Source organism: Syngnathus scovelli, chromosome 11, assembly GCF_024217435.2.
Source record: "Syngnathus scovelli strain Florida chromosome 11, RoL_Ssco_1.2, whole genome shotgun sequence".
Taxonomy (NCBI): Eukaryota; Metazoa; Chordata; class Actinopteri; order Syngnathiformes; family Syngnathidae; genus Syngnathus; species Syngnathus scovelli.
In genome coordinates, this window is record NC_090857.1 from 13553918 (window position 1) to 13678953 (window position 125036).

At 46.4% G+C, this 125036-nt stretch overlaps 5 protein-coding genes and 4 long non-coding RNA genes across 28 annotated transcripts; 7 read left to right on the plus strand and 2 right to left on the minus strand.

Moving 5' to 3' along the window:
* Positions 1-2486: 2486 nt before the first annotated feature.
* LOC125977619 (uncharacterized) lies at positions 2487-4527 on the plus strand. The gene is made up of 3 exons (XR_007484705.2): positions 2487-3455; positions 3642-3713; positions 3851-4527. It is a non-coding gene; the product is annotated as an uncharacterized lncRNA (long non-coding RNA).
* A 1571-nt stretch (positions 4528-6098) lies between these two features.
* LOC125977612 (uncharacterized) lies at positions 6099-7362 on the plus strand. The gene is made up of 5 exons (XR_007484692.2): positions 6099-6223; positions 6449-6514; positions 6642-6730; positions 6899-7004; positions 7236-7362. It is a non-coding gene; the product is annotated as an uncharacterized lncRNA (long non-coding RNA).
* Positions 7363-23955: 16593 nt separating this feature from the next.
* manf (mesencephalic astrocyte-derived neurotrophic factor) lies at positions 23956-28019 on the plus strand. 4 transcript variants are annotated; one of them, XM_049734383.2, is made up of 5 exons: positions 23956-24326; positions 24838-24965; positions 25040-25181; positions 26489-26679; positions 27355-27501. In XM_049734383.2, exons 1-5 carry the CDS (start codon positions 24287-24289, stop codon positions 27370-27372), a joined length of 519 nt encoding a protein of 172 aa, XP_049590340.1. In that variant the 5' UTR covers positions 23956-24286; the 3' UTR covers positions 27373-27501. The 4 variants fall into 4 exon arrangements, with proteins under 4 accessions (XP_049590340.1, XP_049590337.1, XP_049590338.1 ...); XM_049734380.2 differs by having other exon boundaries at positions 24009-24283; XM_049734381.2 differs by lacking the exon at positions 26489-26679 and adding an exon at positions 27596-28019 and having other exon boundaries at positions 24026-24283; positions 27355-27499.
* Positions 28020-28169: 150 nt separating this feature from the next.
* rbm15b (RNA binding motif protein 15B) lies at positions 28170-31637 on the plus strand. The gene has a single exon (XM_049734329.2). It carries the CDS (start codon positions 29097-29099, stop codon positions 31383-31385), a length of 2289 nt encoding a protein of 762 aa, XP_049590286.1. The 5' UTR covers positions 28170-29096; the 3' UTR covers positions 31386-31637.
* An 829-nt stretch (positions 31638-32466) lies between these two features.
* Positions 32467-40465, minus strand: LOC125977620 (uncharacterized). The gene is made up of 3 exons (XR_007484707.2): positions 36749-40465; positions 36461-36531; positions 32467-36328 (listed from the first exon to the last, which is right to left on the minus strand). It is a non-coding gene; the product is annotated as an uncharacterized lncRNA (long non-coding RNA).
* A 4158-nt stretch (positions 40466-44623) lies between these two features.
* LOC125977589 (dystroglycan 1) lies at positions 44624-52276 on the minus strand. 12 transcript variants are annotated; one of them, XM_049734319.2, is made up of 7 exons: positions 52046-52276; positions 51446-51525; positions 51329-51374; positions 49084-49480; positions 48238-48657; positions 46808-47586; positions 44624-46234 (listed from the first exon to the last, which is right to left on the minus strand). In XM_049734319.2, exons 4-7 carry the CDS (start codon positions 49360-49362, stop codon positions 45220-45222), a joined length of 2493 nt encoding a protein of 830 aa, XP_049590276.1. In that variant the 5' UTR covers positions 49363-49480; positions 51329-51374; positions 51446-51525; positions 52046-52276; the 3' UTR covers positions 44624-45219. The 12 variants fall into 12 exon arrangements, with proteins under 12 accessions (XP_049590276.1, XP_049590281.1, XP_049590280.1 ...); XM_049734324.2 differs by lacking the exons at positions 51329-51374; positions 51446-51525 and adding an exon at positions 49584-49730; XM_049734323.2 differs by lacking the exon at positions 51329-51374.
* Positions 52277-53016: 740 nt separating this feature from the next.
* On the plus strand, positions 53017-59049 carry nicn1 (nicolin 1). 4 transcript variants are annotated; one of them, XM_049734365.2, is made up of 7 exons: positions 53017-54641; positions 56949-57101; positions 57777-57959; positions 58060-58173; positions 58291-58359; positions 58746-58856; positions 58923-59049. In XM_049734365.2, exons 1-7 carry the CDS (start codon positions 54507-54509, stop codon positions 58962-58964), a joined length of 807 nt encoding a protein of 268 aa, XP_049590322.1. In that variant the 5' UTR covers positions 53017-54506; the 3' UTR covers positions 58965-59049. The 4 variants fall into 4 exon arrangements, with proteins under 4 accessions (XP_049590322.1, XP_049590324.1, XP_049590325.1 ...); XM_049734367.2 differs by having other exon boundaries at positions 53018-54641; positions 56952-57101; XM_049734368.1 differs by having other exon boundaries at positions 54497-54645.
* Positions 59050-73139: 14090 nt separating this feature from the next.
* On the plus strand, positions 73140-78687 carry LOC137840750 (uncharacterized). The gene is made up of 4 exons (XR_011087739.1): positions 73140-73512; positions 73625-73702; positions 73785-74036; positions 74116-78687. It is a non-coding gene; the product is annotated as an uncharacterized lncRNA (long non-coding RNA).
* Positions 78688-108952: 30265 nt separating this feature from the next.
* Positions 108953-112809, plus strand: mkrn2 (makorin, ring finger protein, 2). Of its 3 annotated transcripts, XM_049734351.2 has the most exons (10): positions 108960-109236; positions 110546-110674; positions 110918-111036; positions 111118-111243; positions 111301-111476; positions 111541-111606; positions 111737-111885; positions 112065-112175; positions 112284-112428; positions 112513-112809. In XM_049734351.2, exons 1-10 carry the CDS (start codon positions 109211-109213, stop codon positions 112684-112686), a joined length of 1221 nt encoding a protein of 406 aa, XP_049590308.1. In that variant the 5' UTR covers positions 108960-109210; the 3' UTR covers positions 112687-112809. The 3 variants fall into 3 exon arrangements, with proteins under 3 accessions (XP_049590309.1, XP_049590307.1, XP_049590308.1); XM_049734350.2 differs by having other exon boundaries at positions 108958-109236; positions 111118-111476; XM_049734352.2 differs by lacking the exon at positions 110546-110674 and having other exon boundaries at positions 108953-109236; positions 111118-111476.
* The last annotated feature ends 12227 nt before the right edge of the window (positions 112810-125036 follow it).

Consider the following 125036-nt stretch of genomic DNA (forward strand, 5'->3'; position numbering starts at 1 on the left):
AAGCAAAGACATGATGTATCAAAAGAACAGCAATAGATTAATGATGTCACAGCCAAAAGCTAACATAATTTCGTACAAAATGACAAAATTAAAAGAATGAGGTACGACAGTGTATGTCCAAGATTGGAGAAGAATGTTCACAGAAAGGTCACGTGGAGATAAAACCAGCAGGTGCCAGAAGGAGCCACCCAAAGACTCGGCCAAAGATGATCGCCAAGGCCGAAAGACGGGAGGGAAGACAACAGCCCCCACCCGAGAAGTCGGCCAAAGATGATCGCCAAGGCCGAAAGACGGGATGGAAGACAACAGCCCCCCCTCCACATACACACACCAACAGACCCCCACCTACACACCGAATCGCCCATAACCAGCACCACTCCCATGGAAGCAGACTCTCCTTCGAACTTGCCCCACCCCGAAGACTCATCACCCATCAATCTCGGCCCACAATGTGCTACTGAATATAAAACTGATCTAACAACCTTGGACGTTGCCTTTTCTGAATGGAGACTTTCCGCTCTTGAAGGGCCCAGCGCTGTATTGTACTTTCCTGAAAACAGAGCTTTTTGAACAAGAATTGTGATTGAACTCAATCAATCTGTGTAAATCTAATTTCGGCTTCAGTGTCTTTTCCTAAATCTGAAGAAATCAAACGAGCACGCAGTGAGTAAATTGGATAACAGGTGATTGGCAAAGGCTTTTGCCGTGAGGCGCAGATAACGCACTCCCTAAATTGTGGACAAAATCCAACACAACTCATGTGTTAAGTGTTGATCGCAATTTGGAGTCAGATCAATAACTAAAATCCGTAACCTAACAATTTCTTGGTGACCGTGGACGTGATGTCAAGAGAAGGGTAATTGACAACTCGTGGTCTTTAGCCAAGACACCGGACAGTGTCCCTGACACTGTATCCCGGTCGGCGAACCGTTTGGAATAAGCGCACAACATTAAGCTGGTACGACGTCTCCTCAACCCTGAGCTCATCACCGATAAGGTAAGCAGAATACCTGTTACTGTAAGTCGAAATTCTGCAAATTGAAAGAGGAAATTTAAGAGGAGACTGTTGTTCAGATCAAATAAGGTGTGCATGAAGTTAAGATACATACGGTGAATAAGTTTGGAACTTACGTGTGTAACGTGTACGGTAAAGTCAGGGACTTACGCGTACTAAGGATAGGTCAGGGACCTAGTGCTTCGTCGTGGTGGACAAAAGTGCGGTGACGATCGTACTTAGATAACTGTTTCTTTTTTTAGAGATCCCCGAGGGGAAGTGAGGCCCCCTCAAAAAATATCTGGTGGTGAAAGTTCCTCCTGTGAGAGATCAGACCGCTAAAATATCCAAAATGAACCAAATTGGGGGGAGAGTGTGTGTGCGCGCAGAGGATCCTCATGAGTGGGTGTGTATATGAGTGTGTGTGAGATGTGTGTTCTATGGAAGAAATTAGTAATGGAGAATGTTTAGGAGGCTTTTGAGGGATAATAGGGAAATTGAGAAGTGGACAATGGTGTGTTTGAGTTGGTTAGAGAAACTAAGATGAGCAAGGTGTGGCAGTAGAGAAAATAAGGCGTGTGACAGAAAGTTACTAGAACGGTGGCTTGATAGGATGAGAATAAGAGACAACAAATGTTGTGTAGAAGACATTGAAAGATGTCGAATGTGAACATGATGAAGGGCGCAACAGCAAAGTTGGCCTGCCCTTTGAGAGGTTGAGAATGATGAGCGTGCCTGCACTCGCGCGTAGTCGCGGGTCTGGGCTGTGCGCGTGTGCCGGTGCTATGCCCGTGCGGGCGGTGGGCAGGTGTTGTGCTCGATTTGGTTCCCCCGTGAGATTTTGTTCCCCCTGCCGCGGGAGCGCGCACGCCTTGTTTGGAAAGCGAAAAACCGATGCCGTACGGCGTCGTACGGCGTCAGCACTATGTTGTTTTCAATAAAAACATGAAGAATTCACGTTTGCGTCCGTCAATTTCAATTTTTATAAAGAATTATTCTCATTTGATGTCTTTAAATTCATCCGCGTTCTGCCATTGAAGCGGGGTGCATTCAAAGACCAGTCGTACAGACGGAACACTCACTCACTTCATCAAAAAGCAACGATATAATTACGTGAGCTCTTTGCATAAACCTCGATGCAAAGAAACTCCTCCTTTTGGGTACCGTTACATGCTACAAGGAGTATATATTACAGATGAGACTTTATTCTTAATTGTGATCATCATTCATCCATCCATTTTATTACTCAGGTATTTTCAAAGCAAATTAATATTGTTGCATTTATTAATTTGCTTTAAAATGTGAGGATAGATAGATAGATTTGCAAGATATAATTCAATAAACAGTACTAATACAGACAGACCTTGAGTCTGTAGCCCAAGTTACAGGGGGGGGGGGGGAACATATTCTCACGGGTGCCCTGTGAGAATATGTTCCCCCCCCATTTAAAACGGTGTAAATGTAAATAAATGATTTGTGCACTGATAACTTTACAATATTGGATATTTAATAAATAAATAAATAAATAAACAAATAGATAATAATGTTTTCTTTTCTTTGTTGGTCAAACAATATTGTCTTGAATTCAAACTTGTCAGCGAAGCACCCATTTTACCCCACTTTGTAAGTGCGCACTTCATGTCATTTCGCCATTTGTTTTCTGACAATACGCTGCCGCACGATGGACCCAACTATTTACCAACAAATTATTGCCTACAAAACAAAACGTGAATACCCAAATGGTATTACGAAGAAGGAGAAGTACGTATTGAGAAGAAAAGCTTCTTTTTACGACGTTGAGGGTAAGATACACAACGTACATAAATCAGGCAAATTAGATCCAGAGACGCACCAAAAATTCACATTGCAGAACCTGCTAATTTCTACACTAACGTCAGAAACTTGAGTTTTAGAGTAATTACTCTATAACACAAATAATTGACTTATAAAATGTTGAACGCAATATATATAAGACACCTCACTATGAAGGAAATTGTTGAATTTGTTGAGTGCAACTCAAGCTAATGTTTTTTTCAAGTAACTATTTGTAGAACTATTGAGTAAATATTTGATAAATTATCAAACTAAAGTAACATATTTGGTTGTAGACCCATTGAGTGAACATTTGGTATATTATGAAACTGTTTTTTTTTTTTTTGTCCAAGTAGCAAATTTGCAATTAGGTGTATTGAGTGAGTACTTCATGAATTACCACAAGTATGGTGCTAATTCAACGTTTTATTTTTACTTCGACTCAGGAGGGGAGCTGTATTATTGCCGCCAAAAAGGCACAGGCCAGGCAGTCCAAGTGAAGGTTGTCTGTGGTGCTGAAGAGGCAAATGAAATTTTTAAGAGTTTTCATGCCAGCCCGGCAGGGGCACATGCCGGGCAAAATAAAACAAGACACAGCATCTCTCTGAGATATTACTGGCCAGCGATGTCTGTTGACATTAATGAGTGGGTATGTAAACAATACAAAAAGAGTATACTTATTTGTTCATTTTTTTTAAGCCTGCAAACATAATGAATGAAACTATTCCTATGTATCTTTTGCAAACAATTCAAAATGATTATCTAAGATCTTCCCCTTCTTTTTGCATGCATTTATTAACAATGACTACTTTTCCACAAAACTTGCCATTGTCAGGTGTCCCAGTGCACCGAATGTCAGGCAGCCGGCATATCAATAAAAAGCCCAACAGAGGTCATGCCTATACAGGTCAGTTAATCCAAATAATGTTCTCTATTTTGACCCAAGGTCTATATAGTATTTTGTATGTGGCATACTTTATATAACTATTTTTCTCAGCAACATCAGTTTAACACAATTTGTTTTTATAAATATTTATTTATTAGGTGTCTCAGCCATTTGAACTCTTGGGCATGGACCTCATTGGCAAACTGGCTCAGACAAAAGATGGATACCAATATATTTGCGTGATGGTCGATTGTTTCACGAAATGGCCTCAAGCCTATCCATTGAGGTCGAAGTCTGCTGCTGATGTTACCGCCTGTATCCTAAAATTCGTCTACCAATTTGAGTCGCCAAAAAGGATCTTGACAGATCAAGGCAAAGAATTTGTCAATGCAGTAAGTACTACAGTGTTTGGCAGAAATTATCTTCATCATAGCTGTCAAATACAAGTCCCTGAGGGCATATCTGGCCTGCAACTTTATTTTGTGTGGCCAATGAAAGCAACGAAAGGATGTCGAACTTCATAAAATAGCTGGAGTAAAATAAAAAATAAAAAACGTTTATTACTGCTCATTGTATTTTGTCCGTGTTTTGTGACTGTTGCACTTGTGGGTGTTGTATTTTCCTTCTGTGTATTTGTGATGCAAAGCCAGTGTAGTGATGATGTTAAGCTCACATTCTCAAACACTATTTCACTGCAAAATTGCCCAACTCAATTACTTATTCTTTCCCCTGGTAACTGCAGATCAATAAGAGAGTATGTGAAATGCTTGACATGAAAAGAAGCATTTGCTCACCCTCAAACTAATGGGTTGGTGGAAAAATTAAATGCAACAATTCAAAGGTGAGTATACTTCATTTACCCACATTAATCTTTGCCAATTTCTTGTTATGATGTCGCTCATGAGTTTGTTTTTGTTTTCATGGCACTTTCAAAGTAAATAACATGCACTATAAAAACTGTTAGGTCAGAAAAAACACATTTTGGTTGAAAAATTGTCATTGGAGTCATTTATATACAATTCTCCAAAATTAATAAAAAAACAACAACACTGTCACCAGCGCAATTTTAAAACTGATTTTGTTTTTTAGAGCTCTGAGCAAAGTGGTTTGTCAGCATCCAGAAAGCTGGGATGAATATTTGGATGCAGTTATGTTTGGTTTGCGGACCAAAAAACAAATGACAACAAAGTACTCGCCTTACTTTCTAATGTTCGGCAGAGAGTGTCAACAACTAAAACTTGTTGACACTTTAATCATGACAGCAAATGTTTGCCTTTTCTGAAGGTTGATGGCACTGTGGAGGATGTGGTGGGGATGGAAGTTATGGCACAAAACCATAACGAACAAGACCAACTATTTGAGCAAGTTAGAGAGCACATTAGAAAAGCGCAGGAAAAAACAAGGCACCCAAAAACAATCTCAGGGACCACACCAACTGTACACATAGGAGATCTTGTTCTAAGACAAAATATCAGGTCTCAACAAAGAAAGGGAGGAAAATTGAACCCCAATTTTTTGGGGCGATACAAAATTGTGGCGATTGAGGGTAAGACAGCTGACCTCCAGGATGAGAATGGAGCCTTGGTCCCCAAAATAAACATTGACCACCTAAAACCATACAAAGAAAATAAACAAAGAGTGCCTCATAGGTAGCTGCAGCTCCTCCAAGCACCGCTCCCTCTGCAACTGCTCCTCCAGCCTCAGCTCCTCCAGCCACTGCCCCCTCTGCCACTGCTCCTCCCGCCGCAGCTCCTGCAACCACCGCTCCCTCTCCCACTGCTCCACCAGCCGCAGCTCCTCCAAGCACCGCTCCCACTGCCACTGCTCCTCTAGCCTCAGCTTCCCCAGTCACCACCCCCTCTGCCACTGCTCCTTCAGCCACAGCTCCTCCAGCCACGGCTCCCTTTTCCCCTGCTCTTAATACCGCAACACCACCACGACTGTCTTTGACTTTTAGACAAACCAGGGAAAATGTGGACAAATGTAAGATGTATTCATGATAAAACTGTAAACATATTAAAACATACATTATGGATATGTGGCACATAGGTCTTGTACTCACAAAGTGTTTTATAAGTGCCACTTGCTGCTATGGAATGAACCACATTTCCAATTGCATTTTGAGGTATTGTTCTGACTTATTTTTGGCAGACGTTCAAGATGCCTGGAAGGGAAAGCACGTCCATGTTCTCCTATCATAAGTCGGAGCGTACAAATTGTTCTTTTGGGACATTATGAACGTTGGACCCAAATCTGAGCTGGAATCTGAGGTAAAATTATGTTTTCATATCTGAAACTTAGGTTTCTCGGTTTGACTGTTTTGTTTCAAGTCTTAATTGGCAGCACTGTATTTTTTTGGGGGGTGGGGAATATTTTCTGTTTCAATTTCTTTGCCGTTTCAATTACAGGTTATAAACGCGTACCTCCTGTTGTTGGTGAACAAACGCAACCAAATCAGCGTGGAAAAGGTTTCCTATATTGACTCATTTGCAATGACTAATTTATGGAATGGAAAGAGCCAGAGACTCAAGGTCTGTCTGTATTAGTACTGTTTATTGAATTATATCTTGCAAAATTATCAATGAAGTTAAGAAGTTAAATGTCTTAATATTGTTGCCGGGCCAATTAGTGGCCCAACAACGTTATTAAGACATTATAACAATTTTATTAAAAAACTCAATTGGCATTAATTTTGTTCTTTACACATTTTATTGAAATTATTGACAGACGTATTTTTTTCTTCTGTTTATTTTTAGATCAACCCGGTGGAATACAAACTTATTGTTGGCATTGTCAATGAGCATAATCCTTGGAAGCTGGCGGTAAAGAAATGTTTTAATGCCACAAGAGGGAGTAACATTACAGCAAAAAATATATAGTTATGTGCAAAATGTTTGATAATTCATGCATATGAATAATAAAACCTCATATTTTGTGTTTAAAATATAGGCAATCATGCCAGGAGAAAAAAGGTCCTTACTGCTTGATCCTCTTGGTGAGTCTCAAATGGCCTTAAAAAAATGCCTGGAATCAACCCGGTAAGCACAGCTTCTAAAAGTCAGAGTTCTATTGTGATATCAACATTTAACTGAAGATGTGCGCTTTCTTTTGAAAGTGGACTAGGTTTTTGTTTTTATCAATACAAATTATGTAATTGACGGATAAAACTTGAAATTTGTGTTTATGTGCTGGCTCTTATATTTCAGGGCGTTCATGCGCAACAAAGGGTGCAATGTTTCCAGGTGGACTTGTGGCACTGTCCCCCATCCCAGGCAACAAGATTCAACCTCTTGTGGTGTCTTTGCTTTGAAAGTATGCATTTGATTTACAGACTATATTTACCAAACTCATATCACTCAATTATGCAAAAACTTAAACAAACATTACTCAAAACAAAAAAAACAAATTTAGAGTTCATACAACAAAGGACTAAAACAAATTATTGTCTGACAGTAGAATTTTTTGTACGATATATAGGCTAATGATGGCAAACATTTAAGGCATTCTTTATGCACTGTCAACATCTGACATTGTCTTTTTCAGTTTGCAGAACATCTTCTTTCAAATGAAGAAATAGATTTCTCAGCAAAGGCACACGATATAAATAGGTACAGGCTGCAAATTGCCACCACACTTCTATTAGAGTGTCAGGCGCAGACCAGGGAGAGGACTCGAATGCAGAGATTCCAAAGTTCAACAAAGTGTTTATTGTCTCCACTGATGGTCGAACAAAAAACGCCTCACGAGGAGGGAAAAAAGGGGAAACTAAGGCGCCTCGAACCGAGGGAGAAAAAGGAGAAATCAAAGCGCCTCGAACCGAGGGAAATACAAAAACAAGATAGCGATGTAACCAAGTTAACATCGGTGATCAAAGACGTTCAAACAAGGCTTCTACGTGGACTCAAGGGTTTCGTGATCGCTAGTGTTCTCAGCAAGGCAAGACGCACTGGCACTGGATACTAGGAAAGACGCGGGTTATATGGACACAGGAGGGGAACACAGGTGAAGACAGTTGGTCATTGACGCAGGTGCACACACTTGGAATCAGGGGATCACGTGACCGGACGCACAGGGGAAGGACACACTGACTGGAACGAGAGGAAAATCACACAATAAAACAGGAAATGATCCGGACGACACATGACAGCATGACATAACCCCCCCCTCTAGGGCCGGATCCCAGACGGACCCGGAGCATCGGGGTGAGCCGCGTAAAAGTCATCTAGTAGCCCGGGATCCAGGATATAGCTACGCGGCACCCATTGCCGCTCCTCTGGCCCGTAACCCTCCCAGTCCACCAGGAACTGCCAGCCTCGGCCCTACCGGAGCACGTCCAGCAACTTCTTAACTGTGTAGGCAGGCCCACCCCCCACCGTCCGCGGAGGCGGAGGTGCCGCGGGAGCCGGCACCATCCCACTCTCCCTAACCGGCTTGACCTTCCCGACGTGGAAGGTGGGATGCACCGCAAGGGACCGAGGCAGACGGAGTCGCACAGCCGCTGGACCGACGACCTTGGAAATTGGGAACGGCCCCACAAAACAGGGGGCCAGCTTCCTGGAGCCCACCTGGAGGGGAAGGTCCCGGGCGGACAGCCAGACCCGCTGGCCGGGCCGGTAGACGGGCGCCGGACGACGTCTCCGGTCAGCCATCCTCTTCACCCTGTCGCCCTGGCGGACCAGTATGCCCCTTGCCGCCGCCCAGATGCGCCGACAGCGTCTCACCACGGCGCGCGCCGAGGTAACTGACACCTCCGGCTCGCTGTCGGGGAAGAGCGGGGGCTGGTATCCGAAAACGCACATGAAGGGGGACATCCCGGTAGCCGTGGTGGGAAGGGAGTTATGGGCGTACTCTACCCAGGTCAAGTTTTGACTCCACGACGAGGGGTTCTGGGTTACCAAACAGCGGAGGCCCGTGTCCAGCTGCTGGTTAATGCGTTCGGCTTGGCCGTTCGCTTCCGGGTGGTAGCCCGAAGTGAGGCTCACGGTGGCCCCTATAAGCTTGCAGAAGGCTTTCCAAAAGCGGGACACGAACTGGGGGGCCCTATCTGACACGACGTCCCGAGGAAATCCATGAATTCTGAAGACGTGGTCCATGAGAACCACTGCCGTACGTTTTGCCGAAGGTAATTTGGGCAGGGCAATGAAGTGGGCCATCTTGGAGAACCTATCCACGACGGTGAGTATCGTCGTCTTACCGCTAGACACCGGCAGTCCCGTGACAAAATCCACCGAGATGTTGGCCCATGGTCGAGAGGGGATGGAGAGAGGTTGCAGCAACCCCACACGGCTGCCCGGAGTGTTCTTACTTCGCGCACAGATGGAACAGGCTGCAACATACTCCCGGACGTCTGCCCCCATGGAGGGCCACCAGAATCTTTGTTGGATGACGTGCAGGGTTCTTCGCACGCCCGGGTGACACGTGAGCCGGGAGGTGTGCGCCCAGTGGATCACTTGGGATCGTAGTTGGGGCGGAACGAACAGTCTATTCTCGGGACTTCCTCTAGGGGGTGGATCATCGTGGTTTGCCTGCTTCACCAAGTCCTCTATGGGCCAGGCTACGGCTCCCACCACGCAGTGAGGGGGGAGAATGGGCTCTGGCTCTGTGGACACCGGGTCTGGGCTGTAGACGCGTGACAGCGCATCAGGTTTGGTGTTCTTGGCCCCGGTCTGTAAGACAACGTGAAATGGAAACTGTTAAAGAAGAGGGACCAACGAGCCTGGCGGGAGTTCAATCGCTTGGCATCCTTGATATATTGCAGGTTCTTGTGATCGGTCCAAACCAGAAAGGGGTGTTGGGCTCCCTCCAGCCAGTGTCTCCATTCTTCAAGGGCTTTTTTGACCGCCAACAATTCCCGATCTCCGACGTCGTAGTTCTGCTCCGCCGGGGTCAGCCGTCGGGACAAAAAGGCGCATGGATGGAGCTTGTTGTCGGCCTGGGATCTCTGAGACAGGACGGCGCCGATTCCCTGACTGGAGGCATCAACCTCCACCACGAACTGACGAGATGGGTCAGGCAAGGTAAGGATTGGGGCGGTGGTGAACCGCCTCTTCAGCTCCTGGAAGGTGGCTTCAGCCGCCGCCGTCCAGCGAAACGGAACCGTCGGGGAGGTGAGAGCGTGCAGGGGAGCCGCGGTGGCGCTGAAGCCTCGTATGAATCGTCTATAAAAGTTAGCAAATCCCAGAAATTGCTGTACTCTATCCGGTACCGGCCATTGGGTCACCGCGCTCACTTTGGCTGGGTCCATCTGGACCTTCCCTGGGGCTATGATGAAGCCAAGGAACGATATTGTTTCTGCATGGAACTCGCTCTTTTCGGCCTTTACATAAAGTCGATGGTCCAGGAGCCGTTGCAGGACCAACTTAACATGACTCTCATGGGTCCTCAAATCTGGTGAATAAATTAAGATGTCATCCAAGTAAACGAAAACAAAGTGGTCTAAGAAATCACTCAAAACGTCATTGATCATGGCCTGGAAGACCGCGGGGGCATTGGTGAGGCCGAACGGCATTACCCGGTATTCAAAGTGTCCCCTGGGGGTGTTGAAGCCCGTCTTCCACTCATCACCTTCCCGAATGCGCACGAGGTGATACGCGTTACGCAAATCTAGCTTGGTGAATACCCGAGCCTGCTGCAACTGATCAAACACGGCTGACATGAGTGGGAGGGGGTACCGATTCTTTATAGTGATCTGGTTGAGGGGACTGTAATCTATGCAGGGGCGCAGGGTTCCGTCCTTCTTCCCCACAAAGAAAAACCCGGCCCCTGCAGGCGATGATGACGGCCTGATCAGACCCGCTTTCAGTGACGCGTCAATATAGTCATTTAAGGCCTTCTTTTCGGGGCCCGAAAGGGAATAAAGTCTCCCCTTGGGGATCGAAGCACCGGGCAATAGGTCTATGGCGCAGTCGTAAGGACGATGGGGTGGTAAGGAGCTTGCCTTGGCATTGCTAAATACCTCCGCGAGTTGATGGTAGCATTTGGGTACTTGGTTTAGATCCGGAGATCTGGACTCTGGTTCAGGAGACGCAAGGTCCGAGGGAGAGGTGCATGTGGACTCGATCGAAGGGTTCGGTTTGACACACGATACTTGGCACTGGGATGCCCACCCCTTTATCTCCCCTGACTCCCAGTTTATTGCAGGGTTGTGGTGTTTTAGCCACGGATAACCGAGGATAAGCGGATTCAGGGGGGAGGTGACTACATGCAATCTTACTAGTTCATGATGAGTCCCAAAAGACAGTGAGAGGGGTTCGGTTATAGAGGATACGTCAAAAAGGGCTTGTCCGTTAAGTGCCTTAGCCGTTATGGTCGTGTTCAAGGGTTCGGTCTTTACACCTAAGCTGCGCGCGAAAGCCCAGTCAATCAGATTCTCGTCGGCCCCAGAGTCAATCAACACCCCAAGCTCGATTTCCTTGCCTTGGCAGGTTAGCGTCCCGACGGGTAGAACCCTATCCTTCTGCCGGACCACGGAGAAGGTGCTTACCCTCAGCGCATTCCGCTCCGGGCAGGAGAGGCGGAGATGACCAAGCGCCCCGCAGTAGTAGCAGCGGCCCTCCTGGCGTCGACGCTGTCTTTCCTCTTCACTCAATTTGGCCCTGCCGAGCTGCATGGGTTCCGTCCCAGCGAGTGGTAATGCCGGGGTCGATCTTTGGTGGTGCGTCTCGTGGGATGACCGCCCGCCCAATGATGCGGAAGGAGTAACGATCGCGCCCCGGCTTGCGCGCTGCTTCCTCCATTCCTGTAGTCGGTTGTCTGTTCGGACGGCCAACGCGATGAGAGCGTCGAGTTCCACAGGAAGATCAAGGGGAATGAGTTGGTCTTGGATGGTCCCGGAAAGACCCCGGAGAAAAGCATCGTACAGGGCCGACGAGTTCCATCCGCTTTCCGCGGCCAGAGTGCGGAAGCGGATCGCGTAGTCGCTGACCGTCTCTCGACCCTGGGTGATAAGGCACAGCTCTCGTGCCTTCTCTCGGTCCGTGGGAACTGGATCGAACACCATGCGCAGGGCCTCGATGAATCCGAAAAACGAGTGACAGGTAGCGGAGTTCCTGGCCCATTCTGCGGTCGCCCACGCCCGGGCTCTTCCTGTCAAATAGGATATCGTGTACGCCACCCGGGAGCGTTCCGTTGGGAAGTCGCCGGGAGCTCGCTCGAACTGCATCTCACAAGTCGTTATAAAGGCTCGACTCAGCCCGGGTTCACCCGCATATCGTTACGGGAGTTGCCAGTCTGATCCCCCTCGCAATAGGCGCGGGTGCCGGGTGGTCCACAGGGGGCGCCGCTGTGGAACAGGGTGTCGCAGCTCGCCCCGTGGTCAGCAGCGTGAGGACGTCTTGCATTTGACGACTCAACGCATCCACCTGGGCGGCCACCGCCTCTCGGAAGCCTTCCTGGTTCTTCACCAGTTCCTGAACTCCAACACTCAGAGCGTCGACCTGCTTCTGCTGTTGGCCCAGCTGCGACGTCTGGTAGCGTACTTGGGCGACCAGCTGCGCTGTCTCTGCCGAGTCCATGTCTGGCCAGTGCGTAATGTCAGGCGCAGAGCAGGGAGAGGACTCGAATGCAGAGATTCCAACGTTCAACAAAGTGTTTATTGTCTCCACTGATGGTCGAACAAAAAACGCCTCACGAGGAGGGAAAAAAGGGGAAACTAAGGCGCCTCGAACCGAGGGAGAAAAAGGAGAAATCAAAGCGCCTCGAACCGAGGGAAATACAAAAACAAGATAGCGATGTAACCAAGTTAACATCGGTGATCAAAGACGTTCAAACAAGGCTTCTACGTGGACTCAAGGGTTTCGTGATCGCTAGTGTTCTCAGCAAGGCAAGACGCACTGGCACTGGATACTAGGAAAGACGCGGGTTATATGGACACAGGAGGGGAACACAGGTGAAGACAGTTGGTCATTGACGCAGGTGCACACACTTGGAATCAGGGGATCACGTGACCGGACGCACAGGGGAAGGACACACTGACTGGAACGAGAGGAAAATCACACAATAAAACAGGAAATGATCCGGACGACACATGACAGCATGACATAGAGACTGGTAAGTAATATGCACCCAAGAGATGTTATTGCCACACAAAGAATGGTCCTGACTGTGCCCCGTGAGGATATGTTCCCCCCCTGTAACTTGGGCTAGGAATGAGGGAACCTGTTCAAATTTGCCACACTACCTGAGCAGACCCCCAAGAAGACAGAAAAAAAGCCAGTCGATGTCCAGGACTCACCGTTCTCAAAATAAGGGGGAGGGAACATATCCTCACGGGGCACCCGTGAGGATATGTTCCCCCCCTGTAACTTAGGCTAGGAATGAGGGAACCTGTTCAAATTTGCCACACTACCTGAGCAGACCCCCAGGAAGACAGAAAAAAACAGTTGGAGTCTAGGACTCACCGTTCTCAAAATAAGGGGGGGGAACATATCCTCACGGGGCGCCCGTGAGGATAAGTTCCCCCCCCTGTAACTTGGGCTAGGAATGAGGGAACCTGTTCAAATTTGCCACACTACCTGAGCAGACCCCCAAGAAGACAGAAAAAAAGCCAGTCGATGTCCAGGACTCACCGTTCTCAAAATAAGGGGTGGAACATATCCTCACGGGGTGAGGATATGTTCCACCCCTGTAACTTAGGCTAGGAATGAGGGAACCTGTTCAAATTTGCCACACTACCTGAGCAGACCCCCAGGAAGACAGAAAAAAAAACAGTTGGAGTCTAGGACTCACCGTTCTCAAAATAAGGGGGGGGGGGGAACATATCCTCACGGGGCACCCGTGAAGATATGTTCACCCCCTGTAACTTGGGCTAGGAATGAGGGAACCTGTTCAAATTTGCCACACTACCTGAGCAGACCCCCAGGAAGACAGGAAAAAAACAGTTGGAGTCTAGGACTCACTGTTCTCAAAATAAGGGGGGGGGGGAAACATATCCTCACGGGGCACCCGTGAGGATTTGTTCCCCCCCTGTAACTTGGGCTAGGAATGAGGGAACCTGTTCAAATTTGCCACACTACCTGAGCAGACCCCCAGGAAGACAGAAAAAAAGCCAGTCGATGTCCAGGACTCACCGTTCTCAAAATGGGAGGGGGGCACAAATATTCACGGCTTGCCATTTTTTATAGCGTTCCTGTTACAATTTTTATCCCACCACCTTTCACTTTGCTTGGCACAAAAGGAGCCTTCAGAACTAAAATTTCTTCAATTATTCATTCAAATCAATTCACTCAAATCATTCTCGTTATGAAAGATTTGATCACAAAACGTGTGTGGCTTTTACTTAAATGAACACGTTTGACATTGCTAGAGTGTCAGCTTTTAATTATATTGCGCTGTCATTTTAAAGCAAATTAATAAATGCAACAATATTAATTTGCTTTGAAAATACCTGAGTAATAAAATGGATGGATGAATGATGATCACAATTAAGAATAAAGTCTCATTTGTAATATATACTCCTTGTAGCATGTAATGGTACCCAAAAGGAGGAGTTTCTTTGCATCGAGGTTTATGCAAAGAGCTCACGTAATTATATCGTTGCTTTTTGGTGAAGTGAGTGAGTGTTCCGTCTGTACGACTGGTCTTTGAATGCACCCCGCTTCAATGGCAGAACGCGGATGAATTTAAAGACATCAAATGAGAATAATCCTTTATAAAAATTAAAATTGACGGACGCAAACGTGAATTCTTCATGTTTTTATTGAAAACAACATAGTGCTGACGCCGTACGGCATCGGTTTTTCGCTTTCCAAACAAGGCGTGCGCGCTCCCGCGGCAGGGGGAACAAAATCTCACGGGGGAACCAAATCGAGCACAACACCGGCATCACGATTGTTGCAGGAAATGGCCAGCCTGTAACCGGTCAACATTGATGCCGCGCTCCCCCTCGCATGGGGGGTGCTATGGCTGCGGGCGGGGCAGGGTCAGTGTGAGTTTCTCAGTGAATGTTTGAAGCAGTGAGATTGAAGGAATGTATATGCTGATGTGGAAGCGCAAATTGTGAGTGGCATTGAGATGGATTCGAATCCCTTTGTCTGTGTGTTCTGTGTCCGTGCGTAATCTCTGTAAAATTTGTGTCAGTCTGTCGTCGTTCGTCTGAGCTCTGTGTGCGCGCTTTGTGTATTGGCGTGCGTGCGTGCGGATGCGTGTGTGTGTGTACGTACGGTTGTGTGCGCGCTCGGTGTGTGCGTTTATGTGCACACCCTGTGTGGGTGCGGGCGTGTGAGGAGGAAGACGGCATGGATCAGAGAATGTTCAAGAAAGGAGGGGGCCGGTGGGCTCCAAGGTGTGGAATGGCGCTATACTGGCGGGGGTGGGGGCCAGCGGGACGCGCGGGCCTGGCCAGACTGTGGCGTCAACATTGATACGCTGACCCCCCTCGTCCAGGGGCGCTGTGCCGAGGAGTCCGCAAAGGCGGGGCTGCGTCCCCCGGGAGAGGTCAATATCGAGGAGAACTGAGGCAAGACGAGGGGAGATCAAATGTTGATGAGCAAAGGGTGCATAACCAACAGCGAACGTGCATGATTGAAACTGAAACATCACTGACACTAATGTTTAACAGTTTGCAAATAGGCGAGAGAGGGGCATGCTTGCAATACTCATTAAAATACTAATGTATGTGTACCTGTGGGTCTTAGGAAAACAGTTGGGCCGTGGCAGCAGTGATTTATGGCAGGACGCCACACATTCGGCCCAAGACAGATAGAAAGAGGGAAGTGAGAGAAGAAAGGGGGGCTCACTCGTAAATAATGAGGAGATATTGGGAGTAATCTGTCCTTTCTTTAAGACCCTTTAAATGGTTTCCTGGTGTAGAAGGTTTAGCAACATGAGCGATTTAGAGGTTCAAAAGAAAGACAGTTAAAAGAAAATAATATTTTTGACTTGGACAATTGCAGGCTAACAGGAGCATGAGAAAGAAGAGCTGAGAAGCGGGATCCAATTTGATCGGGGAGATTGGAAATTCACAGCACCATATTCTAAGGCACATTTTTGAGCAAGCATGACACAGGTAATAACGTTTGAGAGGTCAAGACAGGGCAAGATGTAGAACGCAGACCTCGATGAGTTAATTTTGAATAATGATACTGAAGTAACAATGTACTGTCGCATTAAATTAGAACTATAGACTAAACGTGGCTCGGAAATAGGATGAGTTACAGGACTTACAATATAAAGATGAGATCGCTGATACTAGGAGAATTTGACATTTGGTAAACAAACGTTACTAGTAAATTGATGGCAGCAGCTACATTTGGAAATAGTCTTACAAGTTTGATGTCCCAGTCTGTCACTCTCAGTGCCAGGATCCCTGAAACTCGATCCCGAGACTCCGCCTGCAGCCGTGGACGACTACAAAACGGTGCCTGGCTTGGAGGCACCTTTGACCTTTGGCAAGGACAAAGAACGACTGTTGTTGTGCTTGGAGGGGGCAAGTACACCCCGGAGGAAAGACGACATCCTCGGGGACGAGAAAAGACAGTGAGAAGCAGAGGAACTCACAATGATGAAAATGGACTCATTTGAACAATGGACTCATTTGAGAGTGATGGATGGGTTGGCTCTGAAGCAACAACAAAAGAACACCAACTTGAGAGTGTGAGGTGCTGCAAAAGAAGTGTCCGACGGCCAAATCGCACTCCTTGCTGTGGGGTTACCAAACTGGGTGAAGCTTGGGTCAAGGTGGACAGGAGCTTCATTGTGCACTAAATTTGACAGAACTGAGGAGATTTGATAAAAAATTGAATAATGCGTAGAGCTACAGAGAAAAGCATCATAGTCAGAGATTGAACAGATTCGGATAAAACAAATAGGCTAAAACGGTAAGAAACAAGAGCGAGATCTGATATTTTGGCTCGTCAGGCTTAAGAAGTAGAAGTCGAGTTAGATACATTTTAGAATAGGACATTTGGACTAAAGTGGATTCAGTCAAGAAGAACAGGGGCATTTTGGCATTTTAACAGGGATTGACAACAAGGGAGATTGAGGATAGAAGATCTGGACAGCAATGACGTAAATTACATTAAAAACTGCCCATTCTAGGGAGGGGGCTTGGCGCTCCCTGTGTGGAGCTGGAGCTTTGCAGAGGGGGGCAGACCGCGCGAGGGAGTGGATGAAAGGAGTGGAAACAGGCGACGATTTAAGGAAGCAGGGAGAGGTGCTGGATGGTGTGACAGGCAGGATTTTTAGGAAGAGAAAAAAGGGGGGAGTGAGACTTGCCAAGAGGGGCAATAAAGAGAAGCAGACTGAGAAACATATTTGAGCTAGACAACAGGAAAAGGGGGAGAGCCAAATGATGACGTAAAAATCCAGAGGGAATAGTCGGACCCATCTTTATTGAATTTAATTAGGATAAGTAATAGAGATCGAGTTTGTAGGAGCAATCTGAGGTTATGGAGGCTCCCCTGGAACGCGGGTCCCACAGTCGGCCCCCCCAGATAGACATATATGACAATTTGCGATGAATCTGATGGGCGAGTTTATGGAAAATTGAATTGGAGATTTTACAATAGGTTATGTTGACAAGTATGTCCAAATGTGAAGAGTTACTATTAGGAGTCAATGTTTGCCTGCACACTAACATACTAACTTTGCTTAGTGTGGGAGGAGAGCTGAGTGATAGAGACCGATGCGTGTGTCTGCGAGTGTGTGGATGGGTGCGTGCGCATGTGATCGTCTATGACTGTGTGCGCGCAGTATGATTGGCCAGAGAGGTCTGAAGTTGGGGTGATGTGTTTGCAATTGAGGATAAAATTCCTCTCACCTGAAGGGGTGGTACAGACTGGAGGGTCTGGAACTGGTAAGTGATGAGTTCTGACCGGAACCATGGCTCAATGATCAATCAGGGGCACCATCGACAACAAAACGGTGTGATGGAGAAGGCCCATTTCAGTGATATGGTCAGACAAGACAGAACTAGTATTGAACAGCAAGACTTTGGACGATTTGACGTGTGACGACTTTGAGCTCACCCGACGGGGTGACGGACTAGGTGGACAGTGACCAATTGTTTGACGCTTGAACGTGTTTGCGACAATAGCACGCTCTGCTTTGTTTTTCTGTGTGACTTGATTTTTTTGCAGCATGAGCCACCAGCCAAGGAGCGGATTGCGCGTTGCTTGCGTAACTTGTTTTCATTCTTGCAGGTTGTCGATCGCGTTCGTGAAAAGTTTGTGTTGGATTTACAAGAATATGTTAACCCTTGCCCTTTTGGTTTTTATGATGAACTTGTTGATGACGTGGTTTTCAGGACATGATCCGCGGGCGCCAGGATTCATTTTATGACTGTTTTTATTTTGATACTTGATGTCTGTTTTTGTGTGTACAAATTTCCGCTGTCAGCCGGGCTATAAGCTCACTGACAGGAGTGCGATGATTTTTGTTTGTGTTGCCGAATCTGTGGTGGACAGTCAAGTTTCAAGGACTTGGGGTGATGGTCCTGGGGCCCAGATGGTAGCTAGAGGTTCTGCGGGCCTGGCTACAATGAGTGTGGTGATGAGGGGGGACGCTTTGCAGGTTCCTTTTGATACGTAATGACATATTGGGTGAATGTGTCAAAGGGGGGAGTGGTAAAATAGAAATGGGTGAGTAGGTTTCAATTTGTAATTGTGATATACAAAGTTTTTTCCAAATTCACTTGTTTTCAAGCTTTAACAGGACATGCCAGAATTCACCCAGCAGTGATGGAAGGAGTAGAGGAAGACCAGTGACATCTGGTTGTGGTGTGGTGATGACAAATTATAGGATCGCTTGCCGAAGAATGCATCAGGTATCTGTGCCCTCGTATCTTTGATAATGACTATGGTGGTTGTCCCCATTGAAATACAGAATCTCAATTGGAACCTGGAGTCCTCACTGGCGGGGCTCCTGAAGCGAGCCAAAAGAGACGTTTTGCCCCCGTGGTTGAGCAACGACTATCCAACATATATTGACACTATAGGAGGGCCCCGGGATGTGCCAGATAAGTATAAACTCGTTAATCAAGTGTCCTCGGGATTCGAAAGTATCTTCCTATGGATCACCCCCAATAAAAATGTAGACCGTATTAATTACTTTCACTACAATGTCCAACGACTGGGTAATTATACAGCTGAATCATTTGCTGCAGTTCATGAACAATTGGCTGCAACGTCGTTAATGGCGTTCCAAAATAGAATTGCGTTGGACATGCTATTGGCTAAGGCAGTGTTTACCAACCAGTGTGCCGTGGCACACTGGTGTGCCGTGAGAGATGTTCAGCTGTGCCGTGGGAAATTGTCCAGCATTAAATACCGAGCGAATTGTAAACAGGATTACCAAACCACAGGTCAGTTAACGCAAGGCTAATCGTGCATGCGTGGCAAATCGGAGAATCTTGAGATTTCATGTTGTGGCATCGGCACATACTCAGTTTGTGTGCGTGTGTTGCTGTTAGTGTTGGCTCGTGAGTGAACGATTCGTTCAAAAGAACAATTTTTATTTCAGTGAACAAGAGTGAAGGAAACGAAGAAGAAAATGACGTTTTCGTTCCGATGGAAATCAGAGAATGTAGTTCAACGGGAGAACCTGGATTGTTCCTAAAACAGTAAACAAAGCCATATTGATTCTTTTGGATTCTGATCACAATCACTTTCAATAGTTTATTTCTTACACTGTCTAAAACCTTTTTTCAAAAACTGTCACTTTCATTTACAAAAGAAATACAATTTAAAGAATATTTAGTATTTATCTTTATTCAATTATTCGACTCTCCATACATATATAGGAATAGTTCTTTTGTTGTAATATAACTGATTTTAATATAGAAGCTGGTGTAACACTTAACAGATTTTTGTTGGTGGTGTGCCTCGAGATTTTTTCCAATGAAAAGGTGTGCCGTGAATGAATAAAGGTTGGGAAACACTGGGCTAAGGAACATGGTGTGTGTGGAATGTTTGGTGATGCATGTTGTACTTTCATCTCAAACAACACGCACCAGGACACGACTGACCAAGGCGTTGGAAGGACTAAGGACACTGAATAAAAAGATGAAAGATCATTCAGGCGTACACACCGATATTTGGTCTGATTGGATGAAAACGTTCGGAAGCTGGAAAGGCCTCATCATGTTTGTGCTTGTTGCTGTGGCTATTTTTACTACAATTATGATTTTATGCGGTTGTTGTTGTATTCCATGTATTAGGTCACTCACTGTCCGGTTGATCGAGAAAACCGTTGGCCCGTTGCCATCGATGGGCCAATATACCCTGGTGACTCAACATGAGCAGCGGGGGGAAGGAAGGATAGACAGTGCGCTGGTAGCTGTTTGCTAGAGTAACGGGTGATGATCTCATAAATGAGGTCATGAGAGGGAATAAAGGGAAATGTGCTTTGGGCAGTTTGCAAACATATTTTTAAGGTTGTGTTAAACTTATAATCATATTAATATAATATCTAGTATTGGAGTGCTCATGTGGATTGGTGGGTGGCGAAGAATGTGGAGGCAACCTGCATGAACTTGTTTTCTTTGAAGTGTTGTAGAATAGGCCCAGACAGGGAGTACCGGACGAGAACACCTCAAGGTCGGTGAGAAATGAGAACAACATCACGTCCAGGCGGTCAGGTTTCGCGGGGAAAACCCAACCGCCTGACCTCAGCAATAACACCGACACGGGGAGGAGATGGCCATCGACCAATCATCTCACAATGTTTTGCATGCTTTAATATTCATATTGTGTTTCTTCAAAACTGGGCAACCCGGAAGAATGTGTCATCTTTTGGTGGTCACAAAAACGCACGAGTATTAGTGTGCTTTGTCAGGAATAAACAATTGGTAAATTTGGTCTGATTGATCTACTGGTCTTCTCTTTGACAGAACGAACTCGCAAAATTGTTAGGTGCGCCAGTGTGTGGATTGGGACATAGGAACTCATATGTTAAGTGTTGATCGCAATTTGGAGTCAGATCAATAACTAAAATCCGTAACCTAACACCACAGACCAAGGTTTGAATTGAACTGCCGGCTTATTTTAGTAGAGAAAATAGTTGCCATAAAATTTACAAACAATAGACATACAGTTTACATTTAAACTCAGCGTTAGTTGAAGAAAATAATTTCCCTTTCAGTTAAACTTTTCAGTTTAAGGAATTTTAGTTTCAACCCGGGTTGTTTTATTAATTCTAAGGTTCAATCTGTTTAGTTACCTGACTTTGTGTTGTTTGAATAACATTCAGTACAGGTAAGTAATTCGAAAGTAATAGTAAATCTAATTTGAGTTCAGTTAAAGCCACTTTTAAATTCCCACCATTTCACAGATTTTGTTCAAACTAATCAATATTTCAATAACACCATTACAGCATCATCACATACGTATATAGTTCACAAAAATAAAAGTGACAAAATATACAAAACTCAAAAGAATTCAGCAGAAGACTTAACGACTTTCAATATCCAAATGTCTCTATATCCCTTCGGTTGGCTTCTCCAGATTTTCCTGAATAGTCAGTCAATCCTTTCCGAATCCACTTCGGTGTAGCAGAGGAAAAAATGGATAGATCCTACCAGGTTCGATGAACAACGTCCAGCGAGTGCTCTCCGCTCCTGCATGAGAGACAATTCAAAGGCCTATTTGGTGGCTCGCCATCTTGCGACTCGCACAAGAAATCAGCTTTGTTATTAGTTCAGAGGTTTCTGAACCAACTCTCATGAATCAAGTCCCGTTCCACACTTAGTGCATCACCAAGGTGAAAAGAAAGTTTGAAAACAGAAAAATAAGTCCATCAAATACAAAAAAAACCTTTATATAATCCTGTTTTACTCTCTCTCTTCCCTTTAGTTTAACGTACTTACTCCCATATTTAGTGCACCTTCGTCGTCATCCGGAAAAGAACGGCGGGAAAAAAAAAAGAAGAGTTTGCATTTTTGGTCACATGGGTCTTTTCATTACGTCATCATGGCTCCTTCAAAATAAAAGTGAATGTTCACGCTTTTATCATTTTAACAAATGCAAAACATCCATCCATCCATCCATCCATCCATCCATCCATCCATCCATCCATCCATCCATCCATCCATCCATCCATCCATCCATCCATCCATCCATCCATCCATTTCCTGAACCGCTTAGTCCCCACAGGGGTCGCGGGTGTGCTGGAGCCTATCCCAGCCGTCAACAGGCAGTAGGCGGGGGGAGACCCTCAACCGGTTGGCAGCCAATCGCAGGGCACACAGAGACAAACAACCATTTGCACTCGCACTAACACCTAGGGACAATTTGGAGTGCTCAATCGGCCTACCAAGCATGTCTTTGGGATGTGGGAGGAAACCGTAGTGCCCGGAGAAAACCCACGCAGGCCCGGGGAGAACATGCAAACTCCACACAAAACATTAATGAAATAATGAATTTGTATTGTTTTAATAATTAACATGCTTTTAATCTGTGTTTGTCTGTTTAGAAGATATTTACAATGTACTTTCTTTATGACTGTTTATATTAACAGGCTCTTATTTTACAAGGCTATGTTAACCTGGGCTACATGTTAATTGTTGAAATAAAGTAAAAGATCAAACACGTCGAGCAAGTTGGAGCGTGTCAGTAGTTTCTGGACCAGGGGTCACCTACACGGTGCCCGCGGGCACCTGGTCACCCGTGAGGACCGCATGAGTCGCCCGCAGGGCTGTTCTAAAATTAGCTCAAATAGCGGCACTTGTCAGTGAGCTGCATCTATTTATTTTACAGTCAACCCTCGATTTTCGAACGTCCTGGTTCTCGAACAAATCGGAATTCGAACAAAAAATTCGAGATTTTTTGCTTCGGTTGTCGAACAAAATTCGGAGGTCGAACCTCGCGAGAGGAGCCGGGAGGACCCGAGAAAACCCGACCGCGCGGCCCGGATGCCGACTGACTCCATTGTTATTGTATTTTCGTTACTTTGAGTATTGTATAAACCCCTAATCATGCCTCCAAAGAAAGCAAGTGGGAGCAGCAAAGCCATCCTAAAACACAAAGACGCTCTTAAAGCAATGCGACAGTGAGCGCCCGGCGCGCTGCGGTTGCGCGACCGGACAAATATGCGCAAATGAAAAAATGCTTAAAAATGGGGAGTTTGTTTTTTCTTGAAACTGATTAAAATATTTTCCAATATTTGTAATGGGAAAAATAGATTTGGAATTCAACTGATTCGCTTCTTGAACCGCCTTCTGGGACGGATTGTGGTCAAAAACCAAGGCTTGACTGTATTTTTGCTATTCTTGTTAAAATCACACTTACATGTGAGCTGGAAATGACAATAATAACACATAGTGAAAGCCAAATTGAGCAAATTGGCTATTTCAGAAGTGTGTGTCAAACTGGTAGCCCTTTGCCTTAATCCAGGGGTGGGCAATTAATTTTTACAAGGGGCCACATGAAAAACCTCAGTTGTCAGAGGGCCACACCTACGATAACTTAAACCTGCTCAATTTTCTTCTATTGTAAAATGCACTAAATTATTTATTTTAAATAGCTGGTACTGGTAATTAGAAGAATACAATTATTCTGTTTATATTTATATTAAGCTGTGTGAAATTGTGGTGTATAGGTCAAATAAAAACACAATCATTAATCAGTACAATTTATTCTTAACTTCTTTAACTTTTCCTCAAATGACAAAGCCGCTGCATCTCTGGATGTGAAGTTTGATAAAAAGTCCTTGTTGGGTTTGCAGTTTTGCTAGCAATGCATCAGCCTCTGATGCGCGCTGTTTATCAGACGTATTTTTTCTCATGCTTGGTCGTGTAGTGGCGACTCAAATTATATTCTTTAAACAGCGACCTGTGTACCACAAATCAGGCACAAGGCTTTACCTTTCATTTCTGTAAAGACATACTTGGCAGTCCATGTCTTGTTAAAAACACGGCGCTCCTTGTCAACTTTTCTTTTCAGAGGGTCAGCATACATTTATTTCTCGGGCAGAATTACTTCGCATTGTTCACCTTCACGCACAGCTCACATACACGTACACTACACGGAAGTGCGACGCCTTTCAAAATAAAAGCAAAACAGTTGTATTGCACGCACGACACAGATTTTGTTTTTTAAATTAAGTTGTAATCAAATATAATTTACGATTGGCCTCATGCGGGCCGGGCAGGGAAGCACAAAGGGCCGGATGTGGCCCGGGGGCCGTACTTTGCCCAGGTCTGCCTTAATCAGTACCCAGGAAGTAGCTCTCGGTTTAAGAAAGGTTGGTGACCCCTGTTCTAGACAGTGTGCCGATCCAATCACATGGCGACAACTAGACGTTGTCCCCGTGCCGTTTCGTCTTTGTCCAATTGACGCAAAGCGCGGAGAGGGAAATTTTGCTTGGCGCCGCTCTCAGCCAATGAAAAGCCGAGGCTTTCGCTGACGTCCACCCAGACTCGCGTGTTGGTTACCGGCGAGTGATTGTGAGTGTTGCGCTAGGCTAGGTCTGGGCAGACTCAGCAAACTCTGTAAAGGCAAAGGGCTCAAGTTGACTCCGCGGCGGCGAGCGTGAAATTGTCATTTTTGGTTTGCACGGCCGAGAGGCTCCAATGTTGAGTTCAAGCGGCCTGTTGGTGGGTGTGCTGCTCTCTGCAGTGCTGGCGACTTGCGAGGCGCTCAAAGAAGGAGAATGTGAAGGTAATGAAGAAGCCCGGCCGGCGGTCGGCTAACCTTAGCCCAGGCAAGTCCTTTCCGAAAAATCCAGAGATCTCCTCGAAAAAAATTACAAGTAGCCCTGTTCGGTTACCGAATGAGTATGAACAACCCAACGTTATAATTCTACTGAGTATCATGATAATTTCCGTGCGAACTGGAAGTGCTGAAATGGAAGCGTCAAAGAAATGTAGCCCAGTGGTAATAATGGCCCTGAATTTCGTGATAGCTAAAGTACATATTCCGCGCCGGACGTCAAAAGTGTGCCACCCCGCTGTGTAGACGTCATTTTAGAGCACGAGTGCGTCAAAGTCAAAGCTAGGGTGCCTAATCGGCGGTGGGCACTTTTGCCAATTTTCTGGGAACTGCACCGCCATCGTCACTTTGGTTTCTCTGCCTGGCCAATTTGGAACGAGAAACAAATCAAAGAGAGCCAATAAAAGCACAGGTTGACTTCTTCATCAGCACCAACAAGTGATGAATGCATGGTTGGAGCAAGCGGCCGATGACCTGTGTTGTGGGTTGTGTTTTTGTTGCAGTGTGTGTGACTTTTTTGGGTAAGTTCTACGAGTCGCTTCAGGAGCACAAAGCGGACATGAAGAGTGATGATGTGGAAAAGGCGCTCCTCAAGAGCTGCAGAACAGCCAAAGGCAAAGAAAATCGATTTGTACGTCTTGGTGCAAAGGTGACCACCTCGTTGTCGGTGCTGCTGCCCTCCAATGTGCATGTGCTTGTGTGCAGTGTTACTACATTGGGGCGACCAGCGACGCAGCCACCAAGATGATCAACGAAGTGTCCAAGCCGCTCAGCTACCACGTCCCTGTCGACAAAATCTGCGAGAAGCTCAAAAAGAAAGACGGCCAAATCTGCGAATTGAGATACGGTACCTGCTGCTCGAACTTTTTCACTCGGGAGACTTTGGGATTCATTGCCAGTTGGCCTTTGTCTTGTGCCTTTTGCTTCCTTTTAATTATTTCTGGGGAAAATGCTTTGGCTCGGGTGGGGGGGGGGATCTCGCAGCTGTCGTCCCAATGGCCTCGCAAAATTAATTAAGCCGGAAAAGGATTGAATTGCGGTGTTTCCGACCGATATTGCCGTTTCCGTTCAATGAAAGCAAAAGTGCTCGGCGGACTTTGCGCCATCGCCTCAACACCTTGCTGGTACACCACAAATATTTTACATTGAGCAGAAATTACTGAGTACAGCCTTTACATACTAATTTAATTAGGTGCGGGACCTACTTTGTATGTTGAAATAGTCGTATGCTGACTCAAACAGTCCCATAAGAATACATTGTAATTCATTTAACTCGTTCTACAGCCAAAAAACAACGATAACATCTTAATAAATTCTGCAGATAATCACACACAGCAATAAAACAAATGCATTATATCAGACATGTAGAAATAAATAAATTACAAAGAAACATTCTATAAAAAGGGGGTTTTATTGACACTATACCTTATAGACACGGAGATACATACGTTGCGTAACTTACCATATGGGAACTTCAAACTAATTTAGCTTATTTAGTTTTATATTTTACATATTTTTGCTATTTTTCAGTGTTTTTATCCAACTTGCATAATCTTAGTTTAAAGCTTAATTAGCGTTTTTTTTATTTTAAATATTTTTGTACGCTTTCTTTCTAACTTTCAGCTTAACCCTTTACTTCCATTCAGTTCAGGCATACTTTTCTTTGCTTCACTTTCCTCCTCACCATCAGTAGACCGTTTTGCAGATTTTTTAAAGAATTTATCTACAGATGTTTGCTTGTAACGGCATTTTAAAATGTTCCTGTAATGAGTCAAGCAGATGTCATTGATATGTGAAGCCGTACGGCAAACTAGATGTTTGTGTGGGTGATGCTTCTCAACGAAGTCAACGACCTGTTGATAGCCTAAGATCCACTTCATCTCAGCCGAACATATGACATCCTCTATCTCCTCGACGTCCTCCGTCTCACTCAACTGTGCGTGGATCTCAGCGTTCTGTATCGCCTTGGATGGCTTGACCGCTTTGCTGACATGTTCTGGCAATATCAGAATCAGCTATATTGACCAAGTTTGTGCATGCCAAACAGTGAATTTGTCGCCGGTTGATCTCAGTCTCTGTACAACATTTAAGTGACTAACAACATTCAGGTAACTAACAACATTTAAGTGACGAGAACAGGATGTTATTGCACAGTGATGACTCTGAATCTCAATGAGGGGGGAGAGTTCATCACAGCGACAGCCTGGGGGAAGAAGCTGTGTCTGTGTCTGCTGGTTTTGGCGTACAACACTCTAATGCTGTCCGGAGATGAGTTTGAACAGACTGTGTCCCGAGTGAGAAGGGTCTGCGGAGATGTAACTTGGACGTTTCCTGGTCCTGGACAGGTACAAGTCTTGGATAGATTGGCGGTCGGTCCCGATTTATCATTTCTGCAAACCTAATTGTCCGTTGCGGTTTGTGCTTGACATGTTTGGTGGCCGATCCAAACTAGACAGTGATGGAGGTGCAGAGGATATTACATGGCAAGATCACGCACTTCGTGCTCATCTTTTCATGTGTTTTGTTTTAATCGTTAGGAAATCATCTCCCTATTGCTTTTTTCACCACTACCACCATTTACGTTTGCCGCCTTAGGACCGATGATATCATAACGTGACGTTGACTGACGTCATTCCGATGTGCCACCGTATTGCGGGACAACCTTGATGACGTATGTTGGGAATTACTTGATTTTGAGTCGCTCGAATTTCACATCGTTTGTTGAAAATTTGGTATGTTTAAGCAATTGTATGTCGAGGTTTGACTACTGTTATTTTTACGAGTTAGGCCTGCTGCTATTGGAAGGCCTTAATATGGAAAAACTCGTTTTGTTTCTTGCAATGCCTTTTTTTTTCTTTTTGTCACTGGTGAGAGGAGGCAAATGTGCCAGTCAAAGGTGACGGAAATGTGGGCAGCAACTGTCGAGAACGTGTATACGACAGCGTATTCGTGGGCTGTCCGCTGGTGAGCCATCCCAAAGATGAAGAGACAAATTGAATCTTTTGCGTGTGATTGTGCAGACAAGCAAGTGGACCTGAGCTCTGTGGACCTGAAGAAGCTGAAGGTCAAGGACCTGAAGAAGATTCTGGAAGAGTGGGGCGAGTCGTGCAAAGGCTGTGCCGAAAAGGCGGACTTCATCCGCAAGATCGTCGAGCTAATGCCCAAGTACGCGCCCGGCGCCGGCGCACGGACTGACCTCTGAGCAGCTAGGAGCGGCTCCCTCCTCCCCCTTATCTTTTTTTCCTTCTTCTCCCCACTCAGGATGCCGGAAGGCAGACAGCACCCCCTGTTTGTGACTTGATGTTTGTGTTTGTATTAAAATCGTGTTTCCTGAAGGCGCACGTGCACAAGCAAACCAGTCACATACTGCCATTGAGGCAGGCAATCGATTGCAAGCCGCATGTCTCAACATGCTGCTGGCCTTTTTGGACACCAAAAGCGACACATTTCCGCAGCAGGTGCTTTTGCTGGTTTATTTTTAGACTATTTACAGCCCCGTTTTTTTTTTTTTTTAATCCAGAGACGATCGAGTTGCGTTGTATGGTATGTCTGATTGTGCCCTTGTTAAACATTTTACAGCTTTGTCTCCGAGACATGCAGGGCTCGATTGTCATGGTATTGCAGTGTTTCTGGAAAAATACTAAGTGAATTGGCAAGTTTGCTTTATAAAAAGTTGTTGGCTCAATAGTTGTACAAAAGTACCTTCTGTGTTTTGACCAACATGGCGACACCTGCATTGTCACGATGCGAGCGGTCGTCCCAAGGTTTGTCATCATCGCTATCGAAATGTTCCTCATCCGTCCATGTTTTCGACAGAGATGGCTTGTGTTTTAGCATTGAATGGATTGTTTCACAGATGAACCTGCTCAACTTACTGGAAAAGGACAGCCAACTTCCATCACTTCCTCTTCAGGTCATTAAGATTTGTAAAATATCAAATTGAATTTGATGAAGGTGAAACGTCAGAGACGAACTGGAATCGTCCGCTTGCCTCAATTCTGCCAAGTTCCTTAACTCGAATGACAGGTGGTGATGAGAAATAAACTTAAATGCGCTTTTACTAAATGGCAGAAGATACAATTAACTTTGCCATTGCCAACCCGAATCCCCTTAACCTGGCCGTTCATGCATCTGAATCACTGCACTAACCGGGACCGCATTGTACATTTATTATCGTTTGGTGGCGTGATGGGTTTTCTCATGTCAACGGGCGCCTTGGAAGAAACGGTATTCTATTCTGCTTTTCAATTTTTTTTGCGGCCCCTCTTTCCCCCATTTTGTACAATGTACAAATGGCAATCATTGCAGTTTAGGTAATCACATGAATTGCTGTTGATGACTTGGAATATAAGGAAAGAAATCAGAAAAACAAAAGGGTACTTTAAGACTTAGTGATGCTTATTTGAAACTCCTGAACGAAACAAGTTTTACGATTGAGGATTATTTTATTTCCCATTAATTTGTGCGATTGTGTGACGAGTCCTGGCTATTCTTGATCACGACGGCCGCCCGTCTCCGCCCCCGATTACGTCGGAGGCGTACATTCCTTTGTCCAAGATGGCGGCGGCACTGTTGTTACAGCTCACCCGTCGCTGACTGGCGGACATGTTTTGCTTTTCAACCTGCTCTTGGCTTCGTCGTCAAGGGGCAAACGCACGTCGCCGCGGCGGGGTGCAAGTGGCGCTTTAGCCAAAGCTGCTCTACACCGCCGGACATCGAGGATATTGTGCAGGCTCGTCGCCGTTGCCGTCTTCCCGCCGACATGAAGCGGCAGGCCACCAGTTCGCCGCCTCCTCCACCGCCGCCACCGCTCTCGTCGTCGGCCAGGGCGGCCGCCAAGAGGCACCGAGAGAGCGGCCGACGGGAGGATCTGGCCCCACCGCCGCTGGCCCTGCTACTGGCCAACAGCCGTGGCGGACACCGCAGGAGGAGCCGCAGCCGAGAGCGGGACAAGACGGTGGCCGGGCCGCGGCCTCCCGCCAGGGACTACAAAACGCTGCTCATCAGCAACGTAAGCCCGCAGGTCCCAGACGACGACCTGGAGGATGCCCTCTTCCACGAGTTTAAGAGGTTTGGCGACGTAAGCGTCAAACTCTCACATACGCCAGAAATGGGCCGCATTGCCTACGTTAACTTCCGGCATGCAGAGGACGCTAAAGAAGCGCGCCACGCCAAAACGTCGCGGCTACTGCTGGCGGAGAGGCCCCTCAAGATCGAGCCCGTGTACGTGCGCAGGAGGAGCGTCACGCCGCCCGACGTCACCTACCTGGCTGCCGTGCGTGCCCACGCCACGCACGCCTCCTACCCGCCCTACCGCCAGAGGTCACTGTCGCCACCCGGACCCTCGCTCAGCCTTCGCGAGTTACGCGCACGTACATATGCCCTGGAGAGCCTGAACCGCGAGCGCCTGCTGGATTATTATGGGATGCTGGACGACAGGGGGCGTCCCTACGGTCTGGCGCCGGCCTTACAGCCGCTCCCACTGCATGACGACCTGAAGCCCGAAGACGACCAGCGTGCGACAAGCAACCTTTTCATCGGCAACCTGGACGGTGGCGTCACCGAGGCTGAGCTGAGGCATGGCTTTGAAAAATACGGCGCCATCGAGGACGTGGTCATCAAGAGGCCCTCGCGAGGCCAAGGCGGCGCCTACGCCTTTGTCAAGTTTCAGAATTTGGACATGGCCCACCGCGCCAAGGTTGCCATGCAGGGACGCCTGGTGGGCGGCCATCCCGTTAAGATCGGCTATGGGAAAGCCAACCCCACCACGCGCCTGTGGGTGGGTGGCCTGGGACCCACCAACTCACTGGCTGCCCTCGCCCGCGAGTTTGACCGCTTTGGGAGCATCCGTAACATCGACTACGTCAAGGGTGACAGTTTTGCGTACGTACAGTACGAAAGTCTGGATGCGGCGCAGGCGGCGTGCACGCAGATGAGGGGCTTCCCTCTGGGCGGGGCTGAGCGGCGCCTGCGCGTGGACTTCGCCAAGGTGGAAGAGACTACCACCCGCCCGTTTGTGCCCGTACAGTTGCTGCCCCACTACGATGCGCCTGGCGACGTCTATGGCCGCCACCGCAGCCTAGAGCGCGGAGCCAGGGAGCGTGCGTCCCCCCCCTCGCAGAAGGAGCGTGAATTGGCGCCCAGTCCCCCGCGGGGCCTGGACAGGAGGGCAAGCCTGGCGGTGGCAGCGGACGCCTTCGGAAGGAGCAGCAGAGGGCGGAGTCGCAGCAGGGAGCGCTGGCCAAAGGACCGCGAGGAGAGACGGGTTCGGAGGCGAAGCCGCAGTCTGTCGGCTGAGCGCGAAAAGGGGCGGGGCCGCGTGCGGGCATCGCCCGACCTTAGCCCGGACCGTGCTCGCATCCGTGCGCCAGACTCCACCACGGAACCGCGCGACCACACTCCCGACGCTAAGGAGGCCGAGTCTCCGATCGCACGCCACCGCGGCAGCAAACAGGTCGACAGCCATCACCACCGCAGCGGTGAGGCCACCGTGTCACCGACTGTGCCCTCCGGCGTCCCCTTGCTATGCCCTGGCTCGCTGTCAGAGTATGCCGCGTCATCACTGGCTAAGTGTTGGCATGGCGTGTTTGCGCTGAAGAACAGTAGCTTTCCGGCCCACCTGTACCTGCTGGAAGGCGGCGCCCCCTTCTTCGGTGCCATAATGCGGCGCAACGGCGAGCCACTCAAGATCGCACAGCGCCTCCGCATGGACCAGAGTCGCCTGGAGGAGGTGGCGAGGCGCGTGAAGGCGGGTCGGCCCGATGCCTTCGCTGTGCTGCTGGCGCTCCAAGGACCCATGGATCGGCAGGCTGGTGCCCCTGACACGGGGCTCCAGGTGCGCCTGCTGCGCCACTTGGTGGCCTATCTGCGCAACAAGGACGCCGCCGGCGTGGTCAGCCTACCCGGTGCCAAGGAGGGCGGCCCGGGCGCCATGCTGTATGCCTTCCCGCCAGGGGACTTCTCAGTGCAGTACCTCCAGGCCGCCAAGAGGGCAGCGGCGAGTCTGGACGAGGAGCACATGGTGGTGGTGGTGGTCAATGACACTAACTGACCTCAAAACAAACTGAAGCTCCGCCCTCCCTAATCAATAATCATCTAGCATCTTCTCTTGAAACACTACAGAAACATCTTTGAACTTTTCATACTCAATAGCTTTCAAATGCGATTTTAGACACAGCACAAAGTCAAAATGTGAGCTGGTGAAAACATGTTTCCATGATAACCTTTTTAAAGGACTAATTCTCTTTTTATGTATTTTGTTTTTACCAGATGTCATGTTAAAAGAAAATGGTCACCTTCTAAAGCATCCTTCTTTTTTCTTTCTTTGTTGACAACAGAAGACTTCTAACATTAGCTGCGCGAGATTGGTCGTCCATCCACCATTCAGCTGTCCAGCTGTTTAAAGAAAATGGTCCCCCTCTATGGCAATGTTTCCCAACCAGTGTGCCGCGAGAAATGTTCAGCTGTGCAGTGGGAAATTGTCCAATATTAATTGCGGTGCGCATTGTAAAGAGGATCGCTAAACCACTGGTTAGTTAGTGCAAGGCCTGGTCAGCTACTTACTAATCGCACGTGCGTGTCCAGCTGTTAAAAGAAAATGGTCCCCCTCTATGGCAATGTTTCCCAACCACTGTGCCGCGGCACACTGGTGTGCCATGAGAAATGTTCAGCTGTGCCATGGGAAATTGTCCAATATTAATTTCGGTGCGCATTGTAAAGAGGATCGCTAAACCACTGGTTAGTTAGTGCAAGGCCTGGTTAGCTACTTACGAATCGCACGTGCATGGCGACTCAGAGAATCATGAGGTTTCATGTTGTGTCGGTCTGATTGTACTGCATCGGCACATATTCAGTTTATGTGTGCTGCTGTGCGCGTTTGCGAACTGGCGGAAATCCCTGCATGCAGTTCAACCAAAGAACTTTGATTGTGCGTTTTTCACCCACATAAAGTACACAGTCAAGTCGTGACAGCTGCACTGTGATAACCACTCAGCTGCTGCCAGAACAGCAGGGCGTCTTTAAACATGACTTTGTTCTTATGGTCGCAATTTTTATAGAACTAGTCTAAAACAGTAAACAGTCATATTATTTCTTTTTGATTTTAATCACAGTTTATTCCTTACACTGTCTAGAACGGTTACTTTTGTTAGAAAAAAGAAATACAATTTAAAAAATACATCTGTTTTTAATTCAATTATTCAGCTCTCAATGTCCATCCGTCTGCCCCAACCCCGTATGGGAAATGACTAATTGTATAGCAATTTCTCAACGTTTTTCGTTGTGAAATACCTGATTTTAAGATGTGTGCATCACTTTTTCAAATGAAAAGATGTGCCGTGGATGAAAAAGGGTTGGGAAACACTGCTCTATGGCATCCTTCTTTTTTGACAACAGAAGACTTCTAACATTAGCCGTGCCAGATCGGTTGTCCATCCACCGTTTAGCTGTTCCCTGAACCTAAATAGTCAGCATTAGCCACGTGCTAACAATACAAACAATCATCACATGCTCTATTTGCACACGCTAATCCACATGCCACAGATAACAATGTACCATTAGCAATGCAAACGAATAAACAACATGGTAGACCACCCTTATCCACAGGCTAATCCAAAAGTGATGGCATTATACAGAGTCCGGCGAAACGATCTGACACATTTGTAGGTTTAATAAAATGCAAATAAATTACAGAAAGTGCAAAGTTTTTATTTTGTTTTCGAAAAGTGCATATAAAGCCAATTTGAGTCGTTTCATTTTCGAATAATGTTATTTTGTTTCGTTTCAGTTGCTAACATGAATTGGACCGGTGAGCATCGCGTTTTCATTGTGGAAACGTTTATCAAGAATGAATCTGTAACTGCAACACAAGCGTTCCGTTTGCGCTTCAGACTTGGTAGACATGATCCCGTACCTGCTCGAAACACGATCTTGTTATGGGTTACTAACTTCAGAGTCAGTGGATCAGCATTGAAACGAAAATCAACCGGCCGACCTCGCATCGCCAGAGCTCCAGAAAATGTGGCAGCGGTAAGACCAAAATAACGTAGTGTGGGACCCATGATGGTTTTTGGGACATTTGAATGGACATTCATACTCACCCGCCATGTTATTATTTTTTAAATTACTTTGTGAATATGTTTCTGAACACGTTATATGCCGTTATATGCAAATAGTACTGTATGGTGTCGGTGGCGAAAATTTGGGGATTTCAATAAGGCACCTGGGTCAACTACGGCGGGTCCTCGGTACCCGGAAGTAGTTGACAGAAGCAGGAGTTTCGCCGGGTATTGACTGTAACTGCTGCTGTTGTGTGTGTTTCAGGTGAGTAAAGCTGTTGAAAAGATGATGATCCGAACTTGCAATACTGCTGGTAGTCTGAGCTAATTATTGATTGAGAATATGATACATACGGTTACGGTTGTACTGTGGTGGATTCTCTTCGATGTTCTGCTGGTCTCCAAGATCAAAAGGTGGATAGGTGGCTGGCTCAGGGAAGGAAAACTTCAGTGACACACGGCTGATTGGGGAAAATTTTTATTCAACCGATGTCAGAATTGAAGTGTCTCTCTCTAGACAAAAAAAAGAAGCCCCCCTGTCTTGTCCCGCCTCGGGTCTTATGCCCCTTATAAAAATACACCACAGTACAATGTATAATTTTGCGTATAACATGGACAATGTGTGATGTCTATAACTTATTCTCAGTGCCCGGAAGTAGTTGACAGAAAGCGGGAGTTTCGCCGGGTCTTGACTGTAACTGCCGCTGTTGTGTGTGTTTCAGTAAATTTATTATTTTAACAACAAACCCGCATGCGTGGAGTGATTCGCGTCCATGCGTGCGACAATTATTTGAAAATGAAATGAAACAACAAAATGGCATTATACAGTATCTCACAAAAGTGAGTACACCCCTCTCATTTCTGCAGTGTTTTAATTATACTATGTCATGTCAGTCGCCCATTTCGAACATGAAGTAATCGCACAGGAACGAGCAGACAGGTTTTTAATTTTTTTATTTACCAGCGCTATCAGAGCAGTCTTCCCGAGGGCCCTCTGCACGAGTCACACAAGCACGCATATTGAACAGGCACGTGCACTCATATGAGGCAGGTGATGCAGTGCCTCACCTTGCCACCAGGGGCGGTAAAGGGCTCAACATAGTTTCCTCAGCTGTCACCATAAGTTGTTCAAAAATGAATAATATAATAAAACATAATATAATAGCTGTCCTGTGGTCTATGCTTTTAATGCAATTTTGGTGTGTTTCCTTTACATTTGAATCATTTTCATAGTCAAAATAGCTGTGTTTCTTGTTCAAATAACAACGGGAGACGAGAATCATGGAGGCTGAGGCAGTGACAGGTAGTGCCTCTCAGGGCGTGCGTGTGAGCGTGGGCACCACTCACACACACACTGTAGTGAGCGCGTGCAAACGGCGCGTGTTTGCAGTCAGCGGGAAAAGGCGCGTGCCTTGAGGCAGCCAATACTTTTGCCTCAAAAATGGGGCGATAGTGAGCCACGACACGAGTAAATGCGAGAGTAAATTAAGAAGAAGAAAAGAAAAACAACCAACAACATTCGGTGCTAACGCGTTGCTATTTGGCTTTATTTTCCCTGAAAATGGAGGATATAATCTCGAAGATAAGAAATTTTTCAAAACTTGACTGTCAATCAAAGCAAGAAATCATAAATAAGGGAAGACCAACGCCAGATTTGCGAGGATTAATTCAAACTACGTTCCTCCCGTGACGGACTACAACACATTCGTTTCAAAAGGAGTGGTACTCTTAAAAAAGACTTCATTTACAAGTAAAGGTAAGAATACTGCAGTGGTGTGTTTAAATGTACAGTGGTGTGTTTAAAATGTTATTAAATTTAATCAAGAATGGGATAACAACCATGTATGCTTGTAAATCTGACTTGTGAGTCAGTGCCTTAGCGTCATACAGTACGTTTGTGCCTCACCAACCCCAACCCTCACCGCACGTCACTGATATTGAACGTTGTCATTTGTGTAGAGCAGGGGTCACCAACACGGTGCCCGCGACCGTGAGGGACCGCATGTGTCGCCCGCAGGACTGTTCTAAAATTAGCTCAAATAGCGGCACTTGTCAGTGAGCTGCATCTATTTATTTTACAGTCAAACCTAGGTTTTCGAACGTCCTGGTTCTCGAACACATCGGAATTCGAACAAAAAAAAATCGAGATTTTTTTGCTTCGGTTGTCTTAACAAAATTCGGAGTTTGAACCTCGCGAGATGAACCTGGAGGACCCGAGAAAACCCGACCGCGCGGCCCGGATGCCGACTGACTCCGTTGTTATTGTATTTTCGTTACTTTGAATGGTATAAACCCCTAATCATGCGTTCAAAGAAAGCAAGTAAAGCCATCCTAAAACATAAAGACGCACTTAAAGCAATGGGATAGTGAGCGCCCGGCGCGCTGCGGTTGCGCGATCGGACCAAATTAAGCTCCCTGCGCACTGAGGTCCACTTAAAATTTGGAACGTATATCAGGAAATATTGTCTAAATTTCAGCGACGGCTCTGTCACAATAATGCGACCAGCGTGATGCAGTTGCGCGGTGGGCGACGCGCTACGGTTGCGCGTTCGGCGGTGCGCTGCAGTTGCGCGATCGGACAAATATGCGCAAATGAAAAAATGATTTAAAAAGGCGGGGTTTTTAGTCTTGAAATGGATTAATTTTTTTTTCCATTATTTGTAATGGGAAAAATAGATTCGGAATTCGACCGATTCGCTTCTCGAACCGCCTTCTGGAACGGATTGTGGTCAAAAACCAAGGTTTGACTGTATTTTTGCTATTCTTGTTAAAATCACACTTACATGTGAACTGGAAATGACAATAATACATAGTGAATGCCAAATTGAGCAAATTGGCTATTTCAGAAGTGTGTGTCAAACTGGTAGCCCTTTGCCTTAATCAGTACCCAGGAAGTAGCTCTCGGTTTAAGAAAGGTTGGTGACCCCTGGTGTAGAGTCTACAACAGAAAAGAAATGTCAACATTGAGAGCAGACGCCACATCGTAAGGCTTCACTGTTGTCTTTTTTTAATCTCCAGTACAGATGTCAGTCTTTTTTAATCTCCAGTACAGATGTCACACTTATCATACCTGTCCATGGTCTTCTTGGAAACATGCAGGTCTTCAAATCAGCCCCTCCCAACACAGGACTGCTTTGCAATCTGTATATAAAAAATTATGAACAGTGTCTCAGAAGAGTGGAATTACTTAGGGACAAAATTGAATTGAGGACTGTTTTTCTCGTAAATCAAGCTAAAATAACTGAAAAGTCAGTGTCTTCGACAGTACAGCAATTAAACCAAACGGAACCCTACAGGTTCCATTTATAAGCTATCAAGAGTGAAGGAACCACAACATCCAAAATAAAATTTGACTAACCAGTTCCAAGCTTAATCATTCTGTCATTCAGTCTTGCATCTTGTTTGTTATGTATTTCCTTGGACATCATGTCAAAGGTCTCCAGATCAGTCATGGGCACCGTCCACTCTCCACGTCACGTTATGAGCGACAGTTGAGGCTTCTCAGCCCAGGGATTGTCAGAAGGGGCTCAACGACGACCTTCAGAAACTCTGAGAATAAAGAGAAATAGCAATAAAATACTCACTTAAATTACTGCAGCTATGACTAATGCCCAAAAAAAAAGCTGTTGAAGAATGAAGCAAATGTTAATTGCATGATTCAAATGAACCATTTTACAATTATGAACTTTGCCCTGTTTGAAAAAAATGATGGCATTCTGTCTGTGCCATTGAATGTGGTGCAATTTAATTTGGCTATTGTACATATCCAATAATGTTATTTTAAAATAGTTGAGGGAGTGAAGGAATGGGGTCAAAATACAAAAAGTCCTGCCTAGCTACAAAAACAGATGTGCTCAAACCTCATTGAATAAAGTACATGCCGTAATTTCCGGACTATAAGCCGCGACTTTTTTCCAAAATTTTGAACCCTGCGGTTTATAGTCAAGTGCGGCTTATATACGATTTTTTCGTGATTTTTGTGATGATTTGATCACTTTTATACACTCGCAAAAAGGCTGTGGACCACTGTTGTGCGGTATCTTGAAGAACAAAACAACAACAAAAATACTATTTTGAAACACTACTATGGCTGCTGCTTATTCTGTCTGTGTTGCTTGTGACTATTATGAGCTTTAGTAGGAATGCACGCTAGGTGACCTGCGTCAAAGGGCTCTAAACCCTTTTTCATACTCTGCCATGTGACTCAGAGATTACACAAAGCAGTGGCGCTGTTTGGACCATCTCCATTGTATTAAAACCAAATCAATCAGCATTTAAATTCAATTCTTCTGACATTTTGCTCACCAAAAACAAGTTGTAATGAATGTGAACTTTTAATGCATTTTATTCAGAAGGTTACTTCGAACCCTGAGGCTTAAATGGCGGCGCGGCGTATTTATGGATTTTTACGGCTTTCTGTGTACTGTCTTTCTTTGTAAAAAACTCATGTGCACGTGCGGCTTATAGTCCGGTGCGGCTTATGTCAGAAAAAAACTAAAATATCCCTGAATTTTAGCTGGTGCGGCTTATAGTCCAGTGCGGCTTATAGTCCGGAAATTACGGTAAGCAGACAAGTATATTCACATATTAAATTCAAGTCAAGTCAAGTCAAGTTTATTTGTATAGCCCTAAATCACAAACAGTCTCAAAGGGCTTCACCTAGCCAAAATTGACAATTATTCTCAAAGCATCCCCTGATCATAAGCTCCCAAAAGGGCAAGGAAAAACTCAAAAAACCCCTACCAGGGGAAAATGAGAAACCTTGAGAAGGGACCACAGATGGAAGGATCCCCCTTTCAGGATCACCAGGTTATAATGGATGCAGAGAGTGCACAAGTAATACATAATATGAAAATCAATGAAAAAAAAAAATGGATGTCGGAGGTGCCCTCGATTGTCCTGGCAGTGTCCTCAAGGGGGCCGAGCCGCAGCTCCCCCATCCCGAACTGGTCCCCGAGAATCCAGCCAGCTGCTATCCGCTTTTGAGCCACCTAACCCCCTCCCCAGCCGGGGAGGAGGTGGGCAGAGAGAACAGAACAAACTCCGGCCAAATCGGCCATCACAAGTTAGTTAAAGGCCATCTCATAGAAATGTGTCTTTAAACGTGTCTTAAATGTTTCTACTGAGGTAGTAGTTCTAATATCCATTGGTAGGGCATTCCAAAGCTCTGGAGCCCGAATAGAGAATGCTCTAGACCCTGCAGACATTTTCTTGGCCCTCGGTATAACTAAAAGACTAGCGTTTTGCGAACGAAGGTTACGAGACGGAACATAAGGAACGACTAGGTCGACGAGATATGAAGGCGCTAAGCCATGCAGTGCTTTATAGGTTAGTAGAAGAACCTTGAAGTCACATCTTAAATGGACCGGGAGCCAATGTAATTCGGCTAATATTGGGGTAATGTGATCAAATTTTCTTGACCGTGAGAGCAGCCTCGCAGCGGCATTTTGCACTAACTGTAGACTTTTAATACTGGATTTAGGAAGACCAGAGAATAATACATTACAGTAGTCCAGGCGCGACGTGACGAACGCATGTATAATAGTTTCCGCATCCCCGGTCAATCAATAAAAGAAACATTTTAAGCATATAATTGTACCTACACACCAAATCAATAAAGAAGACATAACTAGACATTTTTGATAAGTGGTAATGAGAAAGGTTTTTATAAACTTTATGATCTGATATATATTTCTGAGCACTTTGAAATAACAAATGTCTTTTGATATATTGCCTAAATAGCTTAATGACCCTTAAGGAACTGTGTAGTGCATGCCTGATGTTTTTCTCTAAATCATGGACACGGCCAGAGTCGTCTTGACCGTTCAGTACTTGATTGTATCTTATGTTTTGACTAATGCCAGACGGCAGTTTTTGATTACTACTGAACGCGCTGCACAGAGGGAAATATTTTGCCTAACAAAGAAAAGATACAGTTGGAAGCATGATTAAACTGAGAATATAATGACGTAAGCAAAGACATGAAGTATCAAAAGAACAAACTTTACATAGTCAGGGAACAGCAATAGATTAATGATGTCACAGCCAAAAGCTAACACAATTTCGTCCAAAATGACAAAATTGAAAGAATGAGGTACGACAGTGTATGTCCAAGATTGGAGAAGAATGTTCACAGGAAGGTCACGTGGAGATAAAACCAGCAGGTGCCAAAGGGAGCCAGCCAAGGACTCGGCCAAAGATGAACGCCAAGGCCGAAAGACGGGATGGAAGACAACAGCCCCCACACACACCGAATCACCCATAACCACCACCCACTCCCATGGCGAACTTGCCCCACCCCAAAGACTCATCTCAGCCCACAATGTGCAACTGAATATAAGCTGATCAAAGAACCTTGAACATTGCCTTTTCTGAATGGAGACCTTCCGCTCTTGAAGGGCCCAGCGCTGTATTGTACTTTCCTGAAAACAGAGCTTTCTGAGCAAGAATTGTGATTGAACTCAACCAACCTGTGTAAGTCTAATTTCTGCTTCAGTTTTTTAGCATTTTCCTAAATCTGAAGAAATCAAACGAGCACGCAGTGAGTGAATTGGATAGCAGGTGATTGGCAATGGCTTTTGCCGTGAGGCGTAGATAGTGCGCTCCCTAAATTGTGGACAAAATCCAACATAGTAATGATAAAATTGCTTGTTCTACAAGTTGTAATCCAAATGATGAAAATGTACAGGGTAAACCTGGGTTTTATTTTGCACTTAGACATCTGCCCCGGTTTCCGGAGTGTGAAAGTCAAGGCAATGACGTCAAAAATGCAAGTTCCATATTGAAGATTGCAATTACAACATATGCGTTTTGCATATGCTCGACAGTAGCTAAGCATACATAATTTTATTCAAACCACCAATAACATATCAATTTTCAAAGATAACGCAAGGCAGTTGTGATTACTTCTACAATAAAGAATAAGTCAAAAATCAATCTGTACCTTGTGGAGTCTGGTCAAAATTTAATACAGATGCTCCTCTCTTCTCCAGGCTTGGAGTCTGTGTTAAAGGGGGAAAAGAACATGTCTGATTTGACAATTCACCCATTAACTGATGTTAATCACATGACACAACACAATTTTAACTTTTGAAGTGATTTGCCTTAGAGTTCCAAGCCCTGTTGAGTGCAAAACAAAGCACATTTTAATGATATCAGAATATAAAAACCTACCTTTTCACGTGCCACTCCTTGAGCTCCACATAGACCTAATATAGACGTCTATTGTAGGTCTACACATAGACCTAATATAGACGTCTATATCAGGTAACAAATAACCACACTTCACCCGGATCAATGGCTGTTTAAAACAAGTCATTGCAACCGCTGTTCATTATTTATACAACCTACCCATGGTTTAGGGTTTATATTATTATTTCTTACTATATTTCATGTTTAATGGATTTAAACTTGTCTATTTTAGGTTATTCTATAGACCTAAAATAGACGTTTGTTAGGTCTATGTGTAGACCTAATTTAGACATCCGTATTAGGTCCATAGAATAACCTAAAATAGACAGGTTACAGAAATAACCACACTTCACATGTATGGATCAATGGTTGTTAAAAACAAAGCCAAGTTCTGTTCATAATTCATATGACTTACAGCTGGTTGAGACTTTAAATTTTCAAAATATGATCATATTTGATGGTTTTAATTTAGACGTCTATTTAGACGTCATATAGACCTAATTTAGATGTCTAAATTAGGTCTACACATAGACAAGAGGTTTAATAGACGTCTATGGGTCATAGGGAAGAAACCCATAAAATATCAAATAAACAATTTTACATAGTTATTGTTTTAACATATTTGATATTATAGTCCAAATACTTGATCTCCATGTTTCCGTACATTTTGAGTTTTTGTTCGTTTGAAATTTGCTATTCAATTAAAAACATTTACGTTATATTACTGTATGTCAATTACTCTTATGCTATTTGCATTACTTTACCAGATACAATTATGAAGAGTAACTATCAGCATACATTTTTAAAGCAAAAGGAAGTCTTCCTTCCTTATCTGCTGTGATGAGGCGGAAGGGACGCGCCACTTTAGGGCTCTTGTCAATCGAATGCGCGCGTCTGTTCGTTTGTGTTGCAAATGGAAACTTTATGGCATTGTTTAGCCAGCAGAAGGCAACATATGGCAGGAAGATTATAGTTCTTGCAGAGGCCCACGACTTGCTCTTAGCAGACGCATGCAAGCACGCACACACGAGAATATGAATTGTAAATTGCCGTAATTGCCGGACTATAAGCCGCGACTTTTTTCCAAAATTTTGGACCCTGCGGCTTATAGTCAGGTGCGGGATATATACGATTTTTTTCTTGATTTTTGTGATGACTTGATCACTTTTACTCTTAACACTATTATATACAGTAAAAGCTACAAAACAAACTGACAAATAACTCGTTTTCAAATCAGACGAGTAAAAACTGGTCAAATATTTTTAAAAAAAGCTATTATTAAAAGTGAAGACAATTTGCAATTCTAGTAATGACACACGAGTTTGATGCACAATTTGTCTTCGCGGGCCACATAGAATGATGTGGTGGGCCGTATCTGGCCCCCGGGCCTTGAGTTTGACACCTGTGCTCTAAACCCTTTCTCTTACTCTGCCATATCACTCAGAGATTACACAAAGCAGTGGCGCTGTTTGGACAATCTGCATTGTAATTGTACTAAGTTCATCTTGTTTTTCCTTTTTTAAATCACTTCACTGGTTTCTTTTAAATCAAACAAGTTTGATATAAAAGAAACCAGTGAAGTAATCTGCATTGTATTAAAACCCAATCAATCAGCATTTAAATTCAATTCTTCTGACATTTTGCTCACCAAAAACAGGTTGTAATGAATGTGAACTTTTAATGCATTTTATTCAGAAGGTTACTTTGAACCTTAAACGGCGGCGCGGCGTACTTATGGATTTTTGCGGCCTCCTGGAGGCGCTCTAGCAAGAAGCAAGAGCGAGACAGACGAAGAAGAGACAATGCGCCGAAGAAGACGTGCTAGTTTTTGTTTACATTTCGCGCATCACGCGATCAAGACGGACATTACTGAAAGGAAGCCTTTATAGACAAACCGTCATCATGGGGGACAAAAAAAAATGCATGTGATGCCGCTTTTAAGCCAAAGGCAGTCGATGTTGATGACATTATCTTGTGTCTACTCTGAGCGTACTTATGGATTTTTACGGCCTCCGGTCTCCAGGGGGCGCTCTAGCCGGAAGCAAGAGCGAGACAGGCGAAGAAGAGATAATGCGCCGAAGAAGACGTGCTAGTTTTTGTTTACATTTCGCGCATCACGCGATCAAGACGGACATTACTGAAAGGAAGCCTTTATACACAAACCGTCATTATGGGGGACAAAATAAATGCATATGATGCAGCTTTTAAGCCAAAGGCAGTCGATGTTGATGACATTATCTTGTGTCTACTCTGGAGCGTACTTATGGATTTTTACGGCCTCCGCTCTCCAAGGGGCGCTCTAGCAGGAAGCAAGAGCGAGACAGACGAAGAAGAGATAATGCGCCGAAGAAGACGTGATCGTCTCGCGCATCACGCACACACACACATTCACACAAAGACAGGAAGCTTTTATACACAAACCGTCATTATGGGGGATAAAATAAATGAATATGATGCCGCTTTTAAGCTATACGTGTCGCTCGCTAGTTTAATATAATGTAGCGCTTCGTGCATGAATAAGATTAGCATGAACAGAACCTCTTCACACTCGAAGAAATGCATAAAACCGACGACGAAAGAGAGACTGAGAAGGTGTGAGGCGAAGGATATCTAACGCTATTCCAATCGGACACTAAGGAGGAAGGCTTGGTTTCAGTGCACAGGAGGAAGATGAAGACGGCTCTTTTTGTACTTTTACTGGTATGTTTTTTTTAACCAGCCCTGTTCGTGCTGTGCTACCGTGTTGCTGCTGTGTAACCGCCGCCATTACCGCCGCGTCTCAGTGACTTTGCTGTGTTAATTCCGTGTTGTTGTAGTATTACTGCCGCGTCACAGGCAGTGTTTGGAAAGAAATGTTAAGGTATGTTATTAAAGCTTTAAAAAAAACTTTGTGTCCAGTCTTTCTTTGCTAATAACTCGCGTGCACACTTCCGCGTTGCTGCGGTACTACTGCTGCGTCACAGGCAATGTTTAGAAAGACATGTTCAAGTATGTTATTAAAACGTTAAAAAGGCTTTCTATGTACTGTCTTTCTTTGTAAAAAACTCGTGTGCAAGTGCGGCTTATATTCCGGTGCGCCTTATGTAAGAAAAAAAAAGAAATATCCCTGAATTTTAGCTGGTGCGGCTTATAATCCGGTGCGGTTTATAGTCCGGCAATTACGGTATGCGATACCAGCGTTGGATTTTATTGATAAAGTGACAACTCCAATTGTGATTATTCCAGGGTGTCAGTGCTTGGTGTAGCCATTGAGTGTCTGGTGATTTACAGGAGCTCGATGCTGAGGTGGGTTGGTGAGCCACAAATTGTACTAAAGTAAGAGTATTGTTACTTTAGAAGAAATGGAAATTACTCAAGTAAGAGTTAGGCAATATTTGGGGGAAAGCAAGTCAAGTACTGAGTAGTTTTTGAATGTTTGTTTTTTAATGGAAGTCTCATAGAGACAAAAATAGCAAATGTAGATATTGCTCAACAGTATCACTTTGAAAAGTTTGCTCCCATGTGCGCTGCAGAGACTTTGCTGTGCAGTCGGTCACGCGACGGCTCGGAGCCACGTGATGCGTACGGGTGGCAAAACTGGCAATCAAGGAATAAAAGCAGTTAGCAAAATGGAGCTCAATGTGACGGTTGAAGTCTGCCAAGTCCTCGGCCTGGAACTCTTCAAACGACTCAAGTATACACAGAGCCTTACTGACGATATGCAGATGCCGGCATTGGTGGCATTCCTTATTGTTGTTAGCGTTCCCGCCAAAGGTCAGGCCACGTTGACGTCTTTGAGGCCAACTGTTCATCTCAAGCACTTATCATTTTTCCTTGGGAAGTTCCCTTGCTACCCAGATGGTGATTTTAGGCCGCAGTGAGCCTGCCTCCCAGGGCATGCTTTCCGTTGCTTTCAAAGCTTTTTTGTTTTGATTTGACTCGCTTTGTTCAGTGCGAGGCTGATGGAGCAAGACATCTCATAACGCGCAAGTGTTACCACCGGCACGTGATGTGTGTGGCCAGAGCTGCCAGTCGCGACTGCACAGAAAAAAGACGCCAGCGCTGTGATAGCAAGTCGACTTTTATTATGGAAAGCAAACAAAGCTTGTTATTATTGCAAAACAATTCGCTCAAACGTTCAAAGGAAGAGAGAAGAAGCACAATCTATCGAAAACGCTTGTCTAACGACAACAAACACTATTGTCATCGTCTTTGCGCTTGGAGACCAATTGTCAAAGAAAGCAAATTTGTATCAAAAGTCCTAAAAAAGATGAAGACTTTACCTGTCAACGTGTAAAGTACAAAAATATTTGCGAGCCCAAACGTCATCATCATCATCTTAGCACCCGTGAATGACGCTGGTTCATGTTTGTGATGTCTTTTTTTGAACATTTGTCTGTTAAACAAATGCACGTTCAAGCGTGACACACGGTCCATGTTGAAAATATGTCGGGATTGCGGAGGCAGTAATGAGGCGTTCTCATAACCACCTGCTACCTCCCTCCCCCCACGCATGGTACCTTGCTGTTAGGAAGCACCTGCAAAGAAAAAAGGCTGGCAAAAAGGTGAAAAGCAAAACGCCGGTGAAGGTCGGGAGTGCGGGGTCACCCGACGACACCAGTAGTCCTGCCAAAGGACACCGCCTCCCCCGGTGGCCCCTTAGGGCGGCACGTAAGGTGGCGGCGAGCGGTACGGGGTCATGTTCTTGGGGCGTGAGCCATTGCCCTCCGAGGGTGAGGCGAAGGGCGGCGGCGGCTGGTAGGGTGGGGCGTTGGGGTCGTGGTCTCGGAGTGCTGCGTACTCGCCTGGTGGCCGGTGGTCGAGGGGCGCCGTCGAGGGCGGGCCGGCCTCGGGGTACTCAGGAGGCGGCAGGGGCGGCTTCTCCTCCAGCAAGATGAGTGGGGCGCCGGATGAGGGCAGCGGCGGCTTGGAGTCGTCCAGCTCGTCGGCAAAGATGATGGGCACGCCCTTCTTAATGAAAGTGGCCTGGTCCTCCAGGGTCAGTTTGCCCTTGCGCTTCTTTCGGTAGCAAACGGTGGCCACCAGTCCGGCCAACAGCAAGACGGCCGCCACAACCACCGCGGGTATGACAGTGTGCAGGTAGACGTCGTCGGCGCTTTCCCGCCCCGTCCCCGGGGCCGGACTGACGGCAGCACCGACGGGCGGCGCCGTCTCGCCCGGCGGGATGAAGGAGAAGGCCCGGCAGGCGGCCTGCCCTTTGGCCGTGATGCCCAGGGGTCGGAAGTCGGGCTCCATCGCACGGCGAAGGTTGGGTGTGGGCCTGCCGTCGGCGTCACCCAGCATCCGGCTCAGGCTCACAATATCCTCCTTGGGGCAGGGCGCGTGCGGGAGGCTGCTGTTGGTCCACTCCACCAGGATGGAGCCCTTGCTGATATTCCTCAGGCTCACCGTGCTGCTGTTGCGCTCCCCCATGGCGTAGGCCAGCTTCCGCACCAGGAGGATCTTCTTGTGGATGTCGTTGGTGACCCGACGCGGTTCTCCCTCCAGTCGGGCCACAAACACCACGGGACTCTTGTCATTGGCGGGCCAGCGGCTCACGCGGACCTCGATGGCGTCAATGGCGCTCAGGCCTCCTTTGTCGGTGGCCTGCATGAAGTACTCATGCTTGCCAGCGTGATGCGCGTCGGGTAGCCCATAGAGGAGTTGGCTGGTGCTGTCGGGAGGAGAAGACCACTCAGTTAGTCACCGTGCGGGACACCCAATTGAGAGCGTGCACCGAGCGCAACCGGCGGGCGGTGTGGCATAGCCATCAGCCTATCAGAAGCTTGCAACTGGCAGTGCAACAAAAGCGTCCTCGCTTTAGTCTGACGAGAGCTGCATCAAATTCAGCCAGGATTTATGTACGCCGCCGATGAGAACAAATGCCGCCCGCTCTGGTTCTCCCTTGAGGGAAGGGATCAGCCCTTTTCAAAGGGAAACCTTTCCCCAGGGAAGTGGCTGCATTTTGAGCTACTCTTTTCCGTTCATCAAATTGAATTGTCCCCTTGTCACAAGCAGTGGCCATTCATTAAAATGAATCAAATTGGACTGAATAAGGACTCCAGGGGCAGGTCTTAAGAAATGGCAAAAAAAAAATGCATCAACGACAAGAGCCGCTGCAAATGTCGGATTTTAGCAGCCCTTTGCGACGGCCGGCCCCGTCCGCTGGCAACTCCCGAAATTGAGTGAGTGAGGGCTTTCTCTCCTGCCAGTCACGAGCGAGTGAGAGATAAAAGCGAAGCGGCACCTGTTGAACTGGATCCAGGAAGCTTCTCCCACCACTTCATTGGGGCTCTTCCTCAAGCTCAGCCGCAGCTTGTCGGTGGTTCCGTCTTCTTTGTCGAAGAAAGTGTCCGAAGGGATCTTGACCTCAAAGTAGGTTCCTACCAGAGCGTTCACCTGGTCGATGGGGTTACGCAAAACCGGCTTTTCATTGTACGCATCTGACAGCGAAGGTTTTGTGGGCGAGGACGCCTTGGGCTGGTGGGGTGCCACCGTGGTCTTGGGCCGTTTGGGCTTCCTGGTGGCCTTGCGTGTTGGCGCGGGCGGCGTGACAGTGGCTTCCACGTAGATGGGCCGGGTGGCGGTCGGCTCAACGGCGCTCTCCATCGCCTTGGTGGGTCGAGGCGGTTCCGGGGTGGGCGTGGAAGCCACCGTGTCCCGAACTCGAATGGTCGGTTTTCCCGGCAACGGGACTGGACCCCGCACGGGTGGCGCCGAGCTTTGTGGGGGTGTCGCAATGGACAGCGACGATAGCGTCGTGATGACACGAACGGGTGGCTCCTCCGCCGAGGAAGGCGGCAGTGATGTCAGGGCCGGCGTGGGCGTGTTGCTCAGTTGGCGCCCAACGCGCTTGGCCAAGCGAGGCTTTTTGTTGGCCACATGCCAGCCCACCACGGGGTACCCCAGCTTCGCTGACATGATGCCTCCCTTGGCCGGACCCTCGACGCCGGCCAGGTTAGGTACACTGCTCTGGTCTAGCTGGCAGCCGAGCTTCCACGAAAGCAGAGCCCCGTTCTCCACCACCTGCAAAGACAAACGAGGATCATCGTTGTTACCACCGGGCTCGCCGTTCTCTCGGGAGCCCCAGGCTCAAGCAGCCAAATCCAACCTCTTTTGATTGGCTCAACCGCAAAAATCCCTGCCAAAACCTCGAGAGGTTTGTTACTGACTTCAGATGGCCCAAGACGGCAGCAAAGCACTTCTTTTCTCTCTGGCAAGGCTATGGCCCGAGCTCATGATTCTCCTTCCTTCAGTTCAACGTCATGGCGGCTTGGCCCCAAGTGAAATGGTGAGGCCAGACATGGCTTTGGTCTGAGCACAAAAATATTTGCCACACAATCTCGATGCTGTTACGACAGATGGCGGGTGTAGTTGTGAGGGAAGGCAGAGCCATTTTACTGGTGGACGCTGCAGTGCGAGTGAGCCAGCCTGATGTTGGCGATTTGAAATGACATGCGAGGCAGTAGCAAAATAGCCACATCTTTGAGCCAGTTGAGAAAAGCTGCACCAACTGTGGTCTTGCTCTCAATGCTGTGCACTTGTCCAAAAAGCTGTGAGCTTCCTTCTGCTGCTTTGCGGCTGATAGAAGATCACTTTGCCTCGTCCAGGCCCTATTTGGGCCAAGTCACAGACCAGAACCCTCGCTCATTCCGACAGCTGCGTCGTCAGACTGACCTTCTTGGCGTTTCCCGGTCCCGCCATGAAGGCGGACATGTCGAAGAGCCTGTTGTCGACGACGGGGTCAAGCCTCATGAGGGGGAGCTCCACCCCTGAGAAGCTCCTCATGTCGTCCAGCAGCGCCACCCTCTGGCGGGAGCTCATCTTGGTCAAGTCAGCATCCAGGATGACCGTCAGCATGGTGACTGATTGGTCCGGGCTGCACGACCACTCGGTGCCCGCTCCGTTGGCAGCCAAGGGATCCTGGGGACCCACCTCAATGAAGAGGACCTCCGAGAAAGAAAGCGACTCGTTGGACACGCCGACCGAGATCTCATAGGTGCCTTTGTCCTCATCTAGCGGCAGGCCCCACAGTGTCCTGCAGGTGGCATCCCAGTGTAGCCAGGACGGAAGGACGTCTGTGCCGGACTCGGAGATCTGAAAAGAGTTAACACTTTATCAGCATCATGCATCCATCCGTCCGTCCGTCCGTCCATCCATCCATCCATCCATCACAAACATCCACATCATGGCACAAACAAAGGACACCCAGGTTCCCATGGAGACAGACAAACTGCACATAACATCATCAGGTCAACAGTCATGGAGAATATGAGCTGTCGGTCAAGAGGCAAGGGGCGTGGTCTGAGTAACATTATTGTCATCATCCTTCCCTTTCTTCCAGTTTTGTGCGTGTGTGAGATTACAGGGAGCGCCCAAACACATGAACATGCATGCGAGCGAGCGCAGTTGCTATATAATTACGCTCGCTGATGGCCGAGAGCTTTTTAAAGACACGCGAGTGCGGTCTTAACGGCGCTTTTTGCTTTTGCCATCATTGCTTTGAGCAACATGGCGACCGACCTTCAGGGGGAGCTTGTCCATCCGGCCAGGCAATCGGATGCTGAAGACTCGCCCCACCGCAGCCCAGGCGTTGGGCAAGCGGTGGCGGGCGGTGGGCGCAGCGGCGTGCAAGTCCCGCAGGAGCGACGAGCTCATGGACGCCTCCAGCCGACTGGGCGCCGCTTCGCTCATGGACACCTCCAGCCGGCCGGGCGCCACATCCGCCCCGGCCCCGCCCACCGCCGCCACCAGCAGGGCCGCCAGCCCGGCCCACATCCCGACTGCACCCAGGCGAAGCATACTCCTCACGCAGGGGGAGGGGCTTACACCCCGCAGCAAAGCGCTCGACTGGCTCCTCCTCTCTGCCTGGTCGCTTCCTTTTGCTCAGCAAGAAGTCATGGCGGGCGACGCCCACGACCTGAGTGGACCACAAGCAACATGAGATGAGGCGTGGCGTCACATGACATTCGCACATGCACACTCGCAGACAATGCGCCCTACAAGCACGCAGCGCCACATACGATCCAGACAAAGCCTCGCACAACATCCCACGCACGAGAGGAAAGGCTGTATGCGCTTCGAGCTTTGAGTGCTGGTCTTTGTCTTTCTAGCTAGTGCGCCTTGGTCTGGCCCCCTCTCCACATTCCTTCCACAAAGTCCCGTTTCACCTTGAGAGCAGCAAAAGGAAAAGTAAAGCTCAAAAGTTGAGGAATTGTCAAGAAGTAATTTTAATCACTTCATTTAATGCCATTAAACCCACTTGAGGCCTCCACAGTGAACGCAAGCCTTCACTCGTGTGTGTGTGCGTGTGTGTGGGTGCGTGCGTGTGTGTGTGCATGTGTTGCTATTCATGCGGCCCACCCTGTGGTGGTGGAAGGCAAAGGTGATAGCTTTTGTGAGCTGTTTGGGGGGTGCAGCGGAGACCCCGTTGACGCACACAAAAGAGATTTGGCTGAAACAACAATAACAAGGACTCCCCAAAAAATCTCAGGGCACAACGCTGCGACAACAAACCTCTGGCTGCGTCTCATCCCAGCCCTGACAAGGACACGTGTGCATTTCAGAGTGCCAGCCAGGACTTGACATGACACATGCCGCCAGCTGCAGCATCTGTCAATCAAGCCACCCTAACTAACACTCCCAAATACTACAGTACATCCCTGCCCCGCCCCCATGAACACACGCACGGGGCCGTTTCAGACGCAACAACCTGTTTTTTCCTGTTTGGTCACATGACACCAAGCTCAGGTCTAATGAGCACTTGGAGGAAGGTGGGGCTAAGTGCGACCTGTGCATCCTCTTTAAAACGCACACGCAGGCGAACGTCGGAGCCGCTGACGTCGAAATGGACTTTTGAGACGTCAAGGTCTGTCCTGCGCCTCGCTTGTTCACGTCCATTCCCGACATTCTAAAAACTCGGATGCAAAGGGGACGTGCGAGCGTCCGCGGGCGTGTTCCAGTAGCTTAGCTACTTTTTGACGTTTGTGCGGTCACCATGGTTACCGGGAAAGCACGCGCGGGAGTTGAAATTCCTCAGCACCTTGACCACGGGCCAGCCGCTCGCCCTCTTTGCAGACGGACCCTCATCGCTTTCTTCGGGTAGTTGCGATTCCCTAACTTTCGGTACTTTCGCAAGTAACGGCTTGGACAATTGCGCTCTGGAGCGGCTTTGACTTTTGACACGGCTAATTTTGGCAACGCCCCTCTCGATGTCATCAGAGGTGCTTTAATTTTTTTTTTTTTAAAAAAACCTCTAGAAGCCAACCTGACTTTGCGACAAACAATTTGCCGGGAAACACCTCTCCAATGGCCGCGTAAGACTTGAGCTCTGCCAGCAGCTGTGTCCTTTGGCTTCCGTCGGCTGCCCCAAGATCCCGTTTTTCATCTGAATCATTTTCTCTTGCCGACACACTCGTGCTCCTGCTCCTTCACCTTCTGACGAGGCGTTCACCCGCGTGTGCATGGAATGAGGTCACGCACCAAGTTTTGACAGACCCCGCAACCCTCCCTACGGACAGAAATAACCCGGCGCGCGCGCACCCAGGTCCCCTTCCACGCACCTGTTCCTTCCGCGACCAAATACACGCACATTGGCTGGCGTGGAAGGCGGGTGGGCGCGTACACGATAGCGAGTTCAGCGTGCACGCGCACAGACCAGCATGAAAGGAGGCTTCCCGCTAAACGTCGCCTTCCTTTCGTGTATGGCGCCGCGTGCGTGCACAAACACTCTCCCTTCCAGTGGTGAGACGCATGCGCAGACACTGACCGCCCTCAACGTTGCTGCTGCCGGACTATGATTCGCCTTTTTTGCTCTTCAGGAAAGGAGGAAGAGAAGAAAAAGATTTCGTGTGCAGTCGTGGCTCTATGGCGTCTCGTAGCGAACCTTCGTTATCCGCTTGGGCTGGCTCGAGCTCGGGGCTTCCTGGCTGCAGCGCGCGTTTGTGAATGTCGGCCGGGCCTGCTCTACAATGGAGCGATACGTGCAGGGGCGGGGATTGAGGCGACAAGGGAGAGAGGGATGGGGAGAGAGGCGGGGCCACCGTGAGGGGCTCCCCCTTAACCCCCCTCCCTTTCTCACTCTCCTTTCTTGACACTTTTTCCACTCTTCCACGTCATGATTTGGACGCTGGGAGCGTACTCACCCCCACATCCTCCCTCCTGTTTTGCACTTTTTATTGAATTTGAATGAACTGTTTAATTCATGAGCAGACCCAGGGTGGCAGTGTCCATACAAAGTGTATTTTTGTATCAAAGGAGAGAGAGAAAGAAATGACACCTTTGCAAAAAGTCGCGGCATCATCACCCAATTGAGCGGAGCTATACTGAATTGAAATGCAATACCGCCAGTCAAATAGTATTGCTTTAAAATTAATCATTCTTGATTCGGGCCTGCTCGGATCAAAGCAACCCAACGGTCGAGTTGCACTTTTTGCTTTAGCTCTTTCAAACATTCTGCTGGGTTCGTTTTGTGTTCGGTGCTCACCCCTAGGCTCGTCTTCATTGAATGCCGACCTCTGATGGCCCCCAAGAGCCCTGCCCACCTGAGCACCCAGCTGTCCTCCGTGTCATTTGGCTTGTTCAAATGTCCAAGTTTTGCTGGCTGTGCAGGCCCACGTGAGGAGTTTGCTTCTTCTCGACTCGTCTGACCTTTGCAGACGAGTCAAAACATCTCTTAATGCTCATCTTGAGGGTCTAACTCTGTCTTGCTGGCACTCCCTCCCCCCTCCCCTTTGCCTTCTATTGTCATGCTCGAACCACCACCACCACCACCCCACCCTCGTCTGTTTATTTTTACACTGTCAGCTGTTCGTCCGTCCTTCCCTCTGTCAGTCGCCTGGCCGGCGACAGATGGGCTATGAATAGAAACCCACAAAATGGAAGATGCGGGTGTTGTTGGGGTGGCAGGGTGGCGGGGCTTGGGGGGTGCATTCCATTTCTCTGGTTACACTTGACTGAGTGCTCTGACCCAACATGGCTGCCACAGGAGATGGAGGACAGAGGGCACGCTTACTTTAGCCATAAAGCTGCTTTTGGCCACAGAGGCAGGCAACTTGCCAGCTAGAAAACGACGCTTCATCGTCGCTGGCAGAAAAACTTCTGCCAAGCCGCTCTCTCTGCGGCACCACCGTCCGTCATTTTTCTTCTTCCTGATACACTGGGTGACCATAAACAACAAGATATCGGAACGGTTTGCAGCCCCAGCTACTACTTTCTGAGTTTTGGCTGGATTCTGTCAGGAAGGCTGATTTACATCCCGAAGCCTCTTTGATATGCCGTCAAAAATGAAAGGAGACTGTGTGGACATGACACATGCAGCCTCAGCAACGTCGGCCATGGAGAGAAAACCACCTTTTGCTGTACCCTTTGCACTTTGCTGAAACTAACATGCAATACCTCAGACACTGTAGGCAAATGTGTGTGTGTGTGTGTGGGGGGGGGGGGGGGGGTGTTCTCCTCTTTGGATTCTTTTTGCATCAATGTACGTACATATGGCCAAATCCCTTGAAACTTTCTTGGCACTGGCATCTGAGTTGACTATGACGATGATTATTGTTGTTTGGCGCACTGCTTTGGCTCACAGGGTAGAGGCTGTGGGTTCCACCCTGGGTCCGGCGGGTCTTCTGCTTGGGAGTTTGCCTGTTCTCCAAGTGCTTGCGTGGGTTTTCGCCGGGTGCTCCAGTTTCCTCCCACATCCCCAAAACATGCGTGCGCGATTGAATGCTCCAAATTGCCTTTAGGTGTGAGTGCGAATGCGGTTGTTTGTTGGTCTCCCTGCAATTGGCCGGCGACCGGTTGTGAGTGCTGACTGCCTGGAGAGCTTTGGGATAGGCTCCAGCGCGCCCTTGTGAGGATGAAGAGGTTTCGAAAATGGATGGATCTGATTATCCATCCATGGTGTTGTTTCTGCCCTTGCTGTTGTTGCCATGACAACTTGTGGTCTGTCAACTCCAGAAAACTGAAAAATGCACCGTTACCCTGTGCAAACCCACCACTGGCCAAATCAACCATATAACACATACGCACACCCGAGTGCATGCGTGTGTGAGAGAAAGAGAGCGAGTCAATGTTGGATGGAAGTTGTAACCCTGTTACCTTGGCAACAGAAGGACGTTGCCCTTGGTTGACCTTGGTGTGGAATTTAAGTGCTTTGTGTGAGAGTCAAAGATGACAAAAGTCACGCTCACACCCTTTGAGACCATTAGGGTCAAAGGTCATTGCACAAAACAGTTTAAGCATCTTTGAAAATGGCAGCCTGCCCCCACGCACGCACACACGCACGCCATTTTCATTGGTGCCACAAATCATGCATGCAAGCGAGTGTTTCTTCCCCATTCCATCCTTCACCCCCACCCATGTGAGTGCGTGTGTGCGCGACCCCCCCCCACACACACACACACACTTGAGTGCTGCCTTTTGGCGTGAGCGCTCAGGAATCCTCTCCACTCTCTTCCTCAAACATGCACGCGCCCTGATTGTGAAAACAAAGAGTGGCAGGACGAGGAAGGAGGAGGAGCAGGAGGAGAACCTAAGCGATACGTTTTAGTTGAGAACAGTTTGTATTTTTAAGCAGAGTGTAAATGTTCAGACTGTGCTTAATGTTGCAGTGGCAGCCAATAACATATTTTTTATTTTTTGGAAACATCTGCTTCACTATGCTGCATGGCAACTTTGAGAGCAAAACGTCTTGGCGGGACGAGACGACTCAAACGTCACAGGAGAAACTGCACAAATTGATCAACTGCTGCAGGTTCTTGGATTTAATTGCCAGGGCGACAGGAGCCGCATCTGCAATACCAAGTGTGTCGTTTGCCGTTGACGTGGTTCTGATTTGCTGCTATGTATTTCTTTCAATTTTCAATTCAACTTGCTTTGCACTACCACCCGCGGCCATGCCGTCGTGAATGTGTGAAGGCTGAGCGTTTGGAGGCCGAGGCTCGGTCGCCATGGTTACACGAGACCGGAAGTCTGTCCGGTTGCAATCCATGCTCGCGTGCGTGCACACGGCCCCTCGCCTTTCTCTTTTGACAGCCGCTTTGGGATGGTCAGTGGTCGACGAACACGCGCAGGACGGAGGAGACGTGAGTACGTAGGTTATTTTCATTTTGAGCGAGGGCAATGTCGATTAGGGACATCGTGACGGGCACTTACCTGCTATTAGCACTTAGCAACGCTAACTGAAAATGGCCTTGTGTTGCGTTCGTGCGACATTTCGGCGCAATCCGATCGTGCACAGTGTTCGGCATGAAAATGAACGGAACGTGACACTGACTTCCTCAATTAATAGTTTTCCTTGCCCTCCTTGGGGTTGTGGTCAAGCCGTCGAGAATATTTGTCAATTGTGAAGCCCTTTGAGACCTTTCTGTGTGAGACATATAGACCTGAATTCACTCAAGCACATTTCTCAAAGTCGTGATTCCATGACTGCAAAACACTGCAAAACGATCAAAGTCGAACATCTTGGACTTGAATGTTATGGCTTTATTTACAAGACAAGACCTAAATCGTGGTCTTTAATCATCCTAACAAGTTTTCACCAAATCTAATACTTTATCTGTTTGCTTCGTTTTTGCTTACCTTAATCAAAATGCTGTGGCATTTTGGGAAAGTTACTGCGTTTGTTGCAATTAGCTCAAAGTACAAACCGGATTCGGTTGAAGTTGGGAAATTGTGTAAAATGTAAATAAAACTAAAATACAACAATTTGAAAATCCTTCTCAACTCATATTCAATTGAATACACTACAAAGACAACATATTTAATGTTCAAACTGATGAACTTAATTATTTTTTGCCAAATACTAATTAACTTAGAATTTCATGGCTGCAACACGTCCAGTAGAAGTTGGCAAAGGTGGGAAGAAATACTGAGAAAAGCGCATCAAACACTTATTTGGAACATCCCACATGTGATCAGGCTAATTGGGAACAGGTGGGTACCATGATTGGGTATAAAGGGAGCCTCCCCAAACATGCTCAATCATTCACAAACAAGGATGGGGCGACGTTCACCACTTTGTCCACAACTGTGTGAGAAAATAGTTGAACAGTTTAAGAATGTTTCTCAAAGCAAAAATGCAAGGCGTTTAGGGATTTCAACATATACGGTCCATAATATCATCAAAAGGTTCAGAGAATCTGGTGAAGTCACTGCACGTAAGCGCCACAGCCAGAAACCAAGACTGAATGACCGTGACCGTCGATCCCTCAGACGGCACTGCCTTAAAAACCGACGTGTGTGTAAAGAATATCACCAAATGGGCTCAGGAAAACTTCAGAAAACCACTGTCAGTAAATACAGTTCATCACTACATCAGTAAGTGCGTGTTAAAACTCTACCATGCAAAGCAAAAGCCGTTTATGAACAAAATCCAGAAACGCCACCGTGCTCTCTGGGCCCGACCGAGCTCATGTAAAATGGACTGATGCACAATGGAAAAGTGTTTTGTGGTCTGATGAGTCCACTTTTCAAATTGTTTTTGGAAACACTGGACGTCGTGTCCTCCAGACAAAAAAGGAAGCGGCCCATTCGGACTGTTATCAACGCAAAGTTCAGAAGCCAGCATCTGTGATGGTATGGGGGTGCATTAGTTCCCATGGCATAGGTGACTTACATTTCTGTGAAGGCAACATAAATGCTGAAAAGTACATACAGATTTTGGAGCAACATATGCTGCCATCCAAGCAACGTCTTTTTCATGGACGCCGCTGCTTATTTCAGCAAGATAATGCCAAGCCACATTCTGCACATGTTACAACAGCGTGGCTTCGAAGTAAAAGAGTCCAGGTTCTCCCCTGGCCCGCTTGCAGTCCAGACCTGTCTACCATTGAAAATGTGTGACGCATTATGAAGCGTAAAATAGGACAGCGAAGAGCCCGGACTGTTGAACATGTAACGAAGTGGTAAACATGCCCTTTCCCAACTTCTACTGCATGTGTTGCAGCCATGAAATTCTAAGTTAATTATTTGAAAAATAAAGTTCATGAGTTTGAGCATTAAATATGTTGTCTTCGTAGTGTATTCAATTGAATATAGGTTGAAAAGGATTTTCAAGTCATTGTATTTTGGTTTTATTTACATTTTACCCAATTTCCAACTTCAAACGATTTCGGTTTGTACATTGGAAGGTATTTACCAGGCCAAAAATGCTTACGGTGCTTACCCTCGTGAGGAGAGGCGCTTTAGAAAGCGAATGGATAGAAAATGTTTTCTCCTTCTTGGCCAGCTCAAGCTTCGGCAGTGTGTATGCTGCGCACCAACATTTCAGGAAGTCCCACGAACGCAACGCCGCTTCCAAGTCTTTCCTCGATAAATGATGGAATTGCAACTTGAATGTCTCACCTTAATATTTGTGTGCTGGCCACTCTGAGAATGGTTGTGATTGTTAGCAGGCAAAGATGAGCGCCAGTGATGTCACGACGGGCGTGGCCTGCGCACTGAAGCCGCCGGTGTTTCTTCACTTTGGAGGCAGCAAGATGCAGACGTCCTGCTCGGGCGTATGCGTAATTGACGCCAGTCTGCCTCCGGGGAAAACCGTCAATGTAGGTCTCCGATGACGAGGAGACTCATGTCGTTGGACTGCTGTTGGCCTCTCACACCTGAAGCTGGAAGCCATCTTGCGTTGAGCTTGCTTATTTTGTCGCTTGGGAAAAAAAAGAGTGCCCTTCTTGCGTTCGACGATGCAGTCGCCACTCACATCGCAATGTCACGACAGCTGTTGCCATAACAAAGCGCTTGACATAAGACAATCCCCCAAAAATGCCCCTTTCTTCTGGTGCATATTAAATACGCTTACAGATATATTCAGCGAGCACATACGTCGTGTCGGCGCTCTCACTGATGACTTGTGTTGCAAGCCTGGAGTCACGGGAAAAGAGCCGACCAGTGGCGGTTCCGACTGCTGACTCGTAGCTGCCGGGTTGACTTTTCACGGCGACTCCGCGTTCGGCTTGACTTCGGTGATGCAGGCTGATGCCGTCGTAGCGCTCGGAGATTGGCATACCTCATGAGAGATGATTTGGATTCACAATCAAAACCAGACCGAACAGAACGCGAAAAGGCCACCAGAGCCACAAATCAATGCATTGGGTAACGCAAGATGGCCACCGATGGCGGTGAGCCATCGGTGTGACGCGTCCAGCTGCTTTGCAGACCTCCGTCATCACGACATCCAATTGAGGCCGACGGGAAGGCTAACATATCGACAATGTTGTCAGATCGAGACCATCACCTTTAAGAATTTCTATACGGCCCTGGTCAGCGTGAGGCTGCGGAAGCGGAGCCCCGACCGGGAGGGGGGGGGGGGCGAGTGGTGCACGGCCCTCAGGGACCGCCCCCTCATGACCAACCCACACGCGGAAAGCGGCGCACAGGGCTACTGCAGCATCGACAGGAAGCAGGTGAGCACGAGCGCCGTACTTGCACCATCTTGTGGCGTCAGTGATGCAACACTGGTGCCGCCCACTGCTGTGACACTGCCGGTTCCGCCTTTGTCTTCAGATGCGAGTGGAGCCGGATGACGTGTCGTCCGTGCGGCTGGTCCTCAAGCAGCCATCGTGCGCCTGGCTGACCTTTGGCGTGGAGGACGTGCGCCTCTTCCCTCGCGCCCAACCCGTACGTACTGGCCACCTCCATGTTTTGCTTGAGACTTTTGGGCTCAAACGGCACCAAAACACCAGCTTCCTTGGTGTGCGTGCACGCACAGCTGAGAGGTTTGCCACGATATTGCAGGAGCCCGTCAGCGAGCTCTCTGATTGGCTGTTGGCTCTGAACCAGGTCGAGCGACGGCCGCCTACTCAGGTACATCGGCCGGCACCGCATCCTTTGCACATTTGGGGGCACCTTGACTTTGGAGCACACCGGCGTGCGAGGTTTTTTGCTCATCAGTTGATCAGAGTTCAGTGATAGACTCAGAGTATGTTGAACCTGCTTTCTTGAATACGCGAGCAGCGCCAGCTTGTTGCTCATTGTGCCATGGACTCCATTGTACACGTCGGGTTGGAAAATTCCCCTCCTCGCTTGTTTCAAGTCAATAAAATATGGAGTGAGGTGGCTTCATCTGGAGCAGGCCTTCCTGCCCGGCTGATAAGTCAAGTGAGCTTGAGCTTGCGAGCTTGTTTGTGGCTCCTGAGTCAGGTGCCCACCGCCCTGCACCGGGTGGATTTGAAAGATCGTGCACCCCGCAGGGCCTGCTGGATGCTGCGTCCGTGTCGTGCCGTCTGCAGCCGATGTGGGCCTTGAGTCAAGTCACCACGCGGAGCAGTCGGAGCCACACCGCCCCCGTCGGACGCTTTGACGTACGCCCAACCGCACGTTGCGCAATTAGCTGATTCTTAATGGTTGCTGTGCGTTTTCTTTTGCAGGTGGACGGCAGTTATGATATAAATTTATTATCCCTGACCTAAAACACAATTTTGGATGTGGAGCTCATGTTTGATGTACTGGACGTGTGCTTTTGCCCAATGGCAATAAAATACAAAGAAAACCAAATCTTGCCTTTTCTTAGCCAGAGCTGCACATGAAATGCGCCCCAGCAAAAAAAGGGTTTGGTGACGCTCTGCCGCCACCTCGGAGGATAAGACTGAGTCATCTCGAATAACTCCACGGCAGTTTGCATTGTGGCTACACGATAGGGAGAAAAATGCAGTTGTTGAATGTTGCCATATGTAACGTACCTAAAGAAATGTCTCGTGAGAAAAAAATTGTGAGAAAAAAAGCAGGGTCAATCTATTCTTGGCTTATTAACCCGAATAACTCGTAAAGAAATTAATCTCTTAGTCTCACTATCAATCTAGAAAAGGTCATCTTGAGAATGGTCACATTGCATCACGTTGTAGCGGCAGCAATATTACATCACATAATTTTGGAATGCTGTTTGAATTGCAAGCCATTTTTCCTATGTTGAAACCAGCCAACAATGTAAAATAATCTTATTGACAAGAGCTGTAATCCAGCCAGCAAAATGAGCTGGGGGGTATTCCACAAAGCAGGTTCAACATACTCTGAGTCTATCACTGAACTCTGAGTTGACTGACTCTGCGGTGAGAGACTGAGTGTTCCGTTCCAGAACAGCTGATCTGAGTTACTTCAATCAACTCTGAGTATGTCAACCTGGAGTTACGCGCGTGCACAACCACTATAAAAAGCGATCATCAATGGAGCCCAGATACCACGACTCACCATGACAACTGAGGAAAAACAGATCACATTATTTTACCTCGATGGAGTTGGAGGTCCTTATGCAGGCCTATGGCGAGTACAAACGTATTTTTCACCGCAAATCTACAGGACTGTCACAGAAAATTAGAATATTTATGATAAAGTTCTTTATTTTCTGCAATGCAATTACAAACACAAAAATGTCATACATTCTGGAGTCATTACAAATCAACTGAAATATTGCAAGCCTTTTATGATCTTAATATTGCTCATTATAGCATACAGCTTAAGAAAACTCATATCCTATCTCAAAATGTGAGAATATCATGAAAAAGTATACTAGTAGGGTATTCAACTAATCACTTGAATCATCTAATTAACTCGAAACAGCTGCAAGGGTTTCCTGAGCCTTGAAAAACACTCAGCTTGGTTCAGTAAACTAAATCACAAGTATGGGGAAGACTGCTGTCCAGAGGACCATCATTGACACCCTCCATCAGGAGGGTAAGACACAAAAAGAAATTAAGAGCAAGCTGTTCACAGAGTGCAGTTTCAAAGCACATCCACAAAAAGTCTGTTGGAAGTGGGAAATGTGCCGGGAAATGCTGCACAACCAAGAGAAATGACCGCAGCCTCAACAGCATTGTGGAGAAGAGTCGCTTCCAGAATTTGGGGGAGCTTCAAAGACAGTGGACTGAAGCGGGAGTCCAGGTATCAAAAGCCACTGTTCACAGACGTGTCCAGGAAATGGGCTACAATAGCCGTATTCCCATGGTCAAGCCACTTCTGAACTCAAGACAACGGAAGAAGCGTCTGACTTGGGCTATGGAGAAGAAGCACTGGACAGTTCCAGAGTGGTCCAAAGTCCTCTTTTCAGACGAAAGCAAATTTTGTATTTCATTTGGAAGTCAAGGCGACAGAGTCTGGAGAAAGGCTGGAGAGGAGCAAAATCCAATTTGCTTGAAATCCTGTGTGAAGTTCCCACAGTCAGCGATGGTTTGGGGAGCCATGTCAGCTGCTGGTGTTTCATCGAGTCCAGAGTAAGTGCAGATTTTAGAGCACTACATACTTCCATCTGCTGAAAAGCTCTATGGTAGGGGTCACCAACCTTCCTTAAACCAAGAGCTACTTCCTGAGTATTGATTAAGGCAAAGGGCTACCAGTTTGAAACACACTTCTGAAATAGCCAATTTGCTCAATTTGGCTTCACTATGTGTTATTATTGTCATTTCCAGTTCACATGTAAGTGTGATTTTAACAAGAATAGCAAAAATACAGTCAAACCTTGGTTTTTGACCACAATCCGTTCCAGAAGGTGGTTCGAGAAGCGAATCGGTCGAATTCCGAATCTATTTTTCCCATTACAAATGGAAAAATTTGTAATCAGTTTCAAGAAAAAAAAGAAAACGCCTTTTTTAAGCATTTTTTCATTTGTGCATATTTGTACGGTCGCGCAACCGCAGCGCACTGGGCGCTCACTGTCGCATTGCTTTAAGAGCGTCTTTGTGTTTTAGGATGGCTTTACTGCTCCCACTTGCTTTCTTTGGAGGCATGATTAGGGGTTAATAACAACGGAGTCAGTCGGCATCTGGGCCATGCGGTCGGGTTTTTTTGGGTCCTCCCTGCTCATCTCGCGAGGTTCGACCTCCGAATTTTGTTCGACAACCAAAGCAAAAAAATTCAAAAATTTTGTTTGAATTCCGATTTGTTCGAGAATCAGGATGTTCGAAAACCGAGGTTTGACTGTAAAATAAATAGATGGCGCTCACTGACAAGTGCCGCTGTTTGAGCTAATTTTAGAATAGTCGTGCGGCCTTCACGGGCGACCTGGTGCCCGCGGGCACCGTGTTGGTGACCCCTGCTCTATGGAGATGATGATTTCATTTTCCAGCATGATCTAGCACCTGCCCACAATGCCAAAACCACTAGTAAATGGTGTACTGACCATGGCATTACTGTTCTTGATTGGCCTGCCAATTCCCCTGACCTGAACCCCATTAGGGAATTTGTGGGGTATTGTGAAGAAGAAGCTAAGAGACACCAGACCCAACAATGCAAATGAGCTAAAGGCCGCTATTGAAGCATCCTAGGCATCCATAACACCTCAGCAATGCCATAGGCTGATTGCCACCATGCCATGCTGCATTGGTTGCAGTAATCCGTGCAAAAGGATTCCCAACAAAGTACTGAGTGCATTAATGGACATTTTCAAATGTTTGATTTTGTTTTGCTGTTATAAATATTTTTTTTTAACTTGGTCTGAGGAAATATTCTAAAATTTTGAGATAGGATATTTAAATTTTCTTAAGCTGTATGCCATAATCTGTCACGCCTTAGCCCCAGCTGTTCCACTAAGTGTCGGTTGTCTTGGTAGGGGTCACCAAGTGTCTGTGTGCTCGCCCCTCCCTTCCTGTGTGCCCATGATGAGTTTGATTATTCCCACCTGCCTCTTGTTACCTGTTGTGTGTATAAGTCCTGTCTGCCCCTCACTCCCGGTCGGATCATTGTTGTGTGTTCATGTCATGATGTCTTTTTGGTTCCTGTTCCTGTCATTGGTGATGTCACCCTGTCCTTTTGTTTCACGTCTTTTTGGTCAGTCTCGTTGTTAGGTTTTGTTAAGTCCTGTCAGTTGCCGAGTCTGTTAGTTTGCGTTCTTCAATAAACCCTGGTTCAAGCTGCACTTGGTCGTCCTGCTCCATTTCCATCCGTTCGTGACAGAATGATCCGACCATCACAGCGACCAGCGCTTGGACCCCCCCTCCACCACCAGCTCCCGTCCGCGATGCCCGATCCATGTTCGTCGTCCGAGCTTGTTCCAGCGCCATGGACTCCGCGGCCGCCGCCGGACCTTGCTCCAGCGACGCCGAAACCGCGGCCGCCATCGGAGTTTTCTCTAAATCATGGACACGGCAAGAGTCGTCTTGACCGTTCAGTACTTAATTGCATCTTATGTTTTGACTAATGCTTGACACCAGTTTTTGACTACTACTGAACGCTCTGCACAGAGGGAAATATTTTGCCTAACAAAGAAAAGATACGGTTGGAAGCATGATTAAACTAAGAATATAATGACGTAAGCAAAAACATGAAGTATCAAAAGCACAAACTTTACATAGTCAGGGAACAGCAATAGATTAATGATGTCACAGCCAAAAGCTAACATAATTTCGTACAAAATGACAAAATTGAAAGAATGAGGTACGACAGTGGATGTCCAAGATTGGAGAAGAATGTTCACAGGAAGGTCACGTGGAGATAAAACCAGCAGGTGCCAGAAGGAGCCGACCAAAGACTCGGCCAAAGATGATCGCCAAGGCCAAAAGACGGGAGGGAACACAACAGCCCCCACCCAAGAACTCGGCCAAAGATGATCGCCAAGGCCGAAAGACAGGATGGAAGACAACCCCCCCACACACACACCAACAGCACCCACACACACCAACAGCCCCCACCTACACACAGAATCGCCCATAACCAGCACCACTCCCATGGAAGCAGACTCTCCTTCGAACTTGCCCCACCCCAAAGACTCATCACCCATCAATCTCGGCCCACAATGTGCTACTGAATATAAGCTGATCAAAGAACCTTGAACATTGCCTTTTCTGAATGGAGACTTTCTGCTCTTGAAGGGCCCAGCGCTGTATTGTACTTTCCTGAAAACAGAGCTTTCTGAACAAGAATTGTGATTGAACTCAACCAACCTGTGTAAGTCTAATTTGTGCTTCAGTGTCTTAGCATTTTCCTAAATCTGAAGAAATCAAACGAGCACGCAGTGAGTAAATTGGATAACAGGTGATTGGCAAAGGCTTTTGCCGTGAGGCGCAGATAACGCGCTCCCTAAATTGTGGACAAAATCTAACAAATGGTGACCATCCGACGTGATTTCTTCAGAAGGGAAAGTGCATGCTCCACAAAGGATTCTTCCTTCTCCGCTCTTGCTCAACAATATTGCAGTCCGATCGGCACAAAAGATAAGGGGGAACCTTTTTTTCTCTCTCCCAGTTCAGCAATATTGTGGAGTGAAAGCGGAATACAAAATTAATAATTTCAGCTCTGTGTTCAGGAATGGTGGTTGTGTGTTTGTGTGGAACTTGGTAAAAGTGATTTGTGGAAAAAATTAAAAATACAAAAACAGGTGAAGGCGTCGCTGATATAGCAGGACGGATGCCGAGCGACTCCAATAGTGTGGCCTTAGAACATTATAGGGCTGTCTAAGGTGAGGGTCATCTGGGATGTCCGAGTCGTGGTGAATTAAGAGAAAGGTGGGGAGGACTTTGTCTGATCAGAAAAGGGCGCTCACACCGCTGGAACTTGTGGGATGCCAGTGACTAGCATATGAGCACCTGAGTGGCCTCAATAGTAGACACTTAAGAACTTATACCAGGGGTGGGCAAACTTTTTGACTTGCGGGCCGAATTGGGTTCTAAATTTTGACCGGGGGGGCCGAACCAGGAGCAGATGGATGTAGTGTTTGTGTGAAGTAATATAAACGACCTGTAAAGGTCATTGCATAAAAGGTTTTGGCCTTTAGTAGGTAGTAAAGCATGGATATTCAAAAAAGGTTTTTTGAAAACAAATGCATTTATTAACAGCATTAAAAAAAAATAACATCCCTAAAAAACTGCTATCAGTGATTCTCATAAAATATGACACTGTTATTATGAATAACAGTCTCCATCACTTCAGTGCCTGCAGGTCAGATTAATGAAAGATGTATGTTTATCTTATGAGATCACATCAAACGGCAAACATTCTGACCAAATATATCATCTTGAAGAATCGGTGAAAGCATACATCCAAATAAAGTAATCAAAACGGCAACACGGTGAGGGGTGTCTGAAAATCAGAGCAGAGTTTTAACTCACAAACACCTGGTAACAGAAGTGAGGAAACGGAAAACACTTCCTTAAAGTAAGCCTTAAGAACTTTAAAGGTTAAGATTAGTCACAAACAGGTGGTGCATCAATGTCCTTGAGCATCCTGCATTGTTTGAAAATGAGAATGGTCGCTAGTTTCAATCCCTGCTATTTGTACAGATCATATTCAAAATGCATTTTTTTACAACAAACTTGAAAGCCTCCCCTTCATTTTCAGTGTTCATTTCATGTTGATGTTCATGTGGCTGAACGTCACGTCGCGTACGTCGAACCAAATTGGCCACTCTTTTTAAACACTCGGCACTCAGTGTCCACCTTGCTTTTCCGTGGGCGACTCATTTTAATGGAAGGATTCCAGGGGAAGGTTTGTGGGTGGCTTTAGCGTAAAACTGTATCCGAAAACTCGGCGCGCAAATTACAAGAATGCTGTCGTCACAGCCCACGCTCTAAATTCGGCACTGCTACAAATAGAGCGCGAGTGCGCCATTTCCGTACTACTGAGTACGTACACGCACTTGTGAGTGTGCACCAAGCTTTCTGACACGGCTTCCGGTAGTAAACGCGCAGGCGAGTGGTTCCCCATCTACTGGGGAAACGCAGTCATTGCAGGCAAAATGACCGAAAAAAAAAAAAAAGTTTAATAATACAATTTATTTAGGGTTGGCGGGCCGGATTAAACGGTCCCGCGGGCTGGATGTGGCCCGCGGGCCGTAGTTTGCCCATACCTGACTTATACTGTTGCCTAAGGTCGGGGTCGATTGGATCGGCCAGGCCACCAATACGAGTCGGGGACTCGTGGGAAAAAAAAAGAAAAAAAAAGAAAAAAAAAAGAAAGGGTGACGGCATCGCTGATATAGCAGGACGGATGCCTGGCGACCTCAATAGTGCGACCTTAGAGACTTATATTGTTGTCTAGGGCGAAGGGTAACTGGGTTAACCAGGTCGCTACATAATTGTTGAAGTGTGTCTATGATGATATTGTGTGGAAAGCAGGCTTGGCTGTCAGATGGGACAGTGGCGCAGCTGAAGAAGTGAGTGATTAGTTGTGGTGCCTTTCATGGGATGGAAGTGATGATTTGTGGTTCATGAAGAACATTAAGTTGATTTGTATAAAATTGTTGATTTTATTTTTATTTTGCATGAGAGTTGGAGTCAGAAAAATGGCTTAACAAGAATTTGATAAAGAATGTATATTTAATTAGCATGAAGGTTATATCCCATTGTGTGGTGGGGTTAAACTGTAACCATTTTTGTTTTCAAAAGGGTGCGGCTCAGACGGAGGTGGGGGGGTTGCATTGTGCGACGTGGTGGTGGTGAGGCTCTCCGCACTTCAGTTGCCCCCCCCCACCCTTGTTATCAGCTGGGAAGATTGTCATGTCTATGTTGTGGGCCTGTGTGTTTGTTTATGTGTATGTTTGTCTTTGTGTATCAGTTCGTTATAAAGGATGGAATTGCGTTAAATTGGTGCACGGAAACGGTGTGCTAGACAATGGTTTATCAGATTTGCATTGTTAAAATGTAAAAATTAGAAATTATAGAATAACAGGTGATTGGCAATGGCTTTTGCCATGAGGCGCAGATAACGCGCTCCCTAAATTGTGGACAAAATCTAACAATATGCACTGTTCTGTTTAATTAATGCATATAACCTGAGTTGTGATTTTGCTATATAGTTAGCCTATGTGATTAACCTGTGATGTTCAGAGCAATCGGTTATGTGTGTTGGTATACTGTTTATCCTACAAAGACTGTATTCTGAAATACATTTGTTTACATTTAAGAAGGGGGATGTAATATTCTCTTAGAATATGTTCGGACTGCCAGTCCGGTAACGTTAGCCTATCGTATTGGGTATCTACCAAATGTCTTGCCTGATTGGTCCATAGCATTAAGATGGCGCAGCACGTAGTGATGTAGCCGGATGTTGGAAGCATACGCCTTCCTGAATGCACAATGTTTTCTTGCTCCCGCAATCTTCATTAAAAGATTAGTTTGCATGTCGTCGTCCTTATACATTTTGTACCTAGCGTGAGTACAGAATATTACACCAACCACCTTGTCATACAGGTTCAGGATGCTGGTGTCTTTGCCCTGCAGAGACACATTCAGTTCGTTCAGTTTGCTGAATATATCTGCCAGTTAGCAAAGCTTTGCAAGCCAGTCCGTGCTCTCGAACAAGGTGGCATGGGGAGATCCGTGCTCTGTCAGAAAAGTGTGCACATCAGCTCGTAACTCCAACAGCCTGTTGAGTAACTTCCCTCGAGAGAGCCACCGCACTTCTGTATGCAGGAGGAGTTGCGTGTGTTCAGCTCCCATGTTTTCACAGAGACGGCGGAACAAACGTGCATTAAGTGGCCTTGACTTAATGAAGTTGATCACTTTGATGCTTTGATGTCGTTCAAAACATCATGCAACACGGGGCTCATTTTCTTGGACGCTAACGCTTCCTTGTGAATCACACAGTGAGTCCACTTAATGTCGGGATTATACTTTTTAATCAGCGCAATGAGCCCTTTCGCACTGCCTGTCATTGATGCAGCCGCATCTGTACACACGATGCTGGAGGATTTCCAGCTGATACCATTTTCAGAGAAAAATGCGTTAACGACATTAAAAATGTCCTCTCTGGTTGTTCTCCCCTCCAGACTTTTGCGAAAAAGTATATGTTCACAAATGTCGTCAGTCTCAATGTATCTCACAAAAGCAACAATATGTGCATTCCCACTGACATCTGTGGATGGAGTGAAAAAGAGTTCCAAGTTTTCCCACAACTTGTTGGACAATGTCTGCACCCATTTTCTCTATTCTGCGGCAAACGGGGTCATTAGACAAAGGCACAGTTCTTAATGTATCCGCAGATTTTTTTGTCTAGCATAGTTTCGGCCAATACAACAGCGGCGGGGAGCAGCAGCTCTTCAGCTATGGTGAACGGTTTTTTGGCTTTAGCTACTGTTGGATTTTGTCCACAATTTAGGAAGCGCGTTATCTGCGCCTCACGGCAAAAGCCTTTGCCAATCACCTGTTATCCAATTTACTCACTGCGTGCTCGTTTGATTTCTTCAGATTTAGGAAAATGCAAAGACACTGAAGCAGAAATTAGACTTAGACAGATTGGTTGAGTTCAATCACAATTCTTGTTCAAAAAGCTCTGTTTTCAGGAAAGTACAATACAGCGCTGGGCCCTTCAAGAGCGGAAAGTCTCCATTCAGAAAAGGCAAAGTCCAAGGTTGTTAGATCAGTTTTATATTCAGTAGCACATTGTGGGCCGGGATTGATGGGCGATGAGTCTTCGGGGTGGGGCAAGTTCGAAGGAGAGTCTGCTTCCATGGGAGTGGTGCTGGTTATGGGCGATTCGGTGTGTAGGTGGGGGGCTGTTGGTGTGTGTGTGTGTGTGGAGGGGGCTGTTGTCTTCCATCCCGTCTCTCGGCCTTGGCGATCATCTTTGGCCGAGTTCTCGGGTGGGGGCTGTTGTCTTCCCTCCCGTCTTTCGGCCTTGGCGATCATCTTTGGCCGAGTTCTCGGGTGGCTCCTTCTGGCACCTGCTGGTTTTATCTCCACGTGACCTTCCTGTGAACATTCTCCTCCAATCTTGGACATAGACTATCGTACCTCATTCTTCCAATTGTGTCATCTTGTGCGAATTTATGTTAGCTTTTGGCTGTGACATCATTAATCTATTGCTCTTACCTGACTATGTAAAGTTTGTGCTTTTGATACTTCATGTCTTTGCTTACGTCATTATATTCTTAGTTTAATCATGTTTCCAACCGTATCTTTTCTTTGTTAGGCCAAAATATTTCCCTCTGTGCAGAACGTTCAGTAGTAATCAAAAACTGGCGTCTAGCATTAGTCAAAACACAAGATACAATCAAGTACTGAACGGTCAAGACGACTCTGGCTGTGTCCATGATTCAGAGAAAAAACATCAGGCATGCATTCCACAGTTCCTTAAGGGTCATTAAGCTATTTAGGCAATATATCAAAAGTCATTTGTTATTTCAAAGTCCTCAGAAATATATCAGATCATAAAGTTATACAAACCTTTCTCATCACCACTTATCAAAAATGTCTAGTTATGTCTTCTTTATTGATTTGGTGTGTAGGTATAATTATATGCTTAAAATGTTTCTTTTATTTATTTATTTAATATGTGAATGTACTTGTCTGCTTATGTACTTTATTCAATGAGGTTTGAGCATATCTGTTTTTGTAGCGAGGCAGGACTTTTTGTATTTCGACCTCATTCCTTCACTACGAACAAAGAAACCGCATAAGAAGCCTCCAGGGCTTTGGCTGATGTAGTGGAGGCTTTTCGCATTGTCTTGGGATGACTTGAAGTCAGAAAGTTTCCTCCTGAAGAACTCCGGTGGCTTACCAACATGGCATCCGTGTTTTATGGTGAGATGCCGCTGGAGATGTGCCGGCTTCATGCTAGCGTTGGCTAATTTGTCCCCGCAAAAAAAAAAAAAAAAAAAAAAAAAACACAGCGCTTTGGGTGGGTTACAACTTGTGTACGTAAATTCCATCAAACAATAGTCTTCCATGTACTGTCGGTACTTTGTCGGCTCTGGTTTTGCCTTCTTTTTACTTGTTTCTCCGTGTTTTCAACAGCAGCATCGCAGCAACTAATTCTCAAGACAATCAGGCTTGCTGTTTTTTTTTTCTTTTCAATATCGGTATATATATTTTTTTAAATCTCACGTACCCCCAGGGGTACGCGTACCCCCATTTAAGAACCAATGCTTTCGAGCGACAATTTGCCCACAGCAGAATAAATAAATAATGGCGAATCACAGCCTATCCCGGCTGTCTTCAGGTATTTGGCCAAATTTGTCCCTTGAGCACAGTTTGCCTCGCCACAATAAACAAGCAGTTTGTACGGTACAAATGAATGGTTTGTTTGACCGCTCATCGAGTAGAAAACATTTTCGGTTTGGGTGTTGTTTTGCGCCTGGAAACGTATAGACGAGCCGAAGCGTCGTTTCCAGCCGGATGTGTTTGTGCAGCACGCCTTAACCACTCAAACTAGTGTTGTGCATTCCAGTTCTTTTAAGTGAAATGAATCCTTAGAATCAGTTCACTCAAAAGATTCGTTCAAACGAATCGTTCAACGAATCGTCCCCCCAAACACTGATCCGTTTTTTTTCTTTTACTTTTTTTTTAACTTCAATAACACACACAACTAAGCAATACACCTCACAATATACCAGACAAAAATCAATCAAGTATACACACAGTAATGTCGACAATGGCAACGCATGCATTTTTCTCTATATTACAACATCCCGTGGAAACAACCCATATACATCAAACAATACAACTACACCCCCCCAAAAAAAAATACATCAAAATTTATATACAATAATAATAATTGGCTCGAGTAATTCACACATTTCTTTCTATAATACAACACTTACACACTGATCCGTTGGCAACGGTCTCTCACCCCGTGAACGGGAAGTTGCGTCACTGACTCGTTCGTGAACGGGAAATTACGTCACTGACTCGTAAAGTCCCTCCTCCATCTATCGCTGCAGAACATATATGTTTTGATTGGCGAATATAGAAACAAGGAATAAAACACCAGACCAGTTTTAAAATAAATGTTTATTAAAATAATAATAATAATAATAATAATAATAATAAAAGTACATTTCAAACCAGCAATCTAATGTGAAATTGGATAACAATATTTAGGCGTATATATGCATACACATTATTTAAAAACTACCAGGGACATGCGGTCAGAGGCGTCAAGGGAGGCCACGCCTCCCCTGCCATCATGAAAAGGCGAAAAAATCTAATTAAATTGTTTTTATTATAAAGTCATTTTCCTTTTAATTTGAGTAGTTTTGTATCATTTTGAACCAAAATTGCAGAATTTTTATAGTTATGTTAAAACCGGACGAGTCGCTCGGAGGAGGCAACGTCCTGCCTTGTCTCCGCTGAAGATTGCGTAATAACACGGCTGCCTATGCTGACAGGCTATGTAGTTAGTGTCAGGTTCAAAGTACTAACTGAATATCTGTATAAAAGAAAAGGATCAGCAGACAAACACAAGTGAGGCAGAATATTGAGTTTTTCTCGCGAGGAGTGCATTCAGATTGCTTTCTACAATCTCACTACACTAAAAATCTGTTTACACTCTCGCTCTTTTTATTTGGAACGCCCTACCCACAGTGTGAGACGATTAGCCCCTGAGGGTGAGGGGAAAAAGATTGTGGGCTTCGTCTCGTAAGAAAAAAAACAAAAGTAATGCACAAAGTGTTGCGTGCAGATATGGCTATATCAGCAAAACAGTTTAAGCAATATTCCGAGAGATAAAAAGAGAAAGTGATGTTCTTTAAGGAAGATCAGAAGGTTCATGGCACATCGTTTGACGTGTTGTTTTCACGATCTGTTCTGGTGGACGTCATTTTTCTGCTGAGATGTCAGCAGTATCTTGTTTGACACAACCGTCATTTCGCCCCTGACCCAGCCGTAATCCTTCTGTTCTGTTGCACAAGATAAGAATAAGCAAGGCAAAGCAGCAAGCAGACTGAGCAGTAACATTATGAATAAGTACTCATTAGAGAACGCATGATAACATATATATACAATTTTTCTAACAGTTAGACTGAACTGCTGTCTGTCTCCATGTCGCTGTTTAAGTGTTCAAACACTGTGGCAATATTAATTAATTTCCGTAGTTCAGCTGATGTATATAATGTCTAGTGTTTTTCGTCATCTGTCTGTAACGTCGTCCTAACGGAGGCAACGAAAAAAGTTTCTCCAGCTTTATTGCAGGGGGCACTAGTGATCCGGGATGCTTCTTGCACCCACCTGTAGAATAAATGATCTCCAGTTCAAATTTACAGTGAACAATTGAGGAGCAGTCGTCCATTTATTTCGTTTTACATTCCTTTTTTTTTCTTTTTTTTCGATTTTACATTTCGTTTTACAATGGAGTATTACATATCCAAACGATTTTCAACTATGGATTTTCGGTCAAAGCAGGAGGTCATCAGTAAAGAAAGACCAACTCCGGTGTTAAAAGGTTTGATTCGGACAACGGGACTTCGGAGCATGTCTTTTCAAACGGAGTGGTATGCATGATGAAAAACAAGTTTTTGATTCCTTGATGTGCTTTCTTTAGTGTTTTTATGTGTGAAGACTGCTGATATGAGATTTTAATTAAAATAGTTCAAATTAAATAATGAATAAGCCACTCTAGAGCAGCGTTCGCCAACCTTTTTTGCGACACGGTTAGGTGTCGGACAAATTTTACCGTGGGAGTGGGGGGGTGGGTGACGCCAGTGCCTCAGTCATGAACCTCACTACACATCACTGAAAACTACTATAAGTAAATCTACTTTACTAAAGTAAAGTAAAGTACATTCTTCACGCCAGGAGACGCAACATGTTCACTGATCCGTTGATGCACGGGAAGGCAGTTCACTCATTGACTTGTTCGCGATCGGGAAAGTCAGGACTCGTTCCCTCACTGATCCGTTCTCGCGATGAACTGGGATTGCAAATCACTCACTCATTCACTGACTCGTTCACTCACAGATCCGTTCGTTGGTGAACGGGAAATGCAATTCACTACTCGTTCGTGAACGGGAAGTTACATCATTTTCTTCTTAGTTTTGTTTTACAGCGAGGTGGCACCAGCTTCAATGCGCATTACGGACACCTACTGGTTGAAGCCATATGAACTGAAAAAAGAACGAATCACTTTAGGAAGTGATTCGTTCACTCTCGTTCACTGAAATGATTTGTTCCTTTGAACGAATCGTTCACTCACGAGCCAACACTAGTGATGTGCATTCCAATTCTTTTAGGTGAAATGAATCTTTAGAATCAATTCACCCAAGAGATTCGTTCAAACGAAACGTCCCCCGCTCCCCTACATTAAAAACATCCCCTGGAAACAACCCATACACATCAAACAATACAACTACACAACCCACCCGCCCCCCCCCCCTACAAAAAAAAATAATATAATAATAATTGGCTCGGGTAATTAACAAATTTCTTTCTATAATACAACACCTACACGCTGATCTGTTGCCAACAGTCTCTCACCCGGTCGCGAACGGGAAGTTGCGTCACTGACTCGTTCGTGAACGGGAAAGTACGTCACTGACTCGTAAAGTCCCTCCTCCAATTATCACTCGCTGCTGAATGGTCGTTCGTGAAGATTCACGAATGAGTGACAGACAGCTTTGCCACTATGCCAAAACCCGTTATGCCTACATTTGTTAATTTTGGGGACACCAACTCATATAACAACGTAAAACACATATACATATTGTCATATAAAGCAGTTAACCAAATGTCTGACTTGTGTTTTGATTGGCGAATATAAAAACAAGGAATAAAACATTAGACAAGTTATAACATAAATGTTTATTATAATAATAATAATAACAATAATAATAATAATAATAATAATAATAATAATAATAATAATAATAATAAAAGTACATCTCAAACCAGCAATCTAATGTGGACTGTCTCAGAAAAGGAATTCACTGGGGAGCCAAGGGGGCGCTAGTCTGAAAAAGTTTGGGAACCACTGGTTTAGAGGATCAAGGGGGTTTTGTTGAGAAAATCATTGACGTATCGTCAGCATGGTGCCAAAGGTATCTGAAAGATAAAAAAAAGCAAGGTGTTGATGCATAATTTGAGAAACAATACTGACTGGGGCCAAAGATATCTGATGAGCTAGAGCCTTTGATGCGTCATCAACATACGGCCAGAGTTATCTGATTTCCCGTGACACGTGATCCCATAGGCGTGGTCTTATCCCCGCCGAATTTAAAGTTTGGTGTGGACGAGCATCATTTTGGAGAAGACAAGACAAGACAAGCCATCGCGCTGAGCAACGGAGCCGAAGCACGTCAGAAAGCTGTTTCGAGAATGGTTAAAGGTAAGTCATTTTAATACCTTTCTCGCGATAATAATAATAATAACAAATAATAATAATAATACACAGCGGTTATTTTATAAAACAAAATGTAATGTTTATATAATATTTGCAGACATCATCGCTCTTGCTGATGTCCACGCATCTTTTGACGACGATTTTAGCGACGTTTACCTAACACAATCAGACTACGGTGAGTCAATAGTGCATCTACGATAGTTCATATAAATGTCGGTAGTTGATGATTTTATTTTATGTATGTATGTATGTATCAGATCTCGTGGCCGCGGCCACTAGAAAAAACAATCGGCCGACACAAGCTGCCTTCGACCGCCGTATTGACGCAGTCGAAACGACAGAGCCATCTAGACCAGCAACATCAGAGTCACGTGCTACTGTTGAAACCAATCCGATTGCATCCCACGCCAACCGACAGGAGGCAGCGACGGACTCAGAACTAGTTGAAGCTCTATCTACTTACGAAGGTTTAAACCATCATCATCAAGAGTCGACAAACAAAGTTGGAGGTATTCCTTATATTTTTTCTCTCTTTGTATGCTATAGTCCGACATGCTATTTTCGGTATTATAAAGGATTAACTTGCAGGTGAGCGTCGTGACACGGAGGCTCAGAGAGAGAGGAAGAGGAGGAGGAGGAGGGGGCACCCCTTCTACAACACGCACCACTCAACCAGCAGGGGGTCTGTAAAGTGCCGTGGTAACTGTATCTACAAAAGACGGTTACAAGAATGTTTTAAGATTATACGTGCTCTTACAGATTTAGCCGAATCAAAATAGGTTTGTGTTGTTTCTGTTGTGTTTTGTAAAAGAAAATATAATGGATCATCCAAACCTTACGTCAACGGAGTCAGATTTCTTAGCAAACATTGATGAAATAGATTTGCCACCATTTAGCGGGACAAGCCAAAGAAGTGACACACCAGAGCTAGATTTATCAAACGTTAACAATACGTCTACGAGTCAAATAACAGATTTGCTCAACAATGTGAGCACGGCTTTGTTAGAGGGGGAGAGACCAGACAGTCCTGCTATTCTCACCCATTTACAAGCTGTCATAGATGAATTGAACAATCAAAGTCTGAATGAAGGTGGGCAGAGTCCGACACAAATCCCGTCACAATTGCTAAACATGATAGCAGAATTAAACAACCAAGCTAATGACAACAACGGGCGTATCAGTCTTGACATTCCTGTCCAGTTGCTAAACATTATCCAAAATCTAAATACGCAGCCTCTGGTTGACCCGTCGACCGCTAACACTGTCGATTCATCGCCGGTTGCTATTGACGACGTTCCACCGACATTTCAACCTAACAACTGCTCTGTTATAATTGATCACGAAATAGATGTTATTGATGACAATACACCAGCATTTCAACACACGCCCCAGCAATCTAACAGCGGTTTTGTATTAGCTGATCAACGCGGCGGTTCTGTTGTAATCAATAGGCCGCATTTCAATAATGTAGAGATAAGGCGACAGTTAAATATACCATTGCAACAGAACATTAATGATTTTGCCACCTTCTACCTCCAGATTGAAGATAAAATAGATGATGTCATGCAAGAGGTAGCTAGCAGAGCCCAAACAGGTGATGTAATTCAGATCGAGCTAGCTGGTGGTAATGATAGAGCTCACATCTACCACCAAACTAGTGATATAAACTCTATCAGAGATAATGTATCAGACATGCTTGAACGTTTAGCCCAATCAAATACAGAGCTTCTGGCTGATGAGGGCTTAGAGCTCATTGTACAAATAGTCACACCATTGCGCGGTGGAATGCGTCGCAGGCTGTTGAACACTACCAACAGAGAGATTTTGAGGTTGAAAAAATGACACCTACACATACCTCGTAATAAAGACAACAATTTGTGTTTCGCTCTCTCACTAACCTATCTGCTAAGTGACACACTTACAACAAAACAAGCCACAAGACAGGCACGGCTCTTACATGAGAGTGTAGGATTGGATTGTCAAACACCTGTGAGTCTGGGCGATGTCCATAAATTTGAGAAAGTCCTCAAACGGAAAATAACTGTAATGTATCGAAAAGAGGACTGCCGCCCCATGACCTTTTTCGACACGCGTTATCCCAAAACAGATAACGATACCTTATTTGTCTTACACCTCGAGGACCATTATTACGGTGTGAAAGCGATAGAGGCATTCGTTGGTCATGCATTCTTTTGCAGGTTTTGTTACAAAGGGCATGAGAATTGGCAACAGCACCAGTGTGAAGGACACTGTGGCGTTTGTCTTGATCCATGCTGTAAACAGCGACGGATTAAACCTCTCTTCTGCCCCGACTGTAACAAAACTTGTCGTAATGAGGAATGCTTTACCAAACATAAAGAGTCTCGATCAATGAATCGTGTGAGCAACTGCACTTCATACAAAAAATGCTTACAGTGTGGTCTTCGGTATTATGTGAAAGCTGATGGTACCGGTGCTAAACATCGTTGCCCCGTTAAAAAATGCACAGTGTGTGATGAGATCTTAAATCAAGATGACGCCTTGTTGAACCCCCACATGTGCTACATTCAGCCCATCAAGCCTCAACCACCGTGCAAAAATGTAGTCTACTACGATTTCGAAACCTATGTAGATGCAGACGGTTTACACAAACCTTTTCTCATCTGTTGCAAATCAAATAGACTGGCGAAGCATTGGTATGGCACAGATTGTGTTGATGAATTTCTCAGATTTTTCCAAAGGCCACGGTTTAAACAAACTACGTTTGTTGCACATAATGCGAGAGGTTTTGATTCATACATACTGATAAGGAGAATGCTTGAATTAGGTCTCAAACTTGACATTCTGATGCAAGGGAGTAAAGTTCTATCATTTGTCGATTTAAACACAAAATCTCGATTCATAGACTCTCTCTCATTCTTGACGATGCCTCTAAGTGCAATGCCTAAGGCCCTGGGGTTTGAAGACAAATCAAAGGGTTACTTCCCACACAAATTCAGCTCTTTAGAGCATCTAAACTACGTAGAATACGTACAATTGCGTCGGCGTGCATGAAAGTTTTTCGAGCTAATTTTCTAACCCCTCAAACACTAGCCATTACACCATCAGACAACTATATGCGTCAGCACAAAGCTTTTTCACACGATTCTATTCAGTACATGCAATGGATCATGCACAGCCAAAATATCCAAATTAGACATGCATTGAACGGTGGTGAAGTTAGGATAGACAACTACACTGTAGACGGCTATTCTGAAATCGGGGGCGTAAAAATAGTGTTTGAGTATTTTGGTTGTTATCACCACGGCTGCGCAGAATGCTTCGACCTCTCTAAAATATGCCCGACAACAAAACGGCCTTTTCAGGAGAGGTTTGATAAAACACAAAAGAAAATTCAGGATCTACAGCTTAGACAGGATGTGTACCTTGTAATTATGTGGGAGCATGAATGGTTGCAAATGAAAAAGATGGACATAGAGGTGAAGGAATTCCTTTAAAAAAAACAAATTTCCTACACCACTCAAACCGAGGCAGGCTCTTTTTGGGGGCCGAACAAACGCATTCGTTTTAAGATACACGGCTGAGCCTAACGAACGCGTGTTGTATGTTGATGTGACGTCATTATACCCTTTCATCAACAGTACAGGCACCTACCCTATAGGTCATCCAACGATTATCCACGGCGATTTTAAAGACCCTAGGTCGTATTTCGGTTTCATCAGCGCCACAGTCAACCCACCCCGTGGTTTGTATTTTGCTGTTCTACCCTTTAAAACAGCTAAAGGTAAACTCGTCTTCACACTGTGCCGCACATGCGCCGAGTGTAACAACCAGCAGACGGCGTGTACACATAGTGATGAGCAAAGATCGTTAACAGGTGTTTGGACAACCCCTGAATTTGTTAAGGCACTTGATCTCGGGTACACGGTTGCAGATATTACCGAGGTATGGCATTACACAAGAACGAGCGACACAATTTTCCGCGATTATATGCGGACATTTCTAAAAGGTAAACAGGAATCTTCAGGTTATCCGGCTCACGTGGTCAACCAGGCTGATAGACAAAGATACATAGAAGGGTATGCCATTCACCAGGGTATCCAACTCGACCCTTCCAAAATTGCTGTAAACCCTGGCAAAAGGCAAGTGTCAAAACTCTGTCTTAACAATCTATGGGGAAAACTTGCGCAACGTGAGAATATGACAAACACAAAAATTGTGACAAAATCTGAGGATTTTTTTGAACTTATGTTTTCAGGTCTGTACAATGTGAAATTCTTCCATTTTATCAGTGAGAAGCTTTCAATTGTGCAGTATTGTATCAACATAAACAATGAGATCCCCGCCTCAAAAACATCAAACGTGGCTGCAGCGTGTTTCACAACAGCCTATGCACGCCTAAAAATGTACAGCTATTTAGAAATTTTACAAAGGCGTGTCCTTTACACCGATACAGACAGCCTCGTGTACACTGTGAAGCCAGGCGAAAATGTTCTCCCTCTAGGGGATTATCTGGGTGATTTGACAGATGAGCTTTCGAATGACAGCATTTTAGAATTTGTCTCAGCTGGCCCCAAAACATACGCTTACAAAACACGAGGATCATCTCAGACGGTCATGAAAGTGAAGGGGATCACGCAGTCTCACGAAAGCGGTCACAGCGTCAATCTCGATAGCATGCTCAGTCTGGTTCAAGGGTACGTCGATACAGCAGGTGCAACCTCAGATGTGCTATACGCTCCCCAACATAATATCGTTCGCGATAAGAGAGGGTTTCATCTCAGAAACATGTCATTTTCCAAGCGGCTTCGTGTGGTGTACGATAAAAGAAGGCTGCTAGAGCGAGGCACCACTGAACCATTTGGCTACTGATATTTCTATCTATCTACCCATACGTATGCCGGGGTGTGTGTGTGTGTGTGTGTGTGTGTGTGTGTGTGTGTGTGTGTGTGTGGAAATGGCTTTTAACCAGATTGAATTTGACCCTAGATTAGAACTTCCTTTTTCATCTCTAGTAGCAGGGCCTTCAGGTTGTGGCAAGACTTTCTTTGTAAAAAAATTATTGCAAAATCCTGAACATGTTCTGAGAAAAAAACCTGATAATATTGTCTGGGTTTATACTTCATATCAGCCAATGTACGATGAGCTCAAAAACCTGAATAAAGACATTGTTTTTATCAAGGGGCTGCCTGAATCTTTTGATGACGAGAAGCTGTTCCCGCCACAGCAGCAGCATCTACTGATTTTGGATGACGTCATCTTCCAAGCTTCGGATAACCCGGAAGTGGTCCGAATATTCACCCAATATAGACATCATAAAAATTTAAGCGTTATAATGCTAACGCAGAATGTATTCCATCAGGGCAAATTCAGCCGTACTATTAGTTTAAACAGTAATTATTTGATTTTGTTCAAAAACCCCCGCGATAAACTGCAGGTGAGTGTCCTGGCAAATCAAATTTCTCCCAGCAACCGGAAGTTTTTCCTGGAATGCTTTGAAGATGCTACAAGAGAGCCGCATGGGTATTTACTGGTAGATTTGACACCTTCATGCCCAGAACAATATAGACTACGTACAGGTGTACTACATAACCAGTGGCCTGTCGTTTATATACCCAAACAATAAAACGATGACGAAGCTTTTAAAAACAAACGCACCGTTACTCAAATCTCTGTTTACATCCAAACCGGCCAAACGTAAGCATTTGCTACTCAGAGGCCCCAGTAGTTTGGTGAAAGCATTATGTGAGATTGCTCTAAATCTTCTTAGAGGACATGTACCCTTAAAATCAAAACTTTACAAGAGACTTAAAAAGCAAAAGAAAAATATCCGCTTTTTTGCTGATAAGAAAAATAATTTGAAGAAGAAAAGAGCTGTGTTAGTTCAGAAAGGTGGTTTTATATTGCCGTTACTGGCCGCTTTCGCACCTGTTCTCGGAAGTGTCATTAGTGGCTTTATGAACAAAGCATAAAATTAGTTTGAAAACGGCTCAGAAAATGTTCCTGATTTCACCTTATCAGCTCGAGAGGCTGAAATGACCCGCTCCGACCATCCGTGATACAGCAGAGCATTCTTTGGATGAAGAGATGAAACAGGTTTTGGATAACAAAAATTTAAATCAATATGAAAAGATCAAAATTTATCAGACCTTAATGCAGCGTTACATGGGGTTGGTCAAACAAAAAGACTCCGAGCAAATTCCTATTACGATTCGCAACGAAACCAATGAGAGGGGTGAAATAAAGACCGCTGATGAGACCACAATTGAGGTGACAGGTAGACGCTATGAGCATATTTTGGACGCCATAGGTCCACGTTTCCGACGCAATGCCAACTATGTGCTGAAAAGACTGTCGGCAGAAGATGTAAGCTGGACGCCGTTAAGTGAATTTGTTTTTAGAGGAAAAACTATCAAAGGCTCCCATATGAGCGATTTGTTGAGACATTTGTGTGCGAGTGGGAAAAAAATCAACGAGAAACCGGTAGGATGGAGTGAATTTCTTCGGACGTTAGCCCGGTTAAACTTACCGGAAACAAGCATCTCCAACCCCTTGGCTCGCGCAGATTTTAAACGTTTAAAATACGCTACAGGTGAAGATGTAAGCATGATGAATAAAAAAAAAAGAAAGAGGACATCGTCGGTAGTAAAATGGGTTAGTTATTAGATGATACTCTATTGTTGTTAGTGAAAAAAACAAAAACGCATGACTCTGTAACTCTCTTTAACAATGTTTATTGAATAAAAGAGATTTTATAAAACATTAACACGGTTTCAGACAATGACATTTTTTAAATTTATGCAATGAACATGATGTTTGCCCACCGCACATCCAGTCTGGTCTTCGACATTTTTTGACAAACTCACTAACCATGGCATCGTTATGGAGAGGATCGGAATTGTAACGAGTCAGCACTTCACGATAGGTCAGCCCCCACCCACGATGACTTAGATAATACACACAATGCTGGCCGCAGGTGTCTGTCAGCTCGTGTTGCAGCTGCCCGTTCTGATATTCGACCCGTTTAGAATGCTTCTTCAAAAATCTGTATATACTCGACGGGTAGTACGGGCTGTCCGGTGGCAGACCAAAAGGATCAAAGAATGTGGCCGAACCGTCAGATTCTAAAGTCAAAGCGAGCCAATGCTCTCCGGGTAAATGTCTTGGATGCGTGTTGACAATGTAATATTTTGGAGGCGTGTCTCTGACGTCAGCTAACTCATCCGATGCGAAAACACCTCCAAATAAGGTTCTCTGCATCCGAGTCATAATCATGTCCAATTCACGACGGTTCATAGTGTTAATAATAGTCCATCAATACTTCCTTCCCTCTTAGCATTAATCTCTATAAGCGAATCGTAAGCCGCGTATACAATAAGAGTGGCTGTGTGTGGTAGCGGCGTTCTAAAACGTAAATCGAGTCTCAGGACCCCGCTATTAATCGGCGTTAACGCGCCGGAATCATCTACCTGACTTAAATTGAAAACAAAAAGTGAGTAGCCCTGACTAAAATCCTGTTGATCGATACAAAGAGGTAGCTCTTTCAGAAAACGCCCTGTTGCTGTGTATAAATTATGAAATTCACGTGTACATATCCCAGCTTCGAAATTGGGCTGAAAAGCTTTGGCAGGTATCTGTCGACCTTCGTGGCTGAGACCTAAATAGTCTATGTTATAATGCAAAAAATTAAACGGGTTTAAATCTCTCCGTCCCATGAAACTGTTGTGGTTTACGAGCGCTATTACAATTTGCTTGGGGATATGTCCGAGGAAGCGATTATCCTGATGACAAATTCGTGAGTTTTGTGTTTTCTGTAAAGCGGCGGCGTGACCTATTGCTACAGCCGGTGAGATTGATACTTTTTTCACAAATAAGAACGCTCCTAGTATTATGAGACACGAATCGCTGTCTGGAGCGCTCATGAGACAGAAATCATCAGAAGCTCTAGTTAACTTTAGACGCAGATCCACATTATTCAATAGATGGCGTTCGGAAAAGAAAATATCTCCATGAAGCGGTCCCATGAGATGGAATTCACGTGAGCCTGCAATCTGCTGTGCGCGCCGCACAAAACCATCGTTCGCCCCCGCCCCTTCGAGAGCGATGGAGTCCATACGCCCCCTAGAGTCTTTTGCGAACATTCCTGCTGTGAATTGTGACTCCAAAGAATCGTTTGAAAAGTTTAACAGCAGCTCGATGATGGATCTGTAGGCGTGTGTGGCACTAGATTGTGAGATTAACCGCCCACCCAACGAAATATCTAATTGACTAAAAATTGTGTTTATAGGGAAATTCACGATGCCGACTTGTTCTTGCGGTGGAATATTTGTCCCATCCCTACGCGTCACCTTTGCACGGAGATGTAGTAAAGTGTCGGATAAATCTAAATATTTTGAGCCGTCCCCAGGTATAAAAAATTCTATTGATCCTTGGTCCACGATTGCGGATAACGGTTGAAATTCGACATATGAGCTATCTTCTATGGAGAATTGCGTCAGAGGCGCCAAAAATAGGTCAAGACTTGATAAAGTTGCCTCTTGACTTTTAAAATGTAGAAGGGCCATTTTTTTAAGAGAAAATATCCACCCGGCGTCTAGTTCGCTTTTTTTTAACGACTGACCTGAGACCGGTTGAGCGCCTTTTCCTTTTAACGCTCCTTTTTGTCCGCCCACCAGGTTGGAGCCCCCCACGTGACAATACAGCTAGCCCGGAACCTTGTTGATCGGGGCCTTGTTTCTGGTGGATTCTTTGAATGACGCGCCCTGCTACATCCGTTGCTATGTTTTTAGCGGCGGCTTGAAGATGCGGCTTCGCCAAGTTAAACCCGTTTTTGAACATAGGCATCACGAAACGGAATAATTTTGCAAAAATAGACCCTAGGCCACGCCCATATTGCACCGGCGAACCTGCAAAACCTTGAAACGAGCCCCCCACTTGTGTTTCGTAATAATCAACAAAACGATACAAGTCGGGATGCATTGACGATGTCATTTTTTTTTTTTTAATTTATTATTATTTCGATCTAAAATGCAGAGTGAGAATGACCTTCCCGTATTCGAAATCTATCGGATTGTTCTGGTCTGTTCTCAGGTAAACCGAAATGGTTTCAATATGGCTTCTGCACACATCTAAATAGTAAACAGGATTAAAGGTTTTGTCTATAACGTCGCCATAGTTACCCTCGAGAGGTAGGGTTCTCGAGGGTAAGAGAAAATATCCACCCGGCGTCTAGTTCGCTTTTTTTTAACGACTGACCTGAGACCGGTTGAGCGCCTTTTCCTTTTAACGCTCCTTTTTGTCCGCCCACCAGGTTGGAGCCCCCCACGTGACAATACAGCTAGCCCGGAACCTTGTTGATCGGGGCCTTGTTTCTGGTGGATTCTTTGAATGACGCGCCCTGCTACATCCGTTGCTATGTTTTTAGCGGCGGCTTGAAGATGCGGCTTCGCCAAGTTAAACCCGTTTTTGAACATAGGCATCACGAAACGGAATAATTTTGCAAAAATAGACCCTAGGCCACGCCCATATTGCACCGGCGAACCTGCAAAACCTTGAAACGAGCCCCCCACTTGTGTTTCGTAATAATCAACAAAACGATACAAGTCGGGATGCATTGACGATGTCATTTTTTTTTTTTAATTTATTATTATTTCGATCTAAAATGCAGAGTGAGAATGACCTTCCCGTATTCGAAATCTATCGGATTGTTCTGGTCTGTTCTCAGGTAAACCGAAATGGTTTCAATATGGCTTCTGCACACATCTAAATAGTAAACAGGATTAAAGGTTTTGTCTATAACGTCGCCATAGTTACCCTCGAGAGGTAGGGTTCTAAGCATTGGAGCGTAGGCGTCACCAACTGTCTGATGATGTATGACGTCAGTGTAGATGAACATGAAATATGATCCTGCTCGTCTGTCAGCAGGATGTTGTGCATTTACGCCTTCCGGTTTGAGTGAGAGCCAATGTTCAGGATTCATTCCGACAATGTACGCCAGGGGGCTCTTGAACATAATTCTCAATCCTTCTTCGCCCGAAAACATGAACCTCTGTTTATGTTGATCAAATTGGACGTCAATCTTTTTGTTACTCGCTTTAGTTAATAGAGTTTGGATGTCCAAAGCTAACGAGTCATGATTTTGATAAACCCCTCCTTTAGTTTTGAGCATGGTTCGAACTTCTGAGTCATCTTGGAACACATCCCCTCTAGGAAGCGGATGTTAAGGCTGTTTCAGATAGAAATTCCGTTTTTTCTCAGGAATGTTGGGGATTGAGTTGATGTATGAAATCTCACATAAACCAACCTCCCACGAACCTTTTAAATCGATATGTTGAGCCAGTTCGGTTTTAAATTCTGTGAGGGTGTTTGAGCTAAATAGATGTATACTAGCATTTGACGCTAATGTTACGTAGAATTCTCTCTGGTGTTCACCCATCTTGTAATTTCCACAGAATGGCCGTTTTAGAGATCGTCAGATGTTTTTAATACTCTTTGTGGGTACCCAACTGTCGAATTTGGCTGGCCAGCCCACCCAGTGGACGAGGGACTCGCGTTTGCCTGACACGGTGCGTGATTTAAGAATTTTCTGTATGCGAAATTTTTTTATTTTTTTTATTTTTACTTTTTGTAATTCCGCTTCGTAAAAGCTGCCTTCTACAGGCATACCATCCAAGTCCGATATTTTATAGACGGGAGGAACACGGTGGAGACGTCTTATTCTGAAAATTTCATCCGTGTAACTTTGTAAATAACCTTTTTCAAAATTGCCTTTTATTTTGGAAATTCTCACAGTTTCACCCGGTGCGAACCGGAACTTGTCCCCCCGTCGGAAAGGATTTTTGGCGTACAGGTTGGTGAAAACGGTATCCTTATTCTCTTCGTTTACGGCGTTCGGTGTCATACTGCTGTGAAAACTGTCATTATAACTGACAATAAAATCCTGAATTACATCCACGTATCGTTCTGTGTTCTTAGCTGTGAAATACCTCCACATGCGCGTTTTCAACGTTTTGTTGAATCTTTCGATCGTTTCCGCTTTGGTGTCAGAGGAAGTGGAAAAATGTGTAATATTGTGCTTTCTCATTAATTTCTGGAAATGTTTGTTAAAAAACTCCGCCCCTTTATCTGTTTGAAGGCGTAATGGTGAACCGCTAACTGATAGGATATCTTCAAATGCTTTGGTGACCTGCGTACCTGTTTTAGCTTTCAAAACGCGTACATATGCACATTTCGAGAAGATATCGATTACGGTTAGTAAATATTTATATCCATCGTTGTAGCGTGCTAGTGATTGCATATTGCATAAATCTGCTTGGAATTGTCTCATAGGACCTCGAACTAAAACTTTATTTCTAGGAAAAGTTATTCTGGCTGGTTTGTGTAAAGTGTAAGCATCTTGATCGGATAAAAAAGCTTTCACTTTTTTAATGTTAATGTTTTTACAGCTAACAGCCGCTGTTCTGTGTAGGCGTGTCTCTCCCCCAAAACTAGCTGGATTCTTAGCACAATAATAGAGTCTCTGAAGACATCTATCGCCACCCATTGTTAGGTAAGTTCTGTTGGATATCAGAGTGTGGTGCTGTTAATAAAACAAGCTATGATTTTAAATTGAATAAACACAGAGAAACAATCGCTTTTCCGGTCACAATAGTTTATTACAGAAAAAAATCAAACTAGTTCTTAAAAAACATTACTAATAAACAGAAACAAGTATAAAACATGGTAAAAATAAAAACATGGTAAAAAAATGTTTTTCTATGAATCCTAAGGTTTAACATAACGCATGAATGAATGAAGATAACATAGATGGTGTTACTTTGGACCCTATTAGAGTTTTAAACTTCTTTAGCTGCTCCCCTGTTAAATCTAGAAGTACTGTTAGGAAAGCCATCAATTGCCTCCACATTTTCTTCACAAAACCTCCCATTGTGTCTTTCCAAACGTTCTAAATAATAGAGTGACTTCGTTGCTACTCAGAACAGTGTCACGCGCTTCTTGTTTTATCGCACGGAGCCGTGTAAAGATCTTGCACTCGTGAGCTAGGTCATGTAGAATGGCAGAAACAGAATTGCGAATGTTTATAAGCGATGCAGAGGTTTTAAAATAGAAAAGCATTGTCGACAACGTGTGGAGGAAGTCAGCATTGCACAACTCAGCCGTCACTGCTTCGTAATTCACGTAGAAATAAAAGTTTCGATCCTCAACATACAGGCACGTATGATGCATCTGGCTAAGATCATCAAGAGCACATCCGTCACACTTAAATTTAGCATGCTTAATTAACGCATCATACAAAAGATGCGCGAGCATAAGTTTGAGCCGCGTATAATCTTCAATAATCAACCATTTAAGCGGCTCGACCCTCATATTATACTCTGAGCCCTGTTGTGTGTTGATTTTCCCAGGCGTCGAGGTCACCGGAGGGACGACACCAAACTCAAGATCCAGCGGGGGGTCATTGTCAACGATCGTGTCGTCAGCCTCCTCAAAATCACCGGGCACCTCTGACTCTGTCTCTTTGAGCATGATTCTAATGTCAGCAGCAGACAAGCAGGGCAAATCCATGCCATTTTCAGGATAGCGTGCGCAGGCGTCATCAAACAACTCGATAGCTCGTGACGATGACCACGCTTCATGCTGTTGAGGCCTCTGCTGCTGCTCCTGCTGCTCCTGCTGCCCCATCGTGCTGGCTAGGTTGTACCCCGAGGTTTCAGGGGTTTCAAACACGTCAAAAGTTGATGACAAAGCTCCATAGAGAGAATCGGGTTGCAGATCGTCGAGGCAGATCGGTGACATGCGTTCGCTCGGGTCGGGTGTAGGCATTGGAAGAATCTCAAACCTTTCCGCCCTTGTCTCAGGCCCAGCCGGTTGTTCAGCAGCCGTGCTTGGCCGTGGCGCCTCGATGAAAGCTGTGTCCGCATCATCTGTCTCGGCATCAGCGTTGTCAGGGCTGGACCAGAATGTGATGCCCGGCTCATTGCCCATAGGTACAAAATGTGGTAAAAGTCTTCTAGCAAGCATTTTTTGAGCCATCTTCTTTTCTCTCTTGTGTGAAAGGGGGTGTCTGCATGTCCGCTCATACATTTTAGATAGTTATGCTAATGACTACAACCCCACCTTTCTGTGTCTGCAGGTGAGAAAAAGAGGGGGGTATGAGGGGGTAGGAGGAACAGAGTCTTGTGTGCTGTGGGGGGCCAGGGGTTTAAACTTAATTTTTTAGTAAGGGTTAATCTAAAGTCAGTTTACGTTTCACCCCGACGACGTTTGTCCAGACACGGCTTGATAGAAAAAGCCCCGTAATACTCTCACCAAATGCTTGCATCCTTTCATACCATGCGGTCAATGGTATATTCAATATCGTCTGGAAAAGTCCGCATTTGCTGCTAAACACTTCTAGTGTTAGATACAATAGATTGATTAGCTCTCCATCTTCTGCCCCATCAACAGTTTGAGGAGAAACTTTAAACCGGAAAAAACATCTCCCGCCGGCTGTGATTTTTGAAATCCATGTTGCATTCAGCTCACCTTCTAACCCGTATTCATTGAGAAATTCAGACAAGACCTTTGGCAGGAGTTGATTTAAAACACCCCAGTCATTTGAGTTCAACGTACCATATGCACCGGCCTGCTCATAGTTGCTGTTGTTTGATCCAGAGCTCTCTTGGTTTCTCATAAAGAAAGACAACTCACCAGTCTCGTAAAAAAATTTAAATCCCCATAGAGTCTCTGGTGTTAGATGCCAGCTCCGCTCAAGTTTTTCTGTAGGCCTTTGTTGCATACGCCTTAGATACATTTGTTTCTTCCTAGGGGCGTCTAGCAAACCATCGGGGCCTCTGCGGCAAAGATGGATACTGACCGACGTTTCTGCTATCATGATTTGAGCTTCAGGTTTGCTGTTTAACACCACAGCTTTAGCTTAGCTCTTTTCTATGAACTATCAGCACAATACTCTCGCGCAATATATGAACAACAGGTCCGGCCCCTCTTTCAAACCACACCTCTGTGTATCACGTGGTTTTTTTTTGTTTTTTTGTTGTTTTTTTTTTGTTTTAATCAGGATATGTTTTAAACTTAGACAGCCTTCATAAAAACAGAGGCCTTCGTCTGTCTCCCTCTTGATTTTTTATCTTTCAGATACCTTTGGCATCATGCTGACGATACTTCAATGATTTTCTCAACAAAACCCCCTTGATCCTCTAAACTATTGTTTGCCAAATTACATGCGTCTCGCTTTCAGACACCTTTGGCTAAACTATTGTTTCTCAAATTATAGGCGACTCTCATGCAGACAACTTTGGCACCAATAACGACCCCACATTGACACAAACACCCCTCCCCATCGCCTTCTCAACAAAACGGCCCCCCTTCAACCCACACGCGCGGGCTGGTAGCAAAGCTAGCTCAGAGGGGTGGTAGCAAAGCTAGCTCAGATGCTACACCTGTCTTGATTCATAAAAATACATGCCCATACATATCCACATCTCTGCTGCCCACTGCTCCCTTCGGGGATGGGTTAAATGCAGAGACAAATTTCACCGCACCCAGTTGTGTGTGTGACAATCATTGGGACTTTAACTTTAACTTTAAAAATGGCGCCAGCAAACCAAAATGGCGACAGTCAAAGATGGCGCCGTCACGACTGGCGCCATCTTGATGCCCCCAATCCCGCCCCAATTCAAAAGGGGGTGATTTATGATACCATAACAAGTCATAAAACGGTCATAAGATTTTATGACCCCTAACTCATTTGCATATGAATAGACATCAAGGCCTGGTGCCTTCTTCTATTCTCTGTAGGGTATTCAACTAATCATTTGAATAATCTAATTACCGTATTTATTCTAATTATCTAATAATCGCCCAGTGTGTGTTAGCGATGACATAAATAAAAAAACATTGATACCTCTATTTATCGCCCATGCTGCTAAAAATACCCCCCAAAACTTACGCTTTCTTCCGCGACCGCATGCCGACGTCATTGCGCAAATTTAAATGACTGATTTGACAGCACGTCAAATGTCCCTTTTAAATTGGTTTTCTCCATAAACTATGATACAATTACACTCGTCACTCCGCTACCATATCCTCACACAATTACGTTATCGGGGCGTGCGCTCGAACAAGACGATCGCGATAACATGACGTGCGCAACATGTGATGTGCGACGGTAACGTGTCGCATCGATGGACGCACCCCGCTGTTAGCAGTAGATCAAAACAGCCACTGTTCTAGTGTTAAGAACACCAGTGAGATGCAAGTATTGCATACTACATAAGGAAAATGTACATATTATCGCCCATTTCAGTGCCCTTTGGTGATCGGACAAAAGGTGTTCTCTATTAATCGCCCACCCCCCCTGTTGGACATAAACCTTCTCCAATTATCGCCCTGGGCGATAATTTGAATAAGTACGGTAACTCGAAACACTTGCAAGGGTTCCCTGAGCCTTGAAAAACACTCAGCTTGGTTCAGTAAACTAAATCACAAGTATGGGGAAGACTGCTGTCCAGAGGACCATCATTGACACCTTCCATCAGGAGGGTAAGACACAAAAAGAAATTTCTCAAAGAACAAGCTGTTCACAGAGTGCGGTTTCAAAGCACATCCACCAAAAGTCTGTTGGAAGGGGGAAATGTGCCGAGAAACGCTGCACAACCAAGAGAAATGACCACAGCCTCAACAGCATTGTGGAGAAGAGTCGCTTCCAGAATTTGGGGGAGCTTCAAAGACAGTGGACTGAAGCTGGAGTCCAGGTATCAAAAGCCACTGTTCACAGACATGTCCGGGAAATGGCCGACAATAGCCGTATTCCCCTGATCAAGCCACTTCTGAACTCAAGACAATGGAAGAAGCGTCTGACTTGGGCTGTGGAAAAGAAGCACTAGACAGTTGCAGAGTGGTCCAAAGTCCTCTTTTCAGACAAAAGCAAGTTGACTGACCAGGTGACAGACATGGAGAAACTTCTACCAAATTCACTAATCATTGTTCTGGGTGATCTTAACAGGGCGAACCTCGCACACGAACTCCCCAGATACAGACAGCACATAACGTGTCCCACCAGAGGGGCACAGACACTGGACCACTGCTACACCGTAATTAAGGAAGCATACCACTCTGTGGCTCGTGCAGCTTTAGGACTTTCGGACCACTATCTAGTTCATCTGATCCCGGCCTACAGACAGAAACTAAAAACTTCTAAGCCTGTGGTGAGGACTGTGAGGAAGTAGACAGTGGAGTCAAGGCAGGACCTCCAAGCCTGCTTTGACTGCACCGATTGGAGAGTTTTTGAAGCTGCAACTTCAGACCTGCATGAACTCACTGACACTGTCACATCATACATCAGTTTTTGTGAGGATCTGTGTGTGCAGACTAAGACCTTCTGCACGTACAACAACGACAAACCTTGGTTTACACCGAACCTCAGGAGGCTGCGCAAAGTCAAGGAGGAGGCCTACAGGAGCGGTGACCGGGACCTGTTCAAGCAGACCAGAAACACACTGAACCGAGAGGTCAGGAAAGCCAGGAGGTGTTACGGGGAGAGCCTGGAGAGACACCTCTCTGCCAATCCTGATCCCTCAACAATGTGGAAAGGTCTGCAGAGCATCACGGGTGTCAGGTTCAGAATCAGCAAAAGGATCAGCAGACAAAACCAGTGAGGCAGAATGTTGAGTCTTTTCTCGCGAGGAGTGCAATCAGACTTACAGCAGTCCCGAAATACACTAAAAATCTGTTTTACACTCCTCGCTCTTTTTATTTGGAATGCCCTACCCACAGTGTGAGACGATTAGCCCTTAAGGGGGGGGGGGGGGGGGGGGAGATTGTGGCTTCGTCTCATAAGAAACAAAAAGTAACGCACAAAGTGTTGCGTGCAGATATGGCTATATCAGCAAAACAGTTTAAGCGATATTCTGAGAGATAAAAAGAGAAAGTGTCGTTCTTTAACAAAGATCAGAAGGTTCATGACGCATTGTTTGACGTGTTGTTTTCACGATCTGTTCTGGTGGACGCTGAGCTGTCAGCAGCATCTTGTTTGACACAACCGTCATCTCGCCCCTGACCCAGCCGTAATCCTTCTGTTCTGTTGTACAAGATAAGAATAAGCAAGGCAAAGCAGCAAGCATACTGAACAGTAATATTGTGAATAAGTACTCATTAGAGAACGCATGATAACATATATATACATTTTTTCTAACAATTCCCCCCTGTTTATCATAAGTTCTCGGGGACTAACTTATCACCCATATGGCCACTTCAAAAGATTTTCAGCCAAGGGATCACATTTCGCAAGAACTAACTTACACTTGGGAGGAAATTGAGTCTTAATCGTCAAAGCCAGAGTCACGAAACAAATCGGACAGGTTTACCACAATGGATTCGCTGACAGAGTTGTCACTAGAGAAAGAACTCCCGTCGATCGAAAGGTCATCCCTTTGGAGTAACGGAAAAGTCTCAGCTGGTGGAGAGATAGCAGTTGTAATTAGCTTAATAATTAAGGATCGGAGACAAGGAATGCAGCAACATCCACACAGGGTTAAAATGGCAGAGAAAACGGCAATGGAGACCAGGACCGAGGAAACCAGGGTGCGGTACTTTCCGAACACGTTCAACCAGTCGGTCCAAACCTCCGTGTTCACCCCACTGTGTTCCTTCATCCTCCCATTCAAGGTCCTCAGACCCTCAAGGGCCCGGGACAGGCTTCCGTCGGCTGCAGTATTATTTGGAATAAATGTGCAACATTGCTCACCAAACATGGCGCAGACACCGCCCTCTTTTGAGAGTAGCATGTCAAGGGCCATTCGATTCTGGAAAGCCATGAGGGAAGTAGCGGCCAGTTGGGAGTGGACCGCCTTGAAACCCGCCTTGGTCCAGTTTCCAAGCCTCTGCACGTTGTAGTGGATGTAGTTAATCCTGTCAACATTTTTGTTAAGAGTACACCACCAACACAGGGCGGATTCAAAACCAGCTGCTATCTGATTCACCAGCTTATACTCATCCGGTACTCCTCTAGGAACACCAATGGCATCTATGTAAGTTGGATTAGCTGCGCCCTGCCAGTCGGCGTTTCGCTTCGTTCTCGGCCAGTATTTGGGCACTACGGACTTAGCAAAAGATGTTAGATCATAAGAGGACATTGGTATCAAATGAACAGGAAACAATAGGGTTACCAAAGCGCAAATTCCAGAGCTGTTTAAAGGTAACCTATCATAAAGTTTGTTACTATTACACCAAAACCAAATATCACTACGAGCAATGGGCAAAAAAGGGGCAGTGACATTGGTCATGGACTCACACCATGGAGTAGGTAGGGCGCCGAGCTTCTCACCAGTACCAGGTAATCTAATGCATGTAAAATTACCCTTAGCTACATCGGACGAAAAAAGGGGTTTATATTTTGTCATAGAGGCAACAGGGTAAACCTTATCCCATTTAAAACAATCATGAGTGGGTGAAATGGATGAGTTTAACATTAAAACAACAGCACACTTAGGAACTATATTTGCAGGTATGATTTTCAAAAGAGGTCTTGGACCCATACATGCAATGCAACTGGTGTTAGCCATTTTTGCGGCTTGCTCAGCCATAAGAAGCCAGTTGTTGGTTTGACCGCTTATTCCTGTGGAGGCTATAAAATAGCTGTCTATATCAGTGAGGAGCATACTTGTGATTTTTGCTCCTGCTGACAAGGTGTAATTATTTGTAACGGGACGGTCTGCGATCGACATTGTTTTGTTAATGCAAATAGCAATAGGAAAGTGGGGATCAATTCCAGAGGACCAAGCCCACAGTTGAAAACCCCAACAAGAAGTGTTAAACAAAGTGGCATTTGGAGGACGAATTTGACCATCAGGGAGTGTAAGAGTCAAAAGGAGGCTTGTGCCCTGATTTTTCAAAGTTACCGTATTTGCCGGTGTATTGGTCGACCTTTTTCGATCCAAAATCGACCGAAAAAAATCGACCTCGACTTATACACCGAGTCATAAAATTTAACTTCGTATTCATCGCTTCAAATGTGATAGTAACCAAGGCCGTTTCTCATGCATCTCATTGTGCGTTGCACTTAGAAAATTTGAACCGTGCGGCGTGCGCGAGTGCGCGGCCCGCTGGAAGTCCAATGAGGCGCCGCGATCTCCTGCGCGGTGCTTATAAAGTGCCGATCCGCTCGGCTTGGAGCTATTTCCGACCTCCCGTTGGTGCCGGGCGGCGTGCGCGAGCTCGCCGGCCGCGATCTCCTGCGCGGTGCTTATAAAGTGCCGATCCGCTCGGCTTGGAGCTATTTCCGACCTCCCGTTGGTGCCGGGCGGCGTGCGCGAGCTCGCCAGCCGCGATCTCCTCCGCGGTGCTTATAAAGTGCCGATCCGCTCGGCTTGGAGCTATTTCCGACCTCCCGTTGGTGCCGGGCGGCGTGCGCGAGCTCGCCGGCCGCGATCTCCTGCGCGGTGCTTATAAAGTGCCGATCCGCTCGGCTTGGAGCTATTTCCGACCTCCCGTTGGTGCCGGGCGGCGTGCGCGAGCTCGCCGGCCGCGATCTCCTGCGCGGTGCTTATAAAGTGCCGATCCGCTCGGCTTGGAGCTATTTCCGACCTCCCGTTGGTGCCGGGCGGCGTGCGCGAGCTCGCCGGCCGCGATCTCCTGCGCGGTGCTTATAAAGTGCCGATCCGCTCGGCTTGGAGCTATTTCCGACCTCCCGTTGGTGCCGGGCGGCGTACGCGAGCTCGCCGGCCGCGATCTCCTGCGCGGTGCTTATAAAGTGCCGATCCGCTCGGCTTGGAGCTATTTCCGACCTCCCGTTGGTGCCGGGCGGCGTGCGCGAGCTCGCCGGCCGCGATCTCCTCCGCGGTGCTTATAAACAGCTGCATGCGCACGGCCTCCCGGAATTTGAACACATTTCGTCAATAAATTTCGCATATTGAATTTTGAAGTTTAATATAATGCAACAATTATAATACAAAGGATATATCATAAAATCGTAAATTTCCGTCGAGTTTTAGGGGGTCGACTTATACACCGAGTCGACCTGTACACCGGCAAATACGGTACTCGTTTAGCAAAGAACACAGCCTCTTCACTGGAACCAGAGGGCCAACAATCTTGCGTTTGTGTGGTGACAAGGGTGCCCCAGTCGGTGCTAACTGGGTGACCAGTTAAATACCACCAATATCCGAGCCATTTATCCCCAGTAGTGGGGTGACCATTTCGAAAACCTTTCAAACTTTTCATTGGTAAAATAATAGAAGAAGATGTATTAGGAGCCACAGTAAACATTAATGAGTTATTGTAAATCCAAGACAAAAGCCATGGTACGCAAGTTGGAACGCGGACGGTTTCTGGTGTACAAACAACATGATCGAAAGGGGATTTTGTGTTGCGCTTATGTCTAGCAATTTTTCCCCATGAGCCATATTGATTAGAATCAGCGTTGGTAGTTGCCCGAGAGAAGAATGTTGGAGGCTCATGGTACTCCATCCCTCCAAATAAAATAACCCCCGAAAAAAAATACAATGGTAACACAAACCAGCAAAAGCAACCAAAAACACATGGCAGACTTTGCGCAGGCCACAGCCCGATTAAAGTACTCACCAAATGACTCTCTAATGCTCATGTTTTTGGATCTCCTCAGAGTCAACACCCTGAGCTTCGGGTTGGTGTCTTGGAAATTGGCTTCTGCTAGCTTTCGTGTCAACCCTGGATCTTGGCACCAGGATCAGGCACTATTACCAGACTTTGCTCACCTTCCGTACTTAGGTTGGGTCTGCGGAGATCACCTTTTTACAATAAGATAAATGCAGAAAACAAATAAATGCAGAAAAAACAATATTCTTTCCCTTCACATTTATGTAATTGGATATAAACCATATGTATTGTCTGAAACGGATACAATAGAGTCGGGAACTTTCCTCTCTGAGGTCTTAAATTGCCTCGTGAAAAAGCTGCAAAACCGTATGTCGTATAAACAGCTTCAACTTGTTTCACCATACCCCACGTCGAGACATGGGTGACCCCATGACTCGAAATAGCAGCCCATTTGAACAAGTTACGAGGCAAGACAGGTTGGCCCAAAGGTCACACAAAAAGACCATCAGTGTTTTTAGTTGCACCCCGTTTTTCCCAAGAGAGTCGTCCACGGGAGGGGCTCTGAGACTGCATGTCAAGCAACACATCAGGGGAGATGTGTGACATCGAATCATGATCAGTGAGAGACGAGAGGACATGAAGCAGGCCTTCTGCAGCGGCCTTAGCGGATTTGTTAGCAAAAGCATTACCAAGAGAAACAGGATCAGATCTTGCAGTGTGAGCAGCACATTTGCAAACCGCCACCTTTAAAGGTAGCTGGACAGCGTCCAAAAGTTGAGTTAGTAATGTGGAATGGGTGACGGGCTTCCCTGTAGAAGTTATCATGCCACGGTTGCTCCACTGCTGAGCAAAAACGTGCACTGTAGCAAAAGCATACTGACTATCAGTCCAGATAGTGACGGACTTGTTTGCAAACAATTTGCAGGCCCCAGTCAAAGCAATGAGCTCAGCGGCCTGTGCTGACATATAGGATGGCAGTTTAGCAGCCTCCAAGACTTCGTCGGCAGTAACAATGGCATACCCAGTAAGGGTCACACCAGATTCATTTTCTTAGAAGACCCATCAACAAAACCCACATGACCATCTGGCAGAGGCGTATCTTCCAAATCAGGCCGAGCCTTTGCAATCTGTTGGGCAGCATCGACACAATCATGGAATCCGCCGTCGTCAGGAAGGGGAATGAGAGTGGCAGGATTGAGAGCAGCTGAGACAGCAACGTAGCCATGCAAGAAAGATGACGTGCAGGCGACAGAAAAGTCACTCACTCACTCACTCACTCACTCACTCACTCACTCACTCACTCACTCACTCACTCACTCACTCACTCACTCACTCACTCACTCACTCACTCACTCACTCACTCACTCAATCTGACAATCAATTAATCAATCAATCAATCACACAGGTGTTAACTAATTTGTAATTATATTGCAAGCAATTCCTAATCCTACTTTACCTTTGTATAAGGCACAGGTGTCAAATGTCATTACTCGAATTGCAAATTATCTTCCCTCTTAATAATGTTGTAAGTTTAAATATTAGACCAGTTTGTATTTGTCTGATTTGAAAGTGAGTTACTCGTCAGCTTGTTTTGCAACTCCCACAATATGAGGCGCTCACACATCTACTCGGGTATACCAGTCATACCAGCCCTCCAAAAGAAGCCATGACTACACCGATGCCCGCGAACAAATGAGTTTGACACCCCTGGCACAAGGGATAGCCTTCTCATTGATCAATCGCGTATCTTAAATCATGCTTTTCCTCCTTTGAAGCGACCATGTACTTCAAACCCAAACGGCACCATTTTATAGGGAAAAAATTTGTCGAATTTATTCGTTGTCGACATAATACTGGTCGCAAATTTGCATGTAGAGCATTTTTGAGTTGTTGATCATAGACATAAGTTGAACACTCTTTCTGGTCTGTGTCTAAAGTCTTCAAACAACTTATCTTGTTTTTGTTTAGTTCGGCCAATGTCTGTGTAATTTGCTCTACGTTGGAATTTTATTTTTATCCTGCCCAATAGTTGGTCAATTTGTATTTGTAATGGCACCCTGTTATATTCCAATGGACGGCCCTGGAGATCAAAAGGACTCCAGGTGCCTTTAACGCTTGCCGAATGTTTGGTTAAGGATGCCATGAAAACCTGTTGTACTTCATCACCTCTCAAATTATAGGAAGCAATGAGTTGTTTAATTTGGGGTACAAAGACGGAAAGGATGGTTCGCTTTGCCGTGCCACAACATCTGTCTTTGTAATTTGATCATTTTTCTCATCTTCATTCATCACATTCTTAGCTGCGATTCTTAAGCGAGCTCGCGCTGACACTGTGTCATCATCTTCCTGTCTGTGCAACAGCAAGTTCTTTTTTATCTTTTCTTCGTATTCCTTATCTTTCACTTTTCCTCTCATCTGGGAAAATGAGAATGTAATTTTGCTTTTTAATTTTTAATTTTAAGTCTTGCAAAATTGCTATATCCTTACTGCACCGAGATAAACTGTTAAACATATCTTTAAACAAAAACAATCTATGCTCTTCAAAATGGGACCCAAATGTCAGATTACAAATCAAACCTCCTCCTTCACTCTCACATTTTTTGATAGAACAGTCTACTTAGCTAGACACTGTCATATCGTACTAAATAATGGCCTGCAAATTAAATATAATGTTGTTGCTGTGGTCCCTCAAAACATGTGACTAGAATTTGGACAATTACTAACCCCCATCAATTGATAAATTATCTCCTCACTAAAGTCCTAGCCTGTTAACCTATCTGCATCAAGAAGACATTTGCAATGCAGGGGATTAGAGAATAATAATAACACCATTGATTTCTAATCATTAATCTAATTTTATCCAGTTCTACAATGTATGTTTTCTCTTACTCTCACATTTTTATAAGGGTTGGGCACTCTCCTCGTCGGATGAGTTTCTGCCCACAACCGTCATATTATTCTATAATTTCTAATTTTTGCATTTAACAATGCAAATCTGATAAACCATTGTCTAGCACACCATTTTCGTGCACCAATTTAGCGCAATTCCAACCTTTATAACGAACTGATACACAAAGACAAACATACACAGAAACAAACATACGGGCCCACAACATAGACATGACAATCTTCCCAGCTGATAACAAGGGTGGGGGGAGCAACTGAAGTGCAGAGAGCCTCGCCACCGCCACGTCGCATAATGCAACCACCTCTGTCCAAAATATGCATTTGTCAAGATATTTCATGTTAGAGATTTGCTTACTCCAACTTATTTTGCAAGAACCACAAGAAGACAAGGCAAGTTCTTTTAGACACCTGCAGGTGGAGAGTTCACTCGTTGAAGGAATGAAGTCTAAAAGTCTCCTCCCTGCAAGGGCATATTTATTAGGAGGAACAGAGTGGGGGTGGGAGTGGACAGGTTTGGTGAACCCCCGGCCTCTGATAAGATCAGAGCAGGGGGTGTTTTACACTATTGTGGGAAACAGACTCTGCATTGTGAGGGCCAGACGTGATTGATTTAATTATTACATTGTGAGGGCCAGACGTGATTGATTTAATCATTACAGTCTACATTCCAACATAATCATAGGATCAAACTAACCTGAAAACCCTAACATCTCCCTCCTGATTTATCATATGATTATGCCACCCCAAACAACAACGATAAGCAAGAAAAAAAACATATACGTATAATGAAGAAAGTCGAATGGTAAAAATAAAAACAACAAACAATGATAGCAACACTTTCCAGTGAAGATGAGGCATTACCTCAACACCCCAGATCAAACTTATTGTGTAAGCGAAAAACCTGCTGGCCAGATGTTATTAGCAGGAAAATTCTTACACGGCCCCGTTGCCACAGGCGGCCAGAATGCTATGAATAACAAAAAAGAAAAACACAGAAACAGTACATCATTGTATCCATCACTTGTGAAGCATTTTCGATGGTCAAATCAACAAGTTTCCGTAATACATGCTCAACAGAACAGCATCTACGCAATCCACGTCTCATTATCATTATCACAACTGTCACGTCTAAGAAGTTGTATATGTGCCCGTGTTTTCGTCAGCTGATGATGTTCTAGTCTGTAGGTGAGGTCTGTCACACACACTCGTGTCCAGTTGGCAGGCAGCATCGGACAACTCCTGTGACCACAAACCCATGATCCGTACTGAACAGGCACGTGCACTCATAGGATGCAGGTGAGGCAGTGCCTCTGAACTTCTGGATGAAGTAGGTCCCGTCCGATGGTGCAGCCATGTTGGTAGTAGAGCCCTTACACCTTGAAAACGGCTCTCTCATCCTGGCACACAGCGGTGATGTCCAAAGCTCCCATCCAGTTTCCTCCTGGAGAGCAGTCGTCGTTAATGCATTTGTGGGTCCTGCAACCTTGGGTGCAACATGTGTAGTCAGCAAGACTTGGAATGCTCCCTCCCGTCGTGGCTGGCCCAGTTCCTTCCTTTGATGACCTCGATGTAGACCCAGTCTCCTGGATTGATGGGGTTGTCGACCTGTGAGGAGGAAAGATCAAGCGGCAGTAAATTTGTCTTTGACACAGTTTGAGCGTCCTGATCATATAATCTGCCAAGGACTGCTCTTCATCTGTTGTTTGCAACTCTCGTAGTCAATTGTAGTGCCCATTTAACTGGCAAATAGGAATGTTTGCGGGAAGAGTTTGAACACTTCCTAATGATTCCCTTTAACCAAAAACTATTTATGACAGGGGCGTTCCCATTTATTGCCTCCTGGTTTAAAAGAGATTGTCTTATCCATGCCTTCTTTGTCCTCACACGCTCGCACCCACACAGGGTGTGAACACACACACACGCACACGCACCCACGCAGACAAAGAGATTCTAATCCATCTCTCATGTAGCTTCTCTTGATAGAATCTCCTATCGGTAACTGTATAGCAGACGTTTTAGCATATAATCCCATACTCTGCTCTCTCACTTCTACTTTTTCATGTCGGTGCAGTCGTAGGTGGCCCCTATTGCAGTCATTGTCTTGTTAACTGTCGCCTTGTGACTCCTATGCATGACTGTGTGAATGTCAAAAATTGAACGTACCTAACTTTCTGACCATCCAACCTCCACTGTGGTATAAAAAACCTTACTATTGTATTGAGTAGGTACATTGAGCAACCTAGCTTCCTCCTGACTGCCAAATGTCCTGTTCTAAAATTTATAGAACTCGACCTCTACGTCTTAAGCTTGATGAGCCAAAATATAAGATCTTGCTCTTGTTTCCTACCGTTTTAGTCTATTTGTTTTATCCAAATCCGTTCAATCTCTGATTATAATCTGTAGCCCTACGTATTTTTCAAATTTTTTATTTATTTATTTATCAAATCTCCTCAGTTCTGTCAAACTCAGTGCACAATGAACCTCCCTTCCACTTTGAACCAAGCTTCACCAAATTTGGGAACGCCGTAGCAAGGAGTGCGATTTGGTTGTCAGACACTCCAAGTCCATATCTTTTTGCCGCACTTCACCCTATCAAGTTGGTGTTCTTTTGTTGTTGCTTCAGAGTGACCCCATCCATCACTCTTGAATGAGTCCATTGTTCAAATGAGTCAATTTTCATCATTGTGAGTTCCTCCGCTTTCCACTGTCTTTTCTCGTCCCCGAGGATGTTGTATTTCCTCTGGAGTGTACTTGTCCTCCTCCAAGCACAACAGCAGTCTTTTCTTGTCCTTCGCCAAAGGTCAAAGGTGCTTCAGAGCCAGGCACCATTTTGTGGTTGTTCACGGCTGCAGACGAAGTCTTGGATTGGGTTTCAGGGACTCTGACACTGAGAATGACAAGCTGGGACATAAAAACTTGTAAGACTATTTCCAAATGTAGCTGCTTCCATCAATTTGCTGGTAACATTTATTTACCAAACTTCAAATTCTCCTAATAACAGCGGTCTCGTTTTTATATCGTAAATCCTGCAACTCATCCTATTTTTGAGCTACATTTTATCTATAGTTCCAATTTAATCGGACAGTATGTTGTCTTCAGTATCATTATTGAAAATCAACTCATCGAGGTCTGCTTTCCACATCAAGCCCTGATCTGTATGTCTTGACCTATCACATGTTATTGTCATGCTTGCTCAAAAATGTGACTTAGAGTATGGTGCTGTGAATTCTCAATCTCCCCAATGAAATTGGATCCCACCTCGTAGTTCTTATCGTTCTCATGTTCCTGTTAGCCTGCAATTGTCCAAATCAAAAATGTTTTCTTTTAACTGTCTTTCTTTTGAACCTCTAAATCTCTCGTGTTGCTAACCTATCTACACCAGAACAAAAAATTTACCACAATATAACACCAAATGTATTCGAAAATTCATTGTCATAAAGTGTTGTATTATTACTATCTTCCACTATCTGTCCTACTCACTCCCCCCCTTTTTGAGGCTTGGCAACGCCCATGCCTCACACCTTGACAAACTTTCTGGGAGAATGCGTTCTTTACTACATACGATTCCATCATCATTTAATTTGACTTTCTTTCCAAAACGCTTCTCAATTTCTCAGTTCACACATCTTCTACATGTGTTACTGGTTCTCCAGTTTTTTTTTTTTTTTCTCTAGTTAATTATCAATCCAAAAGCTACGCGTTTCTTCCTAACATTCAACCTGCTCAAAATCACTCTTTCATCAAAGTCGCTCTACTAATTCTCTATAGTAGTCGCCAACGACTTCAACCATTCAACCTGTAATTTCTTTTCATTCAGGCTATCATTCATCAATGTTCATTTGCATCTCACACGCAGTCTCCAAAAAGGAGTCTTTCTATCACATTGGTCCCAATTCATCCAAGCTCACCACACAACATTCATATATCATTTTCAACTTAGCTTTCCTGGTAGAACAATCCACCAATTCAAAAAAAACTTAACTAAAACAAACAACTGGCAAATTAATCTGAATTTTTTCTTTGTTTTTAAATTTGAAGAACTCAATCTCTCAGATTTAGCTTGCATTTAGAATTTTGTATAATCTTATAACACAACCAATCAATTATTCCTATTAAATGTAGCATTGCAAAATCTTAAATTCACAATTTAGCTTCTTCCAATTCCTGAAAGCATGTTCTGTCATTTTTTTTTTTTTTTTTTTTTTTCTTCGAATTTCTCATGTGGGCTCGACACTTAACATGTACTAGTGTGGATTAGTTCCTGCTTGCAAACAGATTTCTCTCTTTTTCCTCTCATTTTTATCTTTCAAAATCATTTCTGTTCTGCGGTGCAAATTGGATAGACCACAGTCTAGCAAATTTTTTTTATACTAAAACTTTAGCCAATGTTCATCATTTTAACATATACGCACACACATGCACAGCTCTCGCATGCAAAAGGTAGTTCCCAGCAACAATGATTCGTCACAGGCTGGCCATTTCCTGTGGTCGATCATGAGCTGGTCCCTCCCATGCACACGAGGACAGCACATTCTAATTTTATTTATTTATCTTCTAGAAGCAAGTTGCATTTCTTTACCACTTGATTTGCATATTTTAACTTCAGTGTAACACAATTTGATCCCTATTCATTTGTAATTGGGCCTACAAACAGCATTGTCATACTTCTTGTGTGAACAGGATTTCTAATAATCTAAAAAAAAATTCTAATAATCTGACAATGACATGTTTTGCTGTCATATGGGCATCTATTCTTTCTTTCTCTGTATGAGCATAAGCGGTCAAAGAGGAGGAAGCTTGTCATGCTAAACATTTGGCTTCTCCTCTGCTCTTTCCTCCACCCTTTGATTGATATTGTTTTGCAAAACGACACTCTCGTGTGAAGTGTCCTCGTCTCCCACAGTTCCAACAGTTGTCAGAATCTCGTGGGGGTTTTGAATTATATGGCGGCCTGCGACCTTGTTGGCCTCTACCTCTCCCTCTGCCTAGCTGGGACCCTTGGAAGAAGACTGTTGCATCTTCATCTAGTTCATCATCATCATTATCTAGATGAAAATACATCAGAACCTTTGCCTTTTTTGATCACTTTTTCAGCATGTATTGCATACAATTAAGAAATCTACTTGCCATGAACTTCTCGTTTTAAAGAAGAGCAGAGCAAGAGATTTACCGTTCTTATTTCCCATCTTAATTTTAGTAGCTTAAGGTTTTACAATTTTTTTTTTTTTTTTTTTTTTTTTTTTTTTTCTTTGAGGATCCTCAATGCAGGTTTAAATTGACCTTTCAACAAATTACTAGCCTGTTTTATTGCCATGGATCAACGCTAGAACTGCTTCTTAGTCAATTTATCCTACCAGTCACACTCAATCACACAAACTCCAGCGCTTTTTTAGGCCTATCCAGGGATGGGTGTAAAACCCTCCCAAACAGCTTTGGAAAAACGGACAAAAGAAAAAATCTACACCCTTCTTCAATTAAGAAAAAGAAGCTCTGTTTTTCTTAGCCCGTTTCTTCCACTGGGACTTGAACCCAAGCTATTCTTTGGCTTGGAAAAACATACAAAGAAAAATCTACGCCCTTCTTTGATTAACAAAAAAGAAGCTCCGTGTTTCTTAGCACGTTCCTTCCACTGGGACTTTAACCCAAGCCAGATCCCTCAGCTCGGAAAAACAGACAAAGAAGAGTCTACACACTTCTTCGATGAACGAAAAAGAAGCTCTGCCTTTCTTAGCCTGTTTCTTCCACTGGGACTTGAACCCAAGCTATCTCCCGTGCACCTCTATGTGTTACGCGTTTAACAACACAACACAATTTCAAGCCTTTAACTTACTTGTCCCCTGGTTCGTTGCACTGCCGGGTCCCGTCAATCCACCTCTGTCAGACGAAGGCAGACCTAAGATGCTGGCCCAGCGAAGAATTTCCTTCCCAGGTCTTTCTTTACCAGGTCCGGCTAATGGACGCTGGCCCGTCGACGGGGTACAGCGCGTCGTCCTCCGTCAGCCAGATGATGGGTATGAGGGTCCCGGGTTTCGGCACCAAAATGTTAGAGATTTGCTTACTCCAACTTATTTTGCAAGAACCACAAGAAGACAAGGCAAGTTCTTTTAGACACCTGCAGGTGGAGAGTTCACTCGTTGAAGGAATGAAGTCTAAAAGTCTCCTCCCTGCAAGGGCATATTTATTAGGAGGAACAGAGTGGGGGTGGGAGTGGACAGGTTTGGTGAACCCCCGGCCTCTGATAAGATCAGAGCAGGGGGTGTTTTACACTATTGTGGGAAACAGACTCTGCATTGTGAGGGCCAGACGTGATTGATTTAATTATTACATTGTGAGGGCCAGACGTGATTGATTTAATCATTACAGTCTACATTCCAACATAATCATAGGATCAAACTAACCTGAAAACCCTAACATTTCATATTTTCGGTGTCGACCCCTTGCATTTTAATTCATGTCGGGGTAGCGGCTTTTGTTTGCTATTTGATTTTCCCATGGTTTATTTCTCTAAATTTCGGAGTTGGCAATTCGAATGGCACCTACAGTGTCCTAAAGCCAATTTAATTCACAGAACAGTGGTTAAATGTCTCCTTTCCTCTACTCTCACAAAACCACTGTTTACATAAAGGAGAGCTCAAATGAGATCACTCTCAGTCAAACCATACACACACTCACACAATGCGCATTCTTATCGTCTCACAGGCAAGCAGGGGAGTCCACCCTCCCGTGGATTTTAACAAACTCTTTAACCTTCCTATTGTGTAAGAAAACTTATTTTGCCTTTTTCTTGAAGTAGCTATAAAACCTATCTTTTCATGGATAAATGAGCCAAACCAGCTAAACAAGAGTTAAGAAAAACACCACAGATGGCAGCAGAAAGCTAACACCTTAGGAAGGTTAAGTTAGGAGGCCCCACGACACCTCAGTGGAATTTAACTGCTCCAAATTACCTGTACTTTTTAGAAAACAGAGGAGTCCGCCCTCCCGTGGAATTTAACTGACTTTTACGTCAGGGGACTCCACCATCCCCTGCAGAATTTAACTGTTTCTAATTGCACTTGATAGGGTCTAGAATTGTCAAGGTTTTAAGTGACCTCTTGTCACTGCACTTTCATTACTTTTAACAGAATCAAGATCCGTACTCACAGTCTGCTGGGCCTTCTCCTCGGATGATCTCGTCAACCACTCCGGTGTCCAACCGACTGATCGAGACAGCCCCGTGAAAAGGGTTTCTCTATCTATATGCCTTGGCCAAGGACTTGTCCTGCGTCGAAAAGTCGGCCGGAACCCCGAAATAGGTCTATTGAGACCCCGGAACGAGCCCCCAAAAATCTGTCAGGTTCAGAATCAGCAAAAGGATCAGCAGACAAAACCAGTGAGGCAGAATGTTGAGTCTTTTCTCGCGAGGAGTGCAATCAGACTTACAGCAGTCCCGAAATACACTAAAAATCTGTTTTACACTCCTCGCTCTTTTTATTTGGAATGCCCTACCCACAGTGTGAGACGATTAGCCCTTAAGGGGGGGGGGGGGGGGGGGGGGGGGAGATTGTGGCTTCGTCTCGTAAGAAACAAAAAGTAACGCACAAAGTGTTGCGTGCAGATATGGCTATATCAGCAAAACAGTTTAAGCGATATTCTGAGAGATAAAAAGAGAAAGTGTCGTTCTTTAACAAAGATCAGAAGGTTCATGACGCATTGTTTGACGTGTTGTTTTCACGATCTGTTCTGGTGGACGCTGAGCTGTCAGCAGCATCTTGTTTGACACAACCGTCATCTCGCCCCTGACCCAGCCGTAATCCTTCTGTTCTGTTGTACAAGATAAGAATAAGCAAGGCAAAGCAGCAAGCATACTGAACAGTAATATTGTGAATAAGTACTCATTAGAGAACGCATGATAACATATATATACATTTTTTCTAACAACGGGCTTCAAGAAACGAACACTGCGGCACACTGGTTGGGAAACACTACTCTACACCAATGATTTCTCCGCAGGTGACTCTCCTGTGAAGCTCCTGAAGTATGCAGACGACACCACTGTCATCGGACTGATCCAGAACGGTGATGAGACTGCGAACAGACAGGAGGTGGAGCGGCTGGTCCCCTGGTACAGCCAAAACCACCTGGAGCTGAACCCGCTCAAGACCGTGGAGATGACAGTGGACTTCAGGCGAGGCCCTTCACCACTTTCACCCCTCACTCTCTCAGGACCTGAAATGGACCGGCCACATAGACTCTGTCCGGAAGAAGGCCCAGCAGAGGCTGTAACTTCCTGAGACAGCTCAAGAAGTTCAACCTGCCACGGGAGCTGCTGAAGACCTTCTACACTGCCATCATCCTGTCTGTCCTCTGCACCTCCATCACTGTCTGGTTTGGATCGGCCTCCAAACAAGACAAGCACAGACTGCAATGGACAATAAGGACTGCAGAAAAGATAATTGGAATCAACCTCCCATCTATCCAAGACTTGTACCTGTCCAGGACCAGGAAACGTGCAAGTAACATCTCTACCGACCCTTCTCACCCAGGTTGCAGTCTGTTTGAACTACTCCCCTCCGGACGGCGTTATGGAGCTCTGTACACTAAAACCAGCAGACACAGAGACAGCTTCTTCCCCCAGGCTGTTGCTCTGATGAAATCACACCACTCTTAGAGTCTCAGAGTCATTACTGTGCAATAACATCCTGCTCTCCACACCTTTTTTGTCTACACTGTTTGTACTATGTGTCCTCTCTGCATCCATTGCAGCCTGGTCATCCTAGAAGAGGGACCCTCCCATTTGTGGTCTCTTCTCAAGGTTTCTCATTTCCCCTAGCTGGAGTTTTGCGTTTTTCCTTGCCCTCTTGGGAGTTTAAGATCAGGGGATGTTTGAGAATACCTTCCATTTTTCACATGTCCTGAGTGTTGTTGTTAGTCACCTAAATGTTGAACTGTGATTTACCAAAGTCAAATTCCTTGTTTGGCACGCTCATACAGACAATTGGTAAAGGCATCCAGGCCGGTTCGGAGGCAGGTTCGAGTGTGGCCTGAGGGTGCCTCCGATGCACTTCGTGACTGCTTCGACACCACTGACTGGGACTTATTTAAGCAGGCAGCCACCTACAACGATTGGACGGACATAGAGGAGTATACTGACTCTGTTACCTCTTACATCACAAAGTGCATCGATGATGTGACTTGCTCAAAATCCGTCGTCACTCGCGCGAACTGGAAGCCGTGGCTGACGGGGGCTGTCCTCAGACTGTTGAGGGCCAGGGACAAGGCTTTCAGAGCGGGGGATGAGGCTGGCTTGAGGACAGCGAGGGCCGACCTGTCCCGAGGCATCAAAGAAGCGAAGAAGGCGTTCTCATGCAAGGTCTCCACCCACTTCAAGGACAGCAAGGACGCACGTAGCCTTTGGCGGGGCATTCAGACCATCACGGACTACAAGCCCGCGCCGAGGAGCTGTGAGGGCGACGTCCGTCTGCTGAACGATCTGAACCGCTTCTTTGCTCGCTTCGACGCCCAGAACAGCACTTGCCCACTGAAGTCCACTCCCCCCCCGCACGAGCAGCCCCTGCGCCTCTCTGCCGACGGTGTGAGGAGGGCGCTTGCCGCTATTGACACCCGTAAGGCGGCGGGCCCTGACAACATCCCGGGTCGAGCGCTGAAGGACTGTGCTGGGGAGCTGTCGGGTGTCTTCACGGACATCTTTAACGTTTCCCTGCAGCAGGCCATCGTCCCCTCGTGTTTCAAGGCTGCTGATCGTTCCTGTGCCAAAGAAACCTGCACCGTCCTGCTTCAATGACTACCGCCCTGTGGCACTGACGCCCATCATCATGAAGTGCTTTGAGCGGCTGGTCATGGAGCACATCAAGTCCGTTCTCCCCCCCACCATTGACCCTTTCCAGTTTGCGTACCGTGCCAAGCGGTCCTCTGAGGATGCCATCTGCTCTGCCCTCCACTCGGCCTTCAACACCATTGTGCCGCAGCGACTCATCTGCAAACTCGACGAGCTGGGCCTCAGTACCTCCCTCTGCAACTGGATACTGGACTTCCTCTGTCAGAGGCCTCAGGTGGTGCGTGTTGGCGACAAAATCTCCGCCAGCATCACGCTGAGCACGGGAGCCCCCCAGGGCTGCGTGCTCAGTCCATTGCTCTTCACCCTGCTGACGCATGACTGCACTGCGACCTACAGCGACAACCGCATAGTGAAGTTTGCTGACGACACGACTCTGGTGGGTCTCATCACGAAGGGCGACGAGACTCGGTACAGGTCGGAAGTTGACCTTCTGACCACGTGGTGCAGGGACAACAACCTCCTGCTGAACGTCAATAAGACCAAGGAAATGATTGTTGACTTCCGGAAGGGTCACACAACACACCTGCCGCTGATCATCGACGGTGCTGTGGTGGAGAGGGTGAGCTGCACCAAGTTCCTGGGGGTGCACATCAGTGAGGACCTCTCCTCGTCCGAAAACACCTCGTCACTGGCAAAGAAAGCTCAGCGCCGCTTGTACTTCCTGCGGAAGCTCAGGCGTGCATGTGCTCCTCAGGCAGTCCTGTCTACATTTTACCGTGGCACCATTGAGAGCGTCCTCACCAGTTGCATCGCTGTCTGGGGTGGTAACTGCACTGAACAGAACTTGAAGGCCCTGCAGCGCATAGTGAATACGGCTGGTAAGATTATTGGTGCTTCGCTACCCTCCCTGAAGGACATTTACACCTCCCATGTCGCCCGCAAGGCAACCTCGATTGCCAGAGATGTGAGTCACCCGGCTCACTCTTTGTTTGACCTTCTGCCCTCTGGGAAGAGGTACAGGAGCCTGCGCTCCCGCACCACCAGACTCGCCAACAGCTTCTTTCTCCAGGCTGTTAGGGCCCTGAACTCGCTACCCCCTTCTGCGTAGCGTGCGGCACTGTTGCGCTACTTTCGGGAATGTCTGCTGTATGCACACTTGCTCCTTCTTTTTTCTGCTCCTCCTATTTATTTATTTATTTATTTATTGTTGTGTTATTTATTCATTATTTATTCAGCACGCTTTTGTTATACTTGTTTACTTGTTTGTCTGTTGTGAGCCATGTCTTGTCACCGTGGGATAGGGGGGAACGAAATTTCGGTTTCTTTGTGTGTCTTTGGCATGTGGAGAAATTGACAATAAAGCTGACTTTGACTTTGACTTTCAAACATGGCGAATAAAAAACTCTTGAATCTTGAATGGCATTACTGTCCTCGATTGGCCTGCCAACTCCCCTGACCTGAACCCCATTAGAGAATTTGTGGGGTATTGTGAAGAAGAAGCTGAAAGACACCAGACCCAACAATGCAAATGAGCTAAAGGCCTCTATTGAAGCATCCTGGGCATCCATGACACCTCAGCAATGCCACAGGCTGATTGCCTCCATGCCATGCCGCATTGGTTGCAGTAATCCATTCAAAAGGATTCCCAACCAAGTACTGAGTGCATTAATGGACATTTTCAATCGTTTTTTTTTTTTACTTGGTCTGAGGAATTATTCTAATATTTTGAGATAGGATATTTGAGTTTTCTTAAGCTGTATGCCAAAATCAGCAATATTAAAATAATAAAAGGTTTGCAATAAATCAGTTGATGTGTAATGAATCCAGAATGTATGACATTTTTGGTTATTTAATTGCATTACAGAAAATAAAGAACTTCATCATAATATTCAAATTTTCTGAGACAGTCCTGTACATTCTGGCTTACATAGTTCACGCTTGGAGACGCAACACGTTCACTGACTGATCCGTTGATGCACGGAAAGGCAGTTCACCCATTGACTCGTTTGCGAACGGGAAAGTCAGGATTCGTTCCGTCACTGATCCGTTTTCGCGATGAACTGGAAATGCAAATCACTCACTCACTGATTCGTTCACTCACAGATTCGTTCGGTGGTGAACGGGAAATGCAATTCACGACGCGTTCGTGAACGGGAAGTTATGTCATTTTCTTCTTCGTTTTGTTTTACGGCGAGGTGGCACCAGCTTCAACGGGCATTCCCGACACTTACTGGTTGAAGTCATATGAACTGAAAAAAGAACGAATCACTTTAGGAAGTGATTCGTTTACTCTCGTTCACTGAAAGGATTCGTTCTTTTGAACGAATCGGTCACTCACGAGCCAACACTAACTCAAACGGCACCACAGTGGACGCAAGCTAGCTAGCTAGCTAGCTAGTAAGCTAGCTAGCTATCGTAACGGAATTGGTGGCTGCCTTCGAGGGGAAGATGAGCACCAAACAGGTCACCTGCCGGTAAGCGATTGACGGAGGGCCGGTCCATCTCTCTGCCTGTCTGCGCGTGTCGTCTGTCATGCTAATGTTTATAGCGGTTCCCTTCTCGAGCCTCGTCGGGCTCCACTCTTCGTCCGTCTTCGACCTGTCTGGTGTAAAATCACCGCTTACTTGTATGTTACCACTGAGTAGACAAAAGTGTGAAGACGACTGTCAAAAGTACTCAGCCAATTCATTTCTTGGGGTGTCTACGTAAATACCTATTCAGAAATAAACTACGTGAGTCATTGGTGGGTTGCTTTTCAAATAGCGGCTCGTTCAAGAACAAACACTGCAAATCTAAAGCATCATTTTATTTTCTCATTTTCTTCACAGCAGCAATACCCAGCGTGTCCATCGAGGATCATGAATTCGGATTGTATTCCTCTAATTGTTTTTCCATATTTTTATACTTATTTTTTAAATGTTCTAATATTTGTTTTACTATTTTGTCTTTATTCTTGAATCATCTATCTTCCCAAACTATTTCTGCTAAACTCTCTGCCCCCCCTCTCCTAAAATGACGATTCCTTCTTCATATAAATATTCTCCCCCTTGTAACATTACGACTTTTTGCCATTTGATCTTTACTGTAACAAGAACAAGTTTGTCAGCCGCAAGCAGTGGCTGACAAAACATTATTTCACTGAAACAAAAGACCCCCCTGCGCATGTTTTGCTTTGGTTTGAACAATGTTTTGTTCAGCTCAGCTCTTCTGGTGTGTCGAGAGATTTGTCTGCAAATTATTCACACTAAAATTGTGCATCTGTATTTTTGCTTGTGTTTCTTCGATTCACAAATATATCTGTGATTTGTTGTGTATTTTTGTTTATAATGTTTGTGCATTTAAATCCCGAGATTTATCATGTGTCATTTGTGCATGTGTATTTTTGTGAATGCGCATTTGTTTGTGAGACTAATGTCACGCCGTTCTCGGGAAAGTCAGGCGCACACCTACCAAAGATTGCGGCGCAGAAAGGCCCTCGCGTAGTCCGCTCGCGGGCCGTGTCGCTGTCTCTGTGATGCGGGAACCAGTTAGCTCCCGTTTTCTGCGTTTACAAATAAGAAACTCCAGAAAAGGCAAGTTGAGAAACTGACAATTGGGCTTGGGGCAAGCCGCTCCTTTCAGAACGGCGATTTTGGGTGTCAAATGTTTGAGGACCATGGCAGCGACCTGTCAAGGGGAGACCGAGCACACCATCGTCTCGTCTCTGCCTGTGTGTGTTTGTTGCGCTGCCTAGATTGCTGTCACCTTTGTGCCGCTTGGCTTGACGTTGCCTTTGCGCCGCAGGTACTTCCTGCACGGCGTGTGCCGGGAGGGCAGCCGCTGCATGTTCTCTCACGACCCGTCCAGCAGCAAGCCTTCTACCATCTGCAAGTTCTACCAGAGAGGAGTGTGTGCCTACGGAGAACGATGCAGGTCACCTCCTTGCAAACTTTTCCGTGAGATGAAAATGATCTTGAGGGCTTTTGTAGAGTGTCAAACCCAACGGCAATGTGTGCACAAAGCGCAAGTGGAGTCGAGGCGTATGGCAGTTGTTGCTAAGCCCGAACAAAATGGTCCAGTATGTCGAGACGAGCCTCTCTGAGCGCCATGTCAAGATTTATTTTCTTTTTCAAACTAACCCTGAGCCGTTTGTAACCTGACGGTGGTCATTTGCAGATACGATCACATCAAACCATCCTACAGAGGAGGGGGCGGAGCTTCAGAGGCCAAAGCGGGTCCTGGAGGTGGAGCTTCGGTCAGACCAGAGGCCAGGAAGCCGATGAGAGAGGCCCAAGGTCAACACGCACACCACAAGACCAAAGGAAATTCACAAGTGCCGAAGCACTTGTGATCAATTTTGTGCGTGTGTAACTCAGCGGGGCAGCTGGAGTGCCCGTTCGGGGGTGTGGCGGTCAGCCCGGCTCGCGAGGTCCCCGCCACGTCCAATCACTCGTACGTGGACGCCATCAGGACAGGCCTGGAAGCTTCGGCGCCGGAACAAGGTTGGGACGCCACTCGGTCGCTTGGATCGCCACAGCTCACGGGCCACCCTTGCGAAGGTCCTGCCCAGATGGGTGGAGCCTACCGGGACCTTTGCCAGCTATGCCCGTATGCCGCCGCTGGCCGGTGCTTCCGCGAGGATGGCTGCCCATATCTCCACGGTGACCGGTGCGAGGTGTGCCGGCTGCGTGTGCTGCACCCTCACGATGCCGAGCAGCGGCGGGCACACGAAAAGGTGACGACGGCCGGCTCTGCTCCGTCGCTGCTGCCGAGGCGTCACCGTGTGGCTCTCCCCGCAGATGTGCCTGCTGGCCTTCGAGAGGGACATGGAGAAAGCCTTCGCCGCGCAGCTCAGCCAAGACAAGGTACCGAGGCCCACGCTGGTGGCCTTCTGACAGGTTCTAAGGCGTTTGCTCAGTCCACCAATGACTGCTGACTCGCATCTTCTCAGGGAGGTGAGAGGGAGATCATTTTTTTTTCTTTTTTGCTTTGGAGGTGTGCTCCATCTGCATGGAGGTGGTGGTGCAGAAGGCCATCCCGTCGGAGCGCCGCTTTGGGATCTTGTCCTCGTGCTGTCACGTCTTTTGCCTGGCGTGCATTCGACAGTGGAGATGCACGCGCAACTTCAGCAACAAGATCATCAAGTGAGGCCACTTTGGCACGCGCGTCTTGCCATTGGTTGGGTTGGGTGTGTGTGTGAGGGGGTGACAGAGAGGGACGTGTCCCCGGGGGTTGGGCATCCCTGTGACGGAGATGTTGCCACAGCAATGACAAGAGCTAGGGTGAAAAATGCCAAAAGGTTGCCGCGTCCATCTCCCGGCAGAGCGTGTCCGGAGTGTCGCGTGCTCTCCGAGTTCGTCATCCCGTCGGTGTACTGGGTGGAGGAGCAGGACGACAAGGACAACCTCGTCGAGCTCTTCAAGTCCGGAGTCAGGTGGGTTCGGATCAGAGCCCGCGGCACCGCTGGCTTCAGTTGCGGCTTCAAACGCCGTCCCGTTCGCTGATTCGCTCACCCACCCACGCGCCTTTGTGCTGTGCGCAGCAAGAAGGCCTGCAAGTACTTTGACCAGGGCCGCGGCTCGTGTCCCTTTGGAGGAAAGTGCTTGTACCTCCACGCCTTCCCGGACGGAAGCCGAGCCGAGGCCGAGAAACCGCGCAAGCAGCTGAGCTCAGAGGGGAATATCCGGGTCAGCGCCCCTGTCGCTCTTGCTGTGAGCTCCCTTCAACGTGCCGTCCGCTTCTTCTAAATAAACTTGACTTCTTCCCTCCAGTTCATGAACAGCGTGCGCTTGTGGGACTTCATCCAAGAGCGCGAGCAGCACCCGGCAGGCCCACCACTGCCATCGCCCGACGACGACATGGCCGAGCTGCGGGAGCTCTTCATGCAGATGTCGGCGCCCAGCTACGACGGGTCCGAGCCTGCCCCGGAGCGGCAGCCGCATTAGAGGCCAGCAGTGATGACGTCAGCACCCCCCATCTATTTATAGACGCTAGCAAACTCCTACTGGTGTGCGCCCTCTTTTATTCGTGCCGTTTGCCCCCATCCTAATAAAAGAGATTTGCAGCCAGCCGCTTGTTTCTTTCTTTGCTTTTTGAGCCCAGCACTCCTTCCTGTTCCTTTCTTCTTTTGCTCTGCGTAGTACCAACGGTGCTGCAGCTTGCTCACGGGGGACGACCGTGAGAACACCATCCTTCTATCTCGTTCCAGCTTGACAAGAAAGATCAAGGACGACGGCATTCGTGTGGCGGCGGTGGCGCCGTTAACAGAAACAACACAACTAAATAAATACATCATGACACACACTGAGCATAATGGTCATATAAGTGCATGTTGGTCCGAATAAGGGCTCACAATTTTTCTATTTTTTTCTTGAAGGCACCACCCTTGGTTGGCTTTCTTCTACACACGTGTGCCTTGCTTGTCTCTGCCGTGCATGCTCTGTACTCACGGCTGCTGTACCTTTGATTGCCTTCCTGTCATTGACAGAGAACAAAAATTTCAAACTTTATAAAATAGTGATCGGACATAACAGTAGTATGTGGCAGTACCATTATAGTTGGGGTTGCCAAGCCTCGGGATAATATACCAGATCTAAATTGTTTCCATTTTTATGCGTTGCTGCCTGTATTCCCTGCATGAAACCGAACGTACCAATTATTGTCTGAAACACCCCAGTAAGTGGTAAATTTATATGAATATTAAAGTCCCCAATAATTATTATCCACATGGGTCACCAGGTCAGCCACAAATTCTGGAATTTTGATCCAGAAAGCTAGAGGAAGCGCCAGGTGGATGGTACATAACAGTGAGATAAAACGACAGCAAGGCTGCACATCGGACAACGAGGACTTTTTTTTTTTTTAAATGCGTTAATCGAGCGAGTCTGAGATGAGAATCTGAGTTAAGGGCTACACTCCCACCCTTCTTACAAGGATGCGCAACATGTGAGCTCACAAAGTTTGGAGGTGAGGCCTCATTTAATGACAGCAATTCAAAGTCAAAGTCTGCTTTATTGTCAATTTCTTCACATGCCAAGACACACAAAGAGATCGAAATTACGTTCCCACTATCCACAGGTGACAAGACATACCGTATTTGCCGGTGTATTGGTCGACCTTTTTCGATCCAAAATCGACCGAAAAAAATCGACCTCGACTTATACACCGAGTCATAAAATTTAACTTCGTATTCATCGCTTCAAATGTGATAGTAACCAAGGCCGTTTCTCATGCATCTCATTGTGCGTTGCACTTAGAAAATTTGAACCGTGCGGCGTGCGCGAGTGCGCGGCCCGCTGGAAGTCCAATGAGGCGCCGCGATCTCCTGCGCGGTGCTTATAAAGTGCCGATCCGCTCGGCTTGGAGCTATTTCCGACCTCCCGTTGGTGCCGGGCGGCGTGCGCGAGCTCGCCGGCCGCGATCTCCTGCGCGGTGCTTATAAAGTGCCGATCCGCTCGGCTTGGAGCTATTTCCGACCTCCCGTTGGTGCCGGGCGGCGTGCGCGAGCTCGCCAGCCGCGATCTCCTCCGCGGTGCTTATAAAGTGCCGATCCGCTCGGCTTGGAGCTATTTCCGACCTCCCGTTGGTGCCGGGCGGCGTGCGCGAGCTCGCCGGCCGCGATCTCCTGCGCGGTGCTTATAAAGTGCCGATCCGCTCGGCTTGGAGCTATTTCCGACCTCCCGTTGGTGCCGGGCGGCGTGCGCGAGCTCGCCGGCCGCGATCTCCTGCGCGGTGCTTATAAAGTGCCGATCCGCTCGGCTTGGAGCTATTTCCGACCTCCCGTTGGTGCCGGGCGGCGTGCGCGAGCTCGCCGGCCGCGATCTCCTGCGCGGTGCTTATAAAGTGCCGATCCGCTCGGCTTGGAGCTATTTCCGACCTCCCGTTGGTGCCGGGCGGCGTACGCGAGCTCGCCGGCCGCGATCTCCTGCGCGGTGCTTATAAAGTGCCGATCCGCTCGGCTTGGAGCTATTTCCGACCTCCCGTTGGTGCCGGGCGGCGTGCGCGAGCTCGCCGGCCGCGATCTCCTCCGCGGTGCTTATAAACAGCTGCATGCGCACGGCCTCCCGGAATTTGAACACATTTCGTCAATAAATTTCGCATATTGAATTTTGAAGTTTAATATAATGCAACAATTATAATACAAAGGATATATCATAAAATCGTAAATTTCCGTCGAGTTTTAGGGGGTCGACTTATACACCGAGTCGACCTGTACACCGGCAAATACGGTAGTTCACAATGTACATACAAGTAAACAACACAAGAAAAATAAAACAAGAAGGCACAAACAATGAATAAATAAGAGTGATGAATAAATAATAAAAAAACAAATAACACAATAAATAAGTACAGGACGCGACGCAGAAGGGGGAAGAGAGTTCAGGATCCTAACAGCCTGGAGAATGAAGCTGTTGGTGAGTCTGGCGGTGCGGGAGTGCAGGCTCCTGTATCTCTTCCCAGAGGGCAGAAGATCAAACAAAGAGTGAGCAGGGTGACTCGCATCACTCACAATCGTGGTCGCCTTGCGGGCGAGATGGGAGGTGTAAATGCCCTTCAGGGAGGCGAGTGAAGCACCAATAATCTTACCAGCCGTGTTCACTATGCGCTGCAGGGCCTTCATGTTGTATTCAGTGCAGCTACCACCCCAGACAGCGATACAACTGGAGAGGACGCTCTCAATGGTGCCACGGTAGAATGTAGTCATGACGGCCGGAGACACACTTGCTCGCCTGAGTTTCCGAAGTACAGGCGGTGCTGAGCTTTCTTAGACTTAGACTTAGACTTAGACTCAACTTTATTAATCCCTTGGGATTACTCCTTCAGGGAAATTCAGGCCCCAGCAGTATCCATACCACAGAGCGGGTATACAAAAGACACACAGATGGCATGAGCGCAACTCAATAGGCCCTCATAAGGCTGCCGTACAACGGCGCCACAAGGAAAGCCAGAAAGTGCGAAAGATAAAAGCCATCAAAGCAAAAAGACAAAAGAAAAAAGTAACAGTGCCCAACCAGCACCCCTCATATCAGAAAACACCCCAAAACACACAAAACAGCCTCCACGAGGTCCACAGACAGGTGTAAGGGTAGTCCAGTTCAACGGCACCCAATGGACCGTGGTCGTGAATCGGTGAAAACATCACAAAGCAGGCAAACTTGTGAGCAGCGTCCTGGGCACCCAGTCGCGGCACGTGCAGATGGTCACCACGGGGCTAGCACGGCGAAGGTCGCTGGTTCTGACGAGCACGAGGGAGCACAGGGGTCGCGGCTGCAAGGCAAGGGACCCGGTCAGCATCAACCGGATAAGCAGGAAGCCGTCGTAGAGGTACGCCGGTCTCGACCGATGTGCGCAGCCATCCCGGTCCCAGGGAAAAAAAAAAGAAAATCACATCCAAAGCGATACCGAGGTGCGGTAGAAGGCACCAGCATCGCCGAATGGACAAAAAGACAGAAAGAAAAAGGAGAAAAGAAGGAAATAAAGAGAAAAAGAGAGAACACTGCTGGGAGGCTGCCACTCACGTCGGCGCCATACCAAAAAAAAAAAAAAAAAAAAAAAAAAAACTATGGTGAGGGGGGGGGGTGGATCTGATGTGCTCCATGACAAGCCGCTCAAAGCACTACATGATGATGGGCATCAGTGGCACGGGGCGGTAGTCATTGAAGCAGGACGGAGCAGGCTTCTTCGGCACAGGTACGATGGTGGCAGCCTTGAAACACGAAGGAACGATGGCCTGCTGCAGGGAAATGTTAAAGATGTCCGTGAAGACACCCATCAGCTCCCCAGCGCAGTCCTTCAGCGCTCGACCTGGGATGTTGTCAGGGCCCGCCGCCTTACAGGTGTTGATAGCGGCAAGCGCCCTCCTCACGCTGTCGGCAGAGAGGCACAGGGGCTGCTCGTGTGGAGGGGGAGTGGTCTTCAGCAGGCAAGTGCTGTTCTGAGCGTCGAAGCGAGCAAAGAAGCGGTTAAGATCATTGAGCAGACGGACGTTGCCCTCATAGCACTGCGGCGCGGGCTTGTGATGATGGTGCTGGGACTCCGTCTGATGATGATGGTCTGAATGCCCTGCCAAAGGCTCCGTGCGTCCCTGCTGTCCTTGAAGTGGGCGGTAATCTTGCAAGAGAACGCTCTTTTTGCGTCCTTGATGCCCCGGAACAGGTCGGCCCTCGCTGCCCTCAAGCCAGCCTCATCCCCCGCTCTGAAGGCTTTGTCCCTGGCCCTCAGCAGCCTAAGGACAGCCCCCGTCATCCATGGCTTCCAGTTAACCCGAGTGACGATGGATTTCCAGTGAGTCACATCATCAATGCACTTTGTGATGTAAGAGAAAACAGAGTCAGTATACTCCTCTATGTCCGTCCGACCGTTGCAAGTGGCCGCCCGCTTAAATATGTCCCAGTCAGTAGTGCCAAAGCAGTCTCGAAACGCATCAGAGGCACCCTCAGGCCACACCCGTACCCGCTTGCGAACCGGCCTGGATGTCTTCACCCTTTGTCTGTATGCGGGCAAAAGCATAACAGTGAGATGGTCAGAAAGTCCAAGATGGGGGAGGGGGGCGGCCTTGAAAGCTCCTTTATGTGTAGAGTAGTCCAGGTCCAGGAAGCTGTCACCACGTGTTGGAAAATTAACATGCTGGTGAAGCCTCGGAAAAACAGACTTCAGGTTAGCATGATTAAAGTCCCCAGCGAAGATGGTGAAACTGCCAGGGTGCGCCGTCTGTTGTTCACTGACAGCCTGGTACAGTTCACTAAGAGCCGTGATCCTGTCGCTTTGGATGTTGGAAGGCGGGATGTATACCGCGACTAGCAGAATTGCAGTAAATTCTCTCGGCAGGTAAAAAGGACGGCACTTAATGATCACAAACTCCGCCAGTGGCGAGCAGTGCCTGTATAACACTACGGCGTCCCGGCACCATTCGTCACGGATATAGACGCAGATTCCACCTCCTCGCGACTTTCCCCCTCTCACAATGGCACGGTCCGCCCGATAGCACGCTAGCCGCTCCAGATGCACAGCAGAGTCCGGAATGTTGACAGTCAACCAAGTCTCAGTGAACACGAGCACACAGCAGTTATGCACTGTCCGGTTCGTAGATCTTAGCAGGCGAATGTAATCCATCTTGTTGTCCAGCGAACGAACATTCGCCAGAAGAATGGAAGGCACGGCCGGGCGAGCTGGGTTGGCCGCCAGCCTGGCCCGGATGCCTCCGCGCTTGCCCCTCTTCCGCCTCCTCATTAGGTTTTAACAAGGTCTCGCAAAGACCAAAAGTGGAGAAAAACGTAAGAGGTGAGTGAGGGGAACTAGACAAGAATGTAAAATGTAGGTCATCTCTCCGGCGTCTCCATGCCTCATAAAACACCAAAACACAGTCTATAGTCTGACTTGACCCGTCCAAAGGCCGAGGTGGTGCATAGCCAAGAACCAGAAAGAAGAGGAAATGGAGGAGAGGATCAAGGTATGCGCTATTCACGAAGAGACAGGAGAGCTCCACAATACCTATATGACTACGTGTCTGATATTGATGATGACAAGGTATTAGCTAACATCGATTATTGCAACAGGATCTATAATGACCTGGGAAGTGGAGTGAAAGCAGCATCAGTAAATACTAAGATCTTCCCACATGCTGTGTTCCACACAGTGCAGTGATGCATTGTTTGAATTGTTGGAAAAAAGATGTTGATAATGTTCCCTTTGACAAAGAAAGTTATTTTTTCACGTTTTCAAGTTTCTTTTTCTGACTGTCATCAACTTCACATACATGTATTAATCGTTGTATTAATTGATGTTTTGGAAAAGACATAGACTCATCAGGTATTTAGGTTGCGGTGAACCTTTTGCACATCAGATGTAATTGAAAAAAATGATCATATAGGCTTATTGATAACAAGGAAATTAATCAATGAGCACGATACAAACATAATTACAGAAATATCCTCGTACTAAAAGACATTTCCCGCAGTGAAAGTTTTCTGTAAGCTAAAAAGAAAAGAAAAAAAGGCTAAGAACATATTTACCTTGTATTCGTCCTGCATCAGGAGAATTCCAGAACTTGAAATTCGCGACGAAATACAGTGACGTCATCACTATAAATTAAACGTGTAATATCTGCAAAACCGTAGCAGCACAAACGAAACTTTTTGCAGCACAAACCAGCACAAACGAAGCACAAACGAACGGTACCATTTTGGGTCCATTTGGAGTAAAATGGGGGGCTGGGTGACGTCGTCGCTATAAAATAAATGTGTAATATCTACGAAACGGAAGCAGCACAAACGAAATTTTTTGCAGCACAAACGAACGGTATCATTTAGGGTGAGAAGCTCGGTCATCCGGGAGAGACTCGGAGTAGAGTCGCTACTCCTCCACGTTGAGAGGAGCCAGATGAGGTGGCTCGGGCATCTTATCAGGATGCCTCCTGGACGCCTCCCTGGGGAGGTGTTCCGGGCATGTCCCACCGGTAGGAGACCCCGGGGACGACCCAGGACGCGCTGGAGAGACTATGTCTCTCAGCTGGCCTGGGAACGCCTTGGGATCCCCCGGGATGAGCTGGATGAAGTGGCTGGGGAGAGGGAAGTCTGGGAGTCCCTCCTAAAGCTGCTGCCCCCGCGACCCGACCCCGGATAAGCGGAAGAAGATGGATGGATGGATGGATGGATGGATGGAACTACCGAAAGCACATTTCCCTTTAACACCAAATCAATAAAGAAGACATAACTAGACATTTTTGATAAGTGGTAATGAGAAAGGTTTTTATAATCTGAGCACTTTGAAATAACAAATGCTTTTTGATATATTGCCTGAATAGCTTAATGACCCTTAAGGAACTGTTTAATGCATGCCTGATGATTTTCTAAATCACGGACACCGCCAAAGTCGTCTAGAAAAGTTCAGTACTTGATTGTATCTTATGTTTTGACTAATGCTAGACGCCAGTTTTCGATTACTACTGAACGTTCTGCACAGAGGGAAATATTTTGCCTAACAAAAAAAAGATATGGTTGAAAGCATGATTAAACTAAGAATATGATGACGTAAGCAAGTACATGGAGATCAAAAGAGCAAACAAACAAAAACATGGTAAGTGGTGAGTACAAACTTTGCATAGTCAGGGAACATTAATAAATAATGTCACAGCCAAAAGCTCACATAATTCCGTACAAAATGACAAAATTGAAAGAATGATGAATGGATGAGGTGCGACAGTGTATGTGCAAGAATGGAGGAGAATGTTTACAGGAAGGTCACTTGGAGATGAAACCAGCAGGTGCCAGAGGGAGACAGCCCAGATGATCGACAAGGCTGAAAGACGGAAAGGAAAACAACAGCCCCCACACATCGAATCGCCCATAATCAGCACCCAACCCCACTGAACCAGCTCTCACAGAACCAGCACCCACTCCCACGGAATCAGACTCTCCTTCGAACTTGCCCCACCCCAAAGACTCATCACCCATCAAACTCGGCCCACAATGTGCAACTGAATATAAGCTGACCAAAGAACCTTGAACGTGACCTTTTCTGAATGGAGACTTTCCGCTCTTGAAAGGCCCAGTGCTGTATTGTACCTTCCTGAAAACAGAGTTTTCTTGACAAGAATTGTGATTGAACTCAACCAACCTGTGTAAGTCTAAATTTTGTTTCGGTGTCTTAGCCTTTTCCTAGTACTGAAGAAATCAAACGAGCACGCGGTGAGTAAATTGGATAACAGGTGATTGGCTATGGCTTTTGCCGTGAGGCGCTGATGGCACGCTTCCCAAATTGTGGACCAAATCCAACAAAGTGATCATCATTCATCCATCCATTTTATTACCCATCACCCATCAAACTCGGCCCACAATGTGCAACTGAATATAAGCTGACCAAAGAACCTTGAACGTTGCCTTTTCTGAATGGAGACTTTCCGCTCTTGAAAGGCCCAGCGCTGTATTGTACCTTCCTGAAAACAGAGCTTTCTTGACAAGAATTGTGATTGAACTCAACCAACCTGTGTAAGTCTAATTTCTGCTTCAGTGTCTTAGCATTTTCCTATATCTGAAGAAATCAAACGAGCACGCAGTGAGTAAATTGGATAACAGGTGATTGGCAATGGCTTTTGCCGTGAGGCGCAGATAGCGCGCTCCCTAAATTGTGGACAAAATCCAACAATAACTAAAAAAACATAGCAGCACAAACGAAACTTTTTGCTGCACAAACCAGCACAAACGAAGCACAAACGAAACAGACTATTTTCCTTAAATTTTGCGTGGTGTGGGGGACTGAAATCATGTGGCCAGTATGTATCTCTGCCATTCAAACACTGCAGCACAGCCTTGCAGATGTCCTCCCCCCGTGTTTGGCCTTTTAGTGGTATCAATTTCTTCTTGCGGACCATTAGAGTTCACGTACCTGCATAGCAGAGCTGTCTGTTCGATATCGGTCACGTCACACGACTCATCACAGGCAATTTAGAAAGCTGGAGCTGAATTGATGTCCTTGATTTGCTGATCGGTGATATTGTTTGCCATTCAAATGACCATTTCCTTCACTGTTTGTGGAGAGAGGCATGTCTTTAATTTTCTGAATGATCTCGGTTTTGTTTTTGAAGTCCGAAAATACATAGGTGCATATTTTGACGAATGAATCCTTCATGTACTCGCCATCAGTGAATGGTTTTCCGCGCTTTATTATCTCCCGGGCTGCAAAAAAAACTTGCAGCAGTCGTAGAGTTTGGAGATGCAATCCACTTCTTGAAACTGTTTTTTTTTCCTCAAATTGCAACCTTCCTCTCAGTTCCAACTGGGTGATCGGCAGCAAATTTAGCATGCTTTAGCTGAAAATGTAACTCCAAATTGCTCTCCTTGTTATATTTGACAACTTCTCATTGCAAATCAAACATTCAGGCAATCCTTCAGCATTGGCAATGAAAGCAAATAGTTGAGTCCATCCATCCATCCATCCATCCATCTTCTTCCGCTTATCCGGGGTCGGGTCGCGGGGGCAACAGCTTCAGGAGGGACTCCCAGACTTCCCTCTCCCCAGCCACTTCATCCAGCTCATCCCGGGGGATCCCAAGGCGTTCCCAGGCCAGCTGAGAGACATAGTCTCTCCAGCGCGTCCTGGGTCGTCCCCGGGGTCTCCTACCGGTGGGACATGCCCGGAACACCTCCCCAGGGAGGCGTCCAGGAGGCATCCTGATAAGATGCCCGAGCCACCTCATCTGGCTCCTCTCAACGTGGAGGAGTAGCGACTCTACTCCGAGTCTCTCCCGGATGACCGAGCTTCTCACCCTATCTCTAAGGGAGAGCCCGGACATCCTGCGGAGAAAACTCATTTCGGCCGCTTGTATCCGAGATCTCGTTCTTTCGGTCACGACCCATAGCTCGTGACCATAGGTGAGGGTAGGAGCGTAAATCGACCGGTAAATTGAGAGCTTTGCCTTTTGGCTCAGCTCTCTCTTCACCACAACGGACCGGTACAGGGTCCGCATTACTGCCGACGCTGCACCGATCCGCCTGTCGATCTCACGCTCCATCCTCCCCTCACTCGTGAACAAGACTCCAAGATACTTGAACTCCTCCACTTGGGGCAGGATCTCATCCCCGATCCGGAGAGGGCATTCCACCCTTTTCCGATCGAGGACCATGGACTCAGATTTGGAGGTGCTGACCCTCATCCCGACCGCTTCACACTCGGCTGCGAACCGTTCCAGCGAGAGCTGGAGATCACGGCCTGAAGAAGCCAACAGCACCACGTCATCTGCAAAAAGCAGAGACGCGATGCTGAGGTCCCCAAACCGGACCCCCTCAACGCCTCGGCTGCGCCTAGAAATTCTGTCCATAAAAATTATGAACAGAATCGGTGACAAAGGGCAGCCTTGGCGGAGTCCAACCCTCACTGGGAACGAATCCGACTTACTGCCGGAAATGCGGACCAGACTCTGGCATCGGTGATACAGGGACCGAACCGCCCTTATCAGTTGGCTCGGCACCCCGTACTCCCGAAGCACCCTCCGCAGAACCTCCCGAGGGACACGGTCGAACGCCTTCTCCAAGTCCACAAAACACATGTGGACTGGTTGGGCAAACTCCCATGCACCCTCGAGGATCCTGCCGAGGGTGTAGAGCTGGTCCACTGTTCCACGGCCAGGACGAAAGCCACACTGCTCCTCCTGAATCCGAGGTTCGACCTCCCGACGGACCCTCCTCTCCAGCACCCCTGAATAGACCTTACCAGGGAGGCTGAGGAGTGTGATTCCCCTGTAATTGGAACACACCCTCCGGTCCCCCTTCTTAAAGAGGGGAACCACCACCCCAGTCTGCCAATCCAGAGGCACTGTCCCCGATGTCCACGCAACGTTGTAGAGGCGTGTCAGCCATGACAGCCCCACAACATCCAGAGCCTTTAAGAACTCTGGGCGGATCTCATCCACCCCCGGGGCCTTGCCACCGAGGAGTTTTTTAACTACCTCAGTGACTTCGACCCCAGAGATTGGAGAATCCGCCTCAGAGTCTCTAGGCCCTGCTTCCTCAATGGAAGGCGTGTAGGTGGAATTGAGGAGGTCTTCGAAGTATTCTCCCCACCGACTCACGACGTCCCGAGTCGAGGTCAGCAGCACGCCATCCCCACTGTAAACAGTGTTGACGTTGCACTGCTTCCCCCTCCTGAGACGCCGGATGGTGGACCAGAATTTCCTCGAAGCCGTCCGAAAGTCATTCTCCATGGCCTCACCGAACTCCTCCCACGCCCGGGTTTTTGCCTCAGCAACCGCCGAAGCCGCGTTCCGCTTGGCCATCCGGTACCTGTCAGCTGCCTCCGGAGTCCCGCAGGCCAAAACGGCCCGATAGGACTCCTTCTTCAGCTTGACGGCATCCCTTACCGCCGGTGTCCACCAGCGGGTTCGGGGGTTGCCGCCACGACAGGCACCAACGACCTTACGGCCACAGCTCCGGTCGGCCGCCTCAACAATGGAGGCGCGGAACATGGTCCACTCAGACTCAATGTCCCCCGCCTCCCCCGGGACGTGGGAAAAGCTCTGCCGGAGGTGGGAGTTGAAGCTCTTCCTGACAGGAGATTCTGCCAGACGTTCCCAGCAGACCCTCACAGAGCGTTTGGGTCTGCCAGGTCGGACCGGCATCTTCCCCCACCATCGGAGCCAACCCACCACCAGGTGGTGATCAGTTGACAGCTCCGCCCCTCTCTTCACCCGAGTGTCCAAAACATGCGGCCGCAAATCCGATGACACGACTACAAAGTCGATCATCGAACTGCGGCCTAGGGTGTCCTGGTGCCAAGTGCACACATGGACACCCTTATGTTTGAACATGGTGTTCATTATTGAAAATCCGTGTCGAGCACAGAAGTCCAACAATAGAACACCGCTCGGGTTCAGATCAGGGGGGCCGTTCCTCCCAATCACGCCCTTCCAGGTCTCACTGTCATTGCCCACGTGAGCATTGAAGTCACCCAGTAGAACGATAGAGTCCCCAGAAGGAGCGCTCTCCAGCACTTCCTCCAGGGACCCCAAGAAGGGTGGGTACTCTGAGCTGCTGTTTGGTGCATAGACACAAACAACAGTCAGGACCCGTCCCCCCACCCGAAGGCGGAGGGAGGCTACCCTCTCGTTCACCGGGGTGAACCCCAATGTGCAGGCGCCCAGCCGGGGGGCAATAAGTATACCCACACCTGCTCGACGCCTCTCACCGTGGGCAACTCCAGAGTGGAAGAGAGTCCAGCCCCTCTCGAGAGGGCTTGTACCGGAACCCAAACTGTGTGTGGAGGCTAGTCCGACTATATCTAGTCGGAATCTTTCTGCCTCGCACACCAGCTCGGGCTCCTTTCCAGCCAGAGAGGTGACATTCCATGTCCCAAGAGCCAGCTTCTGCAGCCGGGGATCAGACCGCCAAGGTCCCCGCCTTTGGCTGCCGCCCAGCTCACATTGCACCCGACCCCTTCGGCCCCTCCCACAGGTGGTGAGCCCATGGGAAGGGGGACCCACGTTTCCATTTCGGGCTATGCCCGGCCGGGCCCCATGGGCGAAGGCCCGGCCACCAGACGCTCGCCTTCGAGCCCCGCCTCCAGGCCTGGCTCCAGAGGGAGGCCCCGGTGACCCGCGTCCGGGCGAGGGAAAACTAAGTCCATTTATATCACTCATCATAAGGGGCTTGTGAGCCGTGCTTTGTCTGGCCCCTCACCTAGGACCCGTTTGCCATGGGTGACCCTACCAGGGGCATGAAGCCCCCGACAACATGGCTCCTAGGATCATAGGGGCGCGCAAACCCCTCCACCACGATAAGGTGACATTCTTTCTTAAACCCTCTGT

Coding starts and splice junctions, on each gene's coding strand:
- nicn1 (XM_049734365.2), top strand. CDS start 54,507: ATGGTTACACGAGACCGGAAGTCTGTCCGGTTGCAATCCATGCTCGCG. Junction 54,642..56,948: donor ACGCGCAGGACGGAGGAGAC/GTGAGTACGTAG, acceptor TGTGATTGTTAG/CAGGCAAAGATGAGCGCCAG. Junction 57,102..57,776: donor CTCCGGGGAAAACCGTCAAT/GTAGGTCTCCGA, acceptor CAATGTTGTCAG/ATCGAGACCATCACCTTTAA.
- manf (XM_049734380.2), top strand. CDS start 24,196: ATGTTGAGTTCAAGCGGCCTGTTGGTGGGTGTGCTGCTCTCTGCAGTG. Junction 24,966..25,039: donor AAGGCAAAGAAAATCGATTT/GTACGTCTTGGT, acceptor GCTTGTGTGCAG/TGTTACTACATTGGGGCGAC. Junction 25,182..26,488: donor AATCTGCGAATTGAGATACG/GTACCTGCTGCT, acceptor GTTATTGCACAG/TGATGACTCTGAATCTCAAT.
- LOC125977589 (XM_049734321.2), bottom strand. CDS start 49,362: ATGCTTCGCCTGGGTGCAGTCGGGATGTGGGCCGGGCTGGCGGCCCTG. Junction 47,587..48,237: donor GACCGGGAAACGCCAAGAAG/GTCAGTCTGACG, acceptor TTGTCTTTGCAG/GTGGTGGAGAACGGGGCTCT. Junction 46,235..46,807: donor TCCTGGATCCAGTTCAACAG/GTGCCGCTTCGC, acceptor TCCTCCCGACAG/CACCAGCCAACTCCTCTATG.
- rbm15b (XM_049734329.2), top strand. CDS start 29,097: ATGAAGCGGCAGGCCACCAGTTCGCCGCCTCCTCCACCGCCGCCACCG.
- mkrn2 (XM_049734350.2), top strand. CDS start 109,211: ATGAGCACCAAACAGGTCACCTGCCG. Junction 111,607..111,736: donor CGCAGCTCAGCCAAGACAAG/GTACCGAGGCCC, acceptor TTTGCTTTGGAG/GTGTGCTCCATCTGCATGGA. Junction 112,176..112,283: donor CTCTTCAAGTCCGGAGTCAG/GTGGGTTCGGAT, acceptor TGCTGTGCGCAG/CAAGAAGGCCTGCAAGTACT.